Source organism: Agelaius phoeniceus, chromosome 20 (assembly GCF_051311805.1).
Source record: "Agelaius phoeniceus isolate bAgePho1 chromosome 20, bAgePho1.hap1, whole genome shotgun sequence".
NCBI classification, from domain to species: domain Eukaryota; kingdom Metazoa; phylum Chordata; class Aves; order Passeriformes; family Icteridae; genus Agelaius; species Agelaius phoeniceus.
The window spans coordinates 10,624,625-10,742,247 of NC_135284.1; the positions used below are offsets into that span (position 1 = coordinate 10,624,625).

General features: G+C 52.3%; 3 protein-coding genes across 5 annotated transcripts; 2 read left to right on the forward strand and 1 right to left on the reverse strand.

Moving 5' to 3' along the window:
- Positions 1-686: 686 nt before the first annotated feature.
- On the reverse strand, positions 687-100,619 carry LOC129129188 (S-adenosyl-L-methionine-dependent tRNA 4-demethylwyosine synthase TYW1-like). Of its 3 annotated transcripts, none has more exons than XM_077188770.1 (16): positions 100,497-100,619; positions 100,188-100,354; positions 99,439-99,591; positions 98,816-98,917; positions 97,743-97,937; positions 96,115-96,396; positions 95,159-95,266; positions 83,737-83,824; positions 71,286-71,338; positions 67,621-67,739; positions 58,541-58,650; positions 52,520-52,697; positions 48,380-48,515; positions 26,797-26,907; positions 16,017-16,184; positions 687-1,707 (listed from the first exon to the last, which is right to left on the reverse strand). In XM_077188770.1, exons 2-16 carry the CDS (start codon positions 100,320-100,322, stop codon positions 1,486-1,488), a joined length of 2,160 nt encoding a protein of 719 aa, XP_077044885.1. In that variant the 5' UTR covers positions 100,323-100,354; positions 100,497-100,619; the 3' UTR covers positions 687-1,485. The 3 variants fall into 3 exon arrangements, with proteins under 3 accessions (XP_077044885.1, XP_077044886.1, XP_077044887.1); XM_077188772.1 differs by lacking the exon at positions 687-1,707 and adding an exon at positions 1,708-1,773; XM_077188771.1 differs by lacking the exon at positions 16,017-16,184.
- A 1,476-nt stretch (positions 100,620-102,095) lies between these two features.
- On the forward strand, positions 102,096-108,185 carry SBDS (SBDS ribosome maturation factor). Its single transcript, XM_054646894.2, has 5 exons — positions 102,096-102,270; positions 102,987-103,116; positions 104,321-104,521; positions 105,077-105,241; positions 105,867-108,185. Exons 1-5 carry the CDS (start codon positions 102,143-102,145, stop codon positions 105,993-105,995), a joined length of 753 nt encoding a protein of 250 aa, XP_054502869.1. The 5' UTR covers positions 102,096-102,142; the 3' UTR covers positions 105,996-108,185.
- A 480-nt stretch (positions 108,186-108,665) lies between these two features.
- On the forward strand, positions 108,666-114,381 carry LOC129129417 (uncharacterized). Its single transcript, XM_077188905.1, has 11 exons — positions 108,666-108,972; positions 109,022-109,236; positions 109,783-110,055; positions 110,194-110,298; positions 111,801-111,858; positions 112,010-112,110; positions 112,366-112,569; positions 112,794-113,024; positions 113,132-113,251; positions 113,448-113,889; positions 114,025-114,381. The coding sequence occupies exons 1-11, from the start codon at positions 108,717-108,719 to the stop codon at positions 114,285-114,287; spliced, it is 2,268 nt and encodes a 755-aa protein (XP_077045020.1). The 5' UTR covers positions 108,666-108,716; the 3' UTR covers positions 114,288-114,381.
- Positions 114,382-117,623: the final 3,242 nt, after the last annotated feature.

Below are 117,623 nucleotides of genomic sequence, written 5' to 3' on the forward strand. Positions count from 1 at the left end.
CACACCAAGCCCCAAAATTCCAGCTGATGGTGCAGGGTTAAGTGGAGGTTTGTGTCCAGGGAAGGGAACAGAGCTGGGAAGGGGCTGGAGCCCCAGGAGCAGCTGAGGGAGCTGGGCAGGGGCTCAGCCTGGAGCAAAGGAGGCTCAGGGGGGCCCCTGTGGCTCTGCACAGCTTCTGACAGGAGGGGACAGCCGGGGGGGTCGGGCTGTGCTCCAGGGAACAGGGACAGGAGCAGAGGGAACGGCCTCAGGCTGGGCCAGGGGAGCCTCAGGGGGGACATCAGCAGGAATTTCCCCATGGAAAGGGGGGTCAGGCACTGCCAGGGGCTGCCCAGGGCCCTCCCTCCACCTCCCTGGGGTGGAGTCCCCATCCCTGGCAGTGCCCAAGGCCAGGCTGGACAGGGCTTGGAGCAGCCTGGGACAGTGGGAGGTGTCCCTGCCATGGCAGGGGTAGAACAGGATGGGCTTTAAGGTTCCTCCAACCCAAACCATCCCAGGATTCTGTGATTTTTCTAAACATACTCAGGAAAGGCACCCACCATCCATCACCTGTGGACCCACCCAATATTGCCCCTTCCACCCCACATGTTAGGAAAGAGCTCTTACACAACATTTGTGCTTCTCATTTTCCAGTCAACCTCCCACCCTCCCTGCCAGACCCTGCTCAGCAGCCACACCAGAGGCACTCTAGGAAAAACTCCTTTATTTTCTTTCTGCTTTAGAAACTCTTTGTACAGCTTAAGAAAAGAGGCTGCCTTTAAAAAGCAATGGAATCCCCAGGTCAGGGATGCTCCATCTACAGCACTGGGCACGCTCAGCTGGAGCCCACAGGGCTCTGAAGGACTGGAGCTGGTGTTTAGGGCTGCTGTGAGTGGGATAACACTGCTCCCAAAGCTCATTCCCAAAGCCATGAGGTTCAAAGACACTTGGAGAGGTATCAGAGGCTGCAGCTGGTATCCATAGGGGTGCTGTTACACCATTCCCAAGGTTTGGCTTCTTGGGAATGGGGTTTTTACAGGAAATGGCACCAATGTGTAAAATACCTGAACCTGAACAAAGTCCCTAAAATGATGCTCCCAGCAGAGATCAGCTTTTGGATCCAGGTCTGGCTGTGGCCCCGATCCAACCTTGTGGGGCTGAAATCCCCTAACATTTTTCCTTAGGGATGTGGAATGCTTTGGTGCCAGGCTCTCCTTACAGAGGAGCCCAAGGAACCCTCTGGCCCCACATCCCACTCCAAACATTCCCCACTGAGGAGATCGCAGCACTGCCCCGGCCCTGCTGCTGAACCAGTTCTGATTTATCTCAAGAGAAGAACATTATCAATATTTTCATCCAGGAAGCCCTAAAAACAGGAGGGAAGGGTTAAAAATCCAGGCTGGACCCCCTTTCCCAAACATCAGGATAATCCAGGTAGGTGGATCCAAGATGGGGGTCAGCCCGAAATGGAGTCCTGGGAAAGCCAGGGTGAGGGAGCCCCAGCCCTCAGCACCCCGAGGTGTCCCGTGCCTTGTTCTTCCTCTGGAATCTCACGTCCAGGGGGTCGAATCCCCGTTCCTTGGCCCCAAAGAGGGCCCAGGGAGGAGTCCTGGCCGTGTACTCGGCCGCTGTGAAGGTCCTGGCGCCGCCGCTGCGCTCGCGCTCCCTGACCAGCTCCTGGAAACGGCCGTAGTCAATCCAGGTCCTCCACTCGCCATCCACCTGGAACTGCAGACACAACAGTCAGGGAGCCAGGAGAGCCAGAGCACCAACCCCAGGCTGTGCTGGGGTCAACTGGGATCCCCAGCTGGTGTTTTTCTAATTCTGCATCACAGGGAGGTGCAGTAAAGCCATCCAGAGGCTCCTGCAGGATACAGCTTGAGTAGGAAGACAGGAGGGACTCAGGTGCATAAACACCCAGAGCCAGCAGGGAACTGATTCTCCACCTCTGCTCTGCCCTTGTGAGACCTCCCTGCAGTGCTGCCTCCAGCTCAGGAATTCTCAGCACTGAACAAGCTCATCCTGCTGGAGCAGGCCCAGAGCAGGCCCAGGAGCTGCTCCCAGCAGAGCCCTCTGCTCTGGAGCCAGGCTGGAGAGCTGGGGGTGCTCACCTGGAGAGGAGAAGGCTCCAGGGAGAGCTCAGAGCCCCTGCCAGGGCCTGAAGGGGCTCCAGGAGAGCTGGAGAAGGACTGGGGACAAGGCATGGAGGGACAGGACACAGGGAATGGCTCCCAGTGCCAGAGGGCAGGGCTGGATGGGATATTGGGAATGAGGAATTGTTCCCTGTGAGGGTGGGCAGGCCCTGGCACAGGGTGCCCAGAGCAGCTGGGGCTGCCCCTGCATCCCTGGCAGTGCCCAAGGCCAGGCTGGACAGGGCTGGGAGCAGCCTGGGACAGTGGGAGGTGTCCCTGCCATGGCAGGGGTGGCTCTGGATGGGCTTTGAGGTCCCTCCAACCCATCCCAGGATATCTCCATGAGGGCTGCACTGTTGGATGCTTTGCTGGAGCCTTCAGAGTACCAGATCCTCCCCCACTTTCCAGGAGGGAGGCTCCTAAAATGCCTCCCAAAGCCTTCCCAGCCTTCTGCCCTTGCCCTTGACACTTCCATGGGAGAGCCCTTGGTGTGGGGAGCTCTGCAGGACAGTGTGGATCTGGGGCCACAGCCAGGTACCCCTCGAGGAGAGACCTTGCCAAGGTCACCCCAACCCCAGCGTGGGACTGTGGCTCCAGGGCAGCCCAGACTGGGACAATGGCCCAGGAGCAGCACCAGAGGCACGTGCCAAGGGATTGGGATGGATTTGGGATGGATTTGGGCAGGAGGGCTGTGGTTGGGAACGGGGGAGATGGAGAGGTTTAATGACACAAATCCTCTTTCCATGTGAAGAATGGCTCACTTTGACAAGCTGGAGCTGCATTTGTCTCCCAGACCTGCTCTGCCCATTTAGCCCCAGCTTTGGCTGAAGCCTCAATTAGGATTTATCTAAGCTAAGAGCTTATTACGCATTTCATCCAAAAAAAGAGGGAAAATAGACCGGCTCCTTGGTTATTGTGGATTTTTTTCCCCCCAAACTTGATGGCTGTGCATTTCAAATGGCACTTGACTTTGTGCCCAAGAGCTAAAAGCTTTTTTGGTTGGGAAAACTGCTGACACCCCTGAAATTCTGCACTCAGCCGTGGCTGCTGCTCCTCCATCCCTGCCCATGGAATTACAGCGTGTCCCTGTGGGGCTGAAGCCAGGAGGGGACACTGCAGAATCACAGCACTGGGAACCAGTCCTGGCATCAATCAAGGGGCCCAAGGCTCATTTCTCTTGTGCCAAGGTGGGGACATGTGTGAGGCCACCAGGAGAGCAATGGCAGAGGAGACATCGTGTCACCTGAACACGAAAAACCCTGAGCCCAGAGAGGATCAGGGCTCTGCAGAGCGGAGCTCCCCCCAGGGCTGGGGAGGTGACAATGTCACACCTGACACCAAACTCTGCTCCCTCCAGGTTTGATCCATGAACACTCAGCAAATTCAAGGGCAAACCCCAAAGCAGAGGATTCAGCAAAGCCTTTAAGGCCCAAGGGGGATTGGCCTCCCACTGCCAGAGGGTTGGATGGGACACCGGGAGGGAATTCTCCCTAGTGAGGATGGGCAGGGGCTGGGATGGAATTCCCAGAGCAGTTGGGGCTGCCCCTGGATCCCTGGCAGTGCCCAAGGCCAGGCTGGACACTGGGGCTGGGAGCAGCCTGGGACAGTGGAAGGTGTCCCTGCCATGGCAAGGGGTGAGACTGGATGGGTTTGAGGCCCCTTCCCACCCAACCCCCTCCAGGATTCTGTGACCCCATTCCCACCAAGCTTGGATCCATTGCAAAGCAGATGAATCAATGATCACCCTTTTTAGTGCAGTGACAGCACAACCATGAACCACAGCACCAGAGGGGCAGGTGTGTCAGGGGGAGAAATGGCTCCTGATGAGGAATAAATCCCAAACCCAGAGGGAGGAAGAACAGTCCCAGCTGCCCAACTGAGATTTGCAGCATGGGGGACAAAAGATTTAGGGCTCAAAGCAGTTTCACAGCATCCATACAACAGGTGAGCCAACCCTAAACATCCCTGGGATCCCAGCCTAACATGGGCAGGTGTTTTAGGGAATTGTTCACTGCCTGTGGAGCCCTTCAGGGTGATAAATACATTGACACAAGGGAAATGGCTGAGAGCCCTCCCCTGGTTCTTCCCTAAGCTGGAATCACAGAGTGCCACAGCTCCTTCAGCTGGCCCTGGGCTGGGCTGCAAAGGGAAACTCTCCCTCCCTGAGGGCTCTGCCAGCACCGGGGTGACTCAGGAGCCTTCCCCTGGAGCTCCTGGAGCCCCTGAGCTCCAATCCCCAGGGTCCCAACACCCTCTGCTCCCCACAGACATGGCACAGATGCACAGCCAGGAAAGCCCTGATGGAATCCTGCAGATCCTCCAGGGCAAGGAGCACTGCTCCAGACAGGCATTAATGATGGGATACAAGAGGCACAGGAATGAGGGGAAACAAAATCCCAGGCTGGGAGGGGGCCCAGAGGATCCCTGGTGGCACCTCCCTGCTCAGGCAGGGCCATCCCAGAGCACAGGGCACAGCATTGTGTGCACAGGGCTCTGCAGGATCCCCGCTGAGGGAGACTCCAGCCCCTCCCTGGGCAGCCTGCTCAGGGCTGGGCACTGCCCAGGGCAGAAGTTGTGCCTCCTGGACAGGGGCAGCTCTGGGCTCAGGCCCTGCCCGTGGCTCTGGTGCCACTGCTGGGCCTGGAGCCGAGCCCGGGCCCTGCTCTGCCCCTCCCTGCACACAGGGACACCCAGGGCTGAGGGCCCCTCTCAGCTGGGGCTCCTCTCCAGGCTGAGCAGCCCCAGCTCCCTCAGCCTTTCCTGGGCACAGAGATGCTCCAGGCCCTCCTCATCCTCACAGCCTGAGCAGCCCCAGCTCCCTCAGCCTTTCCTGGGCACAGAGATGCTCCAGGCCCTCCTCATCCTCACAGCCTGAGCCTGCCCTGCTCCAGGAGCTCCTGTCCCTGCTGTGCTGAGGATCCAGAGCTGGACACAGCACCCAGAGCTGCCCCCAGGGCTGGGATCCCTCCCTGACCGGCTGGGTCAGGACAATGAGTTAATTAATTACCAATTCATTAACCCCAGGACACCACTGGCCCCCAGGGCTCTCTGCTGAGCCAGGGACAGCTCAGGGTCCCCCAGGCCCCTTCCTGGCAGGACTGGAACAGGACAGCCCCAGAACAGGGCTGGGCTGGCTGGGGACAGGGTCTGTCCCTCACAGAGCCCTGGGCCAAACTGGGAGAGATCCATGGACCCAGACTGGGAGAGATCCATACAGACTGGGACAGATCCATACATCTAGACTGGGATAGATCCATGGATCCAAACTGGAATATATACACGGATCCAAACTGGGAGAGATCCATGGATCCATACATCCAAACCGGGATATAGCCATACATCCAGACTGGCAGAGATCCATAGATCCATATATCCAAACTGGGAGAGGTCCATGGATCCAAACTGGGATATATCCATACATCCAGACTGGGATAGATCCATGGATCCATATATCCAAACTGGGAGAGATCCATACAGCCAAACTGGGATAGATCAATAGATCCATATATCCTAACTGGGATATATCCAAACTGGGATATATCCATGCATCCAGACTGGGATATAGCCACGTATCCAAACTGGGACAGATCCATAAATCCAGACTGGGATATAGCCATGTATCCAAACTGGGACAGATCCATTTATCCCTATGTGCAAACTGGGATAGTTCCATATATCCAGACTGGGATGTATCCATCCATGCAAGCTGGGATATATCCATATATCCAATCAGAAACTGGGATTAAATGGAGAGCCATGTTCCCTGGAAGCATCTGCAGAGCCTGGCTGAGCCTCCCTTCACTCCTGAACTGCCAGGAGTGGCCCTGACCAGGACAATTCCATCACTTCTCTTTGGCAGTGGACTCACAGCTGCTCTCACCACAGCAGGAGCAGCTCCTGAAATCCATCAACATTCCTGAAGGAGGAGAGCCATGCTCCAGATTGCTTCTCTTATCAACATATTTGCAGAGGCAGTTTGGGGGGTGGAACATGTGCACAGATTAAGGACAATCAAGGAGCACCATGCACTACATTCCCCCAGACATGAGCACTGCTGAGCAATAATCCCAGGTGTATCTGACAGGATAAAATATGGGAGAGAGGCTGGGATGTGACACAGGGAATGCTGAGGAATGGAAGGCAGCTAAAACCAATTAGTTTGTCCTACCAAGGGTAATGTTGTATTTCCCTCAGAGCCAACCACACTGGCACAAGGAGGCTCCTCCTGAGCCACTCGCTCCAGCCCTGCACCACAAACATCCAGAGGGTGGTCAGGGAAGGACTCAACAGCACAGGAGAGAGTGGAACAGAGCAGGAGGAAAAGAAAGAAAAGGCTGTGGTGGCTCCTGCAGGGCTGGAAGCACAGGGTCCATCCTGCATGGAGAACTCCCCTCCTTGGAGCTGTGCTGCCCTCCAGGGTCCCTGGGGAGCACAGGGGGAGTGGGGGAGAGCCCAGAGCTCCTCTGTGTGAGAACCCCACAAACAGTGGGGTTGGAAAACTCCTCCAGGATCATTGAGTCCAACCATCCCCAAAGCACTGCCAAGGCCACCACTACCCCATGTCCTCAAGTGCCACATGCACAGGGCTGTTAAACCCCTCCAGGGACAGGGACACTGACCCTGCCCTGGGCAGCTGTGCCAGGGCTGGACAACCCTTTCAGTGAGAAATTTTCCTCAATATCCAACCCGAGGCTCCTCTGGCACAGCCTGAGGCCGTTCCCTCTTGTCCTGTTGAGGATTCAAGGCTACAAAGTCCTCAAATCCAACAAATGGATTTTCCCTGGGGGATGCACAGGATTTAATAGTTAAATCCAGCAATTTTCACAGAGTTTTAAAGACCATACACCAAAAATAACAGTCAGCAGCCAGCAGGGGAACCAGCCCCACAGCAAACCACAAATTAACAAAACCCCCAACCCAGAACAAATAAAACCTGCCCCTTCCAAACCAAACAAAAATAACCATAGAAAAAACCCCACAAAGCTCCCCCGAAAGACAAACTCTCAAAATCATAATAAACAAAACCAAAAGAAAACAACACAATTCCTCACAAAAATCCAAACATCCTAAAGCAGAGGAAAAAACCCCAAACCTAAATGAATTACCAGAAAAAAACTCCAAATCCCTCCCCCCAAAAAATAAACCTGAAAAAACAAAACCAAGCAAAAAACCCCAAATCTAACCAAAGCAAACCAAACCCCAAACCAACCCAAGCTCACCAAAACCAACAAAAAAACCCAGCAAAGCAGACTAAGACTCCTCCCAAAGTAAACCAAACCCCAAAACAAAACAAACAAATGCAAAAGAACCCCCACAAGAAATCCCAAACCAAACCCAAATGTCACATAAAAAACAACCAACCAAAACCCAACCAACCAAAACCCCAAAGCCTCCAATGAAACATTTGGTGCACACAGCCTGTGACCCACACCCTCTCTGGGGGATTGTCAGAGGGACAGACAGACACCCATGAGCTGTGCTCAGGGCTCCCAGCTGCTGGAACTGCCATCCCACAGCAGCACTGGGAGGGGCAGATCCATCCTGCCCTGTGCCTGCTTCACCTGAACTCACCTTCCACCCAGGACAGCAACATCCCTGCTTGTTAACCCCAAACAGCAACATCCCTCCTTGTTAACCCCAAACAGCAACATCCCTGCTTGTTAACCCCAAACAGCAACATCCCTGCTTCTTAACCCCAAACAGCAAAATCCCTGCTTGTTAACCCCAAACAGCAACATCCCTCCTTCTTAACCCCAAAACAGCAACATCCCTCCTTGTTAACCCCAGAACAGCAACATCCCTCCTTGTTAACCCCAAAACAGCAACATCCCTGCTTGTTAACCCCAAACAGCAACATCCCTCCTTGTTAACCCCAAACAGCAACATCCCTGCTTGTTAACCCCAAACAGCAACATCCCTGCTTCTTAACCCCAAACAGCAAAATCCCTGCTTGTTAACCCCAAACAGCAACATCCCTCCTTCTTAACCCCAAAACAGCAACATCCCTCCTTGTTAACCCCAGAACAGCAACATCCCTCCTTGTTAACCCCAAAACAGCAACATCCCTGCTTGTTAACCCCAAACAGCAACATCCCTCCTTCTTAACCCCAAAACAGCAACATCACTCCTTGTTAACCCCAGAACAGCAACATCCCTCCTTGTTAACCCCAAAACAGCAACATCCCTCCTTGTTATCCCCAGGACAGCAACATCCCTCCTTGTTAACCCCAGCACAGCAACATCCCTGCTTGTTAACCCCAGCACAGCAACATCCCTGCTTGTTAACCCCAAAACAGCAACATCCCCGCTTGTTAACCCCAAACAGCAACATCCCTGCTTGTTAACCCCAAACAGCAACATCCCTGCTTGTTAACCCCAGGAGAGCAACATCCCTGCTTGTTAACCCCAAAACAGCAACATCCCTCCTTGTTAACCCCAAAACAGCAACATCCCTGCTTGTTAACCCCAAAACAGCAACATCCCTCCTTGTTAACCCCAGAACAGCAACATCCCTCCTTGTTAACCCCAGAACAGCAACATCCTCCTTGTTAACCCCAAAACAGCAACATCCCTCCTTGTTAACCCCAAAACAGCAACATCCCTCCTTGTTAACCCCAGCACAGCAACATCCCTCCTTGTTAACCCCAAAACAGCAACATCCTCCTTGTTAACCCCAGCACAGCAACATCCCTACTTGTTAACCCCAAAACAGCAACATCCCTCCTTGTTAACCCTAGAACAGCAACATTTCTCCTTGTTAACCCCAGCACAGCAACATCCCTCCTTGTTAACCCCAGCACAGCAACATCCCTCCTTGTTAACCCCAAAACAGCAACATCCCTCCTTGTTAACCCCAAACAGCAACATCCCTCCTTGTTAACCCCAGCACAGCAACATCCCTCCTTCCCTCCTTCCCTTGGCTCTCTGCCCTGGCACCATGGAGCACCCCTGGCCTGGAGAAGCTGGGGGGGCTGGAAGGAGGTGGCTGGGCTGGAGCAGGAGCTCTGGGGGCTTGTCACCATCATATTTTCTGAAAAATCCTCTTTCCCAGGATTTTTCTCCTGGGAAGCTGAGAAGCCTCAAAGAAAAAGGAAAACAATATTATCTCATTTCCTTCTCCTGTGTTTTGCTGCTTTGGAATGTGGATGGAGATTGTTTATCCAACAGGTGGTTGTTTGATGGGTTCCATGTGAATTGTTTTTACTTAATGACCAATCACAATCAGCTGTGTTGGGACTCTGGTGAGAGTCACGAGTTTTTCATTAGTATTCTTTCTCTATTATTTAATATAGTTTTAGTATAGTATTCTTTAATATAATATATATCATAAAATAATAAATTAGCCTTCTAAGAACATGGAGTCAGATTCATCATTTCCTCCCTCTTCTGGGGACCCAAAAATACCCCAGGGGCTGGAGCAGGAGCTGTCAGAGCAGAGGTGACCCCGTACCCAGGTGGGACCCAGGACTGAGATCCCCCTCCAGGTGTGGCTGCCAGCCCTGAGCCCTGTGCCCACCCTGGGCACGGCATCAAAAAGGGACAATGATCTGGGTGGCTCCATCCTGAGCCCACCCCTGGGATAAAGCAGCAGCTTTGCACCTTCCCACAGGCTGCCATCAAACACAGCACACTTCACCACCTGCCAGCACCAGCTCTCCAAGACAAACAAATAATTTCCAGAATTATGACCCCCTTTCTCACCTCATTAAGGCTCACAATTATTTAAGGCTCCCTTTGTTTGACAGGGGAAGTGACTGAACTGGAGTCACTCAGCAAAACAAGGAGAAATATTGTGTGAAATTATACTGAACAGGGTCACAGTGCTTGGCAAAAACCTGCAACTCCTCCTTTTGAATTATAATCCCAACCTCAGGCTTTAGGAGGGAATTGAGCTGTTTTTTAAGTTGCAGCTGAGTAAGAGATGGTAATAATGGTCTTAAGAGGAAGGAGGGCAGGGATGGATGGGATATTGGGAATGAGGAATTGTTCCCTGGCAGGGTGGGCAGGCCCTGGCACAGGGTGCCCAGAGCAGCTGGGGCTGCCCCTGCATCCCTGGCAGTGCCCAAGGCCAGGCTGGACATTGGGAGCAGCCTGGGACAGTGGGAGGTGTCCCTGCCATGGCAGGGTTGGACTGGATGGGCTTTGAGGTCCCTTCCCACCCAAACCATTCCCTGACTGATCCCACAAGCAGTGGGATGCCAGGCACACAGAGCTGAGCCTCTCCACATCCCAGTCCATGGGGCTGAAGGAAAACCAGCACAGGGACACAGCCCTGGGAACAGCCAAGCCTTGAATCCCTCAGCAGCTCTGCAGACAGGATCTGGGAGTAGCCACCAGCACCACAATTCCCATCAGTTTTAGCTGGGAACAACGAGCAGCCCTGCACTTCCACCCTCAGTGACTCCAGCCTGTGCTCAGGAGCCAGCAGAGGTGTCAGGGCACAGGGAACTCCTCCACATGGAATGGAAATGAAATTCTCAGCCTGGAGATGGAATTGACTGTTCTGGATCCCAGAGTGGGACAATCTGAACTGCCCTGAGCTGAGCCCAGCAGAGCACAGCCCATGGAATCCTGTGCTGATCCCAGGGTGCTGTTCCAAGGGAGGTTCCTTATGGCAGAATTGGGGTTTTTAATCCCTGCCCAGCTGCCAAGGGAGCCAGGGCTCCACCAGGCAGCTCCCACTCCCAGGGATGGAAGCTGGGTAACTTCAGCACAACGGAGAGCTGCTTATCATCCCTGACACAGCCAGGCCAGCAGAGCCACCTCCCTGCTGCCAGGGGCCAAGGGAAAGGGAGAGAACCTTCAGGAATTCCACCATTCCCTGCTCACAGCTGCTCTAAGGAGGCTGCTTGGCTGCTGAGACACCTTGTCCTCACCTGGGGTCACCTTGTCCACACCTGGGCTCCACACCATGCCCTGCTCTGCAGCAGATCCCAGGATGTTGCATCTCTCTGTGACCCTCTCCTCCAGGTTTGGTTTCCCCTGGTGCTGTCCCTGGATCACAAGGACAGCTCCCACTCTCCCAAGGACAGAGGCAGGAAGGAACTGAACGTGATGGACTCTCTGTCCCTGATGCAGCCCTTGTCAGGGGATGTGCAGCTGGGAGTGAAGTGCTTCCTCTTCCTCCCTAAATATAGCAGGGATGCTCAGTGTGGGATGCTTAGCACGGAACACTCCAGTGCCTGGCCCCGAGCTGTGCCCACACTGGGAGGAAAAGGCCAAGTCCCTCCTGGCTGGGGATTTTTTGGCTGAAGGACAGGGATGGGCACCTCTGGCCAGGCTGTTTTCTGTCCCCAACACCTGCCCTGGAGGTGCTGTGACACCCCAGCACTGAAGCCACACAGAATCCTGGGCTGGTTTGGCTTGGAAGGACCTTAAATCCCATCTCATCCCACCCCTGCCATGGCAGGGACACCTCCCACTGTCCCAGGCTGCTCCCAGCCCTGTCCAGCCTGGCCTTGGGCACTGCCAGGGATCCAGGGCCTGCCCACCCTCCCAAGTGTGTTTGGGTATGGGAAATGAACTTATTGAAGAGATGTCCTCAAAGCCTTTGTGGATGCCAAGGTGCCCCTGCCATGCTGGAGAACATGAGGCTACCCCAGACCACATCCAACAGGGAGGGAGGGCTGGAGCCCAGAGCTGCACCTGCAGCCCCAGGCAGTGCCTGCATCCAGGGAGGGACACTGTGCTTGTGCAGCCTTGGCTGTGGGCAGCAGGGAGGTGGCTGTTGGTCCCTTCTCTCAGGGACAAGGGACAGGACAAGAGGAAACAGTAACACATGGTGCCAGGGGAGGTTCAGGTTGGAGATCAGGGAAAATTTCCTCCCTGAAAGGGTGGTCAGGGCCTAGCACAGCTGCCCAGGGCTGGGGTGGAGTCCCCATGCCTGGAAGTGTCCCAAAGGTGTGTGGATGTGGCACATGGGGACACGGTGGTGCTGCTGGGTGCCAGCTGGGCTCAATGACTTTGGGGAGCTTTTCCAACCAATGCCAGGCCTATCAGATTAATGAAGGCATAAAGGGCTGATGGCAGCAGGGCGCTGAGCCCACCCTGCTCATGTCACCCTGTGAGCTGAGAGCTCCAGGCAGAGCAGGCACTGGAACTGCAGGAGCATTCCCTGAGCTGTGCATCCCCTGTGAGCTGGGAATCAGCCCTGGGGTCCCAGGGGTGCTCAGACAGGAACCTTCCTGTCCTGTCCCAGAGCTCTGGGATCCCTGAGGGATCTGCTTGAGGGCACCAGCAGCACTGACTGAACTGGCCAGAAAGTGCTGTTGTAAAGCCCCAGGGAGCTGGAAAACAACCACCTGCTCCAGGGGGGAAAGGGTTAATGAACAAAATGGGCTGGAAGTGCTTTGGGACAAGGACAGGATGGAACACACATGGGAAGCAAATCCAGCACCATAGGGCACAGGGATTTAGTCCAGAAATGACCAAGATATTGAATTTCCTTCAGAGAAATCCTCCCTGCGAGGCAGCTGCAGCACCTTCCCCCTTCTCAGGAGCTCTTCTGGTCCTCCTGAGGGGGCACTGACTGTCCCAGCCAGGAACAGCAGCAGCCTCAGGCCTCTCTCTGGAAAAGGTCCCTGGAATTAATTGTTCCACTAGAAAGTTGCTGCTGTGTTGATATCTCAGCCCATTAGTTCAAAGTGATACCATAAATCTCATTTTTGTGACCATGGTTTATGGGATTTACTCAAAAGCAAAGAGAATTACTCAAGAATTCAGCACTGTTGCTAGAGAATCAAAGAGGATGGAGCCCAAACACCAGGCAGCTCCCAAAGGGAGATGGAAAGCAGGGCAAGGCTGGGAGGAGGATGCAGGAAGGGCAGGGAAGGGCAGCTCCCAGCAGGACCCACCCATCCCTGGCAGTGCCCAAGACCAGGCTGGATGGGGCTGGGAGCAGCCTGGGACAGTGGAAGGGCTCCCTGCCATGGCAGGGGTGGCACTGGTGGGGCTTTAGGGTCCCTCCCCACTCAGAGCAGTCTGGGATGTGAGGAGCTGACACCCAGTGCCCCAAAGCCATGAAATCCCAGTAACAGGTGGATGCTCAGGGCATGGGGAGCAGGGCACAGGGGCTGTTCTCTGGGGTGACCTTTAGGGCTGTGGGGAGGGTAAGTGAAATCCAACATCTTGCTGTGAGGATTCAGTTTTTAGGACTTTTGAGCTCCCCTGGGATTCAAAGCTCTCTGAGGTTCAAGTGGGACCCATCCTCCCCTGAGGGCTCCCAGAGGGCAGAACCCACTGCTGGGCAGCAGGGAAAAGGGATGTGTGTGTGTGTGTGGGATGGGACCTGGAGGCTGAACAGGAGAGTTTTAGGACCCTGAAGGCCCCCAGGAGCCCCAGTTCCCATCTGGGAGCCACCTCATGACCTCCAGAGAGAGAAAATAACAGCAGACACAAACCCTGCAGTTTGCTTTCCTTAAAATCCCTTTTCTCCCTAAACCCCTGCCCTCAAGAGAGAGACTCCACTCCTGAACTGTCACTCATCACAAGCAGGTGCCAATCAATGATCCCATCCATCCCAGGCAGCAGCTGCAGGATGGATTATTCCTGACATTCCCAGACTCCTTCCTACAGCCTGGCATTCAATGGGAGCATTAAACTCATCAGGAGCATTGTTTGGACACCTCCAAACTCAGACCCAGGAAAACACAGTGAAATAAATCACATTTCTTAATGATTTTTATCACACTCTTCCTGCAACTCCTTAATTTTTTAAAGCCCCCTTTGATTTTGCAATTACTCACTCCAGTTTGATCAATCCCAGAGCACAGGTTTTCCTGCAAATAATAGGCACTGACAGATTATATTCTCCACTAGAGCCTGAAACTCAAAAATTAAACCCTAATGGAAATAAATTTATTTTTTATTAGCTATTTTAGCACCGAGGACAGATTGTTTCCCACAGACGCCCTCTGCTAATGGCTGTGGAAGTAGAAGCAGCTGTTGAATTCCTCCTGGACAGGTACCAATTTATTCTCTTTGCTAATGGTGTTACTTAAATTCTGCCTCAAGAAAGTTTCTGCAATCTGTTTGTTTGTTTGCTTTCCTGGACCTTACAATGCAAAAGGAGATTTTGCTTTCTCAGGAACAGTTGCCAGTGGCAACAGCCAGGAGTGAGACTGTAAATAAAGCCAATTTAAGGTGAGATCAAACACAACCACTGCCAGGTGTCCTGGTTTTCTCTGCTCCTTCCCAGCTGCTCCCTTTGCAGATTCCAAAGTAGGTTTGGACTGGATATTCAGGAGAAATTCCTCCCTGGCAGGGTGGGCAGGCCTGGCACAGGGTGCCCAGAGCAGCTGGGGCTGCCCCTGCATCCCTGGCAGTGCCCAAGGCCAGGCTGGACAGAGCTGGGAGCACTCTGGGATCATGGAAGGCATCCCTGCCATGGAATGGGATGGGCTTTAAGGTCCTTCCAACCCAAAGCATTCCAGGAATCTGCAATTTCATCAGGTGCCCAGGTGGCACATTATTATCTTTTTCTGCTGCCCTTCTATTAATCTTTTCTGAAGCTCAGAAAGCAAATATGTACTCATTATTTTTCATTTCCTGCATCCTTTAAAAAATTTTTTTTTGCATTTCACTTGTATTTAATTTCATTTTCATTCCAGTACTTGAAGGGGAGATGGTGACAAACCTTTCCAGCAGGACCTATTGCAAGGGCTGATGGATTTAAGTAGCAGCAGAGCTGATTTCCATTGGATATAAGAGAATATTGTTTACCATGAGGGTGGTGAGGCCGTGGCAGAGGCTGCCCAGAGAAGCTGTCATGGCAATGCAGACCCTGAGGGGCTGGAGCATGTTCAGATAAGGGAATGGAGCTGGGGAGGGTCTGGAGCCCCAGGAGCAGCTGAGGGAGCTGGGCAGGGGCTCAGCCTGGAGCAAAGGAGGCTCAGGGGGCCCTTGTGGCTCTGCACAGCTCCTGACAGGAGGGGACAGCCGGGGGGGCCGGGCTCTGCTCCCAGGGAACAGGGACAGGAGCAGAGGGAACGGCCTCAGGCTGGGCCAGGGGAGCCTCAGGGGGGATTTTGGGAAAATTCCTTCCTGGAATTTGTTGTCCAGCCCTGGCACAGCTGCCCAGGGCAGGGATGGAGTCCCCACCCCTGGAGGGGTTTAACAGCCCTGTGGAGGTGGCACTTGAGGACAGGGGGCAGTGCTGGCCTGGGCAGTGCTGGGGGAATGGTTGGGCTTTTCCAACCCAAATGATTCTGTGGTTCTCTGATCCAAATGTGGTGATTCTGCCTCTGGAGAGGTGGCTCAGAGCAACAGGAAAATAACAGAAATAACCCTTGGGTCTGAGTGGCATCCAGGGGTGTGAAGGGCTGAAATCCTGGGGCACACCATGAATTCTTCTGGCCAGTGACTAGAAGGGCTTGGAAGCTTTGGAATGGGCTGTGGCAGCAGCTCTCTGGCCACAGAGAGAAACAGACAACCCTCCCAGGCATTGTGCTGGGAAAAGTCTGTGAGAAGATCAGAGGAAAGAATGAGAAATAATTCTTATCTTCACTTGCTGTCCCTGTTGTTGTGAACATGTGAAATGTGTTATGGAGATTTGCTTACCAAAGGGTGGTTTCTTAATTAGCCAGTGGTGATGGTGTTTTGATTGAAGGACCAATCAAGTCCAGCTGTATTGTAATTGTCTATAAAGCAACGGGTTTCTTAATAATAATATAGTAAATAGATTGATCAGCCTTCTGTAATCATGGGGTCAATGCTAATTACTACCCAGCTGGGGGCTCACTGCAGTGACCTGGGGGGGTTTAACACAGGCGTGCATGTGGCACTTGGGGACATGGGGCAGCAGTGGGCTGGACACAAAGACCCCAGAGGGCTTTTCCAGCCTAAACACCTGTGGATAACTGTGGAGAAGAAGGCTGTTAGCAGCAGCTGTGCCCCAGACAGGCTCACCTTGCAGTGGGCCAGCAGCAGGCAGTTGGAGTGCTCGTGCTCGCAGGCGATGCCGTAGTCCGGGAGCAGCCGCGCCAGCTCCTGCACGAAGCTCAGCACCTCCCCGTGCCATGGCACGTTGGCCATGGTCAGGCTGCTGGCAGAGCTCTCCCCACAGTAGGTCACACCCTGGGGACACAGGGAAACAGGACAGTCAGCTCAGCCCTCCCCAGCCCTGCCAGTGCCGGCCACAGCAAACCCTGCAGCTCCCGCTCTGCATCCCATCCCATGGCAACGTCACAGACTGGAGATGGCATCAAAACGGGCCCTTCCTGCAGTGACACAGTCCCAAAGCACTGTGAAAGGTGTCCCCAGCAGTGACACAGTCCCAAAGCACCATGCCAGGTGTCTCCTGCAGTGACACAGTCCCAAAGCACTGTGAAAGGTGTCCCCAGCAGTGACACAGTCACAAAGCAGTGTGAAAGGTGTCCCCAGCAGTGACACAGTCCCAAAGCACCGTGCCAGGTGTCCTCAGCAGTGACACAGTCCCAAAGCACTGTGAAAGGTGTCCCCAGCAGTGACACAGTCCCAAAGCACCATGCCAGGTGTCCTCTGCAGTGACACAGTGACACACCCCCAAAGCACTGTGCCAGGTGTCCCCTGCAGTGACACACTCCCAAAGCACCATGCCAGGTGTCTCCTGCAGTGACACAGTCCCAAAGCACTGTGAAAGGTGTCCCCAGCAGTGACACAGTCACAAAGCACCGTGCCAGGTGTCCTCTGCAGTGACACAGTGACACACCCCCAAAGCACTGTGCCAGGTGTCCTCAGCAGTGACACAGTGACACACCCCCAAAGCACTGTGAAAGGTGTCCCCAGCAGTGACACACCCCCAAAGCACCAAGCCAGGTGTCCCCCCAGCAGTGACACAGTGACACACCCCCAAAGCACTGTTCCAGGTGTCCCCTGCAGTGACACAGTGACACACCCCCAAAGCACTGTTCCAGGTGTCCCCTGCAGTGACACACCCCCAAAGCACTGTGCCAGGTGTCCCCTGCAGTGACACAGTGACACACCCCCAAAGCACTGTGCCAGGTGTCCCCTGCAGTGACACAGTCCCAAAGCACCATGCCAGGTGTCCCCTGCAGTGACACAGTGACACACCCCCAGAGCACCAAGCCAGGTGTCCCCTGCAGTGACCCAGTGACACACCCCCAAAGCACCATGCCATGTGTCCCCTGCAGTGACACACCCCCAAAGCACCCAGCCAGGTGTCCCCCAGCAGTGACACAGTGACACACCCCCAAAGCACCCAGCCAGGTGTCCCCCAGCAGTGACACAGTGACACACCCCCAAAGCACCGTGCCATGTGTCCCCTGCAGTGACACACCCCCAAAACACCGTGCCAGGTGTCCCCTGCAGTGACACACCCCCAAAGCACCGTGCCAGGTGTCCCCTGCAGTGACACAGTGACACACCCCCAAAGCACTGTGCCAGGTGTCCCCAGCAGTGACACACAGGCTGGGATTGATCCTGGAGTGCTGCTTTAACAGGAAAAGGCAGGATGCTCCCGAGTGACCAAGGGACCTTGGAGGTCACTGGGGCTGGAAACTTGACAAGTCTGGAAAAGTCTCATGGGCAAGCAATGCCATGACAGTGGGACACTCCCAGAGATGCTGTCCATGTGCCACAGAGCTCTGGGCCTCCTTCCTTCCCAGCCCAGGCTGTGAATTCTGCCCTGTCCCACCTGTGCCCAAAGTCAGCAGGTCCCTGGGTGGGCTGTACCCATCCTGGGCACTTGAGCATCCCTGGCACAGCAGACCCTGACACAAAGCTCAGTCCTCCTCTGGAGCTTTGGGAAGCAGCTTCTGGGTCATGTTCTGGAGGCACCCCCAGAACTGCCCCTGAGAGGTGACATTGTTCAAGGACACCTGCCCTGCAGATCCCAGGCTGTCGTGAACAGCGGGAGAAATGCGACACACCATATGCGTGAATAACAAATCCCAAAGTTTATTGAAAACTCACACATATTTATATTGGTGTTAATGAAGCTTATACATATTGCAAAAGCTGAGCTCATTATTGGTTAAAGCACACTTAGATCAACCACACCCACTTCTATCTTCTAACAATTATTTTGCTTCTATGTTTGCATTCTTCTAACTTTTCTACCTAAGATATCTACATTTTCTGGCAAGCGATTTTCTCCCCCATCTTCCCGTTTCAGGGAAGGTCACTGTGACCTTTGTCAGTAATTGGGCACTGGTTGCTCAGTTCCCAGCTTGTATCCCCTATCCTTATCCATCGGTATCACATCGAAATGTCCTTTCTCAGCTAACCAATTATCCAAAAAGCTCTCTACACCAGGCTGTCAGAGAAATGGGGCTCCTGCTCCAGCTCCCTGCCCAAACCCCTCAGCCAGGCATGGATGGGGATCCTGGAGCAGGACTCATGTCCCTCTGTCCCCACAAAGAGCCAGGACACGGCACTGCTGCTCTGGGGGACTGCTCAGGGAGTGGAACACCTCCAGCTCTCCCCCACCCCATCCACCACCTTCAGCCTCTGAACCCACAATTCCTGAGGCTGGAAAAGCCCTCCAGGATCACCAAGTCCAGCCTGTCATCAGTCCCCACTGTGTCACCCAGCTCAGAGCACTGAGTGCCACAACCAGGCCTTCCTTATCCAGCCTCACCATTCAGGGACCAGCTACTCCTAACTTGGAGATGTGATCACCTGAACCTCCTAAATTATTGATTTAGTCTCAGCCAGGACCTCAAATTTGCTTTTCCTTTTTTCTCCCTCTTTTAACCTCCCTCCCTCCCTCCCTCCCTCCTCCCTCCCTCCTCCTCCCTCCCTCCCTCCCTTCCCTTCCTCCTCCCTTCCTCCCTCCCTCCCTCCCTCCCTCCCTCCCTCCCTCCCTCCCTCCCTCCCTCCCTCCCTCCCTCCCTCCCTCCCTCCCTCCCTCCCTCCCTCCCTCCTCCCTCCCTCCCTCCCTCCCTCCCTCCCTCCCTCCCTCCCTCCCTCCCTCCCTCCCTCCCTCCCTCCCTCCCTCCTCCCTTCCTTCCTTCCTTCCTTCCTTCCTTCCTTCCTTCCTTCCTTCCTTCCTTCCTTCCTTCCTTCCTTCCTCCTTCCTTCCTTCCTTCCTTCCTTCCTTCCTTCCTTCCTTCCTTCCTTCCTTCCTTCTTCCTTCCTTACCTTCCTTCCTTCCTTCCTTCCTTCCTTCCTTCCTTCCTTCCTTCCTTCCTTCCTTCCTTCCTTCTTCCTTCCTTCCTTCCTTCCTTCCTTCCTTCCTTCCTTCCTTCCTTCCTTCTTCCTTCCTTCCTTCCTTCCTTCCTTCCTTCCTTCCTTCCTTCCTTCCTTCCTTCCTTCCTTCCTTCCTTCCTTCCTTCCTTCCTTCCTTCCTTCCTTCTTCCTTCCTTCCTTCCTTCCTTCCTTCCTTCCTTCCTTCCTTCCTTCCTTCCTTCCTTCCTTCCTTCCTTCCTTCTTCCTTCCTTCCTTCCTTCCTTCCTTCCTTCCTTCCTTCCTTCCTTCCTTCCTTCCTTCCTTCCTTCCTTCCTTCCTTCCTCTTCCTTCCTTCCTTCCTTCCTTCCTTCCTTCCTTCCTTCCTTCCTTCCTTCCTTCCTTCCTTCCTTCCTTCCTTCCTTCCTTCCTTCCTTCCTTCCTTCCTTCCTTCCTTCCTTCCTTCCTTCCTTCCTTCCTTCCTTCCTTCCTTCCTTCCTTCCTTCCTTCCTTCCTTCCTTCCTTCCTTCCTTCCTTCCTTCCTTCCTTCCTTCCTTCCTTCTCCTTCCTTCCTTCCTTCCTTCCTTCCTTCCTTCCCTTCCTTCCTTCCTTCCTTCCTTCCTCCAAATGTTCCTTGCCCTGTAATTTGCCCCCCCTTGCAGCACAAGCAGTTCAGTGGCTGGTGAGAACTCAGTGTCACCCACCTGGGGTGCAGACCCTGCTCAGCTTTAGGGTGTCCTTTAATGTCTGCTTGAAAATATTTCACATCCAGGATCATGATCACCATCAATTCCTCCCAATCAAATAATTCACTGCCAATTTCCCAGCAATTCATCTGCCATCCCTGAGAGATCACACACCAGATCCCAGTGCTGGTCACAACCCTGGTACCCAAAGGGCAAAGAGAACAAGGGGCTTTTCCTCCAGACACCACCCAGCCCCTCTGCCCCCCTCTCTGGGTTGTTCCAGCCCCTCTGCTCTTGGGCTGAGCTCTTTTATTCCAGTCACAAAATCCATCAAGCACCAGCCTTTACGACACACTTTTATGGATGTTGTGTCTGGCCTGCTCAGTGGTTTTCCCCCTGGGAAGAGCGCTTTGACCTCTTTCAATGGAATTTGCATCCAGGTTCATGTGTGGCATGGCCATGGCACCTGCTCCAGCTCCCAATTCCTGACTCACCTGCAATTCCCTGCACATGGAAAGTGCAGACACATCTTTGCCAACACTTTTAACCAGAGCCCAGTGCACACACAGGCTGCAGGAGCAACAGCCCAGTGCTAATTGGGAACTGTACAAGTTTTGGAAGCAATTACTTTCTCACCCATAAATTCATGAGGGACTCCCCCCGTGAATCTGCCCAGGCACCATAACTCAGAGCCAGCCTGGAGGAAGGCTGACAGGCCACGAGCCAGGGAGTGCTCACCAGGGATGTACATTCAGGCTTTTTCAGCCCAGCTCTGTAAGTCTGAACCCAGAGTTTAAACATGTTTGTTCTCTATTAGTCAGTGTTACATCAGAGCAGCCAGCCACGCAAATCAGGGTTTGGATCCCCAAAGTTCAGCTGGAGACACACAGCAATATTCTCCCAACACTCATTATCCAGATTATGATTTGAGTAGCATGAAAAATGTATGAGTTATAGAGGGGGAAAATTCTTCAGAAGCTCCACCGTGATTCATGCTCTCAGTAAACTACAAAGGTATCGTTTACAAGCTAAGAAAGCACAGAGGCAAAAGGAATAAGTGAGTGCTTGGCTGGCTGATTAATTCCAGCACAAATCAATGGGAATCAGCTTCCCAGCACACCGAAGGAAAGCAGCTTTCAACTTCCCCAAGTTCTTCAAACTGGAGTTAATTAACAGCTGATAGCACTTAAAACCCATGCGGAGCTGATGAGGGCGGTCACGTTCTGCTCTGCAGTAATACATGAAGACAGTTATTAAGACATCAAGAATTAAAAAGGAAAGGATCCCATTGTTCACCCAGAGCTCTCTCCCCAACCTCCCTGCGGCAGGAACAGCAACGATTCTGCCTCTTAATTACCTGCTTAATGAGGGTGCTTTGAGCAGCCTAATCCACAGAGCTCTGGCCAAGTACCTTGAAATGCAGAAGCCTTTGAAAAGCAACCCTGGTTCTGCCAGGATGAATCCAGAGCAACTGTGCTGGGCATGCTATGGAGTTCACAGAATCATGTAATCATGGAATAGCCTGGGTTGGAAAGGACCTTAAATCCCATCCCATCCCACCCCTGCCATGGCAGGGACACCTCCCACTGTCCCAGGCTGCTCCCAGCCCTGTCCAGCCTGGCCTTGGGCACTGCCAGGGATCCAGGGGCAGCCCCAGCTGCTCTGGGCACCCTGTGCCAGGGCCTGCCCACACTCACAGGGAACAATTCCTAATTCCCAATATCCCATCCAGCCCTGCCCTCTGGCACTGGGAGCCATTCCCTGTGTCCTGTCCCTCCATCCCCTGTCCAAAGTCTCTCTCCAGCTCTCCCAGAGCTCCTTCAGGCCCTGCAAGGCCACACTGAGGTGACCCCAAAGCTCCTCCAGTCCAGGTGAGCATTCCCAGCTGTGCCAGCCTTTCCTCCCAGCAGAGCTGCTCCATCCCTCTGCTCATCCTGGAGCCTCCTCTGGGCTCCTCCAGCAGCTCCAGCTCCTGCCTGTGCTGGGCCCAGGGCTGGTTTTCAGCTGCAATGGAGATCAGTGAGCACAAGTGGATTGCCCAGAGCCTGTGCCAGGGTGGCTGCTGGAGCTGTGGGAAGCAAGGGAAGCACATTCCTGCCCTGAGGACCTGGCTGCTGCCCTGGGATGCAGCCAGCCAGCAATCCCTTCAATCCCCAGGGCTCTGAAGGAAACAACTACAGCTGACAGTGCTTTGTGTCTCCACTCACACTCCAGAGTTCCCAATTTAATTACTGAACAAAACAATTCTCTTCACTCCAGGCCCACAAATTATAAATTTAATTGAGGCTCGTGCAAATGAACAGAGAACAAAGTGTAGGCCAAGCTGCTGAGTGACAGAGACACTGTTTAAAATCTGGGCCAGCCATGACCCCAGACAAATATAAAAAGCCTCAATGCCTTGTTGATTGCCATCTCTGCAATGAAAACACTCCTGAGCTGAGCAGCAGCACTCCCCAAATTACAGCCACAAGGCCTCACACACGTCTGCTCCTGCTGCAGTGGGTTCAGCCAGGATTCAACTCCTTGGCTGCTTTTAATCATCACTTTCAAGCTGATTTACCAAAGGCCATCAGTCCTTTGTGTCACCTCAGCCTGCAGGGAGGACTGGAGATGGTTGGTTGTGCAGCACAGCCCCAGAATCTTCCAGCAGCTCTCCAGACCCCCCACACCCATGGCAGAGGGTGCTGCACTGCCTGGAAATGGGCAGGAATTCCCTGGAAGTGGAAGAACTCCTGGGAAAGCTGAACTCAAACACAGAGCCCAGCCTTTCATCCCAGCTCTCCACATGAGCCCTGTGAGGACTGAGAGAGGAGCAGCCACTGCTGAATCACCCCTCTGCTCCAGGGTCACAACCGTGGAATTATCCTGGGTGGAAAAGTCCTCCAGGACCACCAGGTCCAACCTGGGACCAATCAGCTGGAGAAAAGGAGGGGACAGCCAGGGGGGTCGGGCTCTGCTCCCAGGGAACAGGGACAGGAGCAGAGGGAACGGCCTCAGGCTGGGCCAGGGGAAGGGCAGGGGGGACATCAGCAGGAATTTCCCCATGGAAAGGGGGGTCAGGCACTGCAGGGGCTGCCAGGGAGGTGGTGCAGCCCCATCCCTGGAGGGATTTAACACCTGGGGACATTGGCAGTGCTGGGAGTGGTGGAATTCAGTCCTGCAGGTCCATCCCAACCCAAATCATTCTGTGATTCTCTAACAGCAAGTGGCCAATGCTGGTCTTTTTTCAGGTGAGGAAATCATACACTGTGTGGGTTTATTCACAGCAGGCACCAGAGGGGGAGATTCAGCTTCATCTCCTCATCTAAATTCCAGCTGAGATGGCAGCAGGACCCTGAATGGGTGTTGGACAGGTGGGGGCAATCACTTCTTGCTGCATGCAATTAAAAACTCATTAAGGCACAGCTCATTTCCTCATTATTTTAAGCAATTAAATAATCTTTACTGTTTAACTTGACAAGAGTGAGCAGATTGGGACAGACACCTCCCCCTGGCCCTTCCTTGCACACATTTACTTGGTCACTTCAATTGTGCAGCCAAGCCTCAGGTAGCAGAGCAGGAGCTGCAGTCCCAGACCAGCAGCCTGAGCTGGGCTGGACACTGAGATTATCCAACTACATGAACAAAATCAGCAGGGAAATCAGCAGGGAAAGAGCTTCCTCATGGCTGAAAACCTTTACAAAGGCTGGGGAAGATTCTGTGCCATGTCCTGGATCCCTGCTGTGCCTCATGCCCTCAGACACTGTGCCATGGACAGCCCTGGGACAAAGGGCCAGCCTGGCAGCTTTGGGTTTCTTCCTTAAATTCTGAGGGACAGGGGGAAGCAGGAAGGCTCTGCTCAGGCTGGAGCTCACAGCACTGCTCTGAGCTGAGTGACAAAGCTTCACCCTGCCCAGAGCAACTGGGGCTGCCCCTGGATCCCTGGCAGTGCCCAAGGCCAGGCTGGACAGGGCTGGGAGCAGCCTGGGACAGTGGGAGGTGTCCCTGCCATGGCAGGGGTGGCACTGGGTGGGCTTTAAGGTCCCTTTCAACCCAAACCATTCCATGATTCTAGAATTCAGCAAGGACAGACCCCTAAGATAAAGTCCAGTCACTGACCCAGCACTGCTGAGCTCACCCTAACCCATGTCCCCAAGTGCCACATCCACATGGCTGTTAAACCTCTCCAGAGGTGGGGACTGCACCCTGCCCTGGGCAGCTGTGCCAGGGCTGGACAACAAATTCCAGGAAGGAATTTCCCCAAAATCCCCCCTGAGGCTCCCCTGGCCCAGCCTGAGGCCGTTCCCTCTGCTCCTGTCCCTGTTCCCTGGGAGCACAGCCCGACCCCCCCGGCTGTCCCCTCCTGTCAGGAGCTGTGCAGAGCCACAAGGGCCCCCCTGAGCCTCCTTTGCTCCAGGCTGAGCCCCTGCCCAGCTCCCTCAGCTGCTCCTGGGGCTCCAGACCCTCCCCAGCTCCATTCCCTGCCCTGGACACAAAAATGCTGCACATCAAACAATCCTCTGGCTTTCAGAACCCAAAGAGGGCTGTATGGGAAGAAAAGGAGTTCTGGCACGTTCCAGACCTTAAATACAACCATCAGCTCTGTACAAGTGTGACAGTGACACACTGGCATTAGAACAGATTAAGGCAATAAATCAATTTGATGCATTTTAATGACTGAGTCTCCCTTTACTATTGGCTTAAGTGGGAGAATGGGGTCCCACAGAGCTACAGCACTCTGAGGCACTCATGGAAATGAGAACAAGGATTAAGCCCTGCAAGAATCTAAATCTCTCTCCATCCACCCCTCGAAGGCTCTCTGGAGCAACAGTGGATTAGCTGCCTTCATCTGAAATGGACGTCATTTATCCCAAATCTTCAGCCAGAAAATCCCCAGGCTCAGCCCCATTGTTGGGCAGAGCTTTGCAGAATCTCCTCATCTCTCTTTGTTGGTTGGCTTTGAGCACCACCTGGTTCATGGCTTTTTCCCCTGGCACCTGAGGGGCTGGAGAAAGGAATGCTCAGGCCTCTCCACAGCCCAAAGGAGCACAAAACATGGCTTTCAATCAAAAATACCAAGTGGGAAAATTGCCAAGTCCCAAATGCTGTGTGATCAGCACAGTGTGAGGCTGGACCCCCAGTGCCACCATCCCACTGCTGGATTCTGGGAATGTCACCAGCTCACAGGGGAGCTGTGTGCAGAGCTCACAGAACAGGGTTCAGAGATCCAGGAATAGCCCTGTGATGAATACCCCTGTGAGGGATACCACCAGCTCCCAAAAACAGGGTTTAGAGATCAGATAAATCCCTGTGCCAGCTCCCAAAAACAGGGTTCAGAGATCCAGGAATATCCCTCTGCCAGCTCCCAAAAACAGGGTTCAGAGATCAGATAAATGCCTGTGCCAGCTCCCACAGACAGGGTTCAGAGATCCATGAATATCCCTGTGCCAGCTCCCACAGACAGGGTTCAGAGATCCATGAATATCCCTGTGATGAATACCCCTGTGAAGGATACCACCAGCTCCCCCAAACAGGGTTCAGAGATCAGATAAATCCCTGTCCCAGCTCCCAAAAACAGGGTTCAGAGATCAGATAAATCCCTGTGCCAGCTCCCACAGACAGGGTTCAGAGACCCAGATAAATCCCCGTCCCAGCTGGAAGAGCACCAGGAGTACACCTGTGACCACCCATGTATTTCCTTGGCAGAGCAAGGCAGGATTTTTCCAGGGCAGAGCTCTGGGAAAGCAGCACTGTGACACTGGGAGCAGAGGGGAAGAGCAGGCTGTGCCCTGCAGGGACACATGTTTGCCCTGGAGAGTTCCTGGGGGAATCCCTGCTGGAACATCAACTGGCACAGCCTCATCTCACTAATTGCCATTAATGCCCTGGGCAGAGCAGCCTCAGCAGCACCAGCCCCACAGCCTCTGCTCCATCCCTGCCCTCCCCTCCCTGGCAGGATCCTGCACAGCCAGGGACACAACCAGGAAGGTGGAAAACCGAGGGGTTTTCCCCAAACCAAACTCCAAACCCAAGCTGGGATGAAGCTCCCAACTTCAGCAGCACACCCAGAGAGAAAAACTCTCCATGCTGACAGAAGGTATCAAACTTTCACAGCAAAATCCAGGCTTTTTCTTCATAGCAGCAGTAAAAAAAGGTTGAAAAAATTTTAAAAAACGTTTAAAAAAAAGAAAGAAAGTTTAAGAAAATTATAAACGAGAAGGAAACAAAAGAAAAAGGAGAGTCCAGGAGTAACAGAACTGCACAAACACAGAGTTGCACAAACAGTTGTGCTGCTCTGCAGGAGCTGCTGGGTGAAAATGCTCAGAGCATGTGGGAAGGTGTCTTTTTAATAAGTTTGTAACTTTTTTTACAGTCTCTCTTTACTGATTGATTAAGCCCAGGATAAAGCCCCTCTTGCCCTGCTCTATCTCACATCTGCTGGCAGCCCTCAAATCCAAACACAAACACATGACTGAACCTTTCACCTTTCCCCCGGCAAAACTTGAGATGAGGATGGGAAGAATCCTATCCCAAACTACCAGCTGAACATGGAATATTTTGTGTCAACTGATAGTTGATATAAAGAAGGAATATCAATTTATCTTTGTTTTCACAGAAATACAAAAAAAGGCCAGAGAGGGATGATTCTGCTGGGCAGAAACTGAGGCTGGCTAGTACAAAGTTTGGTTTGTGGCACAGGGAAACCTGCTCCAAAGGTACACACAGGATACTAGAAAACATCACCTGAATGTGAATTAATTATTATTCACTAATATTGAAAGCAAGAGAGGAGTTTCTTATGAATCACTTCAGAAGAATTTTACTTATTCAGAAAGTTTAGACTAAAGGCAGGGGTAAATGGGACAAAACAATGGAAAACACTGCTGGAAAAACTAAAACAACTCAGATCAGCTCACCTTGACCTCAATGAAGTCTGGTTTCCCAAGGGATATCAGGTCAGCATAAGCTTTGAGTTCATCCACATTCCAAGCTTTCACCAGGGTCAGCCTGTAAACAGTGCGTTGTTGCTGGAATGAAGGAAAAATCCCATTAACATCCCACTCTGACCCAGGGACAGAGGAAAAATCCCATTAACATCCCATTCTGACCCAGGGACAGAGGAAAAATCCCATTAACATCCCACTCTGACCCAGGGACAGAGGAAAAATCCCATTAACATCCCATTCTGACCCAGGGACAAAGGAAAAATCCCACTGACATCCCATTCTGACCCAGGAGTAAAGGAAAAATCCCACTGACATCCCATTCTGACCCAGGAATGAAGGAAAAATCCTATTGACATCCAGTTCTGACCCAGGGAAGATGTTCCATCTTGCACACAGATTCAAACAGGAAAGAAATTAAATCATCCTTTTACTCCAAGAACTCAGAGATTGAAGCAAACCTGTTCCTTTAGGAAATCTGCTCAACAGCACCTGGGCTGAGCCAGCTGGTGCCACACAAATCCTTCCTCTGCAGACCTCAGACCCCAGGCACTTTGTTTGTACAGGAGTTTAACTCACTGGCACAATAAGCAGGAAATGTCTCTCTCCATGATTTGCTTCACCAGGCACAAACCCCCCCATGAGTTACAGATGTTTCAGTGCCTCCAGCTAGATTACCAGCACTGGGGACTCTCACAGAAACATGGAATGATTTATGTTGGAAAAGCCCTCAAAACATCGAGTCCAACCTTGACCCGTCACTGCCAAGGCCACCCCTGAGCCATGTCCCCAAGTGCCACATGCACAGGGCTGTTAAACCCCTCCACCACCTCTTCCACAGCCTGGTTCTGTGCTTGACAACCTTTCCATGAGAAATTTTCCCCAAAATCCACCCTGCTCCTCCCCTGGCCCAGCCTGAGGCTGTTCCCCCTGCTCCTGTCCCTGTTCCCTGGAGCAGAGCCCGACCTCCCGGCTGTCCCCTCCTGTCAGGAGCTGTGGAGAGGATTCCCAGATTCAATTCCCTCCTGGGAAGGTGGCAGAGAGCACTCCCAGAACTCCTCTGCTTGGAGTTATTCTGATTTGCCCTCCAAGAGCTGATCCCCAAAGGAGTCACTGGTGACAAAAGGCCTCTCAACACAAGCACTTGACCATGGAACAAATCCACTCCTCACTCTTCACATCCGCTTGTTTCCATCCTTCCCCTCCCCTTCATCTTCTACTGATTGTTTTATTTCACTTATTTTTGGAATTTATTTTTATTTATAGAGCAATTTTCTGACAAATCTGCAGTTTGGATGAACTCCTTTGCTGTCCCTGCACAGTGGAAAATGGACTGGAAAATGTAAATGCTGATCCCAGTGTGGGCAGCAGGGCAGGGATTGGGATTCTGCCCCTGTGCCCAGGTGAGACCCCACCTGCAGAGCTGCCCCAGCCCTGGCCCAGCACAGGCAGGAGCTGGAGCTGCTGGAGGAGCCCAGAGGAGGCTCCAGGATGGGCAGAGGGATGGAGCAGCTCTGCTGGGAGGAAAGGCTGGCACAGCTGGGAATGCTCACCTGGACAGGAGAAGCTTTGGGGTCACCTCAGTGTGGCCTTGCAGGGCCTGAAGGAGCTCTGGGAGAGCTGAAGAGAGACTGGAGACAGGGGATGGAGGAAGAAATGAGGGTGGGGTGCCCAGAAAAGGAACATTTTAGTCCTTCAGAGCCCAACTGCCACGTCAGTGAATTCTGCCCTCCCTATAAAAATCAATGTATCACTCACCTACCACCCATTTCTGTGTGTTCCACGGGGGAGAAGTAATTTCTACACCAATTTGCTATGCAAACCTTCCAGGTTATTTACTAAGAAATAACTAGAGGAGAAACAAATGAACACCAGGAACATCTTCTTCCAAATATGTCAAGAACCAAACCAGCTGACCTCTACCCGTGGCATTTAAGCAGATATTTAAAGAACAAGAAATTCTTGTGATTTGAATGGATTGGCAAAAGAAAGGTCAAGAGACAAGCAGGAAATCAACTGGTAATTACTGAAGAGAGGAGAACAGTAGAGGAGCTAATACAGAAAAATAAACATGGTGCTTGCACATAACAGGGGAAGAAGAAAGTGGAGGGAGAAGATCTGAGGAGGAAAATCTGCAGTGCCCACACCCCATCAGTCCTGTGCAATGACTGGATACCAATTAATGAGAAATGGCTCCCCAAAGGGCAGCTCCCAGTGGTGAACAAGTGCAGCAGCTTCATAAAGGCACCAGTAAATACCAGTTTGTATTTAACATAGCTGGTCCTGTTTCACAGCAGCCCCAGTGAGAGCAGCACATCCTCCCAGGCAGGGAAATGGGGCTTCCTCCCATTTAAATCTCCTTTTACTACTCTCCAATTCACGTACCAGCTCATTCAGAAGTTTAAGGTCAAGGACTTCATAAAACTAAACATGCTATGAGTGAATGTAAAGGGCTTCTCCCCCTGGGGCAGCACTGACAAGGAATAACTGCAGCCTCTGGGTGTGCACCACTGCAACACCTGAAACACCCCAGAACCTGCAGCAACTCACCATGGCTGGGCAGGGAGAGCATGGAAGGAAACTGAAACTGCCAAAGGCAGACAGCAAACAGGTAGAAAAATCAGAAATTAATCTGGAGAAGCCTGTTTCCAGAGGGCAACATCTCTGCAGTGTTGTTGAGCAGAGAAATGCTGGTAGAAGGCACAGATCAAAATGAGTAATATCCCAAAATGTTATCTGGGAGCAATCCTTGCAGACTGCCAGCAGTACAAACAGCCAGGCTGTTTTATTCATGGATTATTTGTATTTGTTGTACAATAGGGCCCCAGGAGATCCTCTCATAAGCACAGCAAAACAAGAAATAAAGAGCTTAAGCCGTGAGAATTTAACAATCTAAAGCATCAGGATATAAAAGCAGCCTGGGATGCTCCACACTTGGTGCTTCCAGGAAAAGCAGCTGTTACTCCACTCCAGTCGTGGGGAGAACACAGAGGAAGAGGAGCCAGTGTGAGAACAGCCCTCAGATGGGTGGCAGTGAAGGCTGTGGGTCTGGTGTATCTCTGTGCACAGACCAGCCTGGCTGGAGGGGCAGCTCCCAGGCTCCCAAAAATGCAAATCAGGAGCAGCCTCCTGTTCCTGAAACTCCTGAGGGCAAAGGGGGGCAAAAGGAGCCAGGGGAAGCCCAGCCTTTTCCCCTTGGGCAATTCCTGCTAAAATCCTTCCAGGCTAGCCCAGGGAGCACTGCAGCCCATCAGTGGCAGGACAGGGCACCAGGGATCCTGACCAGGCTGAGGGGAGCATCCTGAGGACACAGAATCCTTCCACTGGGTGCATCTGAGATCCTGGACTCAGCACACACTGACTGACACATTCTGGCCCCAAGCCAGTACTCATGGAATCACAGACTGGTTTGGATTGGGGCCTTAAAGGACATCAGTTCCAGCTGCTGGGGGCAGGACACCTCCACTGGAGCTCATGGGTGGAGCCAGTATCCAAACATCCTCAGAAAATGAGGGGATTCTGTCAGAGATGTGGCTGTACTCTGCACTGGATGCTCTTCTTGTTCCCCTTGTCCCTGGGAGCTGTCACAGCTGCCAGGGCCCCCTGACTGGCTTGTGCCTCCCTGCCTGTCCCCTTCAGAGAGGCTGGCACTGCAGGGTTGTGGGGCAGCTTTTTGTGGGGACAGGAAAAGCAGACTGGAAGCTGGGCCAGGGCAGGTCAGGATGGATTTCAGGAAAGGTTCTTCCCCCAGGGCTGTCCAGGGCACTGCCCAGGCAATGGGCACAGCCCCGAGGCTGCCAGAGCTCCAGGAGCTGCCAGGGATGCCCAAGGTGAGATTGTTGGGGTGTCTGTGCAGGGCCAGGGCTGCACTGGATGATCCCTGTGGGTCCTTCCAGCTCAGGACATTCTGTGATTCCATGAAAGAGACCAAACCTTCTGTCCTAGGGTGTCTCATGCCCCATCCCACAGCACCCTGTGGTCAGAGCTCACAGTCAGGATTGGGATCACCCTTACATGGACACAGCTCCTTCCCGTTAGCTGAAGGCTCAGCTGAGCCCCCAGAGGAGTCCCCAGGCTGCTGCATCCCTGCCCTCCTCCAGCAGCTCCTCCTGGAACACAGCAGGCACTGGAAGCTCTCTGCTCCAGCCTGGAGAGCAGTGGGCCAGCAGCCATGGGCCAGCCCAGGCACAGGGGCAGGGCTGACTCTGGAGCCTGTCCCAAGGCAGGGACACTGTCCCTGGAAGCCATCCTCACATGCTCCCAGGCCTGGCACATGTACCCATGCATCCCCCAGCTGCTGGCCCAGCCTCAAAGGCACAGCTCTGGCCCAGCCCCAGCCCAGGAGCCCTCACCAGAGGACTTGGTGTCACCCTGACAAAGTGCTCCCTTCCCATTCCAATAACCACGAGGGATTTGAGGCTGCTTCTTCTTTATTGCTTCTTTTTAATTCCCTCCTCCTCAATATTCATCTTTTCCTAGATCAAATGTAATTATTCTTCATGAAACAGCCCAAGTGTAATCCTAGGAGGAAGAGGGAACACATCACCTGCAAAGAGCAGGATACTGGAGGGACACAGGCTTGGCTGGGGCAGGGGGAGCAGCTCCCTTCTCCAGGAGGGGCAGGGGGAGCAGCTCCCTTCTCCAGGAGGGGCAGGGGGAGCAGGTCCCTTCTCCAGGAAGGGCAGGGGGAGCAGCTCCCTTCTCTGGCCAGGACAGGGAACCTGTTCCTTCTCCAGGGGGAGCAGGGAAGCATTTCCAGGCCCTCACCTTGGATCCTGTCACTTGAACTCTTTTGCTCAAGCAGAGTATCAATGTCCCCCTGTTTGGAAATAAATAGAACTACACCCAGATTTTTGTTTCAGCTGCTGGCTTAGGCTCAGGTATCCTGAACACTCGCATGCATTTTTCAGGTACTGATAAAATTATTTTATTGTCATTTCATCCACAGACTCCCCCACAGAAATCCCTATTTTTGCAGCTAATGAATCTCAACATTCTCAACAGAAACACAGCACAGCTGGATGAAAAAAGCACTCCCGGGGGGGAGGAAATGATGGTGCAAGCTCTAAACAGAACCTGCCCTTTGTTTCACACAACTTCACAGCCCTTTCAGCACCGGATGAGGAGCAGGAACCACTTCAAAGGCAGCTCCTTCCATCAGGATTTTCTTCCTCTCTTCAAGGAAAGGCTCCACTTGCAAAAGCTCCCTCATGACCCATTCTCCGAGCCTCTGAGCTGGCAGGAGCCGCTGCGGCCGTGGCAGGGGCGGTGGGTGCAGCCCAGCCCCCCCAGCCCCGAGGGCTGAGCCCGTCCCTGCCCGGGTTATGCAACAGCTCCCGAGCACTGAATGCAGAATCAAAGCCATTTTCACACTTGGAAATTACTTGTCACAGGGATGTGGATCGGGAAAAAAAGCCCCTGCAGCCAAAATCTCTTTCCCACAGCCGATAAGGAACTGCTTTATGCAGAAACCTCAGCAGGGAGGAAAGATCCAAAACACAGCCCGAGGAAATCTCAGATCCCAACACCCCCAGATTCCACAGCTTTCCAAAGCCCTCCAGTTCACCCAGACAGAGCCCCTCTGAAAAGACTGGAGGTCACTCCTGCCTCTCCCAAACCCAGCTCTGCTGAGCTCCCAGGAGCTCTGCAGGTCACAGAATCCTGGAATGATTTGGGCTAAGGGGATGTTAAAGTGCATCTCATCCCACCCCTGCCATGGCAGGGACACCTCCACTGTCCCAGGCTGCTCCCAATGTCCAGCCTGGCCTAGGGCACTGCCAGGGATGCAGGGGCAGCCCCAGCTGCTCTGGGCACCCTGTGCCAGGGCCTGCCCACCCTGCCAGGGAACAATTCCTGATTCCCAATATCCCATCCACCCCTGTCCTCTGGCACTGGGAGCCATTCCCTGTGTCCTGTCCCTCCATCCCTTGTCCCCAGTCCCTCTCCAGCTCTCCTGGAGCCCCTTCAGGCCCTGGCAGGGGCTCTGACCTCTCCCTGGAGCCTTCTCCTGTCCAGGGGAGCACCCCCAGCTCTCCAGACTGGCTCCAGAGGTGTCCCAAACTTAGGAGCAGCTCCTGGGCCTCCTCTGGACTCTTTGTAGGATCCATCACACTCCAGAAGGGAGTACGAGGACACCACCAGGAAGGCTCAGTGTCCTTGGAAGGATAGAGGTGTATCCATTCCTCTGGAAACCAGAAGCCTCCCTCCCCACAGGGGCTCCCTCCATCACCAGAGGTGCCACCCCTGTGACAGTCACTGCAGGGCCAGGGAAGGCTCAGCTCACTGCAGAGCTCAGGAGGGATTTTTCCCCTCACAGCTGAACTCAGCACAGAGCACAGAAGTTTTCAGCTTCCTTTCTTAAGGCAGATGAGCATTAAAGCAAACCCTGAGCAGGCTCTGCTGCGTAGGAATCCACAAACCCACGGAGCATTGTTCCAGCAGCTGCCATCAATACCCAGGTGAGAGCAAGTGCAGCCTTCGTCTCCCATGCTAAGAAGGTGCTCATTAGCATGGGCTAATTAACACACTAACTCTGCTCTGAAAGCCAGCAAAGCTCAGAGCAGGGGGTTCAGTGCTGGAGAAGTCAGTGCTGAACCCAGGCTCCACCTGAGGCTCAGCTCCAGAGCCCTGGGCTTCACCCAGGACCTTCCCATTGTCCCCACATCATCCCCAGGATGGGGACAAAGCCACCCTCAGCCTCTTGCTGGACCCTGCACAACATTTCACTTCATACCAAGGACCTTCTTTGCCTCCTGTCTGGGTGTGGGGAAAAGCAAAACCAAATTAGTGATACTCAAGTGCTTGGGAATGTGAATTTTTGACAATTCTGGAGTTTCTGAAGGTTCAAAAGCTGGAGATGGATCACTGGGCCCTGTGTTCTCCTGCCTGCAGTGACCCAAAAGTTACTGTGAACTCTGAGCTTAACTGGAATTGAGACATTTCTGATTTTCAGAGTCAGCCTGGAGTTTTCAGTCACACTGCACTTCCAAAAGGGAGGTTTTCTTTGGATTTGGATAAACCAAGTTTATTCCTGTGTAAAACCAGCAGAAAGTCATTTGTTGTTACATGGGTATAACAAAAATGTCAAATAGGGGTATTTAAAGTAGGGCTCCAAAATGACCCAAGATTTGTGTTTCCTGGTATGTCTAAGGACAAAAACACCTCTTCAAGTGCTCAACTTTTCTCATCTGAGATTTAAAACCTTTCCTCAGAGCAGAGGGAGAGTGTAGCACCTCTGCTGGGAGGTGGGAAGGGATGATCCTAAAGCCCTTCCAACCCAACCCATTCCATGATTCCATCAGCTGAGTGCTAATGCCGAAGAAACTGGGATGTTCTACAAAATAACCCCAAACTTACAAAAAACAAACATCAACCCCAAACCAAACCACAAACCTGGCACTACTTTTCCATGCAAAAGCCATTCCTGCTCCTTGTGAGGGAATCAGGCAAAAAACTAATTAGGGAATCAGGAAAAGTATAATTACGAGGCAATGTCCACATGATGAGGACTGGTCCTGCATCTTGTCTTGAACCTGGAGCCCGAGGCAGTCCCTTTAAAGCAGTTTTTAATTCTTTCAGCTTTAATATAAATGTGTAAGAACCAAAAACTGTCTCTCTGAAGTATAATTATTGTGAGGAGCCAAGCCTGATCTCTATATGAAATTCCTTGTTCTTGCAAGGCCTTGAAGATAAGATGAAAACTGTCCTGAATAATAATTAGGAAAACAGCAAAGCTGAACTTTTGGTCTGCATCAGGTTTTTTATCACCCAACACAACTGCCCTGGTGTTCCCCCCAGCTCTGAAATCCTGCCTGCAAAGAACAAGAAAGTCCTGCAGTGAGATGAACTCATCAGCATCAGTTCCCAAGCTGGAATTTCACACCAGAAAAGCCCCTCAGCCTCTGCACAGTCCTGCTGATGTATGGAGCTCAGGAATGAGGGATCAGAACTGGAAACCAAAGAGAAAAACCACCAAATTTCACTCCCTCCACACTCACTCTTCCTGTACTTGCTTGTAATCTACTTTATTGCTTCACACTTCAGCAGAAATTAATCAGATTATTGAAAAATCTCTAGAAATAAAACAAAGTACAGCAACAGCTTTGTTTTGAGAGCTGAAAATGTTTTCTTAAGTAAATCCAAACCATGACTGTTCTTCATCCATTTTCCATGGACTTGGTTTTAACACACTTGCCCTTGGAAATCAGCACCACCGACATTCCAGTGATTATTTCTTTCTTTTCCGTATTTCCAGTGCAGTTTCAAGGAATCATGCAAAATTTATACCCAGGGAAAAAGAAGCCCAATGCAAAGGGACTTAAAATAGAACAGCACGAAAACAGATCCTATCAAATCAGCAGCAAAATCCACTTCAAGCTTGCTGTTTAACAGGCTGAGCTGGTTCTTCTCCCAGGAAAGGGTGGATGTTTAACTCCACAGAGGCAGGAAAAGCATCAGCAGGAGCCTGGGCTGCCACAGGGACAGCACTGCCAGGCTCCAGCCGGGGCAGGGAGTGGAACTAAAACCCCTTCCAGCAGCAGCAAAGCTCCTGCCCCAGTCCCTGTGACTTTCACAAGACCCCAAGCAGCAGCCTGGCAGGAATGCTGCTGTGAAAGCTCCCAGGACAGGCAGGATCAAGACCCTGTCCATCCCTGGGCTGCAGCAGCAGCTGCTACAGCAGCAGGGACCTGCCAGGCACATCCCAGGGGACAGGGCCCTGTCCTGGCCCAGCTGCTGCTCTGCCCCATAGCAGGAGCTCAGCCAGGCCTGACCTTGGCTCCAGCCCATCCCTCCCTGTTGGGAAAGATGGAACAGGAAAGCCTTATAAATATGAGTGCCAGGCAAAAGATTTTGAGAATATAGAAACTATAAGCAAGATTGAAATGAAGCAAGCTTTGAGATACCTCAGTTACTGAACAACTGGAAAACAATGGTCTTGTTGTCATCTCATTGCAAAGCTCCCACACCTTCCCAGTGATTTCTCATGGGCAGCTCCTCACAGCACAACCAACAAACTCCATCTCTCTTCACAGCCAGCTAACCCCCTTTTTTTGTAGCACTCATCTTATTGGACACAGCTGTAGCCTATTAAGGGCAGGCCTGCTCCTAATCTTTGGTGATTGGTACAGCTGCAATTCCTCAGGTGTGGGATTACCTTCTGCATGATTTTCTTACATTCTATCCTTCCACATGGTGTGGCCAGCTGAAGGTGATCCCCTTTTGATCAAACAACACCCTCTGCTTGCAGACAGGCCCAAGGGTCAGAGCAGAGCCTGCCATCTTGGCAGAAGGGGCCCAAAGAGGAGTTTTTAGGGTTTAAAATGTAACACAGTATGGTAATGTAATGATTCTTATAGGCTGTATGGAAATGCTATAGGATTTGTATCTTGTACTAGATTGCTTAGTGAGAATGAGAATATTCAACCCAGAAGATGATTTATGGTATTGTAATGGGAACCTCGCTCTCCCTCTTTACCACGCTCTTGCCTTCTCTCTCTTTACCTGTCTTTACCTGTCTCTCCCTCTCTCAATTCTGCTCTGAGCTGTGGCTGCAGCTCCCAGCAGGGCCCTGCACTTGGCCCTTTGCAATAAACCCCAAGTTCCAAGCCCTGGCTGCAGAGATCTCTGCTCTCCATTCATCCCCACTGTCCTGCCCCCCATGCTCCTACAGCTCCCTTCCCCCAGAGCTGCTGGCTCTGGAGAACCTCCAGCTCCTTCCTTCTGACCACAGGGATGGCTCCTCCTCTACTGCCCAGGACAGGCCCTGCTGCAAGGGTACAGGATGGGGGGCACAGAATGGGGTCAGGGGGAAAATCCCTCCAAAGTTGAGTTCAGCCTTTCCCCAGCACTGCCAAGGCCAGCACTGCCTGTGTCCCCAAGTGCCACATCCTCAGGGCTGCTCAACATGTGCTCATGTCTGGTCATGTGTGGGAAAGAAGAGGCTTCAGAGGGGGAAGAGCTGAAGGCAAAATCTGGGACTTGGCCCAGCCTCCTCTCCTCCCATTCCCCAAATGCCCCAGACACAGCTCCACAGGCACATCCTGATGCTCTATGATGTGTCTCAGGCTTGGCTCCTTGGCCGGGATGAGGGAAGCTTGGAGAGGCACCATGGCAAAGCTGTCACCTCATAGTGACAAACCTGTCACCTCAGGGCAAAGTCAGACCCCAGCAGTGCAGGGAAGGCAGGAGAAAGACAATATTAAAGAATAAACTACAGGGGAGTTCCAAAGAAGGGGCTGGAGCGTGTCCAGGGCAGGGAATGGAGCTGGGGAGGGCCTGGAGCCCCAGGAGAGGCTGAGGGAGCTGGGAAGGGGCTCAGCCTGGAGCAAAGGAGGCTCAGGGGGGCCCTTGTGGCTCTGCACAGCTCCTGACAGGAGGGGACAGCCGGGGGGGTCGGGCTCTGCTCCCAGGGAACAGGGACAGGAGCAGAGGGAACGGCCTCAGGCTGGGCCAGGAGAGGGGCAGGGGGGATTTTGGGGAAATTCCTTCACTGAATGGGAGGCCAGGCCCTGGCACAGCTGCTCAGGGCAGTGGTGGAGCGCCCATCCCTGGAGGGATTCAAACCATGAGTGGATGTGGCACAGGGTCAGTGGTGGCCTGGGCAGTGCTGGAGGATTGGCTGCACTCAGCACCCTGGGGCTTTCCAGCCTCAGTGACTGTGGAGCAGGAGGAAGGTGGCCTCTAACAGCAACACATCAGTGCCTTAACACAGACTGGGCAACTTGGGAGACAGAGCCTGAGAGTGGCATTTGCATGGGGAAAAAGGAGATGGGGCAGAAGAGCAGCTCAGAAAGAGCAGCTCAACCCCAGCCCCGCTCAGGCCAAGGCTGGGGCTGGGGCAGGAACTGAACATTCCCAGAGCCCAGGGGCCCAGGGCTGGAGCCCAGGCTGCCCCAGGGCACTGCCAGCTGCTCAGGAGCTTCCAGCCAGCCCAATTATTTATACACCCAGCCAAAGATTTGGATGCTTCCTCACAGATCTCTGTAGTTGGAATTCTCAGCCAGGAAAACAACTTCCCACTGAGATTTCCCCAGGGCCTGAAGGAATATTCTTCAAAATTGCTGTGTTTTGCTCAGCAATAGGGCATACAGGAAAGGAGAATAAACTGTATTTTAAATAACCCTATAATACTGAAGGGTTGAGGGAGTAACTGCAGGATCAGCCTGGAGGAGGGAAACTTTTGGGGTGATCCATTTGTGGCCTCCCATCACCTGAAGGATTCCACAGGAAGGATGGTGAGGGACTTGGAAAAGGGCCTGGAGTGCCAGGACAGGAGGAATGAATGGCTTCCCACTGCCAGAGGGCAGGGTGAGATGGGATATTGGGAAGGGATTGTTCCTGTGAGGGTGGCACACACAGGAGCTCAGCCACAGCCTGAGAAGGGGTGACTGTATGGGAATAGTGACACTCCTTATCCTGGGAAATAACAAACCAGCAATGCAACTTCCAGTGATGAAAGCAGAGATTAAGCTGCCATAAAAACATAATTACCTCGTTAAAAAACATTCTTGCAGGCTGCGAAGCAAATTACTTATATTTTTCTTCTGGGTTTTGTCCAAATCATCTATAAATAGATCTGAAAGCCCCACCAGGATTGCTGAAAATCCTGCCCAGTTCACTTCACAAAGAGCAGTGTAAACAAGGAGGCTGACATAAATTTCTCTTATTGATTAAGCAATCCTTGCAAACCCAGTGCTCTTGAAAAGCCTTAATTCAAGAGTTGGGCTCTAAAAGAACAACAATTATGGGCTTTAAACATTTTAAGTGCCCATTCTGGTAAATAGGTGAGCTTGAGCTGGGGCTGAGGGAACTCCTGCAGGTGCTGGAGCAGAGCAGGGGAATGATAAAAATCCCAGCAAAGGATTGACTCAAGTCCTGGTGTCTGGGGATCCACAGTGCAAGGTGTGCTCCACCTGAGGAGCCTGCCCAGGGGATTCCTGAGATTCCAACCCCTCACATTACAGCACTCCTTTAGAGACCCAGTGTCCATGAAATGCCTTCAGATCCTGCTGCTTCCACAGCAAGCTGGACTCAGAGAGCCCAGAGGGAGATCAGAGTCCCCAGGATTGTTAAGCAAATTCCAACCCTGAGCTACAAGGACATAAAAGCAATGATGCAAACACACTCACACTTGTACAGCTCTGTAAACAGTTGTTTCCTATTACATGTATTTATTACGGATCATCAACTCTCCAGTTCCAGGGCTCATCACCCCCAAACACTCCAGACCTGCTGGGTTTAGCACTAAGCTGGGTTTAGCACTAAGCACTTACAGACTGTTTGCACTGCATCTCATTTGGTTCTTGCACCAAACAGATTTTGTCCCCCTTGTCCTGCCACTCTCTGCCTGTGTAAAAGTCCCTCTCCCTCCCTTTAAAAACCCTCTTTAGGCTCTGGAAGGGGCTCTAAAGTCTCCCTGGAGCCTTACCTTACCTTCTCCCGGTGAACATCCCCAGCTCTCCCAGCCTGGATCTTGGAACATCTCCATGGCCTCCCCTGGACCCACAGTTCACATCTTCCCTGGTGAACTCTATGAATCACCACATTATAACCAGAATTATATGAATTTCTGGGAATTCACTGAAAGATGCCCCAGCAGCTTTGCAGCTTCAGAGGGGACTCTGAATCCTTGTGCTGCAGTTTGTGCATTTCTGCCATTGCCAAATCCAACAGCAGCTTCATCCACACAGGATGAACACACAGGACTTGGCTCCCAAGTGCACCACCTGCAAGTCAACAGCCTCCAGAGGGGTCACTGGAGCAGCCATGGAAAGCAGGGAGGGGCCACATGGTGTGGGAGGTCACAGCCAGCACTCAGAGCCAGCAGCACCCAGCTGCCAGCCCCAGCTCCCCATGGCCTGGTGGGGGTGGGCAGGAGCAGGGCCAAGGTACCCACATCCCCATGGCACAAGGGGAGCAGCACTCCTTGGCATGAGCCTGTTTATTGCCCAAAGCCACCCTGAGCAAGGAAGGCTGGGGTCTCTGTACCCCAAGGAGCTGAACTGGGAGATCAGTGAGCAAGCACTGAAGACACAGCCCTTCCCTGGGGCACATCCCTTCCCCGGGGCACTGCAGGCACAGCCCTTCCCTGAGCTCTGCTCCACACTCCTGCTGCAGGATCCTGCCCTGAGGGTCCCAGTGAACAAACCAGGTCCAGTCCCCTTGGAGCCAAGCACGGGGGTTTCACCCTGGGCCAGGAGAACGTCCCCAGGGCCACCCAAAGGACACGTGGCACTGAACAGCCCTGGGCACCCTGTCCGTGTGTCCATGTCTCTGTGAATCCATGTGTCCGTGTGTCCACATCTCCAAGCGTCCATGTGTTGGTATGTCCATGTGTCCCTGTGTCTGTGTGTTCCTGTGTGTCCATGTCTCTGTGTGTCCACATGTCCCAGTGTCCACATCTCCCTGTGTCGGTGTGTCTGTGTCTCCCTGTGTCGGTGTGTCCGTGTGTCCCTGTGTCTGTGTGTTCCTGTGTGTCCACGTCTCTGTGTGTCCACATGTCCCTGTGTCCATGTCTCCCTGTGTCGGTGTGTCTGTGTGTCCATATCTCTGTGCGTCCATATCTCTGTGTGTCCCTGTGTGTCCATGTCTCTGTGTGTCCACATGTCCCAGTGTCCACGTCTCCCTGTGTCAGTGTGTCTGTGTCTCCCTGTGTCGGTGTGTCTGTGTGTCCATATCTCTGTGTGTCCCTGTGTGTCCATGTCTCTGTGTGTCCACATGTCCCAGTGTCCATGTCTCCCTGTGTCGGTGTGTCTGTGTGTCCATATCTCTGTGTGTCCCTGTGTGTCCATGTCTCTGTGTGTCCACATGTCCCAGTGTCCACGTCTCCCTGTGTCAGTGTGTCTGTGTCTCCCTGTGTCGGTGTGTCTGTGTGTCCATATCTCTGTGTGTCCCTGTGTGTCCATGTCTCTGTGTGTCCACATGTCCCAGTGTCCATGTCTCCCTGTGTCGGTGTGTCTGTGTGTCCATATCTCTGTGTGTCCCTGTGTGTCCATGTCTCTGTGTGTCCACATGTCCCAGTGTCCACGTCTCCCTGTGTTGGTGCGTCTGTGTGTCCATCTCTCTGTGTGTCCCTGTGTCTGTGTGTCCCTGTGTGTCCACATGTCCCAGTGTCCACGTCTCCCTGTGTCGGTGTGTCTGTGTGTCCATGTGTCCAAGTGCCTGTGTGTCCGTATCTCTGTGTGTCCCTGTGTCCACATGGCCATGTGTTGGTGTGTCCCCATGTCCCTGTGTCTGTGTGTCCGTGTGTCCATATGCCTCTGTGTCTGTGCCCCCATGTCTCCATGTGTCCCTGTCCCCTGTCCCTGTGTGTCCACATGTCAATGTGTCCCTGTCCCTGTGTGTCCATGTGTCAGTGCAAGCCTGGCTCCAGCCCTGTCCCCCGAGCCCCCCCACACCCTTCAGGGATGGATTTCTCCCCTCCAAAGCAATGTCCTCCTGATTCTGCCCTTCCCAAACCCAGGAGGATGTTCCCACCACCACCACATTCCCAGAAAATCCCTTTCCTTGCTTGCAGTGCTTCTGTCTCAGCTATGCACTCCCTGTTCCACATGAGCAAACACATCACTCCTGCAGATGTTTTGTCAACTTGTCTTTCCTGAAATGCCAAATGCAAGGATCCAAAGGAATGGATTCAATGAACCCAATAACTGCCTCTCACCTGTGAGAGCTGCTGGGGATCACTCAGTGAGGAGAGAAATCCAGAGTTAATGCATTAGCAACTGGAGCATGGTGCACTGCCCTGCCCAGGCCCAACCTGAGCCATTCAGCCCTGTCAGCTCAGCTTCATGGGCTCAGATAAAACCTTGGCTGGAAGCAAAGTGCAGCCCCAAGTTTCCCTTGCTGCCACAAGGAGAATTTTAGGTTTGTTCTTTCCTTCTGGAGAGCTCCCATAAAAGCACACACAGGTTCAGCCTCCTCAGGGGGCCTGTCCATGAAAACTGCTCTAGTTCACAACCAGAGAACAAAAATGTGACCCAACATCCCCAAGGCCACAGAAGCTGCTGGGAGCTCCCAGAGCCAAGTCCAGAGCAGGGAACAGCCCTGGGCTGGTGGTTGGGTAATAAATAACCTGGAAGGGGAACAGAGACTGGTTTGAACCAAGCTCCCTAAAAGCCAAGGCTGGCATCTCTCAGACAGCTTCTATAAGAGCTCCAGGCAAAGGAGAGTTGCTCTTTAACAGAGGGTAAGAACTGCAAATGCTCCTGACATTTCTGCAGCAGAAAAGCTGGGCAAGCTGGAGAATGTCTGCTGCCTGAGGAGGGAAGGGATGAGTGCAGCTGGAAGGGGAGGAGGAGGAGGGCCCTGCTACTGCCACTTCCCAAGGCCACGGAAAGGGGCAGGGGTGCCCTGTCCCCACCCCGAGGTGGCACTGGGCACCCTCTGCCAGGCAGGAATGAGAGGAGGGGCTTCACCTGGGATGATGGATGGGGAGAACTTGGATTCCACCCCCTGTCTGTGCCTCTCTGGGTGGCCACAGAACCCTCCCTTCCCCAGCCTCACTCTCTGCCTCCCCAGCAGGCACAGGACAGCAGCTGCTGGAATAACACATCCCTTTGCCTGGAGCTGTGCTATCAACATTTCCCCCCTTCCTTGCCTGCAAGCAAACCAGGAGGGACTGGCACAGCCAGAGCAATGAGATTTCACTCCCTCAGCAGCCAAGCATGTTGCTGAAGCCTGGTTTGGATTGCTGTGAGGACACTGAAAGGACAGGATGGATTTCAGAGGCAATAATATTAATATCATACCTGTGTCACACTCCTCAGGCTGCATTGCCCAAGGCTTTCACCACAAGTCTCATTAGCAATCCCATTAAAACAAGAACACAGCTGGTGGGAGCATTTACTGTGTGGAAGAGTCAAATTCTTCTAAATTTATAGTGGCAAAATTGATTACTGATTCTAACATCTGTTGCAGATTTTACATTTAAATTCTCCTTAAAAAGTCCCCCTGCTCAAAAACATCAGACATGGCTCCCCTCCCCCAGGAGCCACATAAATTATCTCCCTGCAAATCAAATCTGTCTTTTCATAAAAACAATTGTCCCTGTCCCTGTCATTTATTACATAATAATCAGCACCAAAAGCTGCTGAGGATATAACTCAATGTATTTATGCTGTTTGTAATCACACAAAGACAAGGGTAACTTAGAAGACAGGGTAATGTTGGGAAAACCAAAAAGAGTCAAGTAAATAGCAGCAGATGTAAGGCTGGGAATGTTTAAATATCAAACTGGTCTCTTCTTCACCCAGGAATGGAACAAGAGCTACCTGTGAACAGTGTGAAAATGCAGACCTGGAGCTGGTTTTGTATCTCCTGCCTTTCCCTGGATAAACCTTTCCTAGCACCTGCCAGCAAGGAACATCCAGCACCAAACCCAGGCACTGGCAGTGTGTGATACCCTAGCACAGGCAGAGGGAACCATTTCCCTTCTTGATCTTTTTTAATAAAGGAAAAAACCCAGGGGTCTGCTCCACCTCTTCCAGCGAGCCCTGACCCTGGTTCTCCAGGAAATCCTGAGCCCCTTGAAGCAGAAAGAGAGTGAGGGCAAGGTGAGATCCAGATCTGCAGCAGTGCTGTGTGTGATGTCCAAAGGCACAGCCTGAGCTCCTGGCAGTGCCAATCAGCTGTCTCCTCTGCTTATAGACCTCCTGGAAGGACAGGAAGGACAAGGTTCTGCTCCATCATCAGTTCCTGCAGTGCCACACCATCCCATTAACCTGCAGGGCTCATTCCTGCTCTGTGCATGGCTCCAGGCTGCTTGAGAGGACATTGGCACCTGGCCCCTGCAGGTCCCACAGCTCAGCCCTGCCTGGCTCTGGCAGCACAGCAAGTCCTGCCAGGCCAGCTCCTGCACGGGCCAAGAGGAGCTCAAGGGGTACAGACAGAGGAGGTGACACCACACCAGGGCTGGAAGATGTTCCTCAGAGCACAAGTGACAGCAGGACCTTCAGCCAGAGCTCAGCAAGCCCATGGACATCCATGGACCAGCAGCCACTTACTCAAGAGCTGTTTTGCTCACCCAGGTCAGGAGGAGCATTCCCAGCAGGTCAGAGAGTGATCCTGACCCCCTGCCCAGCCCTGGGGACACCTCTGGAGTGATCCTGACCCCCTGCCCAGCCCTGGGGGCACATCTGGAGTGATCCTGACCCCCTGCCCAGCCCTGGGGACACATCTGGAGTGATCCTGATTCCCTGCCCAGCCCTGGGGGCAGCTCTGGGTGCTGTGTCCAGCTCTGGATCCTCAGCACAGCAGGGACAGGAGCTCCTGGAGCGGGGCCAGCTCAGGCTGTGAGGATGAGGAGGGCCTGGAGCATCTCTGTGCCCAGGAAAGGCTGAGGGAGCTGGGGCTGCTCAGCCTGGAGAGGAGCCCCAGCTGAGAGGGGCCCTCAGCCCTGGGTGTCCCTGTGTGCAGGGAGGGGCAGAGCAGGGCCCGGGCTCGGCTCCAGGCCCAGCAGTGGCACCAGAGCCACGGGCAGGGCCTGAGCCCAGAGCTGCCCCTGTCCAGGAGGCACAACTTCTGCCCTGGGCAGTGCCCAGCCCTGAGCAGGCTGCCCAGGGAGGGGCTGGAGTCTCCCTCAGCGGGGATCCTGCAGAGCCCTGTGCACACAATGCTGTGCCCTGTGCTCTGGGATGGCCCTGCCTGAGCAGGGAGGTGCCACCAGGGACCCTCTGGGCCCCCTTCCAGCCTGGCCCAGCCTGGGGTTCTGTGAAGGCAAAAAGCCCCCTCAGAGCTGCTGCCAAGGGATGTGAACCATGAACAGGACACGGGCCGCTCTGTGCATCACCATCTTCTACCCAGCTGTTTTCCCAGTGTTTGGGCAGAAACCCATAAGAACTTTGTCACACTGGGTCACTGCATCCCCATTCCAGTTCTCAGCAGGAGATTTCCATTTGTCCCAGCCAATGCCCCTATTGCTTGGGAAAACACTTGGTGATTTATGGCCAACAACCAGGACAAAGTCCCAAAGTTCCTCAGCCTGTAGAACTTGGTCCAGTCACCCTGAGGGAAACAGAGCCCAAATCAAACACCAGAGGATCCCAGATCTGACTGGGGGGGTGATGAGAGCTCACAAACCATGGGTTGTTTTCTTGCTCAGCACATCTGGTTAAAGGTATTTGTGGAAAAAAGCATCAACTTGATACTAAAACCTCTAGGGATGGACAATCTCCCCCTTCCCTCCTGAGCTGGACCCTCATCATTGGTTTGCAACCCATTCCTCACTGGATATGGATCAGGAAGCAGCAATGGCTGGAAGAAACATCTTTCAGCAGAGATTTCTCATCCTGATGATGAGACAAGGACTCACATCCTCAGTGCCTGCTCCAAGCACTTGTCTATCAAGCCAAGTCAGCTCTCAATCACTCTCACAAACTCAAGGCTGTCAGAGGGCGAGGCTCCAAAACTCAAATGTGGTGTTTGGAAGGGTACAGCCTAAATTGCACATGCTCTTGTCTTTCCTTTCCCTGTCCATTTAATTTCAGGGGTAGAGGAATCAGGACAAGAAACAAAGGAGCCTTTGGGAGTCCACCTGCTGTTTAACATAAACTCCTCTCTCAAAAAGTGCTTCTCAGCACAGAAAATGTAACATGAAGATCATTTCAATGAGAGCAGCTCTAGAAAGGATCAAACTTGCTCCAAGTAGCACTGGACAAAGGGGGGGTTCATGTTGTTTGCTGCAGAGAGAAATAGCACAAAAGCTTTTTATCTTTTCTTCCTGGGCTTCCTTTGAAAATGGATGTAGCAACTAATCCCCAACATGTTGGATGAGGCTTGTCAGATCATCCTGGGAACAATTTGTTATTAAATTCACCCTTTTACTGAGGCTCAAGAACTTTGTGCAGGAGTTCAGTTAAAAGCATGAAATCCATTATCAGCATAACTGGGCCAAGGCCAGGCTGGATGGGGCCTGGAGCAGCGTGGGCTGCTGGAAGGGGTTAAAATGAGGTGAGTTTAAGGTCCCTTCCAACCCAAACCACTCCAGGATTCTGAGTTCTATAACACCTCACTGGGGCCCATCTTTGCCTAGGCCCTCCCATATTAACAAGACCTGGGCTTTGGCTGGAGGAAAGAGAACAGCCAAGACAAACATCCTCTCTCCTTTCTCACTTAAAACTATGTCCTTCCCTCTTCCTTTCCCTCCCATTTCTCAGTCTGGATTACCAAAGCAGAGGATTATTTTGCCACCACCCACCCCTACAGCCCCAGGCAGGGAGCAGGACCAGCACCTCCCAAGCCCCACAAGGGTGATCACAGCAGGTACAACTCAAGTTCCTATAAACTCCCTTGCCCATTTTTGTTTTTCAGTGTGCTCATGACTGCTCAGCAGTGACTCAGATGAGCTGCAGTGCCAGCTCCTCTCCACCTGGGAAGGACTGAATCAGCCTGGAAGGGTTGTCAGGCACTGGGAAAAACAGATTTGTATTTGTTTCCAGGTAAATTAACATCACCTCCCCAGCACAGTGCAGCAGCATTCCACACCCAGCCTGGAGAAGGGCCTGTATGTCCCAGGAATTCACAGGTGCTTTGGCTGCCACCACCTCCCACAGTCACAGTCCCACAGAACAGCTCCTGCAGGGCAGCTGGGAGGGGAACAGAGAGCTGCTGCTGCCCAGGAGCACCTGGAGGTTTGGGGTACCAGAATCCTGAGTTTGACCAGTGCAGGGCTTGTCCCCTATGCTGCCACTGCTGGGGCACCTCCAACCCAGAGCCAGCCCTGGGCTCCTCAGGACAGTGCAGACCCACAGGGGCTGGAGCTTGTCCAGGGACGGGAATGGAGCCCCAGGAGCAGCTGAGGGAGCTGGGCAGGGGCTCAGCCTGGAGCAAAGGAGGCTCAGGGGGGCCCTTGTGGCTCTGCTCCCAGGGAACAGGGGACAAAGAGAAATGGCCTCAAATGTGCCAGGGGAGATTTAGGCTGGATATTAGGAAAAATTTCCCCATGGAAGGGGTGCTCAGGCACTGGAAGGGGCTGCCCAGGGAGGGTTGGTGTGCCCATCACTGGAGGTGTCCAAGGAAGGGCTGAGCATGGCACTCAGTGCTCCAGCTTGGACTGGATGGGCTGGGAGGGCTTTTCCAACCTCACTGATTCTGGGATTAAGTGAAAACCAACAAACAGCAGCTTCCCCAAGAGTTCCTGCTGTCCCCACATGTGATGCTGCCTCGTGCAGCTGAGCAGGGCTGGCAGAGCAGGGTTTCAACTGGAACAACCATTAATTGGCTCTTGTGTTATCAGTGTTTCAAGGACCCTTCAAAGTGCAGTTGCTTGGAGGAGAAAATGCACCTGCTAGTGGAGCTGCTTTCTCCTCTCCTCTTCACCTTGACCAGGGTATTTTTAGCTGTATGGACAGACTTGCCAATACTTTCACCTTCAATTGTTTGCAAGGAAACTTCTCCCAGTAATGAACACTCAGGGTCAAGAGAGGCAGCAGGAAAGAAATGATGAGCAAAAGCAACTTCCCAAAAGGCTTTTTCAGTATTTTGTACCTGCAGTATTTTAGCTTCACTTCTTCCCACAGATTTCCCTGCTCACAGAGAATTTGTTTGCACTTGACTTCAATGCCCTCAGTGTTTGGCCTGAGGTTTTGCACAGGAGAGCTGCACCTCCACACACAAAGCACCTGACCATGCTGCCCATGTGCCTTTGCAGCAGAAAGTGCCACTCAATTCCTCTGAGTCTCACACATCCACTAATCTAAGTTCCTTTGGCAGAGAATGCTCCAACACCACCATCTGAGAAGGCTGGAAAGCTCATTATTCCTACAAAACCTCATTATTCCAAAGCAGCAGTCTCTCCTGGCTGTTCATCCCAGCAGGTAACGTGTCAATGGCTGCCAGATCAGTAAACACAGCCCTGGCTCCCACCAGAGCCCAGGAGCAGGAACAAGAGAGGCAGACATGGCACTGTTCTTATCCCCTCGTGTGCTGCTGGGCCCAGGAGTGCTTCACTAATGACTCCAGAGCTCACCTGTCACACAGAGCCTGAGCTGACACCACCCCAGGGCCCAGGCACTGCTGAGTCCAATACACACAGGGCAAAGCCCCTCCTGCTGCTGGGCTGGGTCAACCTTCCAGAAAAAAGAGATTTCTGTGGGACAGCAGGGTGACAGAGCTACCAAACTCCAGCACACACATTTTAATGTCCCTCATGTGCTGCCATTTCAAGGAAGCCTCTGAGAACCAGAGCAAAGGAACACAGGGGATTTACAACTCTCCTGCTTTTAGTGTAACCCCTTTGTTAGGAAATCTATTATTTGATAATCTCTTCATCCCTCACAGCACCTTTTAGTCACAGCATTTACTGCCCCATTTGACACACACATTCTGCTCTGGAAAACCACTCAAATCTGCTGCACTTCACACACCTGAACACCCCAACCATGGAAATATACTCCCAACACACCCAGAAACCACTCCATGGTCCATCTTAGAGCCTCTCAAGTCTTCTACTTCTGCAGAAAGTAGAAGCAAGTAAGGTGAGAAGGAAGAAAAAGAGGTGGTGAGTCAGCAGAATATAGAAGGAAGGAAAAAGCCATTTAAAAATCCATTCTTAAGTGGATACCTTTTCAGCTAAGGCCTTTAGGCTGTCTAGAAACCTCTGCCAGAAGTCCTTGAAGAGGGGTCTGTCAATCCTCTTCAGGCTCTCCTTGGTGCTGGCATCCACACTGACGTAGAGCTGGGTCACAGGCTCCAGCCTCCTGCAAAGGGAAAAGGGAATTGCTGCTTTCCAAACCTGCAGCTTCAGTTTGTGCCCTCCTACAAAAACAGGAACAGGAACTGGGCAGTGTTTCCAGGGAAGGTTCATCTCTGCCAAGTGACCACCATCAGCAGCAAGGTGTTATAACCCCAGCAAACAGCCCCAAGGCTGAGAACTCTCACACAGCCCTTGGCTGACAATGTCTTTGTCATTTCCTCCCTGCACCAGGACAGATTTCACTCCAGTGGGGCTGTAACACATTGGGAAAGGCTTCCCAAAGGAAGGGGTTCAGGTGAGGCACAGAGAGGTTCTGCAACCCACAAAGCTGTGCCCTTTCTCCACGATCTATCTGGCCCATGGGAAAACAATCCATTCAACAGAAATGGGCATCAGGAGGAATTTCCCCATGGAAAGGGTGCTCAGGCACTGGAAGGGGCTGCCCAGGGAGGTTTGGAGTGCCCACCCCTGGAGGTGCCCAAGGAAGGCCTGGACATGGCACTCAGTGCTCTGGGCACGGATTGGGTACAGCTGGAACTCAATGATCCTGGAGGGATTTTCCAACCTCAGGGATCTGTGACTCTAAATTCAGCCCTAATTCAGCCAGTTCCTACTGCTGGACGTGCTGAACTGCCCTGACCTGCAGCAGGATCATCAGTGACATTTTTGAACGGATAGCAAAGCTGTTTAGAAAATAAAGCCACACACAAACCACAGCCATGTTCTCCTTCCACAGAAATCCTGGAGCAGAGCCTTTCTGGCCACAAGTGCTGGGAGCCCAGCACTGGGAACTCCTGCAGGGACTAAACCTCCTTTGCTGTGGGAAGAGCCTGGGTGGAGGCTGATCCCCTCCATAAATGCCAAGGAATAAGGGAGGAGCAGCAACACCACAGCCCCTCAGCAAAAGGATCAAAGGGATTAAGAAGAGCCTAGAAAGGAGCTCCCTCAGAATCCCAGGATCACTGAGGTTGGAAAAGCCCTTCAATGTCACCAAGCCCAGCCTGTGCCTAATGCCCACCTTGTCACCAGCCCAAGGCACTGAGCGCCACCTCCAGGGGTGGGGACACACCTCAGGATGGGGACAGAGCCTTTCCCCTGGCAGAAGTGACAAAGGCAGTGAGTGTAACACACCCACCCCTCGTGGCTGCAGCATCAACAACCTCGTCCCAGTGTACACAGAGCTCCCAGCACCTGGGGGCAGCATTTTGGGAGTGCTTTGTGTGAAGTCTGCAATGAGCAGGCACCAGTCCCACCTTCATTTGGTTCTCTAGAGAAGATGAGGAGAAATCAGAAGCCATTGTTCAGGTGCCAAACAGTGCCACCTAAAAATACACTGTCACCCAAAGGTGACAGGGACAAGAACTGGCCAGAGTGAGACTGACCAGAGCTCTTTGTGTCCAGAAAAATCCACTCAACCAGCCATTGGAACACATTCTCTGTGTGTGTATTTGGACAGCAAAACAAAATAATCCAGAACAATCTGAACGTTTTGGGTTAAAATCTCAGTTTTTGTAAACAAGTTTGTCTGGACTGGCAATCCAAAGCCACAGAGTCCAAAATGACCAAATGTTCTGGGCCTAAGTGAAGTGCTCAGTTTCCAGGAATACTGAGCCAAACTCTTTCTTTACTCAGTGCTGTCTTTGCTTAATTAAAAGGGACCCAAGTGAAGATGGAGCAGGTGCTTTACAAAAGAGGGGCTGAGAAAAATCATCTCTTCTCAAACCTAGGGACAGGCAGGAGCCAGACTCACAGTCAGCATGGGGGAAATGAAGGAATTAGAAGTGATCCAAGGAAGGGATTCCAGCCCCAAACAGGAATGGCCCACAGGGCTCCGCATGGCTGGGATCCAAGCCCAAGTGAGCTGGGCACGTTCTGCCAAGGGGGAGCAAGGAGAGAGGGGAGCCACAGGTGCAGTGAGAACCAGGACACAGACAGGGGTTCCTGGGACAGCTCCAGTGCAGAACAACAGCAAATCCAGCTGTGTGGCACCAGGATGGATTTGCTAGCTCAGACACCTGAGGTGAAATCCAGGAGACCAAATCCATGGCATTTACACAGGGATGTGGGCAGGAATCCTGAGCTGAAATCTTCAGCTGAGCTGTGTCATCAAATAAATCCACTTCAGGCCTCCAGCCCTGAGGTGGCTTCAACATTCAGGCAGGACAGAGCCCACAAGGACCAAGAACAGCAACATCAAAAATGAGCATTTGCTGGTGAGCATTAATAACCATCTGCTCATTATTGGCATTATTATTGATCATAAAGGCAAACACACACGAGGGGTATTCACAGCCATGGGTCAAAGACAGGAGCCAAATACAGGAGCTCACCTGGTGCAAAACCTCCCTCAGTTTATTGTGAGCCTGTGGCAGGTGGAGCTGCAGCCCAAGGAGAGGAGGAGGAGGAGGAGGAGAGGAAGGCACAGGGGGCACCCACTGAAGCCCCTGTCCTGAATCCAGCAACACCCCAGGCCACACTGCCCTCTTCCAGAAGGGGTTGGGAGGGACCTTAAAACTCATCCTGCCATGGCAGGGACACCTCCCACTGTCCCAGGCTGCTCCCAGCCCTGTCCAGCCTGGCCATGGGCACTGCCAGGGATCCAGGGGCAGCCCCAGCTGCTCTGGGCACCCTGTGCCAGGGCCTGCCCACCCTCACAGGGAACAATTCCTCATTCCCAATATCCCATCCATCCCTGCCTCTGGCAGTGGGAGCCATTCCCTGTGTCCTGTCCCTCCATCCCTTGTCCCCAGTCCCTCTCAGCTCTCTTGCACCAGAGGTCACCCTGCCTATTGCAGGATGAACTTTTTGACTACAGCTCCTCTGCTGACAGCACAGAAGTGAGCTGGGTGCCAACTTCAGTTCCCATATTAAGCAAATCATCTGCTTTGATGAGCCAAAGATCAGTTGCAATTTTTAAGACAGCAAGACTAGCATTTTATCCCCTTCTTTTTTGTTTCTTTTTAAAAAGATTCAGCAGATCCGAAAAGTGCAGCTTCAAAATAGTGTGTGCTCTCTTTTTAAACTGCTATATTTAGGAAAGAGCAATTTCTATCTACCAGGCACATAATACATGACTTAAAGTAACTTGATTACACAATTATTCAATCATTTGGAATGCCTTTGTAGTGTATAATTACTCACTCCCAAACTGCCTGCACTCCCCCCTCAGTGCCAGTCAGACCACGAGGAGTGCAAGGGAAGCTGTCCCAGGAGCACAGAGGAGGAGCTGGCATGAGCTGGGTGACACACCAAGGCCACCCTGCCCACAGCTCCACAGCTCCAGGGCTGGATTTGCTGCTGTTCTCAGCTGCTGGGGTTCTGAGCAGCCCCAGCCTCCCTGGAGCTGCATTTCCCCACGTGCTGCACTTCCTTTCCACCCTTTGGTAACAACAGCCTGGATGCTCTAAAGCATCAGAAAAAGGGATTCTTTTCCTTTGGAAAGACTATGAAAGAGTTCATTGAAGTGTTTGGAAGATTTCATTCAAGTCCCCCTGAGGGAGGTAAAGCAGATCCCACTTTGCTGATGGACATGTGCTTGTCACCCCTCCTGATCCTGCTGGGGATGCTGGGCTGGGCAGAGCTGTGGGTTGAGCCTTTACAGCTGCTGCTCTGGGGTCAGAACAAAGATCAGCCCCAAAAGGCAATCTCTGAGCTCAGTGCCCTGCTCTGGCTGGCAGAAGGACAGAAATTATTCCTGCCCCAGGCACAAACCACAGCTCACTCACTGCTCCCCTCCTGCCACACCTTCACAGGTGTCACATTCCAGCCTCTCCACTTGCAGCAGCAATCACAGTTTGTTTAGGAGGTACAGAAAAAATCCAACTGAGAGGGAGGAAGGGCTGAGAAGGAGCATGGGGAGACTGAGGTTAAAATCAGATGCTGAGGGGGATTTTCATTGCCAGTGCTTGTGCAGAGCTGACTCTGAGGGGCACAGAATGGGATGAGGACACAGGTCAGCACTCCAGTGTTTGAGGAGGAAGTTCAGGAGGAATTTCCTGCAGCTCTTACCTGATCTCCTCGGGGAACTGGGCGTTGGTGACCAGGAAGGTGGAGATGCCCTGCTGGTGCAGGAGCCTCACCAGGTGGTTGATGTGGGGGTACATGATGGGCTCCCCCACCAGGGACAGGGCACAGTGCTTCACTGCCAGAGCTTCCTCCAGCCGAGCTGCCTTCACTCCTGACACACCTGCAGAGGGGACAACACTGAAATGAACAGTGCATGGGGCCCTGAGCAACCTGCTCTGGGGGAACCATGGAAATCCATGGCAGGGGCTGGAACAAGATGATTTTTAAGGTCCCTTCCAGCCCAAACCCTTCTGTGGTTCTGTAACAAATCCCCCTCCCAAACATCTGTATCCAAAACACACCCTGGCACAGGAGGGCTGAGAAGAGCAGCTGGAGCCCTCCCAAAGCACAGGGGACACCAGGCCAGAGCCAGGGAGCAGCTCTGCAGCAGCCAGAGAGCAGCAGCACCCAGAGCCTGGGCTGGGAGTGCCCTGGGCACTGCTGAGAGCAATGTGCTGGTAACACCTGAGCCAAGATTAAACACTTGAGCCAAGCTCTCCACTGCTGAGGCCTCGGGATGCTGCTGAGAGCTGAGATACAAACACACAGGGCAGCTCAATGCCACTGCAAGCAGGTGTGTTAAGAAAGCAGCCCAGGCCATGGCTGTGCTGCTGCTGGTCCCTGTGGGCCTCCAGGAAGGGCAGCTGAGCACAGCTCCCCAAACACAGCAAGGGACTGAACCCTGACTGCAAACACAGAACGTGCAGCTCCACAGAGGATGTGATCAAAAGAAAACCCAGCACATGGCACGGTCCTGAACAGCCAGAGACCTTTCAGAAGGAAAACAAACACAAGGAGCTCAAATGTAGCATCCATGTGAAAACACCACCTGAGTCCCACTCCTGATGCCCACGGGAGGCAGGGGGAGCTGGATGCTCCTCCAGCCCACCCACACCTGACCAGGTGCTCAGGACCCCGGATGAAATCAGCTGCATCCAAACAAGCTTTTGATCCCAATCTGTCACTTCACATTTCCCTGGCGTGCCTTGATGTACTCAAATCCTATCTGAGGCTTTAGATTGGGGGCTGGTCTGTTTTAAAGATAAAAAACAAAGCCTGGAGTGTGAATCCAGGTCCTCAGCTCCCTTCTCGTTGCCTTGACGCTGCAGAACAGAAAATTACAGCTCTGCTGCAAAGCCCAGATAAAAGAGGTGTTTGTGGATATTGCTCCAGCCTCACGTAGCAAAGCTGGTTTGGAATCAGAGCAGGGCTCAGTGCATTTTCAAGCAGCCAGGCTCAGTCCTGAGGAAGTGACAGGACTAATGGTTATTCCATAGAAACCTGACAGCACTAAATGAGAGCTTTATTGGAGAAGAAAGCAGCGTCTCCAGCACATGCTGAGATTAAAGGACTAAGTTTCATATTCCTAAAACTACTGTAAGTCAGTTTTGGAATTAATTAATTTCTCTCTCTCAGCATTTTTCATCTGGACTCTCATAATTAGCCTGCCAGCTTTATAAGCAGAAGAACAAACTCCCAACATCCCCTAAAGTTTGAGCAGAACTTTCCCAAAACAGTTTACACCAAACCTGGTACATCACCCAGAGCAGGGAGTGGCTTTGTACACAACCATTTGAGCACACAAATCACCAGCCAGGCAGGGATAAACTGCCAGGATTGGTGGATTCCAGGAGGGCAGGGACTCTCCTGAATTCCTATGGCTCTGCTCCTGCCATCAGCCCCCAGCAGAGCACATCTCCCTGGAAAAGCTGATTCCAGCTGCTCCACTAACTTGGGAAAAGACAGCACCCCCTGGCACAGCACCCTGGGGAGGCTGGGGGCTGACTCTGGTACCCCTGAAAGGACCTGAGCAGCACCACAAGAGCCTGGGGGCCAGGGGGATGAGAGACCTGCTCTATCCATGCTGATCCATGGGTACTCTGAGGATTTCCTGGGACAGGTCATGCATTTCTTTCTGGCTTTTCCCTTTATTATCAGACTCCCACTCTCCCATTCCTGAGTTATGTTCCCATCCTGTGTGTGCCCTTTGCAAGGACACAGAGATTTACAAGTCACTCCCCAGAAAAATGTATCCATCAAATAAACTTTGCAGCCTCACTCCATATCAGTGAGGTGTCTCTCCATCATTTAATCCAAGAGAGAATTATGGGGCTTTAATGGCTGTGATCTCCAAACCCAGCACAAACTGTGGCAACACTAAAGCAGAAGTGATTTATCATCAGCCAGAGGCACCCAGAGTATGAGGGCTGTCCTGTAGGGTATCCTAAAGGATAAAAGGACACAAGAATTCTGGTCCTTCAAAGGAAATCCCATTTTTACTGCAATGGCTTATATGAATAAACACCAGATGAGCTCACCAGTTTCTCTGGCCCATGGAATGGGTGTGTGGATGGATCTGTCTGTAAAGCCTCCAAAACTGGAAAGAGCAGCCTCAATTAATTCAAAAGGCTCAGGGAGATAGCTGAGCCACACCCCCAGACACTCCAGCCCTGAGGACTCCCTGGCTAAGAGTTCTGATTCCCCAGAAGCCCAAACAGCCCAAAGTCTATGCCAGGGGCCAGGGTCCAACACCTCAGCCCTGCTGGGACACCTCTGGAGTCCCTGTGGGTGCCCAGCTGCAGGATCAGATACATTAATGCTGGGAAATGGAGATGGAATCCAACCATTCCCCCAGCACTGCAAGGTCACCATTAACCCCTGTCCCCAAGTGCCACATTTCACACAGTTTATAAACCCCTCCAGGGATGGGGACTCCACCTCCCTGGCAGCTGTGTCAGGGGCTGGACAACCCTTCCAGGAAGGAATTTCCCCAATATTTACCCTGCCCTCCCCTGGCCCAGCCTGAGGCCGTTCCCTCTGCTCCTGTCCCTGTTCCCTGGGAGCAGAGCCCGACCCCCCCGGCTGTCCCCTCCTGGCAGGAGCTGTGCAGAGCCACAAGGGCCCCCTGAGCCTCCTTTGCTCCAGGCTGAGCCCCTGCCCAGCTCCCTCAGCCCCTCCTGGGGCTCCATTCCCTTCCCTGGACATCTCCACCCCTTGCTGTCTGTCTTGGAGGTGCCCCAGCAGTGCCAGCACAGGGGACAGAGCCCAGCCCTCCCCTCCTCCCCTCCCCACAGCAGCCTGGGCCACCTCACTGCTCCAGCAGGTGCTTCCTGTGCTTTTGCTGGGGTTTTTCTCAAGTACCACTCCCAATAAGGGCCCCTGGTGTCTGTACAGAGCTGCTGGGCTGGCTGGAGGAGCCAGGCCCGTTCCTCCAGCCTGGCACTGCACACAGGGATTCTGATCCTGCCAGAGCTGAACCTTTGCCTGTCCCCAGCTCAGTTCACTCACTCTGCTCCTCCTCAATTTGGCTCTTGCTGCTTCCACCCTAACAACACTTCCTCACACACCTGAGGGAAGAATGATGTAAAATTCACTACATGGAACAGGAGCTCCTGGGCTTCTCTTTCTGATTTTTCTTCTCCTTAATAAACCTTTGACTCACAGCAGCTAGGACAGGAATGTTGCTATCTAGCACTAGAAAAATAAACCAGCTTTTCTTTTCCCACTTAACAGCACAGCTCTAGTCCAGAGCTTTTCTGTTTTCTCCTTTCACAGTTCCAGGTCAAGGGTAACTGTGCTCTGATGCACAGGCACATTTTGAATAATATTTATGAATTTGTTTAACAGAAAATAGGCTCCAAAAAGAGAGAACTGGGATGTCCTGACAGGCCCCCTGACACTTCAGCAGTATTTCAGATGCTAAAAAGTCTATCCATAATCATCCCCTCTCCTCAACCCATTTTGGGAAGACAGCAGGGTCAGGGAATGAGAAGGTTATTCCTCAGTGCAGGGTGATAATGGCTCTTCTCCAGAGGCCTGAAAGCCACCAGGGGCCCCACCTCTCCAGGCCCCACCCTGGCTGAACAAGCTCATTTTGATGTGTAACTTCACGCTCCCAAACAGAAACCAAGTCTGTTGTCCCTTGTTCTGGGGACAGGGACAACAGACAGGTGGGACTTCAGCATGGACAGATTTGATCTCCTTCAGAACCTCCCAGTGCTCAGAGGCACAGAATAACTGAGGCTGGGAACACCTCCAGCATCAGAGTCCAAGCATTCCCCAGCACTGCCAAGGCCACCACTAAACCGTGTCCCCAAGTGCCACATCCACATGAATTTTGAACATTTCCAGTGATGGGGACTCCACCCCTGCCCTGCACAGCCTGTGACACGGCCTGGCCTCCCTTTCAGTGAAGAAATTTCCCCAGAATCCCCCCTGAGGCTCCCCTGGCCCAGCCTGAGGCCGTTCCCTCTGCTCCTGTCCCTGTTCCCTGGGAGCAGAGCCCGACCCCCCCTGGCTGTGCCCTCCTGTCAGGAGCTGTGCAGAGCCAGAAGGGCCCCCTGAGCCTCCTTTGCTCCAGGCTGAGCCCCTGCCCAGCTCCCTCAGCCTCTCCTGGGGCTCCAGACCCTTCCCTGCATCCACTGGCTCAACCCTGGTGTTTCTCCAGGTGCCCCTGGGGTAAAGCCCTGCCCTGAGTGTGCCTCTCACCCCCCCAGATTTCCCTGCAGAGCTGCTGAGGGTGTTTCAGCACCACCATCCCCTGCCCCAGGGGATGTTTGACACAGTGCCAAAGAAAGCCCAGGCTCAGGAGTGAGGCTTCATTGAGCTGCTGCTCCAAAGCAGCCACGTGAGGAGAATGAAGCCCATGGGGCCCTAACCTGAGCTATTTTTCCACCCATTATCCAACTGCAGAGATGGAAGCAGAGCAGCTCTGCTCTGCTGACAGAAGGGCTTTGTGCCTGTCACATCCTGGATCCATTGGAATCTCTTTGAGCACAGCCAACCTAAACAATCAAGTTCCCAAAATGACAGCCAAGGCCAGGGCCCATCCTGCAGGTTTTATGGCTGTTCCACTCCATTTGTGCAGCTCAAGGCAGCTGGGGAGAGCAGACCCTGGAGCTGTCCTCCCAAGCTGGCCAGCCCTGCCAGCACACACAGCTGACCTTGGCACAGATCATCACATTTGGGAAACAAAACCCCCAGCCCTCTCTACAGTTACAGACACAGAATATCAAACTTCCAGGGAATTTCTGTGGGAAGCAAGCTGCAATGCTTCCCAGAGGTGCTGTGGAACTGCAGCTTCAGTCTCAACCACAGGTACTGAATCATTCCTGAAAATCAAAATCCCCTGCTTGCTGCTGTTTCATTATTCATGAGACAAACATAACCCAGGAGTGCAGGTAACACAAAGCTGGGTGTCAGTGCTGGCAGTGTATTTCCTGTCAGGTAAGAGGCTGATTGCTTTTGCTTCCTCCTCCAGAGGAGCCAGGATCCCTCATCATCCAGGCTGGCTTTAACCACTGTGGAAGGCTCTGTGCACACCAAGGGAAAGGATTTGACAACTACCAGGATGCACCAGAGGCAACTCCACTCTGATCCCTCCAGGCAGCAGCACATATCCAGTGGCTGAGCCTCATTTCAGAAGACATTCAATGAGCCACAGCAGCTTCTTCTCCCCCATCCTCCTGACACCCTGAAGTTCAGGCCTCCTTCTCAGAGGAGCAGAACGTTCTCCTGTGAACAGTGCTCACAGGGGTCTTAGGATGAGGGAAGAGATGAGGATCTGACTCCATGTTTCAGAAGGCTGATTTATTATTTTATGATATATATTATATTAAAACAATACTAAAAGAATAGAAGAAAGGATTTCACCAGAAGGCTGGCTAAGAATAGAAAAGGAATGGAATGATAACAAAGGCTTGTGTCTGGGACTCTCTGTCTGAGCCAGCTGGGCTGTGATTGGCCATTAATTAGAAACAACCACATGAGCCCAATCCCAGATGCACCTGTTGCATTCCACAGCAGCAGATAACCATTGGTTACATTTTGCTCCTGAGGCTTCTCAGGAGAAAAAATCCTAAAGAAAGGATTTTTCATAGAATGTGTCTGTGACACTCACCTGTGTGAAGATGTCACTGCTGGTTATCCCCTAAGAGCCCAGGGGTGGGACAGAGGAGGAGTTACCTTTGAACTGCCTGATCATGTTCTGGTGCTTCTCGAGGGCCTCCTGCAGGATCTGCTCGGGCTGGTCCATCCTCCAGCGCCACTCGGTGCCCACGGGGTTCGTGTGGTGTCTGAGGGAAGAGGGGACAGTCACCCACTGCCACCTGCAACCCACCTGGAGAACTCACCTGCCACCTGGGGACTTTGGCATCAACATTCAAAGCAGCAAAAGATGCTCAGCAACTCCTGCTGCTGCCCCAACCTCTGGATGTCACTTCTGAACACCTCTCTTACACCCCTCTCCTTCCAGGCTCTGGTCTTCCAGAGGGGGGAATGGGACTTGTGGATAATATCACACTTTATACAGATATTTTGAAGCATAGGTGAAAGGTTTCTAAGCCAAAATAATGTCTGCAAAAACCTCCGTAAAGAAAGGGAAACTGCTTCTGCTTTCTGTTCTGTCCACAGCTGCACCAAGCTCTGGAGAAAGGAGGTCCCAGGCCATTTTTAGTTCATTTCAAAGGCACCAAGCACCACCCTGAGGATAGGATTTGTTTCTACCCTGGTCTTTGTGTGGTGCTCTGGTACCAGGACAGATGAGGGCAGGCTCTTCCAAACCCCCTGAAGAGAGCAGGAAGCCTGCCCTGTACCAGGGATGCATTCCTGGGGGATCTGGGCCATTCCCCAGATTTTAATCCCCCAGACCCAAGCAGATTGCAGGGGAAAAATCCCAGATCTTCCATCTGAGGAACTGCTGGGTCACACAGGGGTGGGAAGCCAACCTTGCCTGGAGAGGATCACTCTCCCCATATTTTGTTTTCTTGGAAAACAGCAAAAGCCAACCCAGGTAAATCGACCCAATCACCTGGAAGACCCATGGAGTTCCTCCTCATTTCTTTCTTTATTAGCATGAGAGGCTCACCCAGCCCTTAAATATCATCTTAAGGAAGTCAATGAAATTCTGTGTTTTCACCTCCTTGTTCTCTCTCCATCATTTCCTGCTTCATCCCAAAATATGCTCCAAAAGCCCCCCCAGTTTTTCCCCTGGCAGCCCACAGAGCTCATTAAGAGCAGCAAATTGTGCCTTCACAATTTGCTGCTGGATTAACTCAGCTGTGCACAGGAAAACAAGGCCCACCAAAATACACTCCTGACACTGTTTTGCAGCCAGGTGACCTCTGCTTCCTGCACCCCCTCCACCATCCCTGGATGCTGGATCATGCCTTGTTCTAACCCAGAGATGGGGCAGCTGAGAGGTGTTTTAAAAACTTTTACTCCATTTTCAGTCTCATGTGAAGGGTGAGACAATACAAATGTTATAATTCACAGCATCACAATCAGAAGCCAACTATTTCCTAATTACAATACACTGTAAGCATTTCTTGGCCTATCAGCTTTTGCCACACCATGGTGTAGAGGCCTTAAAGCCAATCATCTAAAATCACCCCTTGTGGGTCCCACTACAATGCATCTTTCATAGCTCTATTTCTCTATTTCTCCAAGGTATCCAAAGTCTTATTTGCAAGGCCATCTTTTGAAATTTGTTTCTTGTTCCATTTCTCTCTCAACAATGTCTGTCCTATTCCATGGCATTTCTAAGTCAGCATTTCTTATCTCAAAGTTTACATACAAATGCACACTGTGTGAGCCTTCCATCAAGCTTTGAGAATTCTTTGCAAATCCATTTCCCACATTTCTTCCTCGAATGGAAAAAACTTCTTTGATGGCCTTGTTCACCATTTGTTGTGTACAGTAAAGCAGATAAGGCACTATTACTAACATTGTCACTATAACAATTAATGCATATAAACTGTCCAGCCCTGGGGACACCTGGGAGGTTCCAGCTGCATTCAGCCTTCCAGTTCCAGGGCATCAGGACAGGACTCCCAGCCTTTAACTGAGGGATAAGGACCAGGGGAGCACCTTCTCAGGATGAGGGGGCTGCTCCAGTCCTCACTGGAGACAAGCAGAAGTCTCCCAATGACCTCTGCACAAGGGGAGAGGGATTCAAACCAAGAGAGAGTAGGTTTGGGTTGGGCATCAGGAAAAAAATTCCTCCCTGGGAGGGTGGGCAGGCCCTGGCACAGGGTGCCCAGAGCAGCTGGGGCTGCCCCTGGATCCCTGGCAGTGCCCAAGGCCAGGCTGGACAGGGCTTGGAGCAGCCTGGGACAGTGGGAGGTGTCCCTGCCATGGCAGGGGTGGCACTGGATGGAATTTAAGGTTCTTTCCAATCCAAACCAGTATGGGATTCTGGGACTCCCCAAGTGAGAAACACCTGCAGCTGCACTGTCTGATAGTGCTAAAACACAAACCCAGGCTCAATAAAATGAGGCTTTTGGCCCAAACATTTCTTCATCCACTTCAAGAGCAAAGATTCAAACACTGTTTTTAAACTTCACCACCTCAAGGATCCTTTAAGTCAAAACAGCTTTTTGAATTTCCCCTTTATTTCCCCATCTGGCAACATGGAAAGTTTTCTGAATGTCAGCTATAAAAGGCACTTATAAAACTCTTCCATGTTTAACTGCAAAACTTGTACCTTGTATATTTAATAGGGCCAGCTGGCAGGAAATCAATAGGCTGTGGGTGCACCCTGGACAGCTATTAGTGTCCAACAGGCCCTGCATTTTTAACACATCCTACTGTTTAATAAACACACCAGGTCAGGTCTACAGAGCTGCTTATTTGGCAAAAAGGAGGTTCCCTGCCAAGAGGAGGATAAAGCAGTAATGCCTTAGGCTCAGGAGGTTGTTCCCCAGCCCCAGCACAGAAACCAGAGCCACCTTCCCACTGCCCCCAGGCTCTGTGAGCTCCCACCTCTGGCTACACCAGCACTGAGCAGGAATTTGTGTCAGGGATTCCTTCCTACCTTCCCAAAGTATCACAAGTAAAATGAAATCTCACCCAAACCCACACCCAGCAGAAAACCTTGATTTTAGCAGAGATTCCAGGTGTGAAACAGGTTTGGTTTGATCCTTCAGAGACACCTCAGTGCCACAGCCCCACAACTGCAGGGAACAATCAGGGAGCTCCTGCTGGCTGCCCTGGCATCCCCCCAGACACCCAGCCTGCTCCCATCCAGCTTCCCTGCAGTCCCAGCTCACCTCTGATCCACCAGGAGCCAGGGACAGCATTCCCAGTGTCCCTGGCAGGTTCTGGGACCCCTGAGAAGGTGCAGCTTCCCCAGGGCTGTGATCTGCCTCCCCAAGTGCTTGGTTTATTTTAATAAATCAGCTTTTGCTTTATGCATTCTGCAAATGGTTATTAAGAGGCTCTGAGGGCAGATGCAGCTCAGGTATAAAATATCATTTACTGCAGGCATTGACTGAGCCAGGGTGATACCTGGTGGGGAACAGGAAGGTGAGGAAGTGCTGGTGGCAGTGACATGAGAGGACAGAGCAGACCATTCCCAGGGAGGGCAGGAGCAGAATAAAAACAAGAAGAGTTCAAGAAGCAGTCTCAGTGAACCCTGAGAGCCAGCAGGGAGATCCCAGAGGAGAAGAGCTAAAGGGAAAAGAACTTCAGGAGAACTGGCAGTTTTGGAAGCCCTATCAAGGCAGAAGTGCAAACTGCAGCAATAAAAAGCAAAGACAAAACAACAAAATCAATCTGCTCTTCTGCAGCCTCATGAGCCTCCAGCTGCAAACAAAAGAAGGAGCACAAAAACACAGGGGCATCAGCAGAAAGGGGAAGGCAAAACATCAGCCATGACCAGGAAAGGACACACAAAAGAGATCCCAAGGACTTTCCCTGGAGTGATGGGAGGAGAAAGAGGGAGACCACAAAAAAAGCTTGGCCAATGCACAAGCCAACCATGCTTAATGTTCTTGCTGTACAAAATGAAACCTGGCTGTTCCTTTTCTTCTGCACCTCCTGAGAGCACCAGGAGGAGCCCAGCCTGGGCTGGGCAGAGACCAGGACTGAGATACAGAACCTGAATTAAATGTTTTCCCTAGGATGGGTAAAGTCACCCTGGAGCAGGCTGGATAAATTGGCTGACAGGACCAGAGGGTGCCAGGAGTGGCTTAGACTGGATATTAAAGGAAATTTCTTCATGGAAAGGGTTGTCACAGGGCAGTGCTGGAGAGGTTTAAAAGCCCCATAGATGTGGCAGTGCTGGGGCAACAACTGGACTCGAGGATCTCAAGGGCTTTTCCAACCAAAAGAATTCTGTGATTCTCTTCCAACTGAAACCTTAAAGGTGGAAGATGCCCCATGCTGAAAAGCTCCACCCCAGCTCTGAGGTGCTCCCTTTTTAAAGAGCAGGATCTCCTGAAAGGCAGGTGATGCTCAGTGTCCTGTGCTGTGCCCACCCATCCCACTCCATCCCTGAACCCTGCTCAGCACAGCTTCCCAGACCATTCCAAAACTCACCTGGATGGCAAAATGTGCAAATTCACTTTCAAAGCCCCCAGTCACTGCCCTTCATCACTGACTGCTGAACCTGGCACCATCCCCTGCAGGGACACCCAAGGCCCAGTGTGGACATTTCACAGCTCATAATCTGTTTATATTCACTACTGAGGCCATAAATTTGGGAGCTGATTGTAACAATTCCCAGGACCTTTAAGAAGTCCAAGTCCAGGAGATCACAGAGTGCTATAAAATGAAAATCAGAGATTTCAACCCACACATTTTCTCCTAGAAATGCCTCAGATGACAGAGCTGGCAGAGCAGCACACGAAGGCATCAAGACTTTTTTTTACCTTTTTTTTTACCAGGGGCAAGACCTGGGCACATTGATGTGCTGTCCCTCACCCCATTTATTTGGTCATTTCAGGAGCTCCTGGCAAACAGACAGGCCCAAACTCAACAACCCAGTGAAGAATCCAATGTGAGGGATGAACCTTGGTCACAATAGATCCCTTCTGGAAACAAAACCATAACCAAACTGAAATCTGGGAGAAAAGAGCAGCAGCTGGGCAGAACCAGGACTGGGGGCTGGACATGCACAGAGACTCTCTGAGCTTTCAGGTTCAGCTTCCAGGTGTTCCAAACCTGCAGTGTCCACTCCTTTGACATCAATATTCCCCATTTCTCTGAGGAATTTACCCTCTGGAATCAAGTTAGTTACTGAGGAGAAGCTTTGGTTTTCATCTGTTTTCAGTTTCTTCTTATTTTTTTAAAGACCTTAAGTACTTCTCCTGTGAGAGATTATTAATTTTTAATCTCTGTATTTTGCAGGGCTTACTGTGATGCCTGGCTTTTGGCCACCCACTGATTTAGTGTCTGAACACAACTTCAGTTGCTGTCTAGAAGCAAACCTGAAACCTCCATGCACAGGTATAAGCATTAAAGTTACAGCAGAAGAAATACGAGCCAATTTCTTCACAGGATATTTCACTCTGTCTGGTTTGCCTCCTCCTCAGATGCAAAAGTAATAAACCCTATTAATTTAAATCTTATTTAGCTGTTTCATCTCTCCACAATAATTGATTGGGCTTTGGACACTGAGCCAAAAACCCTCATCAAATCAGGTCTGCCTGGTGCCTGTGCTGCAGGGAGGTGTCACAGAGCTCCGAACCCACACTTGCTCTAATTGATTAAAAGATTTGGTCACTTGCACATTTCCATTTAGGCAATTAAACTAAAGAGACACAGCCTCAGTGAGAGCAGCTGGGAGCAGGGATGGAGAGGGACAGACTCCCTTGGAGGACAGGATTATGGCTGAAGATGTTGCAGTAATTCAGGTGCAGCATGTCCCCCTCAGTGCTTTTGATGGAACAGCCTTGAGGGACACCAAGCAATCCACCTTGAAGAATCATGGAATATCCTGAGCTGGAAGGGACCACAGGGATCATCCAAGTCCAGGAGATCACAGAGATCACAGTGCAGCCCCTGGCCCGGCACAGACACCCCAACAATCCCACCCTGGGCATCCCTGGAGCTCTGGCAGCCTCGGGGCTGTGCCCATTCCCTGGGCAGTGCCCTGGACAGCCCTGGGGGAAGAACCTTTCCTGAAATCCATCCTGAGCCTGCCCTGGCCCAGCTTCCAGTCTGCTTTTCCTGTCCCCACAAAAAGCTGCCCCACAACCCTGCAGTGCCAGCCTCTCTGAAGGGGACAGGCAGGGAGGCACGAGCCAGTCAGGGGGCCCTGGCAGCTGTGACAGCTCCCAGGGACAAGGGGGACAAGAAGAGCATCCAGTGCAGAGTGCAGCCACATCTCTGACAGAATCCCCTCATTTTCTGAGGATGTTTGGATACTGGCTCCACCCATGAGCTCCAGTGGAGGTGTCCTGCCCCCAGCAGCTGGAACTGATGCCCTTTAAGGCCCCAACCCAAACCAGTCTGTGATTCCATGAGTACTGGTTTGGAGCCAGAATGTGTCAGTCAGGACCAGCCAGCTCCAGTGATATCCAGCTCCCAGGGAGAGCAGCTGCACTGCAGCATTCTTGCCAAAGTGAGGAAGAGAAAATAAACAGGCTCCTTGGCCTTTCCTTCAGCCATCCAGGGAGAGCTCGGTGCTTGTGCAGTTGGAAACATTGGCAGAATCTACAAATGTCAAAATCCTGAAAGAAGAGATCAAGAAGAAAGAATCCCAGCAGCCTTATCTGCAAGGCAGCGTGCAGAGCTGCACGAGGAGCCCAGCACAAAACCTGCATGAGGAACATTGTGCCAGCAGCAGATCAAAACTGGGATTTCACATGTCTGCACAGATGGCACCTGCTGCTCAGGAGCTGCCTTGTTTATCCTGCCCAGCCATCAGGGCCTGCAGTTCCACCTCAGTGTCATACACTGAACAACCTGCAAGGTGGGGGGAATAAAACAAGAAGCACAGACAGGTCTGACTGCAGGGTTTGGGAGCTGGGGTGGCACAGGATCAGCAGGGATTGGGTGTGGCAAGGAGGGAGGGAAGATCCCTCTCACAGCCACATGAAGGCTGCAGCAGCCCAGGCACAGGGGCTGGAAAAGTCACCAAAAAGAAACCTTCTTTCAGCAGCAGTTCTGGTTTAAGTCAAGCTTAATGTCCTGGGATGAGCCTCAAACTGAACCTTAAATCTTCCAACTTAAACCTTCCAGTTTCCAGGGGAGGCTGAGGACAGCCAGCTGCATTCCATATGGGAGAGTCCAACACCAGCCACCACCTCACCCAGAGCAGGGAAATAAATTAATCAATGCTGTAACCTCTGAGCTCAGTGCCCTGGGAAGCTGTTTCCTTGCACTCAGGTTGTAGCCAGCAGGAAAATCAGCACTGTGGCACTCGTTGTCATCAGGCTGCAGCTGCCAGATCCCTCTGAGGTGACAGGTGACAGTGACAGGATGATGAGTTAGAGACACAGGGAACAGTGCCACTTTCTCTGCGTCTCTACACTAATGGACTGATTTATCAATTATTGATAAATCTGTACCATCTCATTTATCAGTTCCTGCACTCTCCAGTTCACACCTGCTGGATTTCCCTGATTCAGCCTATTCCTCATCCAGGCTGCTGCCAAAAATTCCCAAATGAGGGCATTTGGAAGAGAAACTGGGAAATGCTGGGAACAAAGCCCCTCATCCTGTTTGCTGTTTAGGATGTACCTTAGGATGTGTGTGGGGACAGAGGGACAAGCACAGGCAGGGCAATGTCCCTCCCAGCACAGTCCCACTGCAGGACTCCATGCACACCACCTGGAAAACAGACACAAGGTTTTCCTTCCCAAGCACTTCCCTGCTCTGAAGCAAAGCAGAAGCTGCACATTAAAGGTGCCATTTGCTGACTCCTTCCCAGCCAGGAAAGCCCAGGATGAGGAAAGCCCATCCAGAACACCCATAAACCCCTTGGAACAGACTCCCAAATGCAAACTGCACAGGATGCCCAGTGTCCAGTGCTCACACCTTAACATGGGAGACAGCCTTCAAGCTGTCCCCAAGTCCTTTAAATGCCCCCATGAAATATCTGCATTATTAAAACCCAAGGACAATGAAAGACAGAAAGGGGCACTCAGAGAGAGGAATTTGCCTGATTTTGCACGGAAATATTATCATGGAATCTCAGAATGGTTTGGGTAGGAAGGGAACTTCAGGCTCATATCATTCCACCCCCTGCCATGGCAGGGACATCCTCCACTGGCTCAGGCTGCCCAGGAAATACTCACTGGGATGCTGGACCACCATCCCCCAGGCTGGGGATGGAATGGGTGTTACTGGCAGCCTGGGGTAAGGTTTAAGGTTTAAGTTTAATCATCCCAGAGGAAGTACAGCTCCCATGGGATGATTTAGCAGGGTGGAAAACAAAAGAGCTCAAAGCACAACCTCCCTGTCCTCCCACTGCAGGCGCTCTCACGTCACCGCTGGCATTTCTGCTGAACCTCAGCCTCTCTTCCCAATCCCACCCTGCACTCCCCCAGCCTGGCACACACCTCCCTTGGAAGCCCAGGCAGGAGTGAGTGAGTAGTGCTCAAGAAGCTCAGATCCAGCACAGCTCCTTTCCTTCAGGAATTCACCACTAAGTCACTTCTCTGAGGAAAGGGGAGACTTTCCTGACCAATGGGAAGTCATTGAGTTGAAGACAGGTTGTCCTGCCTGGAGCAAAGGAGGCTCAGGGGGGCCCTTGTGGCTCTGCACAGCTCCTGACAGGAGGGGACAGCCGGGGGGGGTCAGGCTGTGCTCCCAGGGAACAGGGACAGGAGCAGAGGGAACGGCTTCAGGCTGGGCCAGGGGAGCCTCAGGGGGGACATCAGCAGGAATTTCCCCATGGAAAGGGTGCTCAGGCACTGCAGGGGCTGCCCAGGGAGGTTTGGAGTGCCCATCCCTGGAGGTGCCCAAGGAAGGGCTGGATGTGGCACTCAGAGCTCTGGGCTGGGAACAAGGTGGGGATCAGGCACAGGTTGGACTGGGTGATCCTGGATGGCTCTTCCTACCCCAGTGCTTCTGGGATTTATCAGCTGCTGTTTTAGGAAGGCAACAGTTACTGAGTGATCACTTTTCACTTGTTTAGAGCAGTGGAATTGGTGGGGGTGCAGGTACTTTAAACATGGAAAATGGTCCAATTTCCAAAGACACTGCCATTGCTGAGCACCTCGGGGGGGTCGCACAGCACACCCAGCCCACACCCCCAGATCACAGCTGGCTGTGTTCCACAGAGCCCCCACCCTGGCCAGAGCCCAGGGCTGCCTTACCTCCAGCAGAAGACACACTTGTTGGCACAGGCCAGGCTGGGGGTGGCCTCCATGCAGCGGTGGCTCTCGATGCCATAGAAGGTGTGCTTGTAGCAGCCCCCGCGGCCCCGCAGCATGGACTGAGGGCAGGGAAACACACAGGGAGCGTTAAAACCCAGCTGGGGCCAGACTGAGGCCAGGGGAACACACACACCCCCCCAAGGAGAGCTAAAAACCCAGCTGGAACCAAACTGAGGGCAGGGGAACACACACACACCCCCAAGGAGAGCTAAAAACCCAGCTGGGGCCAGACTGAGGGCAGGGGAACACACACACACCCCCAAGGAGAGCTAAAAACCCAGCTGGGGCCAGACTGAGGGCAGGGGAACACACACACACCCCAGGAGAGCTAAAAACCCAGCTGGAACCAAACTGAGGGCAGGGGAACACACACACACCCCCAAGGAGAGCTAAAAACCCAGCTGGAACCAAACTGAGGGCAGGGGAACACACACACACCCCAGGAGAGCTAAAAACCCAGCTGGGGGTAAACTGTGGGCAGGGGAACACATAGGGACTGTTAAAAACCCAGCTGGAACCAAACTGAGGGCAGGGGAACACACACACACCGCAAGGAGGGCTAAAAACCCAGCTGGGGCCAGACTGAGGGCAGGGGAACACACACATCCACACACGCACAAACACAAACCAAGAAAGTGAAAATTCCCCATCTGGAGCCAAACTGAGGGCAGGGAAATACACACACTCCACAGGAGAGCTAAAAACCCACGTGGAACCAAACTGAGGGCACACACACACACACACACCAGGAGAGTTAAAATTCCCCATCTGGAGCCAAACTGAGGGCTGCTGTGGATCTGCTCCCTTTCAGCCACCTGTGACTGGAGTTCCAAGTCCAGCAATGCCCTCAGCAGAGCTGAGGGACACCAGTGCCACCTGCCCCAAGAAATTCCCAGCTCCCTATAAAGTAGGACTCTTTACATGCACCCCTGCAGCCAGACTGCATTTAGGAGGTCAAACTACTGGAGTGTTAGAGGAGAAAGAACTTTAATCTCCTCAGTCCCTTCTCTGGCAGATCCCAGCACAACAATGTGCTCTCCTGCAGCTTTTCAGCCTCAGCCCATGAAGAGCAGGTGAAGCCTCTTGTGCTGCAGGAAGTGTTCCTGGAAAAGCTCACTCAGGAGCAACAAGGATCCATTTCAAGGCTGTCCTCCTGAACACTCCATTCTTTTCATTTATCTGGCAGAGTATTTCTTGCAGCACTAAATTAAATAAATGCCCTGACCTTATAAGCCCTCATTCACAGCCAGCAGTGGCTCCAGCAGGATGCTGCACTTCCCTTCCCAGCACAGCCACAGCAGCTTTCCCAACAGGATTCAACTCCTATTTATCATGCAGGCAGCTTGCAGAAAGGGCTGTCTTTCATTAGCTCAGTTAAATAATAATAAATGAGAAAGAAACTTTACTCCTCTCAAGAGAAAATCTAAAATATAACACAGCAGCTTTCAATCTGCCTTCGTCTTCCTGGAGAGTCCTGGTGATCCAACAGAAAGGAGCAGCAGGGAAAAATCTACAGCTAATCCCTGACTGGCTGTACAGGTGGAAGATTAAATGACATGGAAAATGGTGTTGATTCTACCCATTCTTCAAATAAGAGAGACTTCAGGAGATTCACAAATTCAGGAGAGCAAGTTATATTTGGCTTTTCCTAAGGCAAACAGACCCTTCCTAAAACATACAGGGTTTTTGTTTTTTCTGGAATTTGATAGAACCCAATCTTTTCCATCTGAGATACCTCTATGAAACTCCACTTAATACTGATCCTGCCAGCCCTGCTCCTGCTTTCCTCTGATACAAATCCCCACAAAGGCTCCTGAAGGCTCTCACACACTGGTGTGAACCTGAGGCAAAGCCACTGCCTGGAACCAATCTCAGCTCAATTTATTAGAAGACTTTACATTCAATTCCTGCTTAAGCTAAAAATAGTGTGGGCCCATCTAAGCACACAGAGCTGCTATTTATTTTGTGAAATGGCTTTACAGTGCTGCATTAAAGTCTGAGTCTTTCATAAAAATAGGTTCTCTGGCCTTCTCAGACACAACATGGAAGCTTTTCTTTAAACTTTTCGTGATTATGTCTGCCACTAACAGTGACAGAAGAGGGAAATGGGTGTAAGAGTGACCAGCACAGCAGCAGTGGGCTCAGTGCATCCCACACACTCCTGACAGCCCAGGGTGGGCTCTCTATGCTGCTCAGGAGAACAAGGCCCTTGATGAAACAGCTCATTGACACCAGGCACTGCAATGAAAACTGTCTGCAGCCACCCTGGGGTGGCACCCTAAGGGTTCTTTCAAAAATAAACAAAGTTAATCATGCAGCAAAGGAGAACTCAGACAGCCAGGACTGATCACTGCCACAGCACAGGAATTACAGATGTGCTGGCATCTTAACGAGGTGCTGATTCCAGAGGTTCCCATCCAGGGATGCTCAAGGGTGCAGGATGTTGCAACATGGTGTGTGAAGGGTCTGGAGCCCCAGGAGCAGCTGAGGGAGCTGGGCAGGGGCTCAGCCTGGAGCAAAGGAGGCTCAGGGGGCCCTTGTGGCTCTGCACAGCTCCTGACAGGAGGGGACAGCCGGGGGGGTCGGGCTGTGCTCCAGGGAACAGGGACAGGAGCAGAGGGAACGGCCTCAGGCTGGGCCAGGGGAGCCTCAGGGGGGATTTTGGGGAAATTCCTTCCTGGAATTTGTTGTCCAGTCCTGGTGCAGCTGCCCAGGGCAGGGGTGGAGTCCCCACCCCTGGAGGGGTTTAACAGCCCTGTGGAGGTGGCACTTGGGGACAGGGGGCAGTGCTGGGGGAATGGTTGGTCTCGATGGTCTCGGAGGGCTTTTCCACCCTCAATGATTCTCTGATCAATACTGCTCCCCAAATATACAAGACTTGTGAGCTCCAGAGGGACCTGCCAAGGACAGCTGAAACCACACCCACCCTGAAGGGCTTGCAGTTTATTCTCCGGGGCTCTGCTGGGAATGTTTTTAAGTCTGGAAACTGCTTGAAAAGGTATTGAGCTCCAGCTCCTCCAGGAGCCATGTGCAGGGCTGGGAGGAGGCTGTGTCACACAGGTGCATTCATACCCATGGGTGCTGTTCACAGCCACATCCACACACACCCTACTGAGCAGGGAAATCATTAGCAACAGTGAAATCATGAACACCTCCCCGTGGAAATGTGATCTGATAAATGCTGAGAGCCAGGGGAGCCCTGTCACAACCCAGCCCCAGCACAGGGGGTTCAAACAGCCTCATGTGCCTGCTCAGGTGTGGCAGTGGCTGTGCTATCCCTGTTCCACAAACCTCACACCAGGGATACAACCTTCCCACTCTTCCCTCACGTGGATTTCAGTGGGCAGAAGATGTTTTAGCAGACAGCAGAACAACAGGAAAAACCAGAAAAGGATGTTCCCAGCTCTGTGCCACAACTCTATTTTCACTCTTTGCAGAGGAATTTTAATAGCTGGAAATGCAAGGTTATAGCTTGAAAGATGGAATTTGGGTTTGTGCAAATAATAGCACATTTTAAAATGTAATTTCATCAGGAAATTGGAATACCTGAGCAAGTCTCTAGCTTTGTTTTTATTTATGAAATGAGAAAAGGAAACAGAACATACCTTTGTCCATCGGCAGAGCTTCACCCCAGAATGGCTCCCAATGAGTTTATAACCTGAAAACAAAGCACAAATCATCAAACAACTGAGTTTAGCCTGCAGGAATTGACACATAAAATATACCAAGTGGTACCCAGAGTGATTGACACTGTGGACTCAGTGCTGCTCTTCCCCACTGGCCCCAAAGTGACACCACCAGCAATGGCAGTGCCACCCCAGGGACCTCAGCCCACTGCAAATGGTTTCTTTTAGTGGGACATGGATTGACATTGCTGAGGCTGGTTTGAATCAGGGTGCCCAGGGGACTCCTGCATGCACAGGATGGCAGAGCCTGGCTAACCCAGGGACAGCTCACAGACCCAAGGAGCAGGACAGGGAAGCAGGAGCATCTCCCTGGCCCCAGGCCATGAGCCCAGAACAGCCTCCTAGCCAGCAGCCAGGATCCCTGTCCCAGCCTGCAGGACAGGAACTGATTCCCAGTGCAGCTGGGAGGGCACAGGAGGGGAACACAGCCAGGGCTCAGCCTGAACCCACCTGAGCCTCACCAGCTCCACGGGGAGGGAGCTGCTCCTCCACACCCAAAGGAAAGCTGAGTTCACATCAGCTCCTCAGTCCCCAGCCAAGATCAACACAATTCTATTCCAATGGGTCCTGGAGGATTAATTGCAAAACGTTCGTTAAGCACTAAGTGCTATTATTACCCAAACTGCTTGAGTGGGGTTATATCCCTCTTTGAGAAAAGTGCTTAGAGGCCAATATGTCTGAAGGATTAGAAGTCCCTTCAAAATCAGCATAAAAATAAGAGGGATTTGAGACACCTCACTGTGTCTCTCACAGTGGCATTCACATGTGACTGGCCTGGCTGTCCCCAAACTCAGCACCTCCCAGCTGCCTACTGCACCTGCCCGCTGCTCTTATGAACACTTTCAAGGCAAGGAAAAATATCACATTTTAGCTATCAAGTCTTCTTCCTGCCAACCAGCACAAACTCAACAGGAAAAAAGCCTTCAGCTCAGGAAACTGGCCTTCAGCTCCTCCACAGCAGCAGCACAAGTGCCCTGCCCTGCTCATCTGTCCCTGAGCTGCTCTGGCACAGCAAGGTCCCAAAGCAAGGTGAGAGCAACTGCATCCCAAAGTCCCTGACACCTGCAAGGACACCGAGCCAGCCAGGAACTGCAGGAGCAGCAGATGCCACAGCAGCTGCAGCAGGCAGAAATTAAACTGTGTGCACACAGACAGGGCTAACAGGGAACCAAACAATGCTCTGCTCCTGCCACTCAAACCCAGCAGGACCTGCCCAGGCTCCTCTGCCCACTCCACCTGGTGGTGTTTGATCCATCTCCTCACACTGGAACATATACAGGCAGAGTGACCTGTGCTGCAAGAAGGCTGGAGAGGGACAGGGGACAAGGGATGGAGGGACAGGGCACAGGGAATGGCTCCCACAGCCAGAAGGCAGGGATAGGTGGGATATTGGGAATCAGGAATTGTTCCCTGTGAGGGTGGGCAGGCCCTGGCACAGGGTGCCCAGAGCAGCTGGGGCTGCCCCTGCATCCCTGGCAGTGCCCAAGGCCAGGCTGGATGGGGCGTGAAGCAGCCTGGGACAGTGGGAGGTGTCCCTGCCCTGTCTCCTTAAGGTCCCTTCCAGCCCAAACCACTCTGGGATTCTGTGACAAAGCCACCTGCAGCCGTGGGGACACCTTCACCTCAGACTGGCTCACACTCAGGGTCGAGGAGCACAGCCACACACACAGAGCTCCACGTGGCTGGAACCCAACACCTCCCTGCCCTGCTCTGTCCTGCCTCTTGCTGCAGCTTTTCTCTGCAAACAGCTTGTCCAGCAAGGTCTAATCTCAGCTGAGACCTCCCTGCTAAAATGTGTGTCCTCATAAGATTTGTGGATGAGAGCTGAAACGGTGCTGCACTCCTCCTCCCTCTAACACAGCTGTCCAAGGTAGCCTCTGCTGCTGTCACCCAGCACAGTCCAAGCCTTATTTTTCCCATTTCTCCAAATCCAGCACCACCAGTCATATAAGATTATTCTCCCACAGATCACTTGTCAGCAACAGCAACATGGCTCCTTTCAGATGGGTTTTGCAGAAAAATTACATTGGAAATAGGACATGCCCACCCAGATCCACTACTGAGCTGTTTGAGGGAAGAGAGGAAGCAGCTGAACTGAGCAAGGTGCCAAACTCCAGAGCTCCAGCATTTTCTCTTAGGTTCCTTAAATCAACTTCCACCATGTGGAGCACCCACAGCTTCCTTTAAAGGCCAAGAAAATTGTACATATTCAACATCAAAACAGTCTTACAAACACCAGCCAGCTTTGGGGATGAGAGGGGGGTTACTCATCTCTGTCACTGCCAGCAGTCCCAGCTGTGGTGACAGGAGGGAGCAGCAGACATGTGCAGAACCCTAAAGCCACAGAACTGGGGTCCTGCACCCTGTGGGCAACTGGGAGAAGGTGTGATCACCCAGCACTACGTGCTGGCCTTGCCAAGCTTCTGACACTTGGGAATGAGAGAAAATACCAGAGACCAAGGCTGGACACTTGATCCACCCCTGCTGCCAGTGAGCAGAGACTACAGGACTGCAGAGCCTTTCTTCAGCACTGGCTGCACTGCTGGGAAGGAGGCAGCAGAGCAGTCTGGGCCAAAAGAAAGGACAAAAGGTTGAGCAAGAAACTGGGAGTGTCCCAGAATCACAGAACTGTTCTGGTTGGGAAATCCCCCTGAGACCATCAACCCAACTGTTCCCCCCACTGCCCCATGTCCCCAGGTGCCACATCCACATGGCTGTTAAACCTCTCCAGGGGTGGGGACTGCACCCCTGCCCTGGGCAGCTGTGCCAGGACTGGACAATCCTTTCCATGGGGAATTTCCCCAAATCCCCCCTGCCCCTCCCCAGGCCCAGCCTGAGGCCGTTCCCTCTGCTCCTGTCCCTGTTCCCTGGAGCACAGCCCGGCCCCCCCGGCTGTGCCCTCCTGTCAGGAGCTGTGCAGAGCCACAAGGGCCCCCTGAGCCTCCTTTGCTCCAGGCTGAGCCCCTGCCCAGCTCCCTCAGCCCCTCCTGGGGCTCCAGACCCTTCCCAGCTCCATTCCCTGCCCTGGACTTGCTCCAGCCCCTCAATGTCCTCTCTGCAGTGAGGGCCCAAATCTGACCCCAGGACTGGGGTGTGACCTCAGCAGTGCCAGCACATGGGGACAGCACATCCTTACTGCAAAGCTTCAAATTAAACATGTGAAAAACTGTGATCAAAGCCAGCCTGAGGATCTCCACCCTGTTCCCACGCTGCAGCTCCTGCTGAGCATTCTGGAAGCTCAGGCCAGCTCCACTCTTCCATCAGCTTTGCCACAACGTCCCTGTGGCTCTGCCAAGGCCATCAGTGCCTGAATCCAATCCTGCTGATGGCCCCAAGTCTGGAGCTGTGGGTGCCAGGAGTCCCTGTGATCACATTCCCCCCTTGCTCCAAGGGCTGTGACTCCTGACCAATAACTCTAAGTGCACATTTGGATACAGCACCTTGCAAACAATCCAGTGTTTGATGGACCTGCTGTTCCCCACCCCTGTGTACCTTCAGACACTACAGCTGAACAAACCCATCTATTTATTATTTCCACAGTCTAATATGCAAAGGATCCCTTCAATTATGAGCAGGCTCACTCAGCTCAGCTCCCACCTAAAGAACAAGAACATCTCATTTGAAGGCTGGCTATGAGTTGATCCTGCTCTAGATGATAAATTTTAGATGATCTAGAAGCTTGCCAAACTTCACTGAAATTAAGTGTCACTTTTATAGAAGTGAATTAAGCTTTTAAACAACCTTTGGGGTGAAATGAGTGTTATCAGGCAGTAACACCAGGCTGAGGAACATGTGGTGATTGCTCACCCTGACAGGCCAACTGGAGTTTAATAGAGCACAGAGGGATGTGGAACTGGAGAGATGGCCAAAGTCACAGCTCCTGATTGCTCCAGAGGCTGGGGCAGGACTGTGCTCAGCTCTTTGGAACCACACTGCAGCATTTCCACTCCATCCTGGAAATAAGAGTTTAAAAGTCTTTTCTCTGAAACTCAAAGAACTCAGAGAGAGAGCCAGCTGAGCTCTCAGCACTGAGCCAGGACACTGCTGTCTGTATTCCTAGGGCACATTCCAGTATCCAGGGGCTCTGGATGTGGTTTGCCAGCTTACCAGTGCCAGACACACATCCTGTCTTCCTAAGCTCCTGGACATGAATGAATTATGTCCATAACTGAGCAATTCTGTTATTTTTGAGAGCAGAGCAGGCCAGCTGAATTTCTACAAGCACAAGTGTCCCTATCAGGAGCTGTGTCACACCCCCTGCACTCTCTGAACAACCCTGAGAGCTGTGCTGAGTGGCCTTCAGGGACTGCAGACCATCCCCAGGTGGCAAAGTGTCCAGAACAAAACCCACAGACACTGAATCCCTGAGGTCAGAAAAAACCTCCAAGCCCATCCAGTCCCAGCTGTGCCCCATCCCCACCTTGTCCCCAGCCCAGAGCTCTGAGTGCTACCTCCAGCCCTTCCCTGGGCACCTCCAGGGATGGGCACTCCAAACCTCCCTGGGCAGTGCCTGACTCCCCTTTCCATGGGGAAATTCCTGCTGGATTCCCCCCTGAGGCTCCCCTGGCCCAGCCTGAGGCCGTTCCCTCTGCTCCTGTCCCTGTTCCCTGGAGCACAGCCCGACCCCCCCGGCTGTCCCCTCCTGTCAGGAGCTGTGCAGAGCCACAAGGGCCCCCCTGAGCCTCCTTTGCTCCAGGCTGAGCTCCTGCCCAGCTCCCTCAGCTGCTCCTGGGGCTCCAGACCCTTCCCTGGACACCTCCAGCCCCTGTGGGTCTGCACTCCTGTCCTGAGGAGCCCAGGGGTGCCCCCAGCACTGGTGGTGCCCCAGCCGTGCCAGCACAGGGGACAAGCTCTGCCTGGTTGACACCTCCCAGCTCAGATCTCTGCATCACCAGAAGTTTACTTTGGCCCAAAATCCCAAAGCAAAAGATTCAATACTGAAAGAAAGAAGGAGATCCACGGTTGAAAAAGCTCCAAAAAGCACAAGGAAAAGACTGAACCATCCTTCTCCAGGAGTGCAGGCTCTGGGAGCTGGGAAAGCCACTCCAGGGCCCCACTGTGCCTCCAACCCCTGCTGGCTGTCCCAGGGCTGCCCTGAGAGCAGCAAAGTCCAGCTGCCACCTCTGCAAGGGGCTAGCCAGCACTCTCCTGCAATAAAACCACTGCTCTGCGGCAGGGAGTATCTGCTAGAGCTGCAGCTCAGGCCAGTCTCACACTAGCAGAAGTTTTACAGGGAAAAAAATCCCAATTTCCTGCAGTTCTGAAGGACTGCAGTTTAGCAGGGCCAGAGCTGAAGGTCAGTGACAGCAGGATCCATCCCCACCACCTGTAAGGACCATTTTCCACACTGAAACACAACTGCTGTGCTTGAGTCACCACCCAGACAAAGAATACTTGACATTTAATAATAATAATAATAATAATAATAATAATAATAATAATAATAATAATAATAATAATAATAATAATAATAATAATAAACGCCCCTGGTGAGGCACCTGTTCACATTACATCAGCATTTTATACAAATCTAGGAAGAAGGGGACACTGGGGAGTGGAATTTTTCAGATTGTCCAAGCATGACAAGAGACACCTCCAGGTTCATTCCTAGAACTGCTCAACCTTGAAGAAATTCTTACCAGGTCTACCAAGACCTATTTTAGATTGTCTCTTTGTTTGAAAAAAGGCTCTTAAGAAATACAAAAGGGTTGTGAATTGGGAAGGATTGCTCCCATGAGCTGAAAGCAGGAGTGGGACAGAAGCAGGGACTGCAGGACTGTCCCTTGTTAGCACAAAGCCTGTCCCTCCCAAAGGGATGGGAGGTTTGGCCTCCCAGCTGCCTCAGATCACTGACACTGTACACAACACAAACATCTTGGACACTTTTAAGACACAGTAAAAGCCTCCTGGGGGCAGTGAAAGGGATTCAGCTGCTGCACAGACAACCCAGAGCCAACCTAGAGCCAGGGAAATAAGACTGGCAAAGTGCAGGGGTGGGAGTGCCAGGAGCTACCACAAGTTCCAGCCTCCCCAGCTGATCATAAGATTCAGGATTCTCAAAACCTGGTGTTTCCTTTCGACTCAGATGTCTCTTTTAATCCAAGAGCACCTTTCCCTCTGAAGCACAGGAATATTAAACCAATGATGCCTTTGGCAGAGCCTCACAGAGCACTCACCTGTACCAACACCAGAGAAAATGCAACACACCCTTCTTTATCTGAACCCTTTGTGTCCAAAAGCACCACCAAGGCAGAGCATTCCCAAAAAGGAATCATGGGCTGGTTTGGGTTGGAAGGGACCTCAAAGAGCAACCAGTCCAGCTGGTGATTCAGCCACCCCCATGGGAATGGCTCCCAGTGCCAGAGGGCAGGGATGGATGGGATATTGGGAATTAGGAATTGTTCCCTGGCAGGGTGGGCAGGCCCTGGCACAGGGTGCCCAGAGCAGCTGGGGCTGCCCCTGCATCCCTGGCAGTGCCCAAGGCCAGGCTGGACAGGGCTGGGAGCACCTGGGACAGTGGGAGGTGTCCCTGCCATGGCAGGGGTGGCTCTGGATGAGCTTTAAGGTCCTGTCCAACCAAAACCAGTCTGGGACTCTGCAATTCTTTATTCACAGAAAAACACAGGAAATCTGCAAGCACTTGGCATTTTTAAGAGCTGTACCTCAGGGTCAGCTTTGGCTGAAGCCTGGAATGGGAGGTTCCACCTGCACAAGTCTCCTCCTGAAGCACCCAGAACACACCCAGAAGGTAACAGACAGAACTGCTGCCTGCTATGAGCTGCATCTCTTTTCTGTTCTGTTTTCCTGAGACACTTTTCAGTCATTCAGGGCACATTCCCTTCTCCACATTTCCATTTGTCTGAACTGTCCCCTTGTGTGGGGTGAGTGTCACCTTACAAAGAAAGCACAGCAAATTTTATTCTTGCCTGAACATATCCTGTACTTTGTTCCAGCTTAGACTTAATTTCAAAGCCCAATACTCTCCAAAGCCCTGCCAAAACCTAAAACAAACCAAAAAAAAAAGATGCACTTCAAAATCTGTGTTTATTTTTATTTTCCTCTTTGTTATACATGAGGTTATTCTACCAGCTCTGGTAACATATGAGAGAAGAATGAGCCCCCTAAATGTGATTTATCCATCTCCTCTGCTCCTGCTCAGGTGCTACAGCTGTGCCAGCACATCAGAATTGCAGTCAGCTCTCCCCCAGCTCCTGGCAGCTCTCATACAGAGGAGCTTAAGCATCTTCTGCTGCCTGGACTCCTTGCTTTCACCTGTGTGTTTGCCCTTTATTTACTGACATTTCCTAAAGAATTGATCTCTGTGCCTGGGTTTGGTCACTGTATTTATTCTGCTCACCACAAGTAATTTCTTAGCTAGCAAAGTAATTTTTAATCTGCCCACAGCCAGTATTTGATTTCTGTGGCACATTCTGGGGACTGCACCAGTGTCACCAATCCCAGAGCCAGCTGTGGGCTGCTAGTGCCACCTGGAGTTGAACAGCTCCTCCCAAAGCCTGCCAGAGCCCAAACCCTGGAGCACAGAGCCTGCAAAGCACCTGGCCAGCAGCACCAGCTCTGTGCCATGGCTTGAGATGCCATTTCCACACACTGACCATTCCAAAGGCTCAGCACAGAGAGCCAGGTTGAGCTGGGCACCAGAGCTGCAGGAACTGGGAACCTTGCCCTGAGAAGGGTCAGCAAAAGCCACCAATGCTTTTAAAAACCTCAAATCCAGGTTGGTGAGCACTTGAAAAGCCCAGCCTTCAGTATTTTTCTGAAGTCTGCCTCTTGCCTTCCCTTCCTCACAAAAAGCCACAGGCCAAAGCACAGCTTTAGCTGCAGCACAAAGTCAGAGCACGACAGTTTAAGTGGCTGCTGAAGCCCAGACTATTTCAGATAAGAGCTGTCTCTTAATGCACCACTTGTCTTTGGAGACAAGTAAAATAGAGGTGTCCTGGGCACCCTGGGGCTAAATTGTATCCTTCCTTAACCAGTAAAGACAGAACCAACTGGACTGCAGCAAAACTGTCCTTGTGGGACAGAATAATTTATCCAATGTCAGCAGGGTCAGCCTTTGGCATCATTAACCCATCCCAAGTGCGCTGCCAGGCAGGGAGAGCAGGGATTTGTTTGGTCCTGTTACAGCAGGAGAGAGCACAGCAAAGAGCATGGCAGAAACACAGTGTGAGCAGCTTCAGAAATTTTGGAATGGTCTGACCTGAAGGGACCTAAATCCCATCCAGTCCCACCCCTTCCATGGGCAGGGACAATTCCATTGTCCCAGGGTGCCCCAAGCCCCATTCAGCCTGGCCTTGGGCACTGCCAGGGATCCAGGGGCAGCCACAGCTTCTCTGGGCACCCTGTGCCAGGGCCTGCCCACCCTCCTAATTGCCAATATCCCATCTTCCCTGCCCTTTGGTAGTGGGGGCCATTCCCCACTGGAGCCTCCTCAGCCAACACTCAGCTCTCAGGGCTTTGGGCTCACTGCTCCTGTTCCACTCCTGCCCCGTTGAGGGAAGTGCGTCAGAGCCAACCTGGGGCTGCTGAACAACCCCTGTGACATGACAGGGCTGATGGAGGTGGCTGGCACTGAGACACATCATGTCTGAGCTCCAAATAGCTCAGGCAGGCAGTGAACAATCCCTCTCCCAGCTGCCAGCATCCAGCAGGATGTGGCTGGCTTCACTCAGACCATCAGCGTCAATAAAACATTTGGCAAATCCAGGAGCATCTGTGACTAATGATGGCACCAACCCCAGCAGAGCACAAAGTCATGGTCAGCCCCTGAGTCATGAACAGCCTGACTGGAAGGGACCACAGGGATCATCCAGTCCAGCCCTGGCCCTGCACAGACACCCCAACAATCCCACCCTGGGCATCCCTGGAGCTCCTGGAGCTCTGGCAGCCTCAGGGCTGTGCCCATTCCCTGGGCAGTGCCAGCACCCTCTGGGGGAAGAACCTTTCCCTGAGATCCAGCCTGACCCTCCCCTGGCACACAGAAGGGTGTTTTGATTTTTTGTTTGTTTTACAGGAAAAGAAAACTCCACTGTGTTTTTCTACTTTCATCTTTCCTATTGGAACAGCAGCTCGAGACTCCCTCTAAAGCTCACCAAAGATTTAAATGAGAAATCAGGAACACTGCAAAGGCTCACTGATCCTTCACCCTGTACCAAATCCTCCTGGCACCCAGGCCAAGCAAAAGCAACTTTGCTGCCCAAAAGGGATTGGGTCAAAAACTTACAAGCAAGCCCAAAAAGGAAATGTGAAACTGGGCTGTACTCACCAAGCACCACATGAAATGTGAACATGGAAAGCTTGTTTCCATTTTCAGTTTATTTCTTTTCTTTCTGGCTACCTAGACACACAGAATGGCTGAAGCACTACCAGGAGCACAGCAAACCCAACCAACAACCACTGCCAGCCTCTCCCCAGTGCACTGGCACTCACCAAAGCCTCAGAGCTGTGCTGCTGTTTCAGGAAGAGCTGGGTACTGATGGAAAGGGAACTGGAATTGTGTTGCCTCTGCCTGGGACTTTGAAAAGCAGCCCTTGCTGAGTAGCAAGGTATCTTGCTGTTATCAAGGTATCCTGCAAGCAGGCAGCTCCAAGGGCTCTGCAACCCAATGGAGAGGCTAAATTTAGCCAATATTCAATGCCAGGGCTAAAATAAAAACCTTTGCTTAAGCACTGTTCCCTTTACCTCGAGGAAGGTAAATTGCTTTGATGGTGAATCCACAGTGAGCACTACCATGGTCTGAGGAGATGCTGCTCCAAGGAAAACCTCTCTTATGCAACTGCAGTATCAAAGAACAGCTCTCCCTGACCCACTAATACTCATTTTCTTTCTCTTGGGCTAATTATGCCCTCAGGGATACTCTTGAAAAGACACTGAGCCTACACCCAAAGAAACCAGTTGGTGCAAAATAAATGAGATAATCTTTTGACTACACTGCACTTGTTATTTTAGGGGGAATGATATTTAGGGAAGAAGGGAATTGTTTTATTTTTGTAGCCACAAAAGCCTTCCTGGTGTGTTATTTACAGGAAAAAATGTTATATGACATAAAAAAAGAACAACAATGCAGCTTCTCTTTTTCACAGCTGAGTGACCACTGAAGAATTTGGTGAGCAGCAGAGGAGGGAGAGGCAGCTGGGCTGTGAGGACACAACAGTTTAGAGTCTTTGAAAGTGCAGATTGATGTAAGCAGATCCTACCAGTGGCTCCAATACTGGCACTACCATGAGCACTGCAGGAAGGGAAAATGTGGACCCACTTATCTGGATAATGAATTCCTATCCCTGGAGTGTCACAAGGAAATCAGAGCTCTCTGGGGAGCCTTCTTTGAGTCAAAAGAATTATGGTAGTAAGGTGACCTTCTCTCCAGCACTGCTTTATTTTCCAAATGGCCACTTTGTACAAAAGCACAGTTCCATTCACACCCAAACCCAAACGAGCAGGGAAGGTGAGACTGAGCCAAGGGAAAATGCTCCAACCACCACACAGAGCACAGGGCCAGCACAGAGCACTGCCCCATCCCCTGCTTTCTTTAGTAGTAACTGAATAAATAAATAAATAAAAACAAAAGGCTGCCACCTTAAACACAAAACAAAGTCAAATATAAATTAAATGCAGTCAAATACATGACAAACAAAACCAAAGTAACTGCCACCACACCAGGGCCTTCAGGAGTGAGGCTGAAAAGATGGACTGGTGCAAGGCCTGCACTGGCCCCAGCCAGCAGCAGCTCCCTGGGGCCATGAGGAGAAGGCAAAGTCCCTGCCAGTCCCCCCTGAGCCCTTGGGTCATTCCTCACAGCACACAGTTAGAGAAGGGCTCTTTGCTGTGCCAAGGCTGATGCCAACCCAGAGACCAGACTGGCAGCCACGGGCTGGGCAGAGCAGTGCAGGCTCTGCAAGGCTCAGCCCCGAGAGCAGCAGGGCTGGGCTGGCCCAGGACATGCCAGAGCCCAGCCCCCAGTGACACAGGGGCACTCTCAGGAGCTCCAGGAGAGCAGCCCAGGCCAGCCCCATCCCTACAAGTGCTGAATAAATGTGAGGATGTGGCTCTTGAGGTCATGATTTAGTGCTGAACAGGGGGGTTGGTGCTTAAACTTGATGCTCTTAAAGACCTTTTGCAACCTTAACAGTGCCATGCTAACACTGATTTATCACCAAGGAAAGCACACTCCACCCCAAGGGAGAAAAGAAGCCAGACTAAACTCCCTTTAGTCTCCATGTGAGCAGCAAAAGGAAGCTCCCATCAGTCTCCTCCTGCCTCTGCCACTCCCAGCTGAGGCTCCTGAACTGCAGGGCTGAGTCTGGCTCTCCTCATGCTGGTCCTTTGTTTTAAAAAAAGACATGAAATTTACTCCAACTGCTCTCATTGGAGAGCTGCTGATCTTTTTCAACATCTAGTGGATGGTTAAAATTAGTTTGAACTACTTCCTTTTCTGGAAACAGTGTTTCAGCAACAAATCAGAGTTTGAAACTGAGGTAAAAGCAAGAGACTAAGTTGCAAAACAGATGCAAAGCTGATCTTTAAATATTCCCTGACAAACCTACACTGTGGGAGCTGCAGAGTGTGGGACCATGGGCACATCTCTCAAGCTGCCCCAGCAGGTTCATCAAACCCTGGGAGCTCCAGGCACTGCAGGAGGAGCTGCCCAGGAGCCAGCAGAGTGTCCTGGGGCATGGGGAAGAGCATTCCCAGCAAGGCAGGGAGTGATCCTGCCCCTCTGCTCAGCCCAGGCGAGGCACCTCTGCAGTGCTGTGCCCAGTTCTGGCCTCCACAGCTCAGGAAAGACCAGGAGCTATTGGAGAGGGTCCAGTGGAGGCCACAAGGATGATCTGGGGTCTGGAGCATCTCCCTGGTCAGGAGAGACTGTGGGAGCTGGAGAAAAGAAGGTTGAGAGGAATCCCATCAATCCATAAAATATCCCCAGGGGTATCAGAGGATTGTGCCAGGCTCTGTTCAGGGGTGCCAGTGCCAGGATGAGGGGCAGCAGCCATGAACTAAACCACAACCAACTCCACCTCCACATGAGGAAGAACCTCTTTCCACAGAGGGGCAGAGCTCTGGAACAGCTGCCCAGGGCAGGCTGGAGTGTCCTCTATGGCCACCCCCCAAAGCCCCTGGGACACATTCCTGTGCCACCTGCTCTGGGGGACCCTGCCTTGGTGCTGTTGGACTGGGTGATCTCTAGAGGCCCTTCCAGCCCCAGCCATGCCGTGTGTCCTGTCCTGTCTGTGGGTCAGGCCTGCCACGAGGGCCCAGGGCAGCCCCTGCCCCCCCCAGAGCCCCTCTCCCACTGCTCTGCCCAAAGGCAGCTCCAGGCTCTGAGCTGTGCCCAGCTGCTCTGGCAGAGCCTCACCTTGTTTAGTGAGTGCCTTCCTCAGCGCTGGGGTGATCATCTCCCTCCTCTCAGCTCCAGCAGCTCCCTCCTGCAGCTCCTGCTCTCTCTGTTGGAAGAATTACAAGGAATTAATTGCAGCCAGTTAGAGCCAGGCCTCACCTCAGGCACTGGGGCACAGCCACACACCTGCTGGACCAAACCGAGCTGAGTGCCACACAGCAATTCCTGCTTCCCTCTAATCCTGCACCTCATCCCTCTTCCCAGCAGTAACTTAGGATAGTAAACTGGAAAAGGAACACCCCCAGCACACCAGATTTGTCCCACTGACACAGCAATAAAATTCTCAAGGATATTTTAACAACCAGGCTGTGAAATCTCATCCAAGAGTGACCCCAGGTTTTAAGCCCTGATGTTTCATGAGTGCACAACAACCTCACAATAACCAAACCAGTGTGTGCCTGCAGTGCCACTGCTTGGGAGAGCTCAGGGAGCACTCCCAGCACTACACACAGCAGAGGAGCCCTGGAGCAGCAGCCACCTGCACCACCAAAATTCAGCCACTGCAAAGGCCTGCAGGAAAAGGCTGCTCCCCTGCCCACAGCCCCTCCAGCAGCAGCCCATGGAAGTCTGGCTTCCAGCTGCTTCCACACACAGCTAAGCCCTGGGCAGGAGCTCCAGATACTGGGATAAAGTCATAGGCAGGAGAAACAAACCCTGGCACGTAACAAGTGGTGACTCCCCTGCTGGGTGAGTGTCACTGCTGAGACTTTATGGGTATTTATTGTTTCATGTCTGCACAAAGAAGCATCAAAGCAGAAATAATTACTTGGATATTTCATGCAACTTGTAATCTGTCAGTCCTTTATGGCTTTTATTGAAGGAGTTATGGATAAACAACAAAAACCAGCAGAGGACATTTTGTCTTGACAATACTGAGGCTATTTCACATCCAAGCCTCTTTTGTGCCAAAGCCAGGAAAAGTTAATGGAAATGCTTTCAGTTTGAGTCTCCTCACCAACTGTCAGCATCACTAAGGAAACCAGTGCTCCTGACTCGCCAAACTGCTCTTCATAAACAGGGAGAGGAGGCTGGCTGCTCCTGCACATGAACAGACTGCTTCTGTACCTGGGCAACAGCTCAGAAAATAAAAGGTGCCTCCAAGGAAAAATACATTTGAATATTAAAACCCACACACAGAGAAGTTCAAGGACAAACTAGAGCTCCTAATAAACACTTGAGAAGGAAACAGGAGAGTAAAACATTCAGGGACAGAGATTATGACCTTCCCTACTCATTTTGGATACAACTGCCCACAGCCTCAGGGACATTGTTCAGAAATGTATTTTTCAACCAGTACCACAACATGGTCCTTTCTGAAGGAGAAAGCTGTATCCACCTTCTACTTCCTTCCATTCAGCTTCCTGAAGCTTTAGGCAGAACTTCATTGGTTTCTGTAACACATAAAACTCCCCTGGAAGCCTACATCTAATAATTAATTGCCATTTAGTGGGTTTTAAAGCTCATTTCTTGAGCCTTGATCTTAATTTATCAGCAAGACTCTTCAACAGTAAAATATTAATATTGCTGGGAAAGCTTCATGCATAAGGAAGGAAGGAGATAATAGATAAAAACTTCATCTTCCAAGTGTTAAATAAAGAGCTTGTCCTGCCACAAGCCATCACTTAACCCAGGCCACAGGCAAGGCCCTACCTTAGCACAGACTGAGACCTGGGCTAGAGGAAGGAAGAGGAGTGGAACTCAAGGAGCTTTAGGGACCCTTCCCATCCAAACCACTCCCTGATGCTGTGATTTGGGAGAATTACAAACCCTCAAAGTCCTGAGCAGGATTTAAACATGGACACCTCCTGGCCTGTGCTTCACCATCTCAGGAGAACTAAACCTCCAGTATGGAGGTTTATATAAAAAATGCAGTCATTAATTACAAATGAGAGACCCCATCCAAGAAAGCCTCCAAACACAAAGTCCTTCTGCATGGAAGACATTTGGATTTCTACCTCCCTGCCACTGCAGCACCTGAGAAAAGCCCCTCAAGAGAACAACATCCAATTCCTTCCTGGCAAGGCAGAAATACAGTTCAATTATCATTTTCCCCTCACAGAGAGGATCACAATTCCCCCTGCCCACACCCTGATGTGTGAGCCTGTAAACAAAACCATGCTTTGTTTTTCCCTGCCCTGCAATACCTGCCCTGCTCACTTTGGCAGGGGATTGGCTGCACTACTCCTGGTGGGAAATGGAATTCACTGCACAGGGATTTCCACTTATTTGGTTAATAAACCTTTCAGATCTGTTATTGAGGGATGGAGAGGAGGGGAAAAAAGTTAACTTTGCACAGAGGAAACTTCTCCAGTTGTGGTGATTTAGTAGAAAGCCCTGCAGTAAATCCAAGGCAAATCACTGTCTTTCCATAACAAATCAAGCAAGCAGTGACAAGAGCCTGCTTTTCAGGCCCTTGAAATACTCCACTGCCAAAAACTGGAGGTGCAGCTCACAAAGGAGCAGGGCCAGAGATGAGGAAAACCTCTGGATACACCCTGATTCCTTGGAAGGCTCAGCACAGCTCCACTGCAGGCTGGAGGGGTTTGGTTGTGAATAAAGGCAGCTGAAGCCCAGCTATGATCCCCTGCTCTGCAGCTGAAGGGAAAAGGAATCCCTTCCCTTTCCCTCTCACTCAGACAGCATAACAGGCACAGGCAGCACAGTCCCAAGGCAAGGAAAACACAATTTCCATGGACCATGAGCCCCCGACAAAAGTGAGGGCCTCAGCCTTTCCTACCCCAGGACAAATCCCAGTGCCAGTGTTTCAAAGGGCTTCCTCCAAATCTGCCTTCCAAACTCAAAGATGACCACCAGGATGTGCTACTGCCACTTGTCCTCCTCTCTGAAGTGCCCTCTCCAGCTCTGGCTCCTCATGTTGGGAAGGACCTTGGGATGCTCGAGCACATCCAGAGGGGACAACGGGGCTGGAGAGGGGCTGGGAACACAAACCCTGAGAGGAACCCCTGAGGGAGCTGGGGGTGCTCAGCCTGCAGAAAAGGAAACTCAGGGCTGCCCTCATTGCTCTGCACAGCTCCTGAAAGGTGCCTGTGCTCAGCTGGGGCTGGGCTCTGTCTCCAGCAGCACTGACACAACCAGAGCACACAGCCTCAAGCTGTGCCAAGGGAAATACAGGTTGGATATTAGGAAGAAGTTTTTTACAGAATGGGTGATAAAGTTCTGGAATGGCTGCCCAGGGAGGTGGTGGAGTCCCCATCCCTGGGTGTGTTTAACAAAGCCTGGATGTGGCACTGGGTGCCAAGGGTGAGTTCAGGTGTTTAGGGCATGGGTTGGACTTGATGATCTTGAAGGTCTCTTCCAACCCAGTCATTCTGTGAATTCTGTGGTTCTCCAGGATGCCCAGGTGCCCAACAGCTCCCTGTGTTTCCCACTTTATCCATCAAACACTCTTCAAACTGATTGTGCAGGGGGGAGAAAAATAAAAAAGACCCTGAAACTCCACACAGAAGGCTGAGGGAGCTGAGGATGTTGAGCCTGGGGAAGATGAGGTTGTGTGGAGACTTGACAGCACCTGCCAGGGTCTGGAGGGGACACAGGGAAGCCAGAGGGACCCTGCACCAGGAACTGAAGGGACAGGACAAGGAATAACAGGTTCAATCTGACAGAGGGGAAATTAGAGTTTGATATTAAGGAAAAATTCTTTCCTGTGAGGGTGGGCAGGCCCTGGCACAGGGTGCCCAGAGCAGCTGGGGCTGCCCTTGGATCCCTGGCAGTGCCCAAGGCCAGGTTGGACAGGGCTTGGAGCAGCCTGGGACAGTGGGAGGTATCCCTGCCATGGAACAAGATAAGCTTTAAGGTCCCTTCAAACCCAAACCATTCTATGATTCTCTAAATTAACCGAATTTAGCACTTTTAGCCTCGTGGCTCTATTTACTGATGTGCCATGGCCGGGGAAAAAAAAGCTCCCCCAAAAGCTTTTACTCTCAGAAAAAGATTTACACCCAATTATGACTCAACTTCTTTCCTGCTTAACCTCCCAGTGGTCACACAAAGGGAAGCCCTGGCCTTGCCACGATTTACAGCCTCATCCATCTACAAGCTCCAGGATCTTTTCCCAAAAGAAAAGCACAAGCATTAAGCAAACAGGAACATACCAGGGCTGGAGCCAGCACTAACAGAACAGCACTGAGGGAACGCTGGCCAGGCTGTCAGAAAAAGCTGCCTGGCAGCAAGAAGGATTAGCAACACTTCCCCAGGAGCTGGGGAATGAACTATTAAAGTTCATGAATTACATGAACCAGAGTTAAAGTTCACAGAGCAGAGCTCTGGAAGCAAAGCCCCAGAGGCAGCAGGACAGGCAGCAATGCTGGCAGCTCCTCTCCTCGCTCAGCCTCCTCTGGCAGGGGCACCACTGACAGGAACCACGTGGGGACCTGGGGAGCTCGGGGACACCAGGCTGCCCACAGGCATGGCACTCCTTTCCTTACAAAACAACCTTCCTGGAAGGCTGAAACACATGGGGAAACAGGAATGGATAGAGGGCCCACTCCACAGACACCCCTGAAGACAAGCACAGGAGCAGAGGGTGCACTCTGGGGACTGTCCTCCTGCAGGAACACAGCTGTGGCTGTCACAATTCAGCTGTGACAGGCAGAGACAGAGCTGCAATTTGCTGAGCCCAGGGATGAACACCCCGTCAATCCCACAGCACCCTGGCCCTCACTGCTGTCAGTCACCAGCAGAGACAGCCTGGAGCTCCTGCAGCACACAGACCTGAGAACTCAGAGTGAGCAAGCTGGGAACCAGCAAACAGCCCAACAGACAGAAAATCTTATTAAAAACACCTGCCAGAGTCTACATAATCACAGGCTACACACCCACCCCAGCACTGCCCAGTGAAGCAGAAAGAGCTGAGAGCAGCACAAGGAGTTGAGAGGGGAACGGGGCAATGCAGCACCTGGCCATGACTGAAACATCAGCTGCCTGTGCCAGAAGGGAAAATTGGAGCAGGTGCTCTCAAAAAGTGGCCCTAAAGTCACAGAATCATGGAATGGAGTAGGAGAGACCCTAAAGCTGACCCTGTTCCACCCCTGCCATGGCAGGGACACCTCCCACTGTCCCAGGCTGCTCCCAGCCCTGTCCAGCCTGGCCTTGGGCACTGCCAGGGATCCAGGGGCAGCCCCAGCTGCTCTGGGCACCCTGTGCCAGGGCCTGCCCACCCTCACAGGGAACACTTTTCCCAACATCCCATCCATCCCTGCCCTCTGGCAGTGGGAGCCATGCCCTGTGTCCTGGCACTCCATCCTCCTTGTAGATTCCCTTCAAAACGGGGAAAGTCCCTGAGAAGTTCTGACTGATACCAAAAACCAAACAAAAAAACCCAAATTCAGAATCAGGATTTTTCTCTCCTGAAGTAGAAACCCCTGTGAATTTTAAATAAGGAGATGGAATCCCCACCTCCCTCCCTATGCTGTAGGATACAGAAGGTCCCTGGTGTTATTCTGAGGCAGCAGCTCCCACCTAAGCAAAGGAAAACAGACCTGCAGCTCCATCCTCATGGAGGGAATTTTCCATTTCCCTTTGTCTGAAAAGTCAATGCTGAGATTTCTGGACATTTACAGCATTTAAATCCCAAACTCCTGCTGACAAGCAGTGACAGGAGCTTATGCTGCCATCCAAGTGCATCAGCCTGAAAGGGCCCTGAGCATCTTCCATGAAATGCAGAGGCAAAAACGATCCCACCAACATCATTTTCTTGTAGATTCAACATCAGCCCAAGTCCTCAAGGACAAGAAACCTCCCAGGTCACAACTTTCCAATGTATCTGCAGGGCTGCAGGGGGGTTCAGCGTGCTGCTCTGAGCTCCACAGCACTGCTCTGCTGTAGGGCAGCTTTTACAAGGTGCTGCTGAAGCACAGCTCCAACTCACACACTGCTGAGGGACTCTGCCAGCATTTGTTTGATTTGGGAGACTTCCTTGGACAAGCCAGGAAGAAGATTGATTTTCAAAGGCACCAAAGGAGTCAAAACAAACAATGTGTCTGTGTCCACCCAAAAGGGACTGCTTATACTTGAAAACTGAGCCATATTTTCACATTTTATTTCTTTCTTCTGTACTACAAAAATCTCAACTGAAGCCCAGTTAACACAGATTAACAAGTGTCCCAAATGCCCAAATTCACTGCAGTAAGATTTTCCATTCAGTCTCTTCTGCTCTCTCACACAGAGCAGGCAGCACACATCCTTCCATACTCCTGCCATCTTTTGCAGAGTCTTTTTCAAGTGGCTCTGTAAAGAATTCTCCACTCCATTTCTTTCTTTTCCATGAGTTCAAGACTAAAAGAACATTTCATTTCAATGGCAATTTTTCAAGTGGTCAAAAAACCACAGAAACCTGGAATGATTTGGGTTGGACAGGACCTTAAAGCTCATCCCATCCCACCCCTGCCATGGCAGGGACACCTCCCACTGTCCCAGGCTGCTCCCAGCCCTGTCCAGCCTGGCCTTGGGCACTGCCAGGGATCCAGGGGCAGCCCCAGCTGCTCTGGGCACCCTGTGCCAGGGCCTGCCCACCCTCACAGGGAACAATTCCTAATTCCCAGTATCCCATCCATCCCTGCCCTCTGGCAGTGGGAGCCATTCCCTGTGTCCTGTCCCTCCATCCCTTGTCCCCAGTCCCTCTCCAGCTCTCCTGGAGCCCCTTCAGGCCCTGGCAGGGGCTCTGAGCTCTCCCTGGAGCCTTCTCCTCTCCAGGTGAGCACCCCCAGCTCTCCAGCCTGGCTCCAGGGCACAGAGGCTCTGCTGCTTTGATTTGTAGAATTTCAGGAAGTCTGCTCAAATCTGTCATTAGACAAGCAGGAAACTTTAAAAATGCACAGCAAAAAGAAAACCACCTGAGAAATGGAGCCCAAAGTTGGTGAGAAATGGTGAGCAGGAGGGCTGGGCTGCTGCAGGGTCAGTTCTGGATGCAAAGGATGTGGTCAGGAAAAGGCTGCAAATAAACACTGAGAGCTCTCAAATGCTTTTACCAAGGAAGCCACTGCCACACCACGTTAGAGCCTGCAGACTGCACATCCAGACAAAGGTTACATTAAAGTTATTCTGGGGTTCTTTTTTCCCTTCTATCACTCACAAGCCTTACTCAGAAAATGCCTCAAGATCTCTTGTAATTCGGTTTAGCAATTGTAATCCTTTCCATTAGCCAGGGTTAAGAGAAAAAAGACTTGAAACCAGGAAAGGAGAAGGGTGAAGTGTCCCTATGGCAAACCCTGCTGTTAACAACAGAAGTAGTCCCCAAGAAGTTAAATTTAATTTCTGAAAGCTCATTTTAAAATGTAGACTCACACTGAATTGTGAGCCAGAGTAGCACAGATCAGAATCTGGCTTAGAGCAGCTGCTGCAGATAAGGGCACATTTTTCATAAAGGAATCCTTCACCCATTAAAAGCTGAAGCTTTTGGATCTGTCCACATCAGTTTTAACTGAAAGTTACATACTCAAATTTTGTTCCATTTGGTTAACAGATCACTGATTATTCCTTCCTCCTTTAAAAAGTTCCTAGCTGCAGCACAAAGTTGCACATGTCCCTTGGTCTGTAAACCTTAGGCCTTAAATACGCCATTGCCCACTGTCCCACTCCAACCAAACCCAGCTCCCTCAAGAGTTCCTTCCCCCAGGGCCTGCAAGGTTTGGGCTTCCACAGCAGCCCCAGGCTCCAAGGGCTCCCAGGAAAGGCTGGAAGGGCTGGGATTCACACTGGCTAACCCAGGGTGACTTTTCAGGGACCAGTGCCAAAGGGGCCCAGGGACACAGAGGGACACAAACTGAACGCTCTGGGGCAGGGTTTGGTTCCTGGAAACTCTCAGTGTGCTCCTATCAACCCCTCTCTCTTTACATTGAAAATAGCCTGTCAGCATCATTACACTGCTTCTTGTAGAAAACATCAGCATTCATCTCAAAATTGCATCAACAAATATGCTCATTTGATTGCTTCCAAACCCATCAAACAAGGAATCAGGACATTATTATTGCTATTACTCATGCCTGAAGTTTAGAAATGTGAAGGTTAATAAAGTCATTCCATTCCCCGGGAATGAGTGCAGACAGTTCTGTCCTTTCAGCTGATCTCCCAGCTGGGGGAGATAATCCACACTAAGAACTGATGTCCCTGTGATTAATGGCACCTTGCAGGCCACAAACACCCTCAGAGTTCACTTTCCCTGACAAATCCACATCAGCTCTGGAGGAAAGGCAAAGTGTGCCACAACTGCAAAACTCCAAAGTCCACCTCATTCTTAAATGCATTAAAAACCATCAGCACATATTATGAGAGTTGGTAAACTCATGTGGAATTTGCTGTTGGATCAGCCACCAGTTAACATACTTGAATATATTACCAATAGTTACCCAACCCTGTGTCAGTTTGGGCTCAGACTCAGTGTGCAGAAGGCACCATCACCATGAACTGTGAAACTTCACATTCAGCAGCTCTTCAAAAATCCCTCTCTTCTCTAGCTCAGTCTGTAATAGCTATAATTCAACCTGGCAGAAAGGTTCTGGCATTCCCCTGGAACTCCTGAATCCATCTGCCTGGTCCAAGTGGGTGCAGGAATCCAGCACCTGCTTCAAGGCCCTTGACAGTACTTTACAAACCTGCAGAACATGGGGGGGGAAAGCTGTAAGACAAATCTCAGCCTTGATTTCCATCAAGGCAAACAACAAAAGACAGATGCAAAATTAAATGAAGATGACCAGCAGAGATGTGAGCAAGGACTTATTATATGCCTCCACAGCCTCACTCTGGGATCCCAGAAAAGGCAGGACAATAAGGAATTCTGACTATCTGTGCCTGCCTTGCCTGCTAGTGAGCCTCACAAGAGCCAATCCATGCAGAAGAGATGAAAGCTGGACCCAAAACCATTTCTAATTAACTACAATGCACAAGGCAGAACCTGCTGCTCCACATCCCATAGGCAGAGGGGTGAATACCCAACAATGACACCCACAGAACTCCTGCTGGAAAGTGTCAGGCACATTCCAGACCCAAGGAACTCTGAGGAGGAAGAACTGTCTGTGACATAACCCTTCAGATACCCAAGTTCCTCTCAGACTTGCTCACGTGTGTGTGTGAGCAGTTCAGATCCCAAAGCCCAGAGCACTTGGCTGTGTGGGCAAGGAGTCCTGCAGGACAACAGGTTAGGTCAGGGAAAACAACAGTGTCACACCCATTTTACACAGTCCAGCATGCCATGAGAGGAAAATGGCTAAAATGGCCAAAGGCAGAATGACTCACCTGGTACAGGAAACCTCTCAGGGCAGACTCAGAGCCTAGAAAAGGGACAGGACTTCAACAGAGGTGCCCTTATGCACACTCAGAGTGAGCTCTCAGGCCCACACCAACACTTGCCCCTTCAGGATTTGATCCTCTGCAGGAGGGCAGTGTTCAACTCTCCCAGCAGAACAGCTCTGCCAGCTCCTCCAAGGAAAAGGCTCAAAGGATCAACACCTGCAGGTTCCAGCTCCAGGTGAGTGTCTGTGCTCAGGCAGCAGCTGCCCCTCTGATCAGGATGGCACTTGGGCCACAGCCACAGCAATCTGATCTGCAGAGTCACAGCTACTGCAGAACACAAGCACATCCAACACTCTCCCTGCTCCAGCAGAGCACCAGGAAGGCTGAAGACAAAACAGTTTGGGTCCTGCCTCAGCCAAGGCACAGACAGCAGTGAACTTTCCCTGCCTGTGTACAAACCCACACCACACTGACCTCAGCACTGACTTCTTCCAGTGAACAGCAGAAAGTATTTTATTGCTGTGCTCACATTTTATTTGTAAACTGGCCTAGGATACGTGGTTTTCCTGGGTTACACTGCTCCTCGATCACGATGTTGCTATATTCTGTCAGTCAGGGAAAGCTCAGTGCCAGTTCTTCACAGGAGCGCTGGCTGTCACCACTGCCCCGGAGCTGCCGCGGCACCCCGCTCCCTTTTGGCCGCTGACCTCTAGTGGCGAGCGCAGGAGAGAGGAGACAGGAACAATGTTAATGCTCTCCATGAGGAACGGCGGTCCTTTCTCCCTCCAGAGGGAAGCCAGAAGGTTGCCCAGCCTTCCCTGACCAGCTGCAGCACACAGGCGATCCCTCTCACAGCAGCCAGCCTTGCCCCATCGCTGGGGCTCCTCTCCTCACAGAGCTGGCTACAAACAGCAGCGTTTGATTCACCTCCATCCCCTCCCTGAGGGCAGCAACAGAGATGCCCGGGCTCCCCTTGTAAGCTCCTGCTCTCCAAGCACCCTCCTGTGAGCCACAGCCTGCCTTCAGTAGCCCAGCAGTGCCACCTCAGCTCAGAGCACCGAGGACATTGCTGTATTTTCACAGAGTCACAGAGCAGTTTGGATTGGCAGGGACCTGGGACCATCTCATTCCACATCCCTTCCACAGGCAGGGACACCTTCCACTGTCCCAGGCTGCTCCAAACCCCGGCCAGCCTGGCCTTCCAGGGATCCAGGGGCAGCCCCAGCTGCTCTGGGCACCCTGTGCCAGGGCCCCATTTTGGGAAAGAGCTGTGAAAACCCCACGGTGCAGACACACCCACGGTAGGAAGGTGTCATTACAGAGTCAGTTTGGTGAGAAGGGCATGGACAGCAGCTCAAGGGTGCACAATGACAGCACCATGCAAAGGGCACTGAGAGCAAAGGGGGTCAGCAGATGGGCTCAGAGCACATCACAGCCCACCCCTCCCCACCTGACCAACAACTGCTCAGCCAGCAAAGACAGGGGAGCACAGCAAGGCCCTGCAGCTGCTCCCTGTCCCCAGTGCTTGGTGTGAGTGAGGTGAGTGTGACACATCCCAGCCTCGACTGAGCACAGGAAAGGGACACCAACAGAATCACTGGGAACACACCTAGCAAGAGCCTGGCATGGAGCAGGAACTGGGGCTGTGTGACAGGCCCAGTGTCTGAAGCACAGACCCCACCTTAGGGCAGCAGTGAGCAAGGCAAGGTGCTCTGGCAGCTGGGTGTTCCTGCTGCCTCTGCAGCTCTGCCCCTGTCCTCACACCTGCATTTCAGTGACAACCCACAGGCAGTACAGGAACAGGACCTGTGTTCAGCCACTGCACTGGGAATCTCAGTGCAGAGATGTGCAGCCAGATCCAGTGTTAGCTCTGCAAGTAGATCTTCCCTCAGACTGGAAGTCACAGGTTATCACTGCAGCATTTGCTTGGTGAGCAAGCTACAGAGTCAGTCTGTGACTACACCCAACACTCATCCAAAGATGATCTTTCTGGGGCCAGGTTCTTCAATGGCTTGTATTTTACTCTCCCTCTACCCAAACCCCACAGATTCAAATCCAGCCAGTTATGTTTTAATCAATCCAGCTGCTCAGTGAACAAGACCTGACCATTCCATACCCCCTCTAACAGCAGTACCTTTGCTTTCTTCATGTGGCTCATGACATTGCCAAGATCTTCAACATCAATGACAGAATCTGTGCCTCCAGCTTCCTCCTCACTACTGCTTTCAAACAATTCCTCTGCCTGTGGGAGAGAGCAGAGGAAAAAATTAAGAATTTATCTCACTGTTAAATGTAAGACTAAGCTAACCAGTAAAGACCACTCAAAACAAACAACAGCCTACCAAAAACCCGTAGGATGGATATGGAACCTTGAACCCCTTTAAACCCAAGTGCCTTATTGACAGAGAGATTTATTCCTCCTGCTCTGCAGCAGCCAACACTCCCAAACCCAGCCAGAAGAACCATTTACTTTCCTATAAATTCAACCCAGCAATAACTTCCAACCCACAGTATATGGCTCGAGGGAGGATTAAAGTGCCACAGCAGCTCTGGGTCTTGCACTGGAGTGCAATAGAGAGGATTTCTTAGTAAAAATCTGCAATCAATAAACACTCCAGAAGAGAGAAATTATTACAGGCAGACACACACAAAGGACATACAGGACTTGCTGAGGTGACACATCCCAGATGCCTTTGGAAAACCCTGGGATACAGGCAGGGCAGCTGAGCTTCACAGGGTTGAAGTGGAAGCAGGTTAATGACTCACAGGGAACTGAAGGATCCCCTTGGCCTTGGGACAAGGCAAAGGCTCTGCTGAGAACTCAGCCTGGTTCTCTGAAGCATCTGTCCCCAGCCAGGAGCAAGACTCCCTCATCACACAAATGCCATCGAGCCTGGCTCATCACTAATTCTTTGGTCCTTCTTTCGGATGGCTCGTTCTACTTGTTATTGCCATGGGATATCAGCTCTCCTCTCCCCCTGCTCCAGAGCAAGTAGCAGGCTCTCACAGCAGCCCTCTGGACTGCAGGAAGAAGGGGAGAAGTCAAACAGTGCTCCCAATAAAATAAGGCCTCAAGGATTTTGGCTGTACCTCAGTATTGTCCTGTTCTGACGTCCCATCTTCACGGTCCGAGCTTTCCTTGCTCTGCTTCCCTGAAGTTTTGCACTTCCCCTTCTTGCACTTCCCCCTGCAGGGCTTCTTTTCCCCTCTGCAGAGCGCCTGGAGCCGAGTGAGGAATTTGTCTTTCCAGGCCTCAAAGTCAGCCTCAATGCTGCCGTGCTTGCTCTGGGCCACATTGCAGTCCCCCTCAGCCCGAGCCATGATCCTGCTGGCACTGAGCATCCACAGCCACCTGTCCATCCTCCGTGCAACCTAGGGCAGGAGGAAGGGTTGGAAAGGAAATTAAACCAGGGCCAAGTGCAGCAGACAACCAGAAAAGCAAGGATCAGCCCTAGAAGAGCCAGTGAGCTACATGGCACTGCAGGGCAGGGACCTGGGGAGTCCCTCTCAGGTGCTGGCTCATCACAGACACAGAGCAGCCTGAATAGCACCACACCCCCTCAGACTGCATTGGAAAATCCCTCTGCCACCCCTGGGGTGAAGGGAGGGGCTCTGGGAACAGACTGCTCTGTGTGGTGCTTGTTGGTCAGAACAGTCACATGTGTGACACACAGCCCCAGCTCTGAACACAACCTGTGACAAGTGATGCCAATTTTCTGTGTGAGATGAGAGCAACAACCAGGCAGAGATACTGCCACAGTTCACATCAGGGAATAAAGCTAGAACCCACATCATAACAAGGAGCCACGTTTAGAAGGCAGCAAGAGCAAGAGTTTACAGTGCTGTGCCCTCAGGTGACTGCAGAAAGCTTTCAAAGCTGGGAAATCAACTCAGTAAGATTTACCAAATGTGTTACCACACCTCCCAGTGCATGTGAGACTCATTTCTCATTTCCCATTTGAAATCCAATTGCTTCAAAGCTGAACTGCCCAGGTGGCCAAGAAGGCCAATGGCACTGGCTTGTACCAGCACTGGTGTGGCAGCAGAACCAGGGCAGTGACTGTCCCCTCTGCTGGCACTGCTGAGACACCTCCAGTTCTGGGGGCAGTTTTGGGCCATTCACCCCAAGAAAGACAGCAAAGGGCTGGAGGTGTCCAGGGAAGGGAACAGACCTGGGAAGGGTCTGGAGCCCCAGGAGCAGCTGAGGGAGCTGGGAAGGGGCTCAGCCTGGAGCAAAGGAGGCTCAGGGGGGCCCTTGTGGCTCTGCACAGCTCCTGACAGGAGGGGACAGCCGGGGGGGTCGGGCTGTGCTCCCAGGGAACAGGGACAGGAGCAGAGGGAACGGCCTCAGGCTGGGCCAGGGGAGCCTCAGGGGGGACATCAGCAGGAATTTCCCCATGGAAAGGGGAGTCAGGCACTGCCAGGGAGGTTTGGAGTGCCCATCCCTGGAGGTGCGCAAGGAAGGGCTGGATGTGGCACTCAGAGCTCTGGGCTGGGGACAAGGTGGGGATCAGGCACACAGTGGGTTCAGTGATCTTGGAGGTTTTTTCCAAGCTCAGTGGCTCTGAGATTCTGCCCATGCCCTAAACCCAGCACCTCACCCAGTCACAAGAGCTGCAATCCCACACAGAGCACCAGCCTCATTCAGGCTGCATGCACTGCATGCAGCTGAGGCTCTGGGGAGCAGCAGCCAAGCAGGGGGCTCGAGGGACACTCACTGTGTTGTAGTGATCCACGTAGGCCGAGTTGCCCAGCCCGAACACGGCGTATCTCAGGCCCTGCAGGAAGCTCTTCCCAACACGGAAATCATTGGCTGCCTCTTCCAGCCACTTGCAGAACCAGACTGCGCTCTCTGGGGGCTGCCCCTCGGTGTAGGTGGCCACCAGGAACACACAGATGTTCCTGCTGCTTGTCTGGTCACACAAACAGGACAGGAGGGGAAAAAAAGAAATCACTGCATTTTCCAGAATCTTCTTCTAAAGCAAAGAGTTACAACACCCAGGCAGCTGGGAGAAATCAAAAGGCAAGGCTGTCTCCTGCTGGGGTGGGATGATGCAGGTGACAATCCCAAGGGTGCTGGACAATCTGCACAGCACTTTAAATTAGCAGGGAGAGGTCAGGCTGAACAGGGACACAGTGACAGAGCAAACCTGGACATCCAGCCCCATCAGCAGCTTCCTGACCCAACTCCTTCATCAGGGAAGTGCCCCATGGATAAATATTTCAAACTCCTCAACCTCACATTTACAGGTGTGTTAGGGGCAGTATCAAATGCTGGCAATTCATACTGACACCTGAAGGAATTCCCAGCATGCAGTTTCCACCAAAACTTTTTGGTAGGATTAATTAAAACTCTCAAGGAGCAACTATCAATATTCACAGAAGAAAAAACCCATCAAGGATTACTATACATAAATATACCTCACAAAGAGTTTCTATCTTAAAAGCCTCTAAAGGCTGCAGAGGCATCACCACGTTGCTGTTCTGGTTCTGAACCTTGCCCAGGTGTACAGAGCACCTGGGGCAGCCACTCTCACCCAGCTCACCCCTGAGTTACAGAACTGGCTCAGAGTCACTGTCACAGCAAAATGTCCAAATGATGCTTTGAAATTCTCAAAATTTAGGTATTTTCTGCTGAGGGCTGATGGGCTACATTTGCATCGGTAGGGAAGCAATTCAACACAAAGCTTTGGGGATTTCCAGAACAACAGGAGAGAAATACAAGAGGGAAATAGCCTTGACAACCCCAGGAAAAATTTGTAGTTGTTACTGGTGTTTATGCCATACCCACCTCCTCTACTAAACCATCTTCTGGATCATAGTCTTCCATGTTAATGATTTCCACAGGCAAATTAAGGGAAAAAACAGCTTCAGCCAGAGCTTTGGCAAATCTCTGAACAAAGAAACAATGGAAGTTATCAATTACTTCAAGCCCCACAAGCCCTGCTGTGCTCAGCCACGAGACTTCTCCCAGCACAGGAAGAATAATGACACAGGAGGCCTGGACACTGGCACTGCAATTCCTCACATTAAAACAAAGATGGAGTACACTGGCTGAGAGTTGCAACATTATAATGTCACAGTTACACACACAAATTACATTTCTTCATGAGAAAGCACCAAACCCAGCACTTCTCTCTATAAAGCCTTGCTAGAAAATTACAATTATAGTGCAAGAGTAAACTTCTAGCTTTATAATCAATCTCTACTGCATGCCTTGCTTAAAGGGAGGGAGAAAATTGTTATTTTTATTTAATTTTTCACTCATCTTGCATGTTGGGCAATGATTGTAAGAAGCTAATGAATGTGCTAATGAACTCTGTACCCACGGCAGTGTTTTAAGGCAAGCAATGTTCTCAGATCCCAACAATATTTCAAAGCAATTTCACAGCTGTGCAATAAAAGTACAGATACCTTTGCTGTGCCAGTCTGAGAGCCATAGAAGATCTTCACTCCAGCAACATGGATCCTCTGTGCCTGACGGGGGGCACATCCATTTCCCAGTTTGTCTGATGCTCCCTCAGGGGAAGAGGGACTCCCCCGGGATTGCTCACCCTTCTCCAAGGGCTGTCAAACCAAGAGCATTTAAAACTCAAATCCTGGGGCCACTCTCAGCAACAGTCAAAGCATTCTGGTTCCTCTCACACCCAGACAAACACACCAGGACCTGTGTTCCTGACTAAGCCATGCTACAATACCCACTTGTCCGGGAGGTAACAGGATCCAGCTGAACCTCCCAAGTCCTGCAGCAGATCTTTACCACCTGCAGGAGGAGGTTTTCAACTCCTGAATGGCCTAATTCCCTCCCATCCCAAACCAGCCCAACCCTGTCATGAGCATCATGAAAACATGAAGGTGCAAACACTGGGCACAAGCTGAGGGGTTTACCTGGAGTGACAGAGCAATCCAGGGGAACACATTCTCCCAGGAACAGTGTGAGGTGTGTCCTGCTGAGCTCTGCCCCAACATTAGAGCAACAAGAGCATTTAGTGACCCACAGACACAAACAAGCCAGGCTGAGGATCATAACCAGATAACCAAAATGCATTTGGGATTTGCAACACTCTCAGCAGGCCCACAGCAGGAGCCTTTATCCAGTAACTACTCACTACCACCCAGGTTTTTAGGGTCTCTCAGAGAGAAGTGCTGACAGGCTCAGTTACCTTCCTTTTGGCTCTGGTGGTGGTGAACTGAATGACAATCCAAAGGCTGATCCCAAGAGCAACAGCAGAATAGATGTAAAATCTGTGCAGCCATATGGACACCAGGCAAGTATGAAAGTAGCTCCACATATCCATTGAGACATCTAAATCTGGAATGTCACAGGTTCCTACAGAGCGAATATGGAATGAGCACACACAAAATAATCACACAGTACCCACAGCCTAACATTATCAGCTATTGCCCAGGCTTTGCAGAAAACAGCTTCTAGCTAAAGACAAGGCACCAAAATTGAATCAAGAAGCCTTTACCTCTTCAGGTGCATCAGATGAGCTCCAAGCTAGCATTCCATACTGTCAGAGGGAAACTCTGGGTTCTTCCTTTCTAAGGTAGCTCTGTTACAAGGAAAAGCAGGAAATACTTGTGCTGTCCAAGTGCCTGAAAGGAAAAAGTCCTTGTGAAACATCCAGGGGATCATACTGGCTTTAGTTTTACACAAACCCAACAAATGCAGTTCTCTGGAATGAGAAAGCTCCAGTCCAAGGGGGAAATCACCTGCACAAAACTTTCTGCTGAACACAACCCTTGCTTACAGATATTTAATGTCACACTGATTACAAACAGAGTTTCAAGGGCAGACTGAAACATGGATTCAATTGAAAACACTTTCACAGAATTCTATGATGCAAGTGAAGCTTGATTTGGAGCCACTGAGATGTTTCATGTTGGTTCAGAACATTCAGGGCACAGTCAGGAAAACACATGCAGGGTGTGTGGGAATATCTATCTCATATGGAATATTCAGGCACTCCAAAAGGGCTGGTTTGTGATATTTATTGACTGAGGAACACAGCTAACAGCCTTCTACTGTCATCTGCAGCTTGGGTCTTGTTTTTGCAGATACCAGCCAAGAGCACAGAATGCAAGTATTTCCAAGAGGCTGGAAACTTGTACTGGCTGTTACTCAAGCTACCAGAGCAAAGGCTTAAGGGGATGCCCTTCAGCCCTCCAGCAGCAACACCGAGACTCACAATAGAGAAGAGCTAAGAGCACTTGCCCAGTGTTCCCAGTTTTACCCAAACCAGCTACAGGGATTCCCTTAACCTCTATAAAACTTCCTCAAATGCAATAGATGCTACATATATTGAAGAGAATTTTAGCTCCAAAACAGGCTCACTTACGCACCCCCTAATGGTTATCACCCCACTAACACACACCTCCCCACCCTCGTGATTACTCCTCCTCTCATGGTTAATACCCCTCTCTCCCCCAAACACCCCACGGTTTTACCCCACCTTCCCCTACCTCTCACAGTTATTAAACACCCCCCACCTCAGAGTTCCTGCCCCCGTACACCACTTATGGTTAATAAATACCCGCACGGTCATTACCCTCATCTCCCTCCACAGCACCCCCTCACAGTTATAACCGCTCACACACACGGCTGTTCTATCCCCCCTCACGGTTATCAGCCCATACCCACGCTATTATCCCACAAACTCCGTTATTAGCCCATACACACGCTATTATCCCACAAACTCCGTTATTAGCCCATACACACGCTATTATCCCGCAAACTCGGTTATTAGCCCATACACACGCTATTATCCTGCAAACTCGGTTATTAGCCCATACACACGCTATTATCCCACAAAATCGGTTATTAGCCCATACACACACTATTATCCCACAAACTCGGTTATTAGCCCATACACATAGTTATTACCCCACAAGCACGGTTATTACATCCCCCCTCACGGTTACCACCTCCACAGACACGGTTATTGTGTTCCCCCCATCACGGCTCTCTCACACACACGCACTCAGCCATCACGCCGTCACTGACCCCGCTCCCCGCCCGGCTCCCCTCAGGCCGCCATGCGTCGCTCCCGCCCCTTCCGCCCATGCCGCCATTCACTGCCGGGCCGGGCCGGGGGCGGAGCGGGCGGCCGCCGCCATGTCCATCTTCACCCCCACCAACCAGATCCGCCTCACCAATGTGGCCGTGGTGCGGGCACGGCGCGCCGGGAAGCGCTTCGAGATCGCCTGTTACCGCAACAAGGTCATGGGCTGGCGCAGCGGAGCGTGAGTGCCCGGGGAGCCGGCGGGGAGGCGGCTCGGGCCCGGCGTGGGGCCCGGGGAAGGGCCCGTGCGGGGACCCGGCTGTGAGGGGGTCGTACCGGGCACCTCGTGTGGGGACTCGGTAGTGGCGCTGGAGGGGAGCCCGTGTGAGGACCGGGAAGGGCCTGGGGTGTGGGAGGGGGGTCGGCAGTGACCCAGGACCCGGCACCTGGCTGCGGGGCCGGGGATCGTGCGCGGCCCCGGGCCCCCGGTCTGACCCCGGGAGGAGGCGCGGGGCCGGTAACGGGAGCACCGTGCCCGTGCCTGGGCAGCGACACCTCCGTGCTGGAAGGTTCCAGCTGTGCTGAGTCAGCCCGGGGCAGCGGGAGCTCTCTCCTCGCTGAACGCAGCTGTGCTGCTGGCATTGCTGCTTTGCTGGAGAGGGGCTTGGGTAAGGCATGGAGGGCCACGATGAGGGGCAGTGTTTCACTCTGACAGAGGACAGGGATGGATAGATGGGATATTGGGAAGGAATTATTCCCTGGGAGGGTGAGCAGGCCCTGGCACAGAGTGCTCAGAGCAGCTGGGGCTGCCCCTGGATCCCTGGCAGTGCCCAAGGCCAGGTTGGACAGGGTTTGGAGCACCCTGGGATGGTGGAAGGTGTCCCTGCCCATAGCAGGGGTGGCACTGGCATCATTCTGGGATTATTCTGAGTTTTCTACATTTGTCTTAATCTCTAGGGAGAAAGATCTCGACGAGGTCCTGCAGACACATACAGTGTTTGTCAATGTCTCCAAAGGCCAGGTGGCAAAGAAGGAAGATCTGGTTAAAGCATTTGGAACAGATGACCAGACAGAAATCTGTAAGATGGTAGGTTTCACACACTTTGCTTTATAAAAGATGTGAGAAGATTTAGTCACGCAGTTAGGTTGGTTTGTACTGAAGGGTGTTTCTAGAATGCTGCCATAGGTGAAAGGGTTGCTTGTTAAGAAATGGGTAAAAAAGGGCTGTAGCTCTGTTTTATAGTTTTAAATTTGGCATATGCATGTGGCTGGAAAGAATTCTGTCTAACACAACTTGCATGCACCAATGAGTCTGGACACAGCCAGCACTGAACCGTTCCTCACATAATATAAGTTATTAAGAATGCAGAGAAAAGAAGGGGACAGTTGCTTACTTTGGAGAGCTCACTTAGGTGTAAGTAACAGATCTAATTTCTTAGCCCTTTCTGGTGGGATATGAACTATGGACTTGCTGTGGTTGATAAGATTTCAGTAAATCTCTTGAGTCAGCATTGCCCTGGCAGCCAGGAGGGACATCCCTCTCCTGGGGTCACCAGGCCCAGTATCAACAGCTGGGCCAGGGAGAGGATTGTCCTACTCTGCTCTGGGGCAGTTTTGGGTGCCACAATATAAGAGAGATCTGAAGCTGTCAGAGTCCAAAGAATGCTACAAAGAAGGTGAAGGGCCTGGAGGGGCCACGCAAGGAGCAGCTGAGGGCACTTGGTCTGTTCAGCCTGAGGAGACTGAGGTCAGACCTCATTGGGGTCTGCAGCTCCTCCCAAGGGACAGCTCCCATCTCTGCTCTGTGTGACAGGGACAGCACCCAGGGAAGGGCTGGAGCTGTGCCAGGGCAGGCTTATGTTGGATTTTGGGAAAGGTTCTTCCCCCAGAGGGTGCTGGGCACTGCCCAGGCTGCCCAGGGAATGGGCACAGCCCCGAGGCTGCCGGAGCTCCAGGAGCTGCCAGAGATGCCCAGGGTGGGACTGTTGGGGTGTCTGTGCAGGGCCAGGGGCTGGACTGAGTGGTCCTTGAGGGGTCCCTTCCAGCTTAAGATATTCTGTGAAATCTGTTCTTCTCTTGCTGCTGTTTAGTGTTTCTGGGGTGAGTTTTTTTTCCAATACTGTCTGTTGTAATGATTCACATTATTAATTTGATTATTGTTTTCTGCACTTCAAATCTCACCCAACCTTTCAAGCAGCTGTCAAATTTAACAAAGTTACTCAAAGTTGTCAAATTTTACTTGTCACTTCAGATCCAGGATGTTCATTAACGGGTTTCTGTGGGTAAAACAGATTTTGTCCAAAGGGGAGCTGCAGGTGTCGGACAAGGAGCGGCACACGCAGCTGGAGCAGATGTTCCGGGACATCGCCACCATCGTGGCTGACAAGTGCGTGAACCCCGAGACCAAGCGGCCCTACACAGTGATCCTCATCGAAAGGGCCATGAAGGACATCCACTACTCTGTCAAACCCAACAAGAGCACAAAGCAGCAGGTGAGTTTCCTGCAGTATCAGCTCCTGCTCCGAGGTGCTGCCATCCAGTGTAATTTCTCGGGCCTCAGCCACAGAGGGATCAACAGAGCTCTGCGATCTGAGGCCTGCACAGGGATTACTCAGCCATCTGGCAGCTGAGTGCTGCAGAGAAGCAGCTCCTGAAACTCTGTCAATTTGTTTGCTAAGAATTCAGGGAGGGGAGAAAGAAAGGAAAAAAACCAACAGTGATACACTTAGAGCAGAAATAAAAGGTTTATGATTTACACTAATTGAGGTGGTATATCAGTTTTGCATTTGAGCCATGTGGGTTTGTGGTGTTTTGCAGTATAGCTATTTAATTTTATTTCAGACAGCTTTTAAGTGTTCAAAGTGATCACAAACAAGTCAGCCTTTTCTTGTTCATCTGTCAAAAGAGCGTGATAGCAGCCTCCCTGCAGCAGAGCAGCAGTGACCAGCACTGAGAGATGGCTCTGAAGCTGGGGAAAAGGTTTGAGATTTGGATCTGGGTGCTGGGTTTTAAGCAGGTGTGCATGTGGTCTTTTTCTTGTCCAACAGGCCCTGGAAGTGATCAGGCAGCTGAAGGAGACCATGCAGATTGAACGTGCTCACATGAGGCTGAGATTTATCCTGCCAGCAAAGGAGGGCAAGAAACTGAAAGAGAAGCTCAAGCCACTGATTAAAGTTACTGAGAGTGAAGACTTCCAGGAACAGCTGGAAATGGTAAGCAAAAAGCAGTCCCTGGGGTTCAGGTTTGATTTGAACTACGCATGTGTATTTTACTAGGAGATGAATTCATATATGGAAGCTGTTTAGATAAACTGAAGGCTCACCAGAGATCCTGAATGAGAGCTGCAGTTGGGAACTTTTAATTTCATACAATCCTAGTGATGTGGGCATGGAAGCAGCCGTTGGCATCCAGAGGTTGCTGCTCCAAGCTGAGGAGTGCACAGTGCAATTCCTCTTAGCAGTGATGATCCTGCAACACTGATAAGTCTCTCTCATATGTGAAATGTTATTGTTACTTATTTGGTAGCTTCTGTCTAGACTTTAAGGGTGGCTAATTATTTTTTTAAGGTTGGTGGGTGATAAAGCAAAATTTGGTATTAATATCTTCATACAAACAGATTAGAATCCAGCAATCCCAACTGGCAAAAGCCATGTCCAGCATGGGGAACTGGAACTGTAGAGCTCTGTGGAAAATTTGCAGCCAGAGTTTGTCAACTCTTCGGACTCCTCCTCAGTAACTAACTAGGATTGTTTTAATGAAAGTGAATGTTAGGCTTTGGGTAGGGCCTGATGAAATCCAAACATTCTTGGCTAACTGATGAAATGTGGAACATTCCAGGTGTGCCTTATTGACCCAGGCTGCTTCAGGGAGATTGACGAGCTGATCCGCAGTGAGACAAAAGGAAAAGGATCCCTGGAAGTGCTCAGTCTGAAGGATGTTGAGGAAGGAGATGAAAAGCTTGAATAACAAAATCTTCCTGCAGCAGATCTGCTTCAACACCCTCCCTGCAGTGACTGGTGTAGCCACTCTTCTGTTAGGCCTTCATGGTTTTTTCCAATCTCTTGCTGCCAAATATTTTCTGACACTAATCCTTTGGGATTTTTCCATGCAGTGTGGGTTGGGTTTTTTTTATCATTTTACACTTGCTTGGTTTACAGATGTCTTTGCCTGTAAGAAGATTTTGTGTCAGAGTTGCACTAATAAGAACTGAGTTAGGGTGTGGTAGGAGGTTACTCTGGCTTTGCTCTAGTTTCAGTGTTGCTGTTGAAAAGTGTTTGAGTGATTTGGTGCCAATTGTTTGTACCTTCAGGTTGTCAGTGTTGAGTGGGAGATTGCACTGGTCACTGAGGAGTGGCTTTGTATGTGAGGAGAGGGACCTTAAGAAAAGAAAGTTGCATTTTCACTTCTAAACAGGTGCAGTGTGGATCATGTCTAAAAATCAGTCTCTTGGCAGTGTGAAAACTGATTTAGGCTTCCATAATTGGCTACTTGGTAATTAAAGTACTTCAATGGACCATTCATAAAGAATTCCTTCACTGGCTATAGCAGCACTTGCTGACGTAGAGATGATGTTCTCCAAATAACTTATTTGTAGAATATATTTAGCTACATTAATAAAAACAAATTATCATCTATTTATATATTATAGATACAGAAAGAAATAAGATACTTATTTTTGTTACTAGTAGAGGAGATATCCCTGGCTGTGGCAATGCTTTTGTAGGCTTAGGGAGTAGCCTGTGCTTGGGAGCTGCTGCTTTCACATGATAAAATGAATCTCAAACAGGCAGTGGTGGCCTCTGGCCATGGAGCCAGACAGGCTTTTGTTGGACAGTAATTCCCAGCAGGAATTGTTTGTGCGTGCCCCTTTGCTTTTTAGCGCAACCGAACAATTCTGGCAGCTGTCCTTTATCCTCTGTCCTTTTTTTTGCTGCTCTCTAATCCATGCACAGAATTACCAGCCAGCTCCTGAGGCATGGGATATAGTTCTTGCTAATTCTGTTAAATCTTGCTGCAGCTGTGTTAAACAAATGATTTAAAGTTGAACTGGGGTATTGCAAAGAAAAGGGGAAGAGAGGACAACAATGGGGGAAGGAGATACTAAAAATACAAACCACCAGGCAAAGCAGATATGGTTCAGTGACTTAAAGCTAAATCAGCAGGAATTTGAGGAGCCTTTAATATGACATTCCTGTTTCCATGCAGATAGCAGGCAGCAGGTGAGGAGCTGTGGGCCAGCCAGGGAGATCTCTCCCAGGGGAGCATGGTGCTCTTTGGTTGCTGTTGCCTTCCAGAGACTCCCCCTTCTGTGACAGTTAAACAGAGCTGGGTTTGAGCTGGGTTTCCTCTGCACCTTTAACTCATTGTGAATTTCCTGGAATTTCATCAGGGAGGTCAGCTGGAGGAGGAGAGGTTTAGCATGTGAGGTGGCTGCAGGGCTGGAACTTCAGTGCAAGGCTGCCCCTTGGGAGTGGATTTCTGCAGCAGCCAATTTGTGTGCACTCGTGCAAGGCCAGGATCAATTCTTTCAGCAGTATTTTGGGAGGATCTGCCTCTAGAGCCTGAGTTTTGCTGAGGACAGGTGAAACAGAGATTCTTGAACCACTTCATCAGTTTTAAAATGCTTTTGTTTGCTCCCAGGGGTTTAAATGCTGCCTAGGAAATGCAGGGGTGTAGTGACTGCATATGCCATGCGGACAGGGCTCAGTGTGGAGAGCTCTGTGTGCACAGGCAGCTCCCCTGGGTACCACCCTGGGCTGCTGCCTTCATGTGCCTCTCTCTCCAGACACACTTTGGGAAGCACTGAAGATGATCATGTTGATATTTAGCTTGTCACTGGAAATTAGCACTAACATGCAATTCATAAATATGCAAATTAGATGCTGAGCAAGAGCCTCAGAGGATATTGTGTCAGTAATACCTGATTTCACATTTCTTTAATTTCTTGGTTTGCTGTGTTTAACACCTCGAGCACAACAGGATGGCAGCACGTTAAAGATCTGGAGTTCCAGAACTGAGTCTAAGCTGATTCATGAGCTTGGTGCTAGGAAGGCAATTTCTTTATAAAGTCTTTTTCTGCAAATCCAGACATTAAGGATTTTCTCTGGTAGAGGGAGCTTGAGTTTATTTATGGACAAATAAAGATACATGCTGGCATTTCTTGTCATGTTTGTAGTTCAGCAAGAACATATGGTGAGCATCAGAATAAAGCTCAGGATTGGTAAATGGTTTGTCTTTGCCCATTCCAACAAGACCATAACTCCCTGCACAACCATTTCCTGGCGAATTAACTGAAATTTTCAGATAGGTGGGCATTTAAATAAGCTGGCAGCTTCCAGGAGAGCACTGCTGGTGTGTTTGGGTACACAGGCACATGTGTTTGCCCTGGCATTGCCCTATTCCTAGTGGGGTCAAAATGGTCCCTGACAGCTGCCACTGCCACGCCAATGGGAGACAAAGCTGGAATGCTTCTCTGCCCCCTTGCAAGAGCTCATTAATCAGTTGTTAAAGAAGCTGTTCCCTGCAGCAGTGTTGGGAGGGGGCTGGGCCGTTGCTGAGCAGGAGGCGTGTGGCCGGTGGCAGTTGCCAGTGCCGCGGCGACAGTTGCACGGTGGAACCGTGCGCTCACAACGCTGCGACACCTCCGGGGGCAGCAGGGCCTCGGCATCTGTCCTAAGGGATCTGGGAATGGTGGGCCAAGGGATGGAGGCCCCCGGCAGCGCGCGGGGCCCCAAGGCCGACCTGAGCCAGCGCAGCCAGGAGATGCGTGTCCTCGTGGGCCTGCAAGGTGCTGCCTCGGGCTGCTCGGGGACAGGGGCGGCACAGCCCCCTCGTCCCACGCGCTGCCATTGGCTGCCTGATGTCCCCCAGAGCAAGGCGCGAAGATTTTCGCTCAGTCCTGCGAGGAAAAGCTCCGGCAGAACAGGGAGCTGCTCCCCAGCCTGCAGGCGGCTTTGCAGGAGGACTCCAATATCCTGAAATTTGTCCTGAAGGTACCAGCAAGTCCCTCCTGCTGTACCCCTGCCTGGTGCAGACCCTGCACCCCCAGCTCCTCCAGGAGCCGGCAGCACAGGCCAGCAAAAGATGTGTCATTCCCAGGCTGACAGTGACCATCTTTGTCCCTCCCTGCTCACAGTACAACAAACTCCCCATTAAGGATGCCTTCGGAGAGGGCCAGGAGCTCGTTTCAGGCACTGAGAGCCTGGAGGTAACAGCAGGGCTGGGAGCAGGGGCTGGGGCTCTGGGGACACTGAGAAGAGCAGTGCATGGCAGAGGGACATGCTGCCAGCACCAGGACAACCCCACGGGGCTGCTGTGGAGACACCGGGTGTTCACGTCTGGTCCCACGGGACACATCCATGCAGCCCCTTTGTCCCTGCTGTCCCACCCCCGTGTCCCTGGCACTGCCTGTGTTCCTACAGGGTGCAGTTGCATCCCCAGCAGTGATGCTGTCCCTGCCCTTCACTGCCTGTCCCAAGGTTGTGCCCTGGTTACAAACCCGTGGAGATCGAGGCTGTGCCTACAGAGCTGCCTTTGCCCAGAGGCCTTGTGCAGCAACAGAGCGGTGCCGCTGCTCTCTGACAGCATCCCATCTGGGCCCTGATCGATTTTATTGATCCCCAGCCCTGCTCCATATCATGCAGAGTCCCTAAGCCCATCCTTGCCACCAGCAGTTGCCCACCTCTGCCTTACCCCAGCCAGCCCCCAGAGCAAAGTTCTCCCAGACCCCATCCTGTCAAACCAATGACAACATCCTGGAGCAGCATATCACTGTCCCCAACTCTACCTTGGGGGAGTTTTCTGGGCAGCATCCCCTTCAGCAGCATCCAGCCTAGAAAATGGTCTCATGCCCATCCAGGTGGTCATAAAGAAGATCGAGGCCAAAATCCATGACCAGGTGAAGGTGTGTGACATGCTGGCGCACCAGCTGAAGCAGTGGAGCCAAGCCAGGGACGAGCGCCAGAGGCACCTGCAGAATCTGCAGGATGCTGAGACAGAGCCTAAGTGGCAAGAGCCAGAGCTGCAGGTACCTGGGAGCCCTTCCTGGTGTGCCAGCACCCATGGAGGCTTTAATCCAGCCCCTGCACCCCTGGCTGGGCACTGGGCTGGGCACTGGGCTTGGGACACGCAGTCACCCTGTGCCTTCTCCTGGTGTCTGCCCCAGACCATTCGCCAGCTGGGCAATGACATTGAGAAGATGCTCATGAAAATTCACAGTGGAGAGATTGTTACCAGCCTGTACCTGAGGCTGCAGGAGGTCCTGAGGAGGGTGAGCTCCTCCTCACTGTGCCAGTGTTTCACCTGCTCTCCCTGCAAAGGCACGGGGTGCCCAAGGGGCTGTGTCCCAGGGGACACCCTGCTGGTGCCCTCCATGCCCTGTCACAGCACAGGGGACCCTGGTGGGTGACGTGCTCTGGCTCCCTGTGTGCCAGGAGCTGGTGTACCTGCCTCGATACATGGACCTCCTGTCTGGGATGACTGTGATGTACCACGAGGAGCTCACAGGCCGGACTACCCTCCAAGCCAACAATGTCATCAAGGTGAGAACTGGGGTCCTTTCCTACCCTCCAGTGCCCACAGACAGCACCACGTACCTGAGAGCCTTCCTTCAGCAAGGGGCAAAAGAGGTGGAGCTGAGGTTGCCCACAGCACCAGAGGCCTCCATAGGTTCTGCCAGGTCTCCTTCTTGTCCCCTGGGGCTGGGGTCAGCCTGTCTGAAGCACCAGCCATGGCAATGGCAGTGTGTCCCACACCCCAGCCTGCCTTGCCAAGCTTCCTTCACAGCCTGTTTGCATGGACTGGGGTCACTTTTGACACTGGGCATCCCAGGAGCTCATCCAGTAGCTCAAATCACAGATTCATGGAATGGTTTGGGTTAGCAGGGGCCCTAAAACTCATCTCATTCCAGCCCCCTGCTATGGGCAGGGACACCTTCCACTCTCCCAGGTTGCTCCAACCCTGTCCAATCTGACCTTGGGCACTGCCAGGGATCCAGGGGCAGCCACAGCTGCTCTGGGCACCCTGTGCCAGGGTGTCACCACCCTAACAGGGAAGAATTTCTTCACACATCTCAATCTAAACCAATACTTGAACCTAATAACCAATCTGTAGAAAGCTCCAACTATCTTTGGCAGCAACTCTTCCCTTCTCTATTATGCTCCAGAAACTCATGGCCGAGGCGGGACCCCGGGTCCGTATGGAGAAGCAGCTCAGGGACCAGTCCCTGGCTGAGCAGAGGAAGCACATCGAGAGCCTCCGGCGCCAGGAGGAGAGCGAGAGGCAGCAGAGGCAGGTGAGCTGGGGTGTGGGCAGGTGAGCTGGGGATGTGGGGAGGTGAGCTGGGGATGTGGGGAGGTGAGTTGGGGATGTGGGGAGGTGAGCTGGGGATGTGGGCAGGTGAGCTGGGTGTGGGGAGGTGAGCTGGGTGTGGGGAGGTGAGCTGGGGATGTGGGGAGGTGAGTTGGGGATGTGGGGAGGTGAGCTGGGGATGTGGGCAGGTGAGCTGGGTGTGGGGAGGTGAGTTGGGGATGTGGGGAGGTGAGCTGGGGATGTGGGCAGGTGAGCTGGGGATGTGGGCAGGTGAGCTGGGGTGTGGGGCAGGTGAGCTGGGGTGTGGGGCAGGTGAGCTGGGGTGTGGGGAGGTGAGCTGGGGATGTGGGCAGGTGAGCTGGGTGTGGGGCAGGCAGGGTTCGGGTGTGGGGCAGGCAGGGCTGGGGGCAGGGGCAGCCTGCAGTGCTGAGCCCCCAGGGGTGACAGTGACTGTCCTTGCAGCAAGCTGTGTCCATGCTCTCTGCAGAGCAGGACCAGAGCTCCTCAGAAACGCTGATGGGTGAGTGCCTGGCAGGGGCAGGGTGGGGGGATGTGGGCACAGCCATGGACATCCTGCCCTGCTCCATCCCTGGACATCCTGCCCTGCTCCTTCCCTGGACATCCTGCCCTGCTCCTTCCCTGGACATCCTGCCCCTTCCCTGCCACCCCAGGTGCTGACGTGGAGGCCGCCATGGCCAAGATGCAGCGCGAGGCCTTTGTGACAGACAAGATGGAGAAGGCAAAGACTGCCCTGCAGTGCTCCTGCCTCTGGGTAATGGAAAACCCATCCCTGCTAAAACCTGGGGTTGCTGGAGCGCTGGGGAGCTGCAGCCTCTCTGCTCCCCTCGTTTCCCTGTGCAGTTATCTGCTCTTCTCTCCCTGGGGCCCCACAAAGCCCCTGTTTGCAGGCAGGCACTGCCCTTCACCATGAACAGAAACCACAGAGCTCCATGGTTCTGTGACCCCCCCGAGGCCCTGCTTCCAGCAGGAGCACCTTGGGCTGAGTCCTTGTGTCTCCCCTGGCCAGGACATCCCCAGCAGCATCGAGGCACAGAGGAAATCCCTGGGGAACCTGCAGCAGCACATCGATGAGTGCAACGAGAGGAAGAACATGCTGAAGAAGACCCTGCAGAACCTGGAGTCCAAGCAGGCTAAACTGAAGTTTAACCAGCCCGTCAGCACCACCAGGTGCTGCTGGCCTCACACACTTGTGCCAGCCAGGCCACCACCTTAGGGGGGGTCATGTCCAAACAGGCACCCTGACCTCCACCCCACTGCAGCCACGCACTCCTCCCGCACTGGGAGGGTTTCTGAGCTCCCAGCTCTGCTGCTGGCAGAGCAGAGCACCCAAAGCTCCCACTGGGGTCCAGGAGCTCCTTTTCTCCTTGCTTGGCCTGGGAAGTGCTGCCAACAGCATGGAGCTGGCCTGCAGTTGGGGGTGGGGCAACCTGAACTGCTTTTGGAGCAGCTTTGGGGTGTCCCTGCACCCCTGTGCAGCTGTGTGATGTGAGTGTGGCTGGCTCCAGCATGCAGGAGGAGCAGCTGAGGGAGAACCTGAAGCAGGAAGAGGCCCGGCTGGAGCAGATGCGAGCCCACATGCTGAACAACCAGAAGCGCCTGATCGAGTTTGAGAACATCGTTGACAACATGTTCCTCCGCCTGCAGGGCATCTCCATCCCTGGCAAGGTACCACGGGGCTCCAGGGGAGCAGGGCCATGCAGGCAGGGCAGCACGGGGACACCTGGCATGGCCACCACTGCTACCCCTGCTCGAGATGGTTGTGTCTCCCCCAGGAGGACTCAGGTGCAGTGGTGGGGCTGGAGGAGAAGCTGCAGCACTGTGAGCAGAAGCTGCAGTTCCTGAAGGAGCAGGCGGCAGCCCGGCCTCAGGACAGCACTGATGAACAGAGCGAGGTACGGGGGCCCTCGGTGGCCCTGGGGACACACTCAGGGCCCTCACAGACCAAGGCCACCCAAGCCATCCTTCCTCAGCAAGGCCACAGGGAAGGGCCATGGAGCAGCTCAGCCCCGCATGGCACTGGGCACCCATGGTGCTTGGGGTGTAACACCCACCTGCCCTCCAGCACTTTACCCAGGCTGTCTTTCACAGACTTTTGCCAAGGTCAGGAACCTTCTGGAGGAAAGAACTGCAGGTGAAAAACAGAACCTGAGGATTTCCTTTGAGGATGAAGATGCTACAGAAGATGGTAGGAGGGCACAGTGGGGACATGTCCTACAGAGACTGTTCCAGCCCTGCCCCCTGGGAGCGGGGAGTCCTTGTCTGTCTGTCTCCCACTGGCCCAGCAGACACCAACCCACAAATTGCCTCCAGGTCTTGAGGCTGATCTTGGCTGTTTCCAAGGCTTCAGATGTGGGTGGTGTTTTTAGGCAGGGGTGGGGGAGAATGAAGGCAGGTGGTGGCATGATGAGCACCAAGCTACTGCAGGAACAAGGAGAGATGTGGGGCAAGAGGGAACACCCTCATCTCCAAAATCACCTGGTTGTGAAGAATAATCAGTGCTTGGTTCTGCCTGTGGATGCTCCTGGAAGAGGCAAAGAGCTTTTGGCAGCTCACCACCTTTAGCAAAGCAGGAGCTGTGCCCACCACACTGCAGCTCCAGACCTTTATGGGAAGCCCCAGCAGCATTGGAGATGGGTCACAGTGATGCCATCACCAGGTCCCACAGGTCACCCTGGGATGCTGGGTGGAAAGGTCCACGAGGACTCTCCTGGATCCCACGAGCCCAACAAAACGTGCCAGCTCTCCCAGGGACATGGCCACAGCAGAGGTGGCCTCCAGACCCTCCCCAGCCCCTCCTCTCCACTCTCCCCTGCAGACACCTTGGATTTTGAGGATGAAGACCATGACTACATCCCCAGCCGGGAGGACATCAAGAAGCAGGGGCAGCAGCTGATCCGCATGAACACCAGACGTCGCAAGAAGAAGTAGTGGTTTCTCCATGTGAGCTCTGAAGGCCTCAGGCCACCCCTTGTACCCTTTTCTCAGCAGGAGCACCTTGGGCTGAGTTTTCTCAGTCTGCTTTTCCCAGCAGATTTAATAAATCAGATCTTCTTCATTCCAGTTCCATGGTAAGGCTGGAACAGGTGGTCCTAGGTCACTTCTGTCACTCACAGCACGTTGGGGTCCATCCTGAGGGGTTCTGAGCTGGGTTTGGAGGTAGGGATGGGCTGGCTTAGGGACAGGCTCAGCCCCTGGAGCAAAGCTGGGGCTGGCCTGGCTTTCTCCCCCTTGGTGCTGTGGGGCCAACACCTTCCTGGGACCTCTGATGCCTCAGGGGCTGGAGCCTGTCTGAGCCAGTGATAAGGAAATGTGGGGAATGGCTGAGTCCTGTGGGGTCCCAGGGTGGGAGTCCTCATGTCCGTGCGTGGGAGCTGAAGGGCAGAGCCTACCCAGGAAGGAGAGACTCAAAGCTGAGCTGAATCCCCAGCCTGGAGCCTCTCCCCTCCCTGCTCCTGCACTTGTGTCCTGAACTCCTGCCCTGACCCTGGAGCGAACCCCAGGTGTCACCAGGACTGCAGGAGGGTCTGGGGGTCAGGAATGTCCCAGTTTGGCCCAGGACAGCCGAGGCTGCTGCTCCAGGGTGGGATTCCCAGTCCTGCTGAGGGGCACCCACCATGCCCCCTCTCTTCTCGTGCTGCAAATAGATGGTGCTGTTTCTCCAAGAAGAGCCAGAACCGAGGGGCTCTGCCTGTGCTCCTGGACAGACAGCCAGGACAGGGGCACCTTGTCCCCTTCCACACGGGAATGTCAGCGTCGGAGCAGCCTTTCCCTGCCTGTTCTGCTCTGTGCTTGGTGCTGGCATCATCAATGACATCCCCAGAGAGGGGAGGAGCGGCTGCTGCTCCCCAGCCTCTCAGCACTGTTCCTGGTGGGTCTCGTGGAATGGGCATCATCTTCACAAAACACAGCACAACCTGAGGTTTTTCAGGGAAGCTCCAGAAATAACATCACGTGTCAGTAAAGGCATCTCATGGAGCTTCCCAGAATCCACAGCCACAGGTGGGCTCTTCTGCAAGTGAAGACCAGGCTGTGATTGCATATCCATCTGTTCATGTCGTGTTCTCGTGTGCCCACCACAGCCTCACCACCCTCACAGGGAAGAGTTTCTTCCCAATATCCCATCCATCCCTGCCCTCTGGCAGTGGAAGCCATTCCCTGGCTCCTGTCTCTCCACCTCTTGTCCCCAGTCCTCCTCCAGCTCTCCTGGAGCCCCTTCAGGCCCTGCAAGGGGCTCTGAGCTCTCCCTGGAGCCTTCTCCTCTCCAGGTGAGCACCCCCAGCTCTCCAGCCTAAGAAATGTGCCAAGCTCTTGGTCTGGTCATTCCACACCAGCTGTGGGGAGCAGGGAACTGGGAAAAGGTATGGAAGAGCTGGAGCTGGCTGGAGTCTCCAGCCTGTGTCCCATTCAGGGGTGGTTTAGCTGCCTTTACAGAAGGGGCAGAGCAGCAGCAATGGGGTTTCACTTCTCTGAGCTCCTCCTGCCCTGAGCAGGGGATCCAAGGACTACCTGCTCCATCAGGAGCATCCACTGGATGTGTTCAGACACCAGATCCCAATCCCTTGTCACAGCTGCCAGAGGAGGGAAGGGCTCCCACCCCCAGCCCAGCAGCTCCTGGGCATGCAGGAGCTGGGAGCAATTGGGGTGACTGCTCCTGGCTCCCCTGGGAATGGGAGCAATCAGAATGACTGCTCCTGGCTCCCCTGGATCCAGGAGAGATGGGAATGGGAGCAATCAGAATGACTGCTCCTGGCTCCCCTGGATCCAGGAGAGATGGGAATGGGGGCAATCAGAATGACTGCTCCTCGCTCCCCTGGATCCAGGAGAGATGGGAATGGGAGCAATCAGAATGACTGCTCCTGGCTCCCCTGGATCCAGGAGAGATGGGAATGGGAGCAATCAGAATGACTGCTCCTGGCTCCCCTGGATCCAGGAGAGATGGGAATGGGAGCAATCAGAATGACTGCTCCTGGCTCCCCTGGATCCAGGAGAGATGGGAATGGGAGCAATCAGAATGACTGCTCCTCGCTCCCCTGGATCCAGGAGAGATGGGAATGGGAGCAATCAGAATGACTGCTCCTGGCTCCCCTGGATCCAGGAGAGATGGGAATGGGAGCAATCAGAATGACTGCTCCTCGCTCCCCTGGATCCAGGAGAGATGGGAATGGGAGCAATCAGAATGACTGCTCCTCGCTCCCCTGGATCCGGGAGAAATGGGAAGGGAGCAATCAGAATGACTGCTCCTGGCTCCCCTGGATCCGGGAGAGATGGGAATGGGAGCAATCAGAATGACTGCTCCTGGCTCTGCTCCTGCCTCCCCTGGGTCCAGAAGAGACAGAGCCCAGTGCAATTGGAATTGACTGCTCCTGGCTCCCCTGGATCCGGGAGAGACAGAGCCCAATGTAATTGGAATGACTGCTCCTGACTCCCCTGGATCCAGGAGAGGTGGCACCAGGAATGGATGTGACAAGTGGAGAAGAGGTGCTAGAGAGGGGGGAAAGAGCCGGAGGCAGTGCCTTGGTTTCTGGATTTGAAAAGATGGGGAAAGATAGGGCTGCAGGGGCTCTTCCATAGGGGAAAATATAATTAATTATATAAGGAACAAATGAATAAGTAGGGAAGGGAGGGGGAAAAGGGAAATGGAAAGGAAGGAGAAAGGGAAACAACAGGACTGATGTCACCTGAGGTCTCATTAGGTGTCAGGCATGGGTGGTACAGCCCAGGGAAGGAGATGAGAGATTTCCTTCTCTGCCCTAAGAAACCTTTATTCCCTTCCTCTGAGCTCGGCTGGAGCTCCAGCATGGATGCTGCAACCAGTGCCAGGACTGGTGAGAAACCAAAAATAGGACATTGGGGAATTGCATGGAAGCATTTGCCATGTGGAAATATCAATCTCTGCCTTGGGAAGGCTGGGTTTGAGTGGGTTTGGGGCTTTTTATTTTTAAAGGTGTGATGAAAATCACATGGAATGGAGTGCAAGGAAGGGTGGGCACAGCTGGGGATGTCACTGGAGCATCAGTGCTGGGTTTTATCCTCTGGGAAAACAGGAACCAGATAAATCAGCCAGACTGGGACCAAAAGCAGAGGCTCTGTTGGCTGTTCTGGGGAGGAAGAGGCAGCCAGGGGATCCTTCTTGGAGCTGCAATGGTGGGATGTGGGAAGTTTGTGTATCCCAGCCTATGGGGTGAGAGCTGCTTCCAGCCAAGGAAGCACAAACATTTTCCATTCCCATGTTGATAAGAGGGTTCATGGGGGGGGATGGGGGAG

Bases quoted from the DNA above. Each gene is read 5' to 3' on its own strand.
- LOC129129188 (XM_077188770.1), bottom strand. From the start codon at position 100,322: ATGGATATGTGGAGCTACTTTCATACTTGCCTGGTGTCCATATGGCTG. The intron at 99,592-100,187 runs GTAACTGAGCCT...TTGGTTTGACAG, and splicing joins CCACCAGAGCCAAAAGGAAG to CCCTTGGAGAAGGGTGAGCA. The intron at 16,185-26,796 runs GTGAGCTGATCT...CTGTGTCCCCAG, and splicing joins CAGACTTCATTGAGGTCAAG to GGTGTGACCTACTGTGGGGA.
- SBDS (XM_054646894.2), top strand. From the start codon at position 102,143: ATGTCCATCTTCACCCCCACCAACCAGATCCGCCTCACCAATGTGGCC. The intron at 102,271-102,986 runs GTGAGTGCCCGG...CTTAATCTCTAG, and splicing joins ATGGGCTGGCGCAGCGGAGC to GGAGAAAGATCTCGACGAGG. The intron at 103,117-104,320 runs GTAGGTTTCACA...TGGGTAAAACAG, and splicing joins AGACAGAAATCTGTAAGATG to ATTTTGTCCAAAGGGGAGCT.
- LOC129129417 (XM_077188905.1), top strand. From the start codon at position 108,717: ATGGTGGGCCAAGGGATGGAGGCCCCCGGCAGCGCGCGGGGCCCCAAG. The intron at 110,299-111,800 runs GTGAGCTCCTCC...CTGTCCTTGCAG, and splicing joins TGCAGGAGGTCCTGAGGAGG to CAAGCTGTGTCCATGCTCTC. The intron at 113,252-113,447 runs GTACGGGGGCCC...TGTCTTTCACAG, and splicing joins GCACTGATGAACAGAGCGAG to ACTTTTGCCAAGGTCAGGAA.